The sequence below is a fragment of the Rhinolophus sinicus genome, chromosome 5, assembly GCF_057876585.1.
Source record: "Rhinolophus sinicus isolate RSI-liver-muscle chromosome 5, RSI-T2T, whole genome shotgun sequence".
NCBI classification, from domain to species: domain Eukaryota; kingdom Metazoa; phylum Chordata; class Mammalia; order Chiroptera; family Rhinolophidae; genus Rhinolophus; species Rhinolophus sinicus.
The window spans coordinates 36651001-36772896 of record NC_142505.1 but is presented as its reverse complement, the minus strand read 5'-3'; the positions used below and the strand labels follow the sequence as shown (position 1 = coordinate 36772896).

The window sequence follows — 121896 nt, the reverse complement described above, 5'->3', positions numbered from 1 at the left end:
GACATTTGGAATAATTTGAACAGACTTGTTCAAATGTTATGAGGGCCAAAGAGAAGGGACATTCCTCAGGGCCGGTGAGATGTAGGAGAAGCTGTGAATAAGTGACCCCCACGATAAAGGGACTGATGCAAGCTGTGGTCCCAGGATACAGGGTTTCCTGACACCCATCCTTGGAGCCTCTAGGGATCTATGGAGTCCAGGTGAGGAGCTGCTGCTGTGGCACCTGCTCACACAGACAGAAAGTTAGGGTGGTGCAGGCCAGATAAGGCAAACTGGGGAGTAGGAGGGAGGGATGGCAGTTCTGCTGTCCACATCGGAGGGAAGGCTGAAGGGATGGATCTGGGGGCCCTGGGACATTCCTGGAAGTGACTCAGATGGCAGAGGCCTCCTCAGGAAGACTCAGAAATGATATTAGGCTGTGATTCTGAAAAGGTCCCAGGTACCAGTGACTGACTGCTGGTTGCTGCACACATCTTATCAACTCTCATACAGGGCTGAGGATTTCCTTCGGGAAGGTTCACTGAGAAATAGATTTCACTCATTTGAAAATAATAATAACAATAACAACAACAACATGTTTGTCATCAAGGAGTCCAAACACCATCTAGAGTAATAGTATTCTATGTTTCTCCTCTTTTCCTTAGTAAAAAGTGAGGGCTGCTTCTTTGGTTTACAGAGCCCTTCCATCCTCACAATGAGCCTGAGGTAAGTTATTTTCCATACGAGTAGTTTAGGGACTTGTTCTGGTAGCCTCAGCCTATGGAGGGTGGAGGCACGACTCCAAGCTCAGTGCTCTTTCCGTCATATCCTCTACTTGGTTCTTGGTCAGGTCCTATTTTTTGCATCACTAATGCTCACTTTCATCCCTGTGACAAAGACCACCAATTACTTCACTGCTCTCTGCCTTGAACACTTGACCATGGTTTTGGCCATTTTGCAAACAGTTGGAAGGCACTAGAATATACGACCCACCTGAAACACAGGCACTAGGAATGTATCACTCCCACGAATGCAGCCGTCTAGTTCCCCCAGAGAGGGGAGCAGGAGCTCTGCTCTCTTTTCTTCCGTCACTGAATGGAAAAAACAACCATTCTCTCCAATGCCAGGGAACTTTGTAAAGATACCAAGGCAGGCTGAACCTAGAATTGATGAGGTCCAGAGAAGAAATTCAACTCCAAAAGGAAAAGGTGTGTGTGCAGACCCAAGGTGCCATTCCTGGGGAGCCATGGGCACAGGAAAAAAAGAAAGAAGAAGGCATCGACTAGTGGGACAGCTTTACCTCCCTTAATGTAGAACCTGCTAGGTCAGGATCCAGCTTGTTAAGGAAGGAACCTCCCTGCTCACACCAGAGCATCCAGGGGAACTGTAGATATCTGTTCATGGCTGAGAGAAGGCTCTGGACTGAAGATAGGTGACTCCCTGAGTGAGAATGGCTCCAAAGAGTATTACTAAGTACTCATGTCAGGGGCACTGGAGAACAGACCACAGCAGAATGGCACTATCTTGGGACATGTGGGGATTGCCACATCAGTGGAGGGAAATAAACTTGACCTTGTGAGACTGGGGGAAAGTATGACCCACAAGGGGGAACTCAGAGCAAAAGACTCTTCCTGAAGCTGCTGTAACTGAAATTGGAAAATCAATTCTTGTTCCAAATCCCAGGGCCTTGGACTACTGGGGTTGTCCTTTATTTATGGTGATAGATTTTCTTTTCTTTTAATCAAACCTTTGCAAAGTTTGGACCAAAGAACAGGGTTGTCTGGTGAAGAAATTTTCCCAAGTCCCTGTCCATGATTTTGATTGAAACTCAACTGCTCAGGCACACTATCTTTTGGCTCCAGATTTAAATACAGTTTTCTCCAGTTGAAATTATCCCCCTATAAGCCCTCCACAAGTAGGCAGGATCAACGTGTGGGTTACCTGAAAAATCATGTGAGCCCTTTGTTGTCCCCAGGTCTCTGTGTTTGGGGGAACTTAGTAAAGGGAGGAACTTCCTGGGAACTTGTGTTTAGTGTTAATCTTCTGCCAATGATTTACTTTCCCCCAGTGTTGCTGAATTGGAAGATTAGATGGTGATTTATCAGAAAGTATAGCAGGAAAGACTTGTCATTGCTAAGACCTCAGATATTGGCTAACTGCAAGTTCCTGGCTAGAAGGTAAGCTGTGATTCACTGGTTTTGCATTTTCTAAAAAAGTTATATGGAATATGAAAAATAGACCACCAAGAGAAATGAGATCTCTGCTCTCCTGAAGTGAGCTGGGGTTAGAGCTAACACTTAATGGAGAAGGAGGTATTGCAGGTAACAGTTCTCAGCCTGGGCTTTGGTGGCAGGTAGTCCCATGTTAGAGTCATGGCTCTGCTAACTGTGTGATCTTGGCAAATTATTTAACTCTAGCCTGCAGTTTGCTACCTTGGTGAATTTCCTTCTTAGTTCTATTAGATTTCGCAATTTCTACAACTAGTGATATTTTCTAAGCAATCATATTTTCTACAACTAGTGATAATTTTGCCTCTTTCTTTCTAATATTCATAGTAGAAATTCTTCTCTCTTGTTTCATTGCCTTGGTGAGACTTAGCAGAATGATGTTGAAGAGTAACTGATAATAAACATCTATATCATATTCCTGGTCTTAATGGGGATGTTGCAAATGCTTCATGTTAAGTGTGATGATTGCTCTATGTTCTGGTAGACATTGTTGGTCAGCTTAAGAAAGTTTCCTTGTGTTTTTTAAAAATTACGAGTGGATGTCAAATTTCATCCTGTTCTTGGCATCTATGGAAACAAAATGATCATACAGTATTTCTTCTTCAATCTGCTAAGATAATGCATTTTACCAATAGTTTTCCTATTAACAAATTTATTATTTTCCTCTTTCATACCACCTTTAAATTCCTCAGTTAAACCCTAGTTAATGCATTTTTCTTTTTAATATTGCGGGACTTGGTCGTATTTTATTTAGGATTTTAAAAATCTAAGCTTAGAAGTGATATTTTTTGTATTATTTTCTTGTGTGCTATCTTCATCTGGTTTTGTGAATCTAATTTTTAATTAATTGTGTTGATTTGAAGGAGCAGCTAGGAGAGAGAAGTAGACATGCTGAAGGAGCTCCAGCTCTCCTTGTCGGTCATCCTGCTGCTTTCCTGTGGCTTCCTCTACCGGCTCTCCATGAAGTCTAGCTGCCACTTCTCCTGCCTGCCTCCCTACAAGTCCCAGCAGGGGCCAGAGGGCCTCCTGGGCAAGAGACGTAGCATTGTGTTCATAGAGACCTCTGAGAGAATGGAGCCACCCCCACTGGTCTCCTGTGCTGTGGAGTCTGCTGCCAAGATTTATCCTGAGCAGCCTGTGGCGTTCTTTATGAAGGGTCTCAGCAATTCCATGCAGCCACCCCCAAACTCCACTTACCCAGCGTTTTCCCTCCTTTCAGCAATAGACAATGTTTTCCTCTTCCCTTTGAATATGAAAAAGCTGTTTGAAGACACACCATTGTTGTCATGGTACACTCAAGTAAGTGTTCAGAGAATCTTAGAATGCTAGTGTGGGGAGGGACCACAGAAAACGATTTCAACCTACTCATTTTATAGCTGGGGGTAAGGACTCAATGTTGGAGATGGGACTAGAACCCAGATCCTTTGATTCTTGCCTGGCCTTCTTTCTATTGGGTTGAGTCTTGATTCAAGTAAACAGGGAGAGACTTAAGCTTATCTATAAGCTTTTGTTTCCAGCCTTCTACCTTAGGATCCGACATACTTTTGAATCTTTTTTTAACCGAATAAGTTGCTGTACCTTTTCTAGGTGTACAAACCCCTTATTTTTCACTGAGAGTTAAACCCATCCATGTTAAAGTTTTCTTTTTTTTTCTTTTTTTTTTTTTTTGCACCTGAGGGGGAACATTTAACTTGAAAATTATGTAAACAGAAAACTCATAACGGATCAGGTGGAATATGGCTATATGAGATTGGGTTATATTAAGATATGATCAAGACACTCCTGGAGCTCTTAGGAGGTGTGTAATCTTTATCATAGTAACATAGCATAATAAGGAAATAATGTTTCAATTAAATATTTCTCTCACAGAGGACTCATAATCAGGTAATGCATTAGGAAATTATAATATAGCCACTCAGTAATTCCATTATGCAGGCTTTATCTGTGGCATCTTATGAAGACTACAAGATGAAATTAAATATTCTTATATTATAATGTAATTGTAATCACTTTAGCGATGCAACCCCCCAGCCCCACATCTATATGGAAGCAAAAGACCTGAAGAAAATACACAACACACAGTAATAGTAGTGTTTTAGTATGATTGGATGAGGAGTGAATTTAGTGATGAGAAGATGTTAATTGTATAAGTAAAATTATTTTAAAAAGTAATTTAAAAACTGACATCAAAATAATACCATTTGCCTGCCATATAAAATCGGATCTAAGTTCTAATCAGAGGCTAGGCCAAATGTCAGCAAACTTTTCTCTGTAAAGGACCAGAAAGTAAATACTTTAGGTTTTGCAGGCCAAGAGGCAAAATTGAAGCCATTATGAGGCACTTGTGTTAGTTTCCTATAGCTGCTGTAACAAAGTACCACAAACTTGGTGACTTAAAACAACGGAAATATATTCCCTCACAGTTTTGGAGGCAGAAGTCCCAAATCGTTTTCGCTGGGTGGATATCAAGGTGAGGGCAGGGCCCCATTTCCCTGGGAAGCTCTAGGGAAGAATCCTTCCTGTAGAGCCTGTCACTCCAGCCTCTGTCTCCATCTTCACATCCATTTGTGTGTGTGTGTGTGTGTGTGTATGAACTCTCCCTCTCCATCTCCCTCTCTTTAAAGGACATGTGATTGCATTTAGAGCCCATCAGGATAATCCAGGATAATCTTCATCTCAAAATCCTTAATTGAATTCCATCTGCAAAGACCCTTTCCCCACAAGGTAACATTTACAAGTTCCAGGACTTAGGATCTGATTATCTTTGAGTGGCCATTTTTCAGCCAACTACAGTATTCATATATAAAAAAGGAAAACTCCTGACCTCGTACCCCCACCTCATTTGCCTGGGGACTGGGTGGCTCCCCTGGGTGGAGGACACACTTGGCTCCTGGTTGCTGTCAGCTGGAGACATTTTCTGGATTAAGCGACAGGCCTAAGTGTGTGTGTGTGTGTGTGTGTGTGTGTGTGTGTGTGTGTGTGTGTGTGTAATTGGTCAGTTTCACTCTTGGCCCCATGTAACTTCTATATCCCACTGCACCTACTGGTATCTCTTCTCCTGAAGAGCATGGAAGTCTCAAATTTGAGACCTGTCAGGAGGAGGTAGATTGACTCACCGGATGGATTTTTCACCTGCAGTTGCCAGCACAGAGTTCCTAACAAGTAGGTGGCAACTAGTGTGGCCCCAGGCAGCGGCAGGGCAGGCTGTGGGTCAGGGAGGCAGGCGTTAGCAGTGGAGAAGGACTGGTGGAAGGGACATGCTGGCTAGGTCCCTGCGACTCTCCGTGCTAGCCTGCTAGAGGGTGCTCCAGGACTGTACAGGAATAGGCAGCACGCTGGCTCTGGGGCTGGTGTCCCCACTCTGGTATTTAACTAACATTACCTACGTTGTATTTTGCTCATGGGAAAAAGAAATCTGTACTCTAATTGTTTTGGGAGATACTGAATACTAACTATATCCTTTTCTCACAGACTAACCATGCACATGAGGAGATTAAAGGCTCTCGTGTAGTCCTGAACTAAAGACACTTGAATTTGACTCAATCCAGCATTTTCCAAACTTATTTGAGCATGGAACCCTTTCAGTATGACGTAAATATTTTCTTGGAGCTAATGTTCCCCAGAACTCAGTTTGGGTTGTTCTAAGCTATACCTCCATTTTGCTATGTTGGATTTTAGGAACAAGGTGGGCCCTGGGACACAGAGCTCTTAAGCATCTGCCCCTTCTGAACCTACACTACTCTCTTTTGGCCCCACTGCCTCCCTCCTGTTCCTGCCTCAGGGCCCTTGCACTAGCTGTTCCCTCTACCTAGAACATTCTTCTCAAGATATCCGCATGGTTCACTTACCCACTTCATTCAAATTTCTGCTGGAACCCAAGACAAGATTGTGTTTCACCCTACCCCCTTCATAGCTCCCTCATCCAGCTTTTTTTCCTTTACAGGCCTTATGAACACCCAACATATTATATGTTTATTTGTTTATTGTCTATCTCTTCTCAGTAGAGATTTTTGTCATTCTTCACTGGCATATCTTTAGCAGCTATAACAGAGCTTGGCGTATCATAAGTAGGACCTCAAAGAATATTATTAAAGGAATTAGTGAACAAAGGCATGTATGCATTTTAAGATTCTTTTACCAGTTTCTCAAATAGCATACATATTGACTTTTTTCCTATAGTTGCCTACTTTATCTTTTTCTTGTTCAGTTTTTAGCATTTTTAGGACTTTACAAAAATTATTCCTTCACAGTTTTATATTTGTGGTTAATGGACACCCCCCTGAAAATGACTCATATAGTTCATCGTGAAATCCCTTCTGGGTTTTAATTTTATCTTTTCACTGCTTTAATTCTTTTTTTATTTTTAAAAATAATTTAATGAAATCTTTATAAGCTGTTAAAATCTTTTCAGATTGCTGTAAACTTTTTACTAAAAGGTAACTTTTTTGGGGATGGAGGTAAGTTTGGTAAATTTGCAAAATTGGGCTTCTGGCAAATAGGTTTTTGGGAAGCTGGCTCGATTCCTCTTTCCCAGCTACCCTCGGGCCAGGTGTCCTGCTGCCCCAGCCATCCCTCTTCCCCTGCTGCTGGGGCTGATTTGCACCTGCTCCCGCAGATCAACACCAGTGCAGAGAGAAACTGGCTCCATGTCAGCTCCGATGCATCCCGCCTGGCCATCATCTGGAAGTATGGTGGCATCTACATGGACACCGATGTCATCTCTATCAGGCCCATCCCCGAGGAAAACTTTTTGGCTGCCCAGTCTTCTCAGTACTCTAGTAATGGGGTGTTTGGATTCCTCCCCCGCCACTCCTTCCTATGGGAGTGCATGGAAAACTTTGTTGAACACTATGATTCAGACATTTGGGGCAACCAGGGTCCCAATTTGATGACGAGGATGTTGAGAGTATGGTGCAAACTCAAAGACTTCCAGGAGGTGAGCGACCTCAAGTGTTTGAATTTGTCCTTCCTACACCCCCAAAGATTTTACCCCATCTCCTATCCAGAGTGGAGGCGCTACTACGAAGTCTGGGACACAGACCCGAGCTTCAACAACTCCTATGCCCTGCATCTGTGGAACTACATGAACCAGGAAGGGAGGGCCGTGGTTAGAGGCAGCAACACGCTGGTGGAAAATCTCTACCGTCAGCACTGTCCCAGGACTTACAGGCATCTGATTCAAGGCTCAGAGGGGTTGGTGACTGGGAAGCTGGGCCCTGGTAACAGATAGAGCCAATGCTGGGTTGTTGCTGCTACATCGTGCAACTAAATATTGCCTGGGGTGCCACTCTTTCATTTGATCTCCACTTTCCCCAGGGGTGTGGGGACTGATCCACATGTCAGTTAGTATTAGCTTTCTCTGTCTATGACACAAAAATCCTAAGGACCATTGGTGTATAAAATATAGAAGTTTATTGCTCTCTTATGTAAAAGAATCTGAAGGCAAGTCATTCAGGGTGGGTGTAGTCACTGCAGCCATCAGGGACCTCGGCTTCTTGCTTCTCTCTGTTTGTCATCCTTGGTGTCCACAGCTCATGTTCCATATGGCTAGCTTATCTCCTGTCTCATCGTGTCTGTATTTAAACAATGTCCCCTGGACTAGCCATCTAGGGCCAGTCTCCTTTGGCCTGTTTCTGTGTCAGGGACTGACATTGGCACCAACAAATCTTGTGTGTGCTGTGGCAGAAGTGACAGCTTCTTAGTGCTAAGTGATCTAGTCTTCTATCAACTCTTGGTATCCTCAGGACCTGGAACGGAGCCCGGCTCACAGTAGGCACTCAATCATTCTTGGCTATATTGAATGTTGAACTGTGGCCCAGTAAGGGAAAGGTACAAGGGTCCCATGCATGGCAGGTCTTGGTCACCTGAGGATGGAGTCTTTAGCTTTTGCATTACAGACCAGGTGGACTGAGGTGCTTGTCAATTCCACTTTCTCACAAGCGCCCTGCAAAAGAGGGCACCCATTTACACATAGGGAAATTGAGTCTGGTGGAAATGACAAACACAAACAGATACCCTCAATGCTACTTTCTGTACATTTAGGGGATACAATGGGAAGAGAGCTGAGAAGCAAATGCTCTAAGCCCCCACAGATTTCACACTGTACTGAACTCAGAGGACACATGCTGACTGCTAGGCTCCTGGCTCAGTCTAAAGACGCTTTAGCTAATTTGATTCACATAATGACCCTGCTAGGTAGAGTTTTTTTTCCTTTCTATTTTATGGAGAGGTTAAGTGACTTTCCCAAGGTTAGACAGCTTGGGAATGTGGGATGTAAATGAATCTTTGACTCCAAAGCCTGGCCTCTTCTTTCCCCTCCAGTGGGCAGTAGGAACCCCTGGACAGAAAAGTGCACCCTGACCAGGAGAGGAGAGGAGAAACAAGATTCCCCATCAGAGCAGATGACTCACAGACATCCCTACTTGGTCCTGGTCCCTAGCTCATCCACTATTTTTTTTTTTTTTTAACATTTAAAAAACTGCGGTGAAGTACACATACCATAAAATTTGTCATTTAAACTATTTTAATATGTACAATTTCAGTGGCATTAAGTACATTTTGTATTGTCGTACAACAAACATCACCATCTATCTCTAGAACTTTTCAAAGTGAAACTCTGTACACATTAAACACTAATTTCCACTCCTCCCCCAGCCCTGGTAACCACTATTGTACTTTCTGGGATATATGAACTTGACTATTCTAGGTAACTTGTATAAGTGGAATCATATAATATCTGTCCTTCTGTGTCTGGCTCATTTCTCTTAGCATAGTATTTTCAAGGTTCATTCAAGTTGTGGCATGTATCAGAATTTCATTCCTTTGTAAGGCTGAATAATATTCCACTGTATGTATGTATTACATTTTGTTTATTCATTCATATGTCAGTGGGCACTTGGGTTGTTTCCAACTTTTGGCTATTGTGAATATGCTGTTATGAACATACATGTGCAAATATCTGAGTCCCTGTTTTCAATTCTTTTTAGTATATACCTGGAAATGGAATTGCTAGATCGTATGATAATTCTATATTTAATTTTTTGAGGAATTGCCATTCTCTTTTCCACAGCAGCTGTACCATTTTATATTCCCTCCAGCAATGCATGGGGGTTCCAATTTTTGCACATCATGGCCAACATTATTCCCATACATTTTTGTTTTGGTTGCCCCAAGATACAGAGCTTGGCAGATTGAGGCTGGTGGGGGGAGCCTTAAAACATTTTTTTCCAGAATTCTGAGTCTCAGTAAAGCAAGCACTGACTATGGGAAAGGATCAGAGGCTGATATCAGGAAAGAAAGAATTTTTTGGTCCTGGGTTTCACAGCTGGATCCACAGGACAAGCCAGTAAGTTGGGTGGTGGTGGTGGTGGTGCTGGTTAACATTTGACCAGGCCTGGGACTCACTGTAAGGACTAACATGAGGTGGGATCAGAAACCAGGAAGATTCCTTTAATTTAGGGCGGGTGGGCTGGGCTGTCTGCCCAGGAGGTTGCAGCTGTCCCTACTTTCAGCAGGAAAGCAACTGTACCGGAGGGTGTGGGGTGTGGTGGTGGTGGTGGTGGTGGTGTGTATGTGTGTGTGTACAGGAGTACATCAGCCTCCCTGAGTTCCACGGGGCATGGCCTCTCAGCAAGGCCTGGGAGCCATTCACATGAATCCTGGATTTTCCTAACGGGTTAAATTTGGCATTCCCTCCTTCCCTGCTCTGTAACAGGCCTAAAAATAGCGGGTCTTGGGGCCTGGGAGAAGCTCCACCCCTCCTTGGGGTGGGGTGGGGAGGCTGTTTTAGGAGTAGGAGGCGTCAGACCCCAGGCTTCGAGCTGCTCGCGTGGCGAAGTTCTGTTGTCCCAGGCCCGGCAGGTTGGCAGCTCTGTCCCCGCCCCCGAGAGCGCCCAGGCTTCCCGAGACTGGGGAAGCATCCCAGCCCGCGCGACCGTGAGGATTCCGGGAACCTCCTGGGGCAGTCGGGGACTGTGGAGAGAGCCGGGGGCGGGGACTGGACGAGGCTGAGAAAGGGAGCCAACGACTCTGGGACTTCTGCCCACTCTCCCAGCTTCGGGGACCCCCAGGTGAGCCGGACCGCGTGGGAAAACTATGCTAGGAATTCGGCCCGGGAGGGGCGCGGGGGAGGTCCTGGTAGTCCCGGTGATAGGTGCCACGGGCTGCAGGAGGTTAAACATTAGCTGCTCGGGACGCCCAGCGGGGGTCCCGCCCTGGAGCAGAGGAGCTGCGCCCGGGCTCGGCCTCTAGACGCGCCACTTCCTGAGTCGGCTCTGCCCTCCACACCAAGCTCCTTTGGCCTGCTGTGGACCGAGGTACCCCAGATGGGAGCAGGAATGACTGTACCCCCAGGACTGGGCATCCCTGGGAGGACAGCTTTGGATTTTTACTCTTTGAAAAAAGTGAAATGATGTGGGGGCTTAATGCTTTGAGTTCTGTAGGTGTGTGTGTTTGGGGGGAATCATTTAGTAATAAGATGATTAAAAACAAACACTTTGGCATCTCTAGTTCCTCTGCCTTGCACTCCTGGGCTGCAGTTTAGCAGGAGACAGCGATGGTGTTTTCGTTTTGTGGTGGCTACAGATAAAAGTCCACTGGAGACTTGCTTAGTACAGGACAAGGGTCCAGAGGCCTAGCAGAGCACAGCCTCTGGAGGGCCTGAGCAGGGGCTCCCGTTAACCCAACACTCCTCAGGGCTCAGGGCCTGCCTGCCCCTTCATTGTCTCCTGGAATCGGATTTCTAACAGGACTTGGAAGAGAGGCCTGGTGAGTGTGGGGTGCTGGGACTGTGGGCTCTCACACCCCCATCTGCAGGCAAGGTGAGGGGTCTCTCTCCTTTTTCACGCGGTCCCTAACCCCTCCCCCTGGAGCTGAGGACTGGCTGGTGAGAACAACCCCACCTAGAGAAGGCTAGTTCTTCAGTCAAGTGGCTGATGAGCGGCCTTTTGTCTGTGTCTGTCAGCACTAAGGGTCTGGAGACATTTACCTCATGTGGAAATACTTTTGGACACCGTCCAATTTGATAAAGTGGTCCCATGAAGTTCTATGCTTCAGGTTGGAAACAGAAAACTGAATTCATTTTTGCAGCATAACTGGGTTCTGGTACGGAGCTGGAATTTGGTCAACAGGCTTGTTGCTCAATTGAAACTGTCAGGTGCAGGAAGGCAACAAGTTGCTGGGCTTTCTGAACTGCCTTGTGGGCCCCTTGCAGGGAGGGCCAGTCTTGGTCTGCAGGGTTAACCACCTGCATGAAAATGCCACCTGTCACTAGACCTTGTACCTCTAGGGAGGATTCTGTGGGGTCTGATGACCCAGGCACTGAGGGCAGAGAAGCTCTACCAAGAAGCAATAACTCCTCCATGGGAAAGAAAACACCAATATTATATTCTAGACTGGTTTTCTTTTAGATGTGAAAGCAGTGTTGGTTTTTGACAATTCTGTACTTGGGAAGCTAGGTCATGGTCACTACGTAGTCTTTCCCTTTAAAATACTCCTGAGAGATGTCAGTCAAATCCCTACCTCCAATTTTTATTTTAGAGAAAATCCTTTTGTGGCAAAAACTTAAAATAGGTTTTGACCAAACTGTGGACACTGTCTTTTAAAAATATCTCCTTAAGGTTTCTGGGAATGGAGGCCAGCTATAAGGGAGAGCTGTGTGCCTAGAGGGGTAGATCTGTCTCTCTCTCTCTGTTCTGGAAGTGGGGGCAGCTCCCACAAAGGGAAAGAAAGAGTGGAAAGGTGGACTCCTTCCTTTAGAAAACAACAGAATCAGAGAAGTCTGAGGTCTGTAACGGCAGTGCTCCGGGAGAGCTCCTGGGTCGCACTCATCTCTGTTGGGGTCTCCCCCGCTCCCTTGCCTGTGGTGTGTGCACAGCCTGTTTGCAAACTCTGTGAAGGTTACCTTGGCAGCCACAACAATTAGCACTAATGACATGCCCGAGCTCCCTGGGGCAGGCACCACTGAAATTAGTTGGGAGCCAGGGCAGGCTTGTAAATGATTGCCTGGCAGAAACCATGGAAGCTTGTTTCTCTCTGTGTGCTTCTCTTGGCTTCATTCTTGAAGAAGCAGAAGAGACAGGAAGATGGCAGCGGTAGTAGTGTACTCTAGCTGTCAATTTATATTAAAAAGTCAGCCAGGATTTTGTTTAAAAATCAGCTGTTTGGTATATTTTGTGGAAGTTATCTTTGACAGATTATAGGTGGGCAGGTTTCAGAACCATAAAGTCTCCAGGAATTGCTTCACAGTGGGATGACTGCCTTGAGAGGTGTGGACACCCTGTCACTGGGAATATGCAAAGCTAGGATGGTAGATGGGCTTCCTCTCTTGGCTATAGGATTGCCCCAGGTAGAAATGATCTCTTCACCCATGAAGTTGGAATGCTAGCATAAATATCGTTTTTTTGGCTCCCATTAACTTATGACATTGGTCTAGGATTGGGAAGTTTCCTGGACCCCATTGAAACATCTAGGGATGGTTAACACAGCTTCAGATTTCCTAATGACAGTGAGTCATTTCTGCCTGTGTTCCTATTCCCAGATGGGAAAAACAGTCTGCTGCTAGTTCATTCGGGAGAAGGCAGGGTGTTCCTGCCCTCCTGGGTGTGTGGTTTCTAGGTAACTTGCAGCATTCTCATCTGGCTTTGTCTTCTGCCCATCCTAACCTGGATACAAGCTGCTGAGTTGAGTCTGCTGAGATACAAGGAGAATTGAAGGCCTCTAGCCCTGATCCTGTTGTGATTTGCTGTAAACTCTTTCAGTCTGTGCAGTTTGGTCAAGAAATCTCAGGTACTGTAATTTTTATAATGGGAAATAATTTATGTATTTTCATCATGATCATTGGAAGGTAGTTTGGCATAATTCAAAAGCTTTGGAGTCAGAATTTGATTTGAATCCTGGCTTCATACATAGTAGCTGAGTGACTTAGGGAAGGTCCCTTAGCTTTTCTGAGCCTCAATTTTTACATTTTTTTTCAGATGAGGCAAATCAAAGCTACATACCCAGCTGTATGACAACTAGAAATAATACTTTTTAAGGCTGGCACAGTGCCTGGCACATAGATACTTAATAAATGATGGCTGCTGTCATCGTCATACTCATCAAATTCCCACAGTTCTGCTCACCTTTTGATGTCAGAATGGTAGGACTGCTGAGAATTGGAGAATTGGGGTTCTAGTGGGAGACAGGAATGATACTTTTGGGGCTCGGTAAAACCTCATGAAATCAGACCCCTAATTCAGAATTCTGTATAGCTGGGACTGGGGCTGTGGCCCTCAGTATTAACAGAGTGTGCTCAGTGTCAACGTGAGGGTTTTAGGGCTGCTCAGGCGGCAAGCTAGGACGCTGTGACCACAACCTGACAGCGAGTGTGGGCACCGGGACTTCTCACTGAAAACCACCCACAAGGGCTCCTGCGCTCTAAGCTTTCATTAGTGGCACATGGGATTAAGCTATGGCCATAGATTGTCAACAAATCAACCATTTTACTAAGTCTGAATGGCATTGCTCTCCAAGGAGTCCAAATTAAGGACTCCTACCTCCATTCTTATTCTATAACTTAATTCTTGCTATTCATAGCCTCATTTCTCCAAGACCCCAAGAATGTAGAAATGTGAGGCAGATATTCTAAGATTTTGGCAATTCTGCTCAGTTCAGTAGAAATCTGGGCTGCAGGTAATATGCTAGGGGCTGGAGTATAACAGATGTGAATAAGCGAAGGTCTCAGCCCTCGTGGAGCTCACAGAGAGAGAGGGGGTGGGGAGAAAGGAGACAGAATGTCCTGATATGGCCTCTTCTTGGTGCTCCCATAGCACCTCGTCCTACTTCCTACCCTGGCACTTGCCACTCTGTAGGCTAATTTCTGTGTATTTTTCTGTCTTTCTGGAGAACCAGCTGTGGACCAGACACCATCACTTACTAATTGTGTAATTGTGGGAAAGTCTTTCACCCTCTTTGTTCACCTCTCAGTTTCTTCATCTGTATACAGGGTTGTTGTGAGAATTAACTGAGATAATACATGTAAAGCCTTATAACTGTGTGTGGAGCACACAGTTCCAGAACTGTTAACTCTTTCTGTTAACAATGGCAGGAACTGTTGCCTGAATCACCATTAATCCCGAGTGTCAATCACAGTGCCTGGCACTTAGTACGGGTTTAGGAATCATTTGTTGATGGGATGGATGAATGATTGCTGCACAGCTACTGCACGTCAGACCAGAATGTGGTGAGAGTGACTAAAGGAGTTTATGTTCCGTGCTCTGGGGAGGGGCAGGAATTATGACTGTGGGCCTGGGAGGGATTTGGGTAGCGATCATGTATGAGCAAATCCTTGAAAGCATGCATTCACCTTCAGTAGGAGCAGAAGGATATGGCCGAGGGCCCTCTATACCAAGAGGCAGCATGGCATAGGGGCTAAGAGTTCAGACTCAGTAACCAGGCGGCATGGGTTTGGATCCTGCCTCCTGTACCTGTGGACAAGCTTCTTCACTTCTTTGTGGCTTAGATAATAATAGTATCTCCTCAAGGCGGTGTTCTGAGGATTACACGAATTATTCTTTACGAAGCACTTAAAAACAGTGCCTATAAATAAGTAGCCCAGACATAAGAATGGGTGGACAGCAAATAATATGGTAAGTGGAGATGCAGCTAGAAAGGTAGTTTGGAAACAGTTCATAAAGGTCTTTGAATATCTTCTTAATTAATTTGGAATTAGCGCCCGAGGAACACATTCATTCCTATATGGCTGAAGCTCATTGGTGGCTGTCCTTTTTAAAGAGGTCATGCACTGCCATTTTGCCACAACCCCAACACTGCCTGTCCCAACACTCCCTAAAGCAGTGGTTCTGAATTAATAAATCTGGAGAGCTGCATTTCTCACAAGGTCCTAGGTGATGCTGGTCTGCTGGTCCAGAGACCACACTTGAGAATCGCTGCCTGATTGTATTTTGGACACTAAGATGGAGAATCAGTTGCCATTTATCATCAAACTTATGCTGTGGTTCCTTTTATACCTGGCACGTTTCCTGCATTGGAATTTGGATATATAATTTCTGGTATTATCAGTAATGGCAATTTTGGTCTAATGGTCCCAAGAGACAGATGGGCCAGTAAGATAGATTTGGTAGATGAAGCTGTGGTTATGTGTGAGCTCATCTCCAAGGAGAGTGTGCAGGGAGAGATGCATCATGGGTGAACGGGACAGTATCATGGGGGCACTGGCACACCCTGCCTTAAAGGAGGAGTGAAACTGTTCGAGGGAGAGGCTGGCAGGAGCATTCAAAGTGATGGGAGGAGAGCCGAGAGAGCTGCTGATGGAGTGTTTTTGGTCATATTATTAGAGAGAGGACTGTGGGCAAACATCTGAGGCCAAAGCTTAAATAGTTAAACAGTGCATTCTCAGGTGAGCTCCTGGTCTTCAGGAGGACAGGAAGCAGGTGTCCTGTTACCCTTGCCCACAGCATGCCTGGTAACCTGCTGTTGTTCCAAGACACGGCTTGTTGTGGCAATTGTTTCTGAGGCTCTTGTGACACAGTTGCAGCTTGAAGTTGAGCATGGTGAGTATCATCTCACCTGCCTCCCTGCCTTTTTTTTTTTTTAATAACACACTGTGTTAAGTAGAAATGTGCTGGTCTTCTCCTCATGGCCTTGGGTGTTTGTGGCTGGAGAGTTTTGTTTTTGGCGTATGTGTTGGGGAAGAGTATCTAAGAAAGAATAGGAGATGAAATGGAAAAGGTGGGTCAGTGGCATCCTGTGGGCAGTCTTCCAGACCAAGCCAGGGTTTAGACTCAGTACTGTGGCAACAAGGAGCCACACTGAACCAGGAATACACCTTGGTTGCTCCAGTGCCTGGTACTAGGCCTGGCCCAGGTAGTCATGCTGTAAATGAGAGGGGAGTGAGTGAATGAATGAGTTTGAGGGATAAGTGGTGATGATCTGATCAAAGCAAGTTTTTAGGACTAATAGCCTCAAGGATCATATTGGGGAGTTCACAGTCCACAAGCTTTGGAGCCAGACGTACTTCTAACTATATTTCAACCCTGGCCTCCCTACCTGGGGCAAGACACTGAACCTCTGCAGACATCAGTTTAGTTGTTTGTAAAATGGGAATGATAATAGCTGTTTGTAGGTTTGTATTTAGAGTTTGTAGCTGGCACAGAGGCTGGTGCTTCCTGCACCACAGCTGGTGTTAGTACTGCATGCCTTTCCCTTGTATCTCCTCCAGTTCTCACAGCACCCGGGGGATAGGTAGGGCAGGCCTATCACCGCCTTTCCCAAATGAAGACAGGGCTCAGGGAGGTCAGGCCCTTTCCTGGAGGCCCTTCCCTTCTTTGCAGACCCAGCTCCATCATTTCTTCAAGGCTTTTCTCCTTTATGAGGTCAATGACCTTTCTCTTCTCTGACTTTCTATTGCATTTAAATATCTGAATGACATGATCTAGAAAGAATTTGATTAAATAGCGTCACATGTACTGTCTGTTGCTCCAGATTCTAAGTTTTTCAAGGGCAGAAATTATATCTTTTTCTTTAAAAAAAAATTTAAAAGTAATTAATGAGGATACAAAGATCTTTGAATGGTATAGAGAAGTGGAAAGTGGAAGATAAAGGTCCTCAACCTCCATTCCCATTCCCAGAGGTAACTGGTAACTATTGCTAACAGCTTGTTTATTTTTCTAGACATAGTCTATGCTTATGAAGCTATATATATATATATATATATATATATATATATATAATATAATATATAATATATGTATAAAATCAACTTAGTGTATGTATTTTATTTAATTATGATTATACATGAATAACAAATAGAATCATATATATATATATATATATGATTCTATTTGTTATATATATATATATATATATATATATATATATATATATATATAATCATTATTGGTCTGTGTAAGGCCTGTCTATCTTTATCTATCTATCTATCTATCTATCTATCTATCTATCTATCTATCTATCTATTACCTATCTCTTTCTAGCTATCCATTTTCTACTCATGCATTCATTTATTCATTTATTTACTCCCATTTTCCTCCTCCCTCATAGGCAACCATTTTAATGTGATATATCTATTTAGATATAGATATCAGATATATACTGTGTTTCCCTGAAAATAAGACCTAGCCGGACAATCAGCTCTAAAGTAAGACCGGGTCTTATATTAAGTTTTGCTCTAAAAGACGCATTAGAGCTGATTGTCCGGCTAGGTCTTATTTTTGGGGAAACATGATATATATATATATATATATATATATATATATATATGAATGAGATATACATAGCTCCTTTATTTTCACAAGTTATCATTAATGTGATTATATCATTTAAACAGAAATGAAAGTATGTTTATGAGTATATGAGTATATATGATCAGTATTCCATGTAAAGCTGCCTTATTTTCATCAATAGCCACAAAGTATTTCATTGTATAGAGATAACATTTATATCCCCTGTTGCACTTTGTTCTCTGCTTTCTGGTACTTTTTCTTATACTTTGCTATTACAAACAATGCTACAATGATAATTCTTGCACAAGCACCTTTGCACACCTGTATGAGTTTATTGGTAGGATAAGTTGTAATTGGGTTTGAGAAAAAAGACCATCATGGATGGAGCACAATCTGCGTGCAGAGACGTGGCCACTCTCTTTAGCACCACTGCCCCCCTCCCCACCCCCTCCTCAATAGCAGTATTGGACATCATTTCACTCACATTCCACTAGAGAGAACATAGTCATATGATGACACCTTACTGCCAGGAAAACTGGGAAATGTAGCCTACCCCTGTCCCCTATGATCTTGTAGTTGCAGGAGGAGAGGAGGGAATGTTGTGGACATTAGGTGGCTGTGCCACCCATGGCAAGTTGTTGGACGTTATCTGAGATCAATGTAGGGTTGCAGAAGGACCTACTTATACATTTGACAGTTTTCCCCTGACAAAGACCTTTGGCCGTGGACTTGGGCAAGGGGACGTTCACTGAGGACCTACTATGTGACAGGCACTAGACTGGGTGCTTCACCTGTCTCCTTGCTAACCACAAACCTGCAAAGTGAGTCCCGTGATCCCCAGTGTACCTAGGAGGCTTAAAGATGTGAAGGGACTTGTCCAAGGCTGAAGATCTGAATCCACATCTGTGTTATTATTGTAAAGCCCACGCCCTTGCTTTCCATGGCTCTGGCCACGTCAGTGCATACCACACATACTCCAGCTGTTGTTCAGGTCCCTCACCTCACCCCACTTAGGCTGTTGCTGGCCAGGTGTAGGGTACATGCAGCCCACATGCCTTGCCTAATTTGGAATCTCTTCTCATTTTCCAGGCCCTCTCTCAGTTCCTTTGCTTGCTGCCGTGGCCTTGGCGGCACCCTCCTGCAGTGGTCAGCCCAGGGCTTCCCTCACCCATGCAGTCCCCTGCTACCACTGCTGAGAGCCTCAGTGGTCCCCTTTTTGGGGCCTACACACTCCCTACCTTCAAGTTCCAGCCTCGCAATGAGAGCATGGACTGGAGGCGCATTAGCGCCCTGGATGTGGACCGTGTGGCCCGGGAGCTGGATGTGGCCACCCTGCAGGAGAACATTGCTGGAGTCACCTTCTGCAACATGGACCGGGAGGCATGCAGCCGCTGTGGGCAGCCTGTGGACCCAGCACTGCTCAAGGTGCTGCGCCTGGCACAGCTCATCATAGAGTACCTGCTGCACTGCCAGGACTGCCTGAGTGCCAGTGTTGCCCAGCTGGAGGCGCAGCTGCAGGCCAGTCTGGGCCAGCAGGAGCGCGGTCAGCAGGAGCTGGGCCGCCAGGCTGATGAGCTCAAGGGTGTGCGAGAGGAGAGCCGCCGGCGTCGCAAGATGATCAGCACCTTGCAGCAGCTGCTCCTGCAGACAGGTGCCCACAGCTACCACACGGTGAGGAATCTTGGCAGGGCAGGGTGAATGGGAGGGCTGTGCATCCAGCCACCAGGCCATCTGGGCAGCACCACCCTCTGGGACCTGAAGCCACTCTGGGCCATTCTCACTGGTTAGGAGCAAGATTTTAGAGACACTGTTCATGGCCAGAGAGCCCGAGGGTATCTGATCAGGTTCTACAGTCTGTGTGTGTGTGTGTGTGTGTGTGTGTGTGTGTGTGTGTATGGAGAGTGTATATGTGTGGCGGGTGTGTGTATGAAGGATGTGTGTGCATAGAGTATGTCTAGTATGTGCATGTGTGAATGTATGGGGTGTGTGTGTGCTTAAGGAAGGTGTGAATATGTGTGCATCTAATGTGTGCATGTGAATATTTGCAGAGTACATCTGTGTATGGTATGTATTTATATACAGAGTGTGTGATGTGTAATGTGTGCCTGTGTGTGTAGGTGTGCATATAAAGATATATCGTGTTTCCCGGAAAATAGGACTGGGTCTTATATTAATTTTTGCTCCATTAGGGCTTATTTTCAGGGGATGTTTTATTTTTTTCATGCACAACAATCTACATTTATTCAAATACAGTCATGTCATCTTCTTCTGGAACATCATCATAATGTACAAAATGCGTCCATCTGGCTGACGATCTTAACGGGGGCTTATTTTCGGGGTAGGTCTTATTTTCGGGTAAACACGGTATTTATGGTGTGTGAAGGAATAAAGGCTCTATATATGTGTGTCTAAGGATGTGTACATTTATGGAGAGTGTGAATGTGTATGTATGAGAGGTTTGTGTGTGCATGTAGAGAGTGTGGCGTGTAAGGGTATATGTAAAAGGGGTGGTGCGTATGTGTGTGTTTGTGTAAGTAATCAGTGTGTGACAAGGGGCTGGTAGAGTGAGGACCATTCTGGAAAAGGGACTCCATTATTCAACCAAGTGACTGTTACCCAGAGCGGCATTTGAGCATTTGCATGTATTTCCACGGAGAATGTGGATTGGGGACAGTTGCCCTTTAATGCATTGTCATGGTGGGCAGGCTCTGTGCCACACTCTGGGGATGTAGGAACAGGTCATGTTGGTTCAGGTTTTCAAGAAATTCATGGTTTGGGGTGGGTGGGACAGAAAGAATCATTAGGATACCATGTTAATTCGTAGAACGGTAGTTGATATAATTTATATAATGTTAATTATGATAAAAAAGGTCAGAACCCTTCAGTAGTAACAAAACAGCCAATTGGTTTAAGCCAATAAGGAATTTATTGGTTGATTTAAATGAAAAATCCACGGTTCAGGTGGCACTCAAGTGTGGTTTTGCCCCAAGAATCATATGGCACCAGAATCTAGTTTCTTTCTCTGCAGCTCCACACTGCAGAGAAAGAAAATCTAGTTTCTTTCTCAGTCCACACTGAGGAAGATGTGACCTAGAGCTGCAGAGAAAGAAAGACTCTGTCTGTGTGGTAGGAAGTTGGGTATTTTCCATTCTCAGAAAGATTCTGTCTGTGTGGTAGGAAGTTGGGTCACTATAATGCCAACTTCTCATTTTCCCAGATTTAAGGCTGACATGATAGAGGACCTACTTTTGTCCCAGCAGCCCAGACAGTGTTTCAGTGTGTCTCTTATGTTTGGGTCTCCTAGCCATTTCTGAACCAGTCACATGACTCTGGGAATGAAGGCCTTTGATTAGCTTTGGTCTAGGTCACATGTTCCACCCCAGAGCTGGGGGTGAACCGAAGCCCATGGCTTGAGAGTAAGGAAGAAAGTAACTCCCAGAAGAAAGCTGGGGCTTTCTGTACTGCCAAAGGCAGTGGCTACTGTACCACCAAAAATGAACAGGTGGAGAAAGTGTTAAGTCAGAGAAATGCCTGAGGAGCGGTGGGAGCACAGAGGAGGGAGATGCGGAGTCTTCCTGAGGTGGTGTTTAAACTGAGCCTTGAATGTTGAGCACAGTTTTGTAAAGGAGTGTTAGGGGTAGAAGCAACCGAGGTGCCTCTGTGAGAAGGGTGATCAGTGTGATGGCTTTGGGGTTTGGGCGGGGGCCTGTGGTGAGAGATGTGGCAGGAGAGGATAGGAGAGCAAGGTCATGGTAGCCTTGAATCCCATGGTAGAGTGTGGATTTTAGCTTGAAGGCAGTGGTGGCTGTCCGACTTAAGGTGCCTGGTTTGTGAGTGCGCTGCTTGAGGGGGGAATGGGGAAGCAGGGAAGGGTGGGATGAGGGCCAGGGCTTATAATTTGGAATAGGATGCCTTATAAAATATTCCCCACCCCACCCAACTCATATTCCTTCTGACAACTAGAAACTCATTTGTGTGACTCTGCTAGCCTTGTTCCTTGGCTTCTGCCTCATGGGCTAAGACAGCTGCCTGAATTCCAATCTTGAGTCCACATTCTCTTCAGCAGGAGGAGGGAGGATGAAGAATGTGTTGAGTCTTTCTTTCTTTCTTTAAAAAATTTTTTTTTTTTTTAAATTGGGGAATATTGGGGAACAGTGTGTTTCTCCAGGTCCCGTCAAATCCAAGTCATTGTCCTTCAATCTAGTTGTGGAGGGCACATCTCAGCTCCAAATCCAGTCGCCGTTTTCAATCTTAGTTGCAGGGGGTGCAGCCCACCATCCCATGTGGGAATTGAACTGGCAACAAGAGCTCATGTTCTAACCAACTGAGCCATCTAACCGCCCCCTGAGTCTTTCTTTAATGATACCTCCCAGAAGTTGCACATAGCACTTCTGCTTCCATGTCATTGGCCAGAATTTAGTTACATGGCCACGCCTGGTTGCAAGGCAGGCTGGGATTTGGTGTTTATTCTCATTAGATTCATGACCAGCTAAAGGTTTCTATTGCTAAGGAAAAAGGGAAAATGGGTATTGGGGGACAACTGGCAATTTCTGTCACATTTGCCCTACTGTAAAGATTGCAAATAATCTGCCCTCTTACTCTGTTTGACCAGTAATGGCAGCCTTCAAAGCTGTGTTAGAAGAATTTTGAAGTTATACACTGAAAAGATACGATAGATTGGCAGTGTCTGAAATGCTTGAGTAGACTGCCGTGGGATTAGAGATGCTGTTATTTACTATCCTCTGCTCTGGTGGTTCTCAACCCTGTGGTGGGACCTAGACATTGGTATTTTTTTAAAAAACCTTTTCATTTTGGCAAATTTTATACATATACAAAAATAGAGTGAGTGAAGTACTGAACCTTTATCTGCACACTACCCACCCCAATTGTTATCAACTCATGGACATTGTTACTGTATCTGCTCTCCTACCCACTTTCCCCACCCTTGGATTATTTTGGAGTGTATTAGACATATGATTTCATCTGTAAATATCTCAGTATGTTTCTCTAAAAGACAAGGACTCCCGCTTTTAAACATAAGCACAATACCATCATCACACCCTGGAAAACCAACAAAAATTCCTTAGTGTCATCAAATACCTAGTCAGTATTCGCAGTTCCCTAGGGCACTGGTAGTGTTTTAAAGCTCAGAATATACGTATGTTTTTTGGGGGGATGGGGTGGGGAGGACTTGAACGCCATTGCCTTACTCAGTAAATGAAATTCTTCATTTATGAAGCAGCCCAGGGGTTCCAAGGAAATAGGAGTTTTGATATAGGGAGAATCCCAGGCAGACTCAGGTGATCTAATCCTGCACTTTCTACCACTTTCCCTCTGTGTAGTGCCATCTGTGTGACAAGACGTTCATGAATGCTACCTTTCTCCAGGGCCACATCCAGCGCAGGCATGGTGGTGAGTTCAGGTGTCCCCCTTGGGACTGTGGAAGGAAGGGCCTGGGGTGGTGGTCAGTGGGTGCACATATACCCCTAAAGATGCCCTCAGAACCTCACCATACAGGTGAGGATGGGGTGATCCCACCGTCTGCCATGGGGGATCCCCACATGGGGATAGGAGGATTTCTGAACATGTGTGTAAAGAAAAGGGGCTGGGAGTCAGACAAGTAGGTTCCAGTCTTAGCTTTGTCCCTTTCTACTTTGAGACCATGGTCAGTGCTTGCCCTCTGAGTTTCAGTGGCCTTTATTGGGATTGGGCATTACCTCCCAGGCTTCTGTGAATCCGCTTTTCTCTGATGCTAACTATGAATGAGCTTAAAGATGCTTAATGAGTAGTCAGACCAGTTCTTTGACTTTTTTATGTACATGAGCTTATTATGATGTGATCACTTTAATTTTATTGTTTCAAATTTCAAAACGAGTAACAAGGCTTTGTTTTCCACGTATAGAGATTTGCTTACTTTATATCCATTTTTTGAGGTTCATTAAGAAATAGCTATTCAAACAAAATACATATAGATATCAAAATATAAATATAAAAATCCCATTAAGTAAAACTTTTTCCTTAATTTCCTTTTCAAAGAACAGACTTAGAGTTTTAAAACAGCACCATTTACCTAGTTACTAAGCATTTTTATATATTTAATTCTTGGTTCTGCATTGGAGGCTGCTAAAGAAAAACATATTTTCCATTTCTTAAATAGTTTTTTTCTGATAAAAGTATATATCTTTAAAGACATATTTGTATACCGTGTTTATAGCAGCATTATTCACAGTAGCTAAGATGTGGAAGCAACCCAAATGTCCATTGAAAAATAAATGGATAAACAAAATCTGGTATGTATATGTATATATGTATATACACATATGTAGTATATACATATATAGAGAGTGGAATATTATTCAGCCTTAAAAAGAAAGGAAATTTTGACATGTGCTTCAACATGAATGAACCTTGAGGACATTATGCTAATTGAACCAAGTAAGTCACAAAAGACAAATACTGTATGATTTTACCTGAAATTGTCAAATTCATGGAAACAGAAAGTAGAATGGTGAGGGGCAGGAGCTGGGGGGAAGGGAGAATGGGAGCTTTGTTTAATGGGTACAGAGTTTCTGTTTTACAATATGAAAGAGTTATGAGAATGGATGGTGGTGCTGGTTGCACATCATTAGGAATGTGTTTAATACCACTGAACTATTCACTTAAAAATGGTTAAAATTGTAAATTTTATGTTATATGTAGGTATAAAAAATGCCTGTCATATAGAAAATTTAAATACAGAAAGATAGAAAGGAGAAACTAAATACACAGACAGTATCACCTGCAGTTAATATTCTGGTGTATTCTCTATTATTATTTTTCTGTATACATATATAATCATATAGTGGACAATTTTGGCTGTTGCTTATATTCAATTAAGAATATATGACACATACACAGAAAAGAAAAAATATATCATATTTTCCAATGTTATGAAATCATCTTTGAAAACATGATTGTTAATGGCTGAATAGTCTCCCATCATATTGCTATCATAATTTATTTCACAATTGAATTACTTTATGATGGGTTACTCAAAAATTTTCCTATGATAAATCATATGATGACCTAAATTTTTGTATGTAAATCTTTGTGCACATTCCTTAATGTAAAGTGCTGTAAGGAGGGGGAAGATATGTTCTTAAGACAACTTAGCTACACTAATGTTCATGACCTTTTTATTCTCAGGCAGCCGGCCTCTCGGATACCCCAGCTCTTCTACTCTACACTCACCTCAAATCACTTTAACCCAAATTAATTTCTACTGCATCTAAAAGTTGCTTTTAAAAAAGCTGCTTTCCAAAAAGTCCAATCTGAGAAAAACCCTATCTCTTTTCAAAGAAAGGCTTAGAGTTTTAAGAACAGTAGTACCACTTATCTAGTAATCACTAAATGTGCTTTCAAAAGCAACAAATGTGCAAGTACAAATGTGCAAGTATCTTTTTCATTAACCCTTAACTCTTGCTTTATCAGTATGTGGTTTAGTTAGAATGCTCTCCTATAATTCATTCTGAATCTTTTTTTTAAAGTTAAATTTATTGGGGTGACAATAGTTAGTAAAATTACATAGGTTTCAAACGTGCATTTCTATAATACCTCATCTATATATCACATTGTGTGCTCACCACCCAGAGTCAGTTCTCCTTCCATCACCATATATTTGACCCTTTACCCTCTTCTACCATCCCCTCTCTCCCCTTACCCTCTGGTAACCACTAAACTGTTGTCTGTGTCAATGAGTTTTTGTTTCTTTGTTTGTCTTGTTATTTTTTTTTAACTTAAAAAATTTAAATTATACACTTAAAGCAACCTTGGCTAAATGCACATTGCCTTTTTTCATAATGCCCATTGCCTTTCTTCCATTTGAAATTTAAAATCATATGTTTAAATTATATTATTGAAAAAAGTGAACTTAAAACAATTATTTTCATCGTTTTAAAGTCTTCCCTGATTGCTGTCAGGATACATGTAGGTAGGATCTTTGTATTAACAATCAACGTGTACATGCTATTTGGTATCCTGCTTCTGTTGCTCTAGTAATTTTGCATTCACATTTTCATGTGTCAGTCCTGTCATACTAGTTATTTGAAATGACAACAATTGTTCACATTTATTGAGCTGTCATGCCAGGCACTATGCTGAGCAGTGTGCATCCTCGCAGCAAACCTTTGAGTTAGGCACTATTATTCTCTCCATTTTCCAGTTTGGGGAAACTGAGGGTTGGAGGTTATATCATTTACCCAAGGTCAATCAATGTACAAGGTAAATGGCAAAGCTGGTCTCAGACTAAGGTGTGTGTGATTGATTACATAGGTGAGGATTAATACTCCACTGACTTTTCTACTTAAACTGGGCACTCTCTTTGCATGGACCCCACAGGAAAACAGAAGCAGGAACAGCCAGTGGAGGAGGTGTTAGAAGAGCTGCGAGCCAAGCTAAAGTGGACCCAAGGGGAGCTGGAAGCCCAGCGGGAGGCTGAGAGGCAGCGGCAGCTCCAGGTGGGCATCAAGAGGAAATGTCCGGACGGAGACTCGGTCAGGGACAACCCAGGTGTCCTACAGGGCCAAAAGTCTGGCTGGTTTCCTGGACTTGGGAGTCACAGCTAGGATGGCATCTTCCTGAATGTGGCAAATGATTTTAGGTAGTCTGGAAAGGAAAATTCAGTTATTTGCCAGACTGGTCTGGCCAAAAACAGAGCGGGGAGTTGCACTTTCCTGCATTATTCAGCACCTTCGGAGGGCATTTGAGCCTGAATTTTAACTGCTTACACTACACTTTTAGTTAAGTTTTTGAGGACAAAGACTGGGTCCTATTCCGAAAGCTCTAGAATCCAGCCCAGAGGAGGTACTCAGTAAGTATTTGTAAAATGAAAATACATAAACTTGCCTCCTTCCTTCCCTCCCTCCCTTCCTTCCCTCCCTCCCTTCCTCCCTCCCTCCCTTCCTCCTTCTCTCCCCTTCCCTTTCCTTCCTATCTTCCTTCCTTCCTTCCTTCCTTCCTTCCTTCCTTCCTTCCTTCCTTCCTTCCTTCCTTCCTTCCTTCCTTCCTTCCTTCCTTCCTTCATCATTCATTCCCTTAGCATGCATTTATTGAGCACCAGTTATGCCAGGCATTGTGAAGAATAGAGAGAAAAGACCTGATACTTATCCTCAAGTGACTTTACACTTCAAATAAGACTTGGCCCACTCCAAGTCCAAACAGTGGGGACTGTGGGATAAATGTTCTTTGGGTCTCCATAGCGACTTGCACGGGACGAGGGGCCCTAGCAGTTTCTCAGTAAATGTTTGCCATAATGTGGATTTAATGATTCAATTGTTCTTTTCTTTGTAGGAAGCAGAGATCACTCGTCAGAGGGACATGGAAGCTAAGAAAGAATTTGATGAATGGAAAGAAAAAGAGCGGGCCAAGCTATATGGGGAAATAGACAAGCTAAAAAAATTATTTTGGGATGAATTTAAAAGTGTTGCCAACCATAACTCTACGCTGGAAGAGGTACTCCCCCATAAAAGGATTTTAAAAGTTCTGTTGTTGAAAATCTGCTTCTTCTTAAAATTCATTTCATGGTTTGTACTAGTTTTATTTCCTCTGCCATTGGGGGCTAATACACTGTGAGGCCAGATACCAGAGGCCAGTACCTGGGATTGAATTCTTGCTTTATCACATATTGGCTGTGTGACCTTGGGTGAATTACTTAACCTTCCCGTGCCTCAGTTTCTTTTGTGTAAGATAGGTTGCTGAAAGAGTTAAATTAGCACATTGATAACACTTAACATTGTCTGGTATATAGTGAGAACTCCCTAGATAGTATCCTTATTTTTGCAAAGGGCTTTCACCACTGGACAGAAATGAGGAAAAATTTAAATAAATAAATATTTAATAAATAAATATTTGCTGAGTGCTAGCTGTGTGGCAGGGGTTTGTGGTGGTCACACATAATCACTAACATTTACTGACTATCTTTACTGTTTTCTAGCCCCTGTGCAGAGCACTTTATATATACTAACTTTTAATCATCGTAACAACCAAATAATCATAACATTCTCAAAGTAGGTATGTCATTAGTTTATTAATTTATTTTTTAAAGTTCTTTTTTTTTTTTTAAAAAAAAGAAAGCTATTAACATTCCTCTTTTACAGGTGAAGACATTGAGGCCACCTAATTTGCCCAAGGTCACACAGCTATTGAGAGATGGAGCTGGGCTTTGAACCTAGCTCTTTAAACGTCTAAGCCCCTGGTTTTCTACTGGATATACTACTAAGTTTATTCAAAAACACCTTATTATAGTTATCCCTAGACTGTATTTTCCCATATAAACTTGTATAACTAAAGTTGTATCAGAGGAAAAATATTTTCAGAATGTATTTATCTCCTATGGGTCCTCCTAACACCAAGGAAAATCTTTTCTTGTTTTTGAAAATGAACTATCAAATAATATTTCTCACAGTCATTCCACATTCTGCCTAAAGAAACCTAGACAACTTTTCCAGAAGGGGATTGTCATAGGATATGCTTGGAGTCTTGGGTGATGCATCATCTCAATCTGAGATGGAAAGCTGAGGATGGAAGGCAGAGGGGTTGAAATGAGGGGGGTGTGTGTGTGTGTGTGTGTGTGTGTGTGTGTGTGTGTTTCTTTAGACATTTGATAGATAGGTATTGATTTGAATATAGAGTTGTTCAAAAACCACCTCATCAAGAGTCGAAGGGTTACTTTTGGTTAGGAAATTCTGAGTTTTGGTAAATGAGGACATAATTCTTACCATCCATGGTTTCCTTTTAACTTGGATCACATTCTCCTAAATTGGAACATCCATTTTTTTTCTTTTCCCCTATAAGATTGCTTATGTACTTACGTTGTGTGTCTAATTCCTGTCTTCTCTCACCTGACATTTTATTATTTTACTTTTATTAAAGGATAGGAACCAAATTGTTACTATATTTTTAAAAATTCTGGGGGAAAAACAGATAAGGTTCCATTTAGAGTGACTGTAAACCACTCTGTGAGACAGTCCATTTTCTGTTCTTTCTTGGGATCTTGCTTCTCCTGTGCAAGGCCTGAGCTCTCAGGAGAACCCCGGAGAAGGGGAACGCAGACTTGTGTGAATATTTGCAGGCATGCAGATATCTAGTGAGGACAAGTTGGGGGTTTGTGGTTGGGGTAGGTGTGCCTTTCTGACACTGCTCAAGGTATAAATGACAACATCGTGATTCAATCTTCACCTTAATAAAACTATGCCCTGGCCTTTTCAGAAACTAAAGGCACTGCAGTCCCACAGTATGATGGGCTCCAACCTTGGGTCTCTGCGGGATGAGGAGTCTGAGGAGCGCCTCAGGCAGGCACAGGAGCTCCGGCACCTGAGGGAGAAGATGGAAATCCAGGTGAGCCGATCGCCACTGCCACTCTTCCCAGAGCCAGCCAATAATCATGTTGTCTTCTAACAGAGTTTCTCATTTTTGCTGTTGGTTTTAGGGAAGTTGAAAGACATCAGAGTTCTGTATTTTTAGACCTTCTGCCAATGTATGAAAGCATAGAATAGGGTTCTTGTGGTCCTCAGGTGAGGCTGGTGGTATGCATATGTGCAATACCAGATACGCCCGGGATCTTTTTCAAAATACACCCAGCTGTGTCTCTCATTGGACACCTTTGCCCTCATTTTGACTCCAACCTAGTTGAAAACAGCTCTTAGAAAGCATGATAACCTTCTGGATTTGAAGATACATATTTGGGATGGATTTAGTGGTGTGATGGTACATATTTAACAACTGGCTCTCTGGAACCAAAAAAATCTTCGATTTGTTGTATTTGCTATTTTCTGTGATGTGACTATTCCCACCATGGCTGATTTCATGCTACTAATGTGGGGTTACTGAGCATGGAATTGGGAAGATTTGTGCACAATCCACTCTCACAAGCTGGTAGGAGGTAGCTCTGGCCACCACTAGGTGAATCTTAGAATAGTCCAGTTATGATAACTCCATGGCAAGGAAAGACAATTGACATGATCATTAAATCATATGCTTCTGTTTCTGCTATCCAAGACTGTTAAGAAAGAGATTAATGTCTAACTAACACTCAGCAGTAAAGTGTTTCCACTGCTTGATGTTTCACAAGTGTCAGATTTAAAAGGCCATTCTTTTTCTATGAACTCTATTTATATCCTTTGCCTATTTTTCTATTGATTTCCTTACCAATTTGTGAGTTTGTGCAATACATGGAAAGTAACGCTACCAACCATTTGTGTTCTCATTGTGGCTATTTTCCCCACTTTTCTATTGGTCCTTCAACTCAGTTTATCATGGATTTGGTCATATAAAATTGATAACATTTATGTGGTCAAAATTATCAAATTATCAATCTTTTTGATCAATTTATGGTCACTGAGATTTAAAATATTCCTATATTTTCTTTTAGTAATTTTATGGCTTCATTCATTCATTCATACCACTTTATTGAGAGGTATGATTGACATGTAAAAAAGCTGTACATATTAAATATATACAACCCAATGAGTCTGGGGATAAATATACACCCATGAAACTATCACTACTATCAGGCTATAGACATATCCATCACCTCCAAAGTTTCCTCCCACCCTCTTTATTATGATGATGATGATGATTGTTATTTTTTTTGTATGTGGTAATAACACTTAACATAAGATCTACCTTCTTAGCAAATTTTAAGTATACAATACAGTGTATGTATCTTGCATAACCAACTTTTGACCATAACTTTTGACCATAACTTCCTGATATCCTCATCCTCTTAGCCCCTGGCAATCACCATCCTACTCTCTGTTTCTATGAGTTTGACTATTTTAGATTTCACATATAAATAAATCATACACTATTTGTTTTTCTGTGTCTGGCTTATTTCACTTAGTATAATGTCCTCTAGAGCCATCCATGTTGGTGCAAATGGCAGGACTTTCTTCTTTTTTAAGGCTGAATAATATTCCAGTGTATGTATATACCACATTTTCTTTATCCATTCATCTGTAGATCAATTATTAGGTTTCCATATTTTGGCTATTGTGAATAATGCTGCAGTGAACATGGGAGTATGGGTATCTCTATGAGATCCTGATTTCAATTCCTTTGGATCAGTACTAAGAAGTGGGATTGCTGGATTATTTGGTAATTCTAGTTTTAATTTTTTTAACAAGAGAAAAACAACCCAAAGTTTATTCACATGTATACCTCATGTATACATGGGAGCTACCCAGAGAAACTTATTAACTCTGTTTTTAATTTTTTGAGGAGCCTCCATACTGTTTTCCATAGTGGCTGTACCAATTTACATTCCCACCAGCAGTGTACAAGTGTTCCCTTTTCGTCACATCCTTGCCAACACTTGTTATCTTTTTTTTTTTTTTAATAATAACCATGTCAACAGATGCGAGGTGATATCTCACTATGGTTTAATATGCATTGCTCTGCTGATTAATAATGTTGAGCACGTTTTCATATACCTGTTGATACATGGTTTGCAAATATTTTCTCCCATTCCATTGATTGCCTTTTTATTTATTTTTTGATTGTTTCCTTTGCTATGCAGAAACTTTCTAGTTTGATGCAGTCTCACTCGTTTTTTTTTTTTGCTTTTGTTGCCTGTGCTTTTGGTGTCATCCAAAATAATCATTGTCAATACCAATGTCAAGGAGCTTTCCCCCTATATTTTCTTCAAGGCATTTTATAGTTTCAGGTCTTACATTCAAGTTTTTAATCCACTTTGAATTGATTTTTGTGTATGGTGGAAGATATTGGTCCAATTTCATTCTGTTGCATGTGGACATTCATTTTTCCCAACACCATTTATTAAAGAGACTATCCTTTTCCTATTTTGTATTCTTGGTTCCTTTGTTGAAGATTAGTTGACTGTCCATGTGTGGGGTTATTTCTTGGTTCTGTATTATGTTCCCTTCTGTTTTATGCCAATAACATATTGTTTTGATTACTATAGCTTTGCAATATATTTTGAAAGCAGGAAATGATGCCTCCAGTTTTATTTTTTTGCTCAACATTGCTTTGGTTATTTGGGGTCTTTTTTTGGCCCATATGAATTTTAGGATTGTTTTTTCTATTTCTGTGAAAAATGCCATTTGAATTTTGATAGGGTTACATTGATTGTTTTGGGCAGTATGGACATTTTAACAATATTCTTCCAATCCATGGGCACAGAATATCTTCCCATTTATTTGTGACTTTAACAGCTTCTGTAATTGATGTTTTATGTTTTAGTGTACAGATATTTCACCTCTTTGTTTAAATGTATTTCTAGGTTTTTAATGTTATTGATGCTATTTTAAATGGGATTGTTTTCTTAATTTATTTATTAGATAGTTTGCTGTGAGTGTATAGAAACACAACTGACTTTTGCATGCTGATTTTGTATCCTACAATGTTGTTGAATTTGTTTATTAGTTCTAACAGTTTTTTGTTTTGTTTTGTTTTTTTGGTGGAGTCTTTAGGGTTTTCTAGATATAAGATTATGTTATCTGTAAACAAAGATACTTTTACTTCTTTTTTTCCAATTTGGATGCTTTTTATTTCTTTTCTTGCCTGATTGCTCTGGGAAGGACTTGCAACACTATGTTAAATAGAAATGGTGACAATGAGCATCCTTGTCTTGTTCCTCGTCTTAGAAAAAAGTGGTCAGCTTTTCACTGTTGAATATGATGTTAGCTGTAGGCTTGTCATGTATAGTCTTTATTATCTTGAGCTATGTTTGTTCCTTCTATACCCTATTTGTTGACGGTGTTTTTCTTGAAAGAATGTTGAATTTTATCAAATGCTTTTTCTGTATCTATTGAGGTAGTCGTATGATTTATCCTTCATTCTGTTAATGTGGTGTATCACATTTATTGACTTGTGTATGTTTTTTGACTTGTGTATGTTGAACCATTCTTACATCCTGGGGATGAATCCTACATGATTGTAGTGTATGATCCTTTTAATGTGCCGTTGAATTTGGTTTGCTTGTATTTTATTGAGGATTTTTACATTTATATTCATCAGTGATATTGGCCTGTGATTGTTTTCTCTGGTAGTATACTTGTCTGGGTTTTGATAAGAGTAATGTTGGCCTCATAAAATGAGTTTGGAACTGTTCTTTTCACTTCAATTTTTGGTAAGAATTTGAAAAAAAAAATCATTCATTCATTAAATGTTTGGTAGAATTTACCAATGAAGCTATATCGTTCTGGACTTTTCTTTGTTGGGAGATTTTTGATTACCTATTCAATCTCCTTACTCATTATTGGTCTGTTTAGATTTTTTAATTTCTTTATGATTCATTCTTGCTAGATTGCATATTTCTAGGAATTTATCCACTTCTAGATTATCCAGTTTGTTGGCGTATAATTGTTTATGGTAGTCTCTTGTGATCCTTTGTGTTTTTGTAGTATCAGTTGTAATGTCTCCACTTTAATTTCTGATTTTACTTGTTTGAGATTTCTCTCTCTCTCAGTCTAGCTAAGGATATGTCAATTTTGTTTACTTTTCAAAAAACCAACCTTAGTTTTGTTGATCTTCTCTATTTTTTTTCATTCTCTATTTCATTTATTTCTGCTCTAATCTTTATTATTTCCTTCCTTTTGCTAACTTTGGGCTTAATTTGTTTTTTGAGGTGTAGGGTTTGGTTGTTTATTTGAGACCTTTACCAAATATAGAAGTTTATTACTAAACTTTCCTCTTAGAATTTCTTTTACTGCTTCTCATAAGTTTTGGTATATTGTGTTGCCATTTTCATTTGACACAAGATATTTATTTTGTCTCCCTCTTGTTTTCTTCTTTGACCCATTATTTATTTAGGAGCATGTTGTGTTGTTTAATTTCCACATATTTGTGAATTTTCCTGTTCCCCTCCTGTTATTGATTTCTAGTTTCAATGAATCATGATTGGAAAAGATTAACTTGATATGATTTTAGTCTTAAATTGGTTAGACTTGTTTTATGGGCTAATGTATGATCTATTCTGGAGAATGTTCCTTGTGTGCTTGAGAAGAGAGTGTTTTCTGCTATTTTAAGGTGAAATTGTTCTGTATATGTCTCTTAGGAATATTTGGAATATAGTGCTTCTGTTCTAGGCTGCTATTTCCTTTCTGATTTTCTGCTTGGATGATATATCCATTGTTGAAAGTGGGCTAATAAAGTCCTTTACTATTATTGTATTGCTGTCTATTTCTCCCTCAGTTCAGTTAGTATTTACTTTATATATTTAGGTGCTCTGATATTAGGTACCTGTATCTTTATAATTGTTACATCCTCTTGATGAATTGATCCCTTATCATTACATTATGATCTTCTTGGTCTCTTGTGACAGTTTTTGACTTAAAGTCTATTTTGTCTGGATATAAGTATAGCCACTGCTGTTCTCTTTTGGTTACCATTTGCATGAAATATCTTTTCCCGTCCCTCCAGTTTTAGCCTGTGTATATCCTTAAAGGTAAAGCGAGTCTCTTGTAGGTGGCATATAGTTGGATCTTTTTTCAAAAAACAACAAAAACCATTTAGCCACTCTACATTTGTTGATTAAAGAATTTCCTCCATTTAAATTTAAAATAATTATTGATAGGTAAGGACATACTATTGCCATTTTGTTAATTGTTTTCAGACTTTTTTGTAGTTACTTAGTTCCTTTCTCTCTTGCTGTTTTCTTTTGGGATTTGATGATTTTTTTTTTTTTTTTTGGTAGTGGTTTGCTTTGATTCCTTTCTCTTTATGTTTTGCTTATCTGCTACAGGCTTTTTCTTTGTGATTAGTATGAGACTTACATAAAACATTTTATAGTTACAGCAGTTTATTTTAAGCTGCTAACAACTTAACTTCAATTGAATACAAGTACTTGACACTTCTACCTTTTCTCTTGTCCACACCTTTTGGTATCCATAAGCAGACAATGGGATCCATGGCCAGTTGTTGAGATTTGTGTACCAGTGCCCCAAGCTGACTCAGCCATGCTGATTTCCTCAGTTCTGGGTTGGGTGAGACAGAAGTGGGCTTCCTGGGCAGCATCCTCAAGGCTGGGGCCGTTGGGTGCTCACGTTCACTTTCCCTTGTTGGAAAAATTGTGGGTTGAGGGGATCTCTTGTCACTGAGCTGTGCTGCCTTGGGGGAGGGGCAATGCAGGTAATGTGAAACTGTTCTTCTTCTCTTCAATGTGTCTATTCTCAGAATTTTTGCTCCACTGAGGTACTGGAACCTCTCAGCTGGATTTCAGGGTCCCCATAAAGATGTTCTCACCTGTGGGTGGTTTGAGAGCTGGAACCTCCCATTCTATCATCTTGCTGACAGTCATTCCTAGTTTTTATGTTAAAAATCTTTGACTCACCTAGAACTTATTTTGGTTTAAGATATGAAATAAGGATTCAAGTTCACAGTTTTCTTTTCTTTTGTTTTTCAGGCAGCTAGCTACTTGTTTGAACAACATTAATCAATAATCTATCACACTGCCTGCCCCCCTAAGATTCCATGTTTTTCCTCCATCTTTGTCTGGGCTTTCCATTCTTTTTACTTCTCTGTCTGCCTAATCATGAGGTAATACTTTTAAATTCCTATAATTTTAGAATATATTTTACTACCTAGATGGGCCCATTAAATCTTTTAATCTTTTTCAGAAGACAGAATGGAAGAGAAAAATGAAGGACATGCAGGAAGAGCATGCAGCTCAGAAAAGAGAGGTAGCTGTCATTGGGTCTGGGGAGCTTGCTTCCTGTGACCTCCTCTCACCCTTCAGTACACTGTATTTCCCTGCACCTTGAATTGGTTGGCAGATATTTTGTTGCTGATACTGTTCCTAGATGCTGACCTTCATCAATACACAGAAGAGTCAGCTCCCCAGACAGCAGCTTCCCTGGCCAGGAACAGTGGTGTCAGGTCTTCTCTTCTGAATCCAACACATCCTTTACTCTGTGATCCTCTCAGCAGTGACCTCTTCAGGTCCCCCAAGGAGGGTTGTACTATAAACCTCAGATGAATTGTCTGGTCATTTTGTGCTTGGGTCCTTCTTTAAAATCCTACCCAGGAGAGAAATAGATGGCTGTGAACTTCAGTGATGGTTCAGGGGGAGCCCTAATGGAAGGGTTCAGATACTGAGCCCAGAGAACAGAGACCAGTAGACCTCAGGGCAGAGAGAACAGCTTCAATAAAAATGCCCCTGAGGAGGAGGCAAGTTGAAGAGGAAGCCAGTTGTCCAGAGCCCCAGGTTGTGCCTGCAGAGAGCTCAGAAGATGAAAGTGCTTAGATCAGAGTTGAACACATAGTGGCCACTCCCACTCCAGTAACCCCCTCTGATGGTTTTATTTTAAACATTTTAAAATGGGAAATACATTCAAATTCATTCCAAAAGCAGAAGAAATGTCTTAAGGTCCACTGAGTGAAGTCTCACTTCCGCTTCATCTCCAGCTACCTGTCCCCCCCCCCCGCCCCCCGCACACACAGGTGACCACTTTTATTGTTTTCTTGCATACTCTTCTAGAGTTTCTTTATGCAAATATAAATAAATAGTCTCATTTTCTCTCTGCTCTTACACCAGAGGAAGCATGTTTCCACATTTTCTTCACCTTTTGTTTTCACCTAAAAACATCCATTTGATGATTTTTGATTGACCTCACCTTACCCAACTGGGTGGCCACAACTGACAGAGAGCCCTTTTGTCCTGATCTTAGGGGCCTGCATTCAATTCTTACTTCTCCTCAGGCACAGCTGGAGAGTAGTCAGTCTTGTTAGAAAGCCACCTGCCCAGGTCTGGAAACCCTCTACCCTACTTCAGGTGAAAGCCCGACTAGCATTTGCCTACAGGTGCAGGCCTCAGAGACACGGGGCTCTCAGAGGTCCCTGCAACATTTGGCTGAACCACTATCCTGTGTGCCCACCAGCTGCAGGAGGAGAATGAAAGGCTCCAGGCTTCCCTGTCTCAGGATCAGAGGACAGCAGCTGCCCAGTCGCAGCACCAGATCCATGCCCTCCGCACCCAGCTCCAGGAACAAGCCAGGCTCATCGCGTCCCAGGAGGAGATGGTAGGTGTGTTCCCTCTTCCAGCCAGCCTCTGGTGCCTCTTCCCTGTGAGGATCTCCTTAGGTTCTTCGGGACTCAGCAGCATTAGTTTCATTAGTTAGGTTCTTTAAGGAGAGCAAAGAGTCCTCAGGCTTGAGGGCCACAAAGTGGTGAGGATACAGCCTGCCTCCCTCCAGGCTGGAGATGTGCCCGTTATCCTTACGGCTGCCGGCAGATGGGTTCCCTAATACCGGAGACGATATTAAGTGCCGGTTCCTGGTAGATACTTTGCTTATTGCTTCATTTAAGCCTCATGACTGCCCTTCAAGAGCCCCTGTGACTCTTCACCTATTGCGGATAATTCTCTACCCAGCTCAGGCTCAGCTCCCCACTTCTGAGCCCTTCTGTGGAGAAGTGTATCTTTCCTCAACTGGGCCCCTCCTGTGGCGTCAGGTCCTTGGTCCCAACACCACCCTCCACACAGCTTCCCTGGGCTGAGCACCACTGTCACTATCTTGTCCACTCTTTCTGCACCTGCACCCTTGCTAGTTGTGCTTTTCTGTTCTCTGAGCCATAGGTACTTCACCCAGTCAGCTTATCTCGCCCACTCCTCTGCTGCTTTTCTTTTCACTGTTTGCCCCCCAGAACACTTAGTTCTTTACTGCTGTGGCCACTCAGGTCCAGTCGGGAGTTTTCTTCCTTATGTTACCCAGAACTCTTGTTTGTAAATGTTTTAGTTAGGAACCCATTGGCTAATGTTTGACTCTCATAGTTGTAAGATGGCTGCCATAGCATTAACCATCACAACCATATTTAATGGAAGAAGTTTATGAAAAGACCCCCTTCCAAGATTTCTACTTATATTTTGTCAAAACTATATCACATGGGTAGCCATAGCTGCAAGAAAGCCTAGGAAGCAAATAATTTGTTTTATGGTCTCTAGGTTAGAGGTAGGCAGAGGAACAAATAGTTGGATGAGCCATTAGCCAGTAGGTAATAAAAAACAACTCAAGCTTAAGCAGAAGAGGGAATTTGTCGTAAGGGTAGATAGGGTGTCTCACAGAGCTCAAGGCAGGAGAGCCACTGAGTCTGAGAATAAACTGGAATTGGAGACATGAATATGGTCAGGAGATTTCCTCTGCTATGCATCTCTGTCTCTTTCTTTATATCTGCTTCCATTTTTTTTTTTTAAACTCTGAAGATCAGCTTCCATTTCTCTGTTCCATGTGGCAAAATAAATAAGCAAACACACAAACACACCAAGGAAACCAAAACCCAAACCAACTGGCTGCTGATAGCTCTTGACTTCACACATTACCAATCCAGAATTCTCTGCCCAGACCTAGAGAGTCAGCTATGGCTGTGGTATGGGGTCACATTGTCAGATGTGGCTGCCCTGTTTACAGCCATGTGGAAGGAGGAAGAAGCACTTCATGGAAAAGCGGGGTTGAGCAGACGGTTCAATGACTGTCCCCATCATGCCTCCTTCTTCCTTACAGGGCACTCAGCTCAGATAAGCATATTGCAGGAGGGGCACCTACCTTGCCCTGGCTGTTTTCCACCAATTGTACCAATAGTACTGACTATGTGCCTGTCTGCTTCCATGGGGCTCCTGCCTTTCAAACCATATTCCCTCTCTGAAGAGGGAGCATTCTTATCTCCCCACCATGGGAAAATGGAGCATGGTGCCATCCTAGTTGCTGCCATTCAACCTGGCACCATCCCTCTCAAATATGGATGGCAGGAGATGTGTTGGGGGATTAGAGTGGTGTACTCTGAGCTCCTTCCAATTCCCAGTGGGTGACATGGAAATCGTGGCTGTCCCTTCTTCACGGTGCTAGGCAGACCCACTGCTCAGAGCAGAGTATCCTGCTGGCTATAATCTGCTCTTTTCCACCTCTTTGTAGATCCAGACCATGTCTCTCAGGAAGGTGGAGGGTAAGTTTGCATGGGGTAGTTTGTAACAGTCTTGGCTCTTGTCTTGGGATCTTCTCTTTCCTGTCCCCCGCCAGTCAATTTACAGGATGAGGATGAGGACTTGTGGCATCAGACTCTCCGACTGGGTGAGGGAGGGGGAGAAGACATTTGCTTCTGGGTCAGACAGGGTTGCAGCTTGGCATTTGTGCTGAAAGCGTTCCTTGCAGCTGGCAGGTTTTCTTGCCTTGCCAGCTCTTCTCTGTAGGGTGGTGGAGACTTGGGGAGGGGTGAGGAACTTGGGGGCAGGGTTCATGAAGAGGCTCTTTCTAATTCACCTTGCCTGTTCAGGTCATTGACCTTTACCTTGTTCCTAGTGTGTAGCAAGTTGACCCCAAGTATATGTGAATGTGGCCTGTCTGCAGTGTTCACTTTCCTCTCCTTCAGTACTCGTGTGCTGGTGTGTGTCCGTGTGAATGTGTGAGTGTGTAATGGAGTGCAGGTGCTGGTGTCTAAAGGCAGACAGTAACCTACAGGGCCTGTGCCTGTGTGGAGGATCTTGGCCAGCCCCTTAGGAAACTGGTCCCTCATACTCCATGCCACCTCCCCTGTCCTACTCTGTGTTTGTCCTTCTTGCAAACATGCACATCTCCCATTCTCTGCCTTGAGGCTAGAGATTTCTTTCTTGGCCTTGCAACCAGCTCAGAGGAGCACTATTCCTTTGGCCTTGAACTTCGCAGTGCTGGGGCTGGGATGTGTGCCATGTGCTTCCCCAAGCACTTCAGATTCATTATTTCATTATATTGTCCTCATGATTTAATGTGGGGTGGGTATTATTATCCTCATTTTGTAGACTGAGGCTTAGAGAAGCTCAAGGACTTGCCATGTTGTGCACGGCTAGTGAAGATCAGAGCTGGAATGTGAACTCTGATTCGTGTTTCCCCGAAAATAAGACCTAGCCGGACAATCAGCTCTAATGCGTCTTTTGGAGCAAATATTAACATAAAACCCAGTATCATAACATACCTGGTCTTATAGGAAAATAAGACTGGCTCTTATATTACTTTGTGCTCCAAAAAGATGCATTAGAGCTGATTATCTGGCTAGGTCTTACTTTCAGGGAAACACAGTCTCTCTGTCTTCAGTGTCTTTGACCACTGCTCCATCCTGCCTCTCTCTGGTAAAGAAAGGACTAGAGAGCTTACGCTTTCTGGCCGGCACTCACAGGGTGTCCCACGCTTTTCTGTAAGTCAGGGATGGGGTCCAGGGCACGGGAGTCGCTAACTGTTCCTGTTCTCAGGGATCCATGAGGGCCTAAAGGCTGTGGACACAGAAGAGGACTCTTCCGAGGAAGGTAAGGCCTCATTGTCTTCTCCAGTGTCCAATGCAAAACACCAGATTTGCTGCCCTCTTCGTTATTTAGTTTGTCTCGACTTAACTGTATCTGGCCACTTGAAATGGGTGAAGGGAACTAGGGGCATGAATGCAGAAGGGTGTACAGCAAGAAGTAGGTCTCCTCACTCCCAGTTTGCTGGGCTCCACTTCCAGAAATTTTGATTCGGTAGGGTTGGAGTGCGATCTGAGAATCTGCAGTTCTAATAAGTTACCAACCAGATGGCGCTGGTGTGATGGCTCATGTTTTGAGAACCATTGTTCTAGAATAATGGTTCCAAGGTGTGGCTGCTTGTTAGAAGATCTGGGGAGTTTTAAAAATGGATATTAAGGTGTGGGGCCTACTCTCAGAGTCCTGATGAAATTAGCTTGGGTGGGGACCCAGGTGATTCAGATATGAAGCCAGGATTGAATTTACCACCCTCAACTGTGAGCTCCTTGAGGGTTTTTTTCTGTTTTCCAGCACCCACCACTGAACTGTTCATACTCATATTGTCAGTAAATGTCTATTGGGTGAATCAAAGGACTGGTGCAGGTCTCACCACAGTGGCCCCCACACTGGACCTGAAGAGCACTTTTAGGGGGCTTCCCTGGGTAACCCTGGATGGCTCCTTGGTAGCAGTTACCACGTTTTATTGTAATTCCTAGTTTTGTTACCTTTTGGGTCACTTTCCTAAGGCATGGTCTGTGCCTCACCTCCATCAGAATCATCTGGGCAAGTAAAAATCCCACAAGCCCTGAGTCATCCTGGGGCAGGGCCGAGCCCTGATCTTGGAGGTCCAGACTGGCAGGGAATGAGAATCCTGAATATGCGAGGTGGGGGTGGTCTAAGGCGGTGGTGCCCAGAAGCAGAAACAACCCAAATTTTGACCCAAGGATGGGTACGCAGACGGGGTCAGTGGCTCCAAGCTCACAGGCTGTAGACCAAGTGAAGGCCAGGTGGGAGCAGTGGGGCTTTGGGAGTGGAAGTTTTGGGTGCTCAAGCTGACCTTGGTGATTGTCTTCTGCTGCAGAGCTGGAGGAATTACGAGATGGACAGCGTAAGGTGCTGGAAGCTCTGAGGCGAAACCCCACCTTGCTGAAGCAGTTCAGGCCAGTCCTGGAAGACGCCCTGGAAGAGAAACTGGAAAGCATGGGGATAAAGAGAGTAAGTTCCAGGACCACTGTTGTAAGGGCCATCCCTACCATTTAGACACAGGGTGTTCTTAAACTGACAAATGATTGATTGTTTTTCAAATAGTAAGCTTCTTTATCTTATGTGTTCCCACTGGGGCACCTTTGGTGTTTAGGAACATAAACCCACACAGCTTCTCCTCCCACATCACGATAGTGTGGTTCTTTCTGTTTTCTCCAATGGCTTCTTGAGATGCCACCCTATGTCCTGACCTCTCTGTGCTGTCCACTCATTGGTTATTTTCTTTGGGTCTCTATTTCTGACAAAGGGAACTTAATTGGCTCAATCTGGCCTCTGGATGAGTTCCTTGGGTGAGATGTCCATGCAGCCACTCCTACTCAGCAGGTGGCCGTGGGTGAGGCAGGGACTGAGAGCTCTGTCTGGTACAAATTCGCAGTTGATCGCTGTTGCTCCCTCATGCTCATGTCCAACCCGAGCATACAGATGATTAAAGGCATCAGTGAAATCTATTATTACATAAAAACATGCCATGTTCTTAAAGGAGCCGGGCATCGTGTCATTGAAAGTACTATTTGTGTAGCGTAAGATTTGAACAAAAATAGGGACCTAGGGTTAATTTAGTAAGGATGCGCTAATCTTTGACTGTGTTCAACTCCCGCTTAATCTAACTTTGGCCCGCTATTCAGGCTTGACTGAAACATTCCTTTCTAACCTTGAATGAATCCCTGTCTTGCATTCAGATGCCTCCCAAGACCCTCCCATGGACTCTGGGTAGATGTCAAAAGCCCAAGCAACCTCCAGTAGGTCATGGAAGGGTAGCTGGCGTTTGTTTTTTTGTAGTAGTTTTTTAGAAACATTGTTAGCCATGAAGGGCAACGTGTCTGACATAACAATAGTGCCTGGGGTACAAAAAGGAGCAAGTCATGGTCTCCCATCCTAAGATTCAGTTAGGTGGTGGAGAGGCATGTCCCGTCTAAGCCCCGGATACTGTGATGTCGATGGAATTGTGCGCAGTCCCTTTGTAGTATCTTGCTGTGCACGTTTTAATAGGGCCCCCAGACCCTAACCACCGCACTTTCAGCAGCGTGTGAAGCCACTGCTCACTCTGCCCTGATGCTCACCTCATCCGCTCCCAGAAAGCACCCGCCTGATGGCAGTGGCTCCCAGCCTAGCAGCAGGCTTAGAGGCTTAGGGGAAGGAGAAGGAGGGGAGGCCCGTTTCCAGAGGAAAACGTCTGTCTCTTCTAGGATGCAAAGGGAATCCCTGTTCAGACGCTCAGACACCTGGAGACCCTCCTGAGAGCCCAGAGGGAGCAGAAGGCAGGGAGGTTTTCTGGCTTTCTGAGCCTGAGGAAAAAGCTCATCAAGGAAGCCACCAGCAGAGTGAAGGAGAGACAGAGGAGTGGAGCCCCGAAGTCCCAGGCAGACAGCAAGGCTCCAGGTAAGGTGGTAAGAGGGCTTGCTCAGAGGGGCTGTGACCCAGGAGGGTCTGGGTTTGTTTGCACAGGAGGAGGATGTAATCCCTGCTCCCATGGGTCGTGACTGTGCTGGTAGCGTTCCTATAGGTTACTGAGTCCGAAATCTTCTGTTGGGGAAACAGAGTCTGGGTGAGGTGGGGGTGGAGGGGTGGGGAGATGGTGGGGTGGGGGGACCCCAGGATCTCTCAGGGGAGCAGAGGAGATCCAGAGCTGGAGCTTGCAGCCAGCCTGAACTCTTCCTGCTCAGACTTGCTCCTCACTTAGCAGCTTAACTCTGCACTGCCTTGCTTTTACCGGAAGTTGAACTTTGCTCCCACAGACAGCAGCGCATTCAGTTTCTGGCTCTATAAGCCAGGCATGTCAGTGCTGCGAGAAGGCCCCAGGCCTGGGAGCACTGAAGCTACAGGCAGAGGCAAATATAAAAAGTCTGCTCTGAAGCAGTGGGATCGTGTGAGAGGCTGTGCCAGTTCTGCCTGCGGCCAATTCCTCAGAACTCAGACTTGTTCCTTGCATGGGGTCATGGCTGCTGCTTTGCTCCTGGTGGTCATGACAAAAAAAGGCCCTGTGATTCTTATTAAAATGTATAGGCAAGGACCCTCCAGCCTCTGTCCCCAAGGAGCTTAGGGAGCAGGGGAACTTGTGTTTCTAGGTTTGCACCGCTACCCCTTTCTAGAGGAGTCCCAGATCCACTGGGCTGCTGTAATGGGGAGCTCTGGGTAGGGAGGCTTTAGTGGGTGTGGGTCTCTCATGCAGGGTGATACCCCAGCTCCTTTCACTTTGTCTTCTCAGTCATGGACATATGCAGCTAGAGGGATGTCACTTCTGTAACCTCATGTCCTGGCAGACCCATCCTGAGCTCTTCATGCACAGGAATTTCTCAGAATATGGGCCACATATCTCTGGGGATAAGAGAGATGATTTTAATTGGTACATGGATGAATAACTTAAAAATTTAATCTTTATTTTTCTTCATGTGCGTTAGAAAAATACTATTAATGTAACGCCAAGAGCTCATGGAAATTATTACTTGGACAAGTATAAAGTGGGTATTTTATGTTTAAAAGTGGTATCATTTTATATAAAAATGTTAAATAGATAACAGAACAGTTGGTTTGAGAATATTGTGTCAATGATATGGGAAACTGTTCTCCTTAGTTTAAACTCCTGGATTTAAAAATCTCTAAGGGAAGGGCAATTCTTAGTCTTGCACTGAAATCTCAGAGAGAGGATATTTGTCCTGGTTGCTAACCTGCCTTTCATACTTCAATTTAAGCCCCTAGCCCCCTGCCGCAAGTATTGATTCATTCACTGATTCATTTAGTACAGTATTCACTGAGGTTGGTCTGTGCCACGACCTGGGAAGCCAGTCAGGACTAGGTGATGAGATGGAGCCAAGCACAGGGTGGTGGGAGCTTGGAGAAGAGAGGGGGCAGGCAGGCGGGGGGGGGGGGGGGGGGAAGGCGGGGGGGGGCAGGCAGTCACGGAAGACAAATGGAGGGCCCTTCTAGTCCCCCTTCCAAGAGAAGAGAAAGGTGTCTTGCTCCTCCAGGTGCCACTCTGCTTTCCAGCCCTTGCTCCTGTACTCCTAAAGCCAGGAGTGAGGACCTTTCTGATTTGGGGTCCTGCCTTCTCCAGGGCACGTCACTGTGAGATGACGCTGTGTTTTCACAGCACTTTGTAGACTCTTTTTCCACTTCTGTGTGAATACTCACCTCCCATTTCCCCCTCAGACTGTGCCTCTTTTGTTTTGGGGCAAAGCTATAGGATGTAGAAGGCAAGAGCCCTAGTTTTGAGGTGACTGACAGCCTGTGTTTGCATCTACCACTTACTTCCACAGAATTGTGGTCTGTGATATAGTCCCTGAACTCCGGAAGCTTCTGTAAAGTAGGGAAAACAACACTCTCTGAAAGTGTCTGTGGCTAAATGGAAGTATGTTAAGTGCTCGACTTGGTGTCTGCCCAGTAACTATAGCTGTTATTGGTATTTTCTCTTAGCAAGTTTGCCTTCCCCTTCTCTTCAGTTTATGCTTTCCTAGAAGGTCCACTTCTAAGTAAAAGCATTCTCTGAGATCAGTGTATTTCAAACATTTGACCTTGAACTACAGTAAGAAACTCATTTTATACTGTTACTTGGTCCACATATGTTAAGAGTTTCATGGAACAGTACTTACTCCAACTCCCTGAGATGCACTTTCTCTCCTCTTTCCATAAAAAAGTTGCCGATCCTGGATTTCTCTCCCCACAATGGGTCTTGATGATATTTGGAAAATGGAAGGCTGTGTTTAATGTCTCGGCTTTAGCACTCGCCACAGGCCGAGTTCTGGTAGGCGGTTGTGTGTGGATCTTAGAGGCCCATGTGGTCCTCTGGCGACCTCTGGTGGCAGCAGGGCCTTCCTGCAAGGCTGTCCGCACTCGAGTGGCTGCAGCTTGGTTGGGCAGAGAGGGTAGGTGGCTTTGGAGAGGTCTGCTGCTAAGACTGAGCTGGGGTGGGAGTGGGGTGTGTGTGTACGGGGATGAGTTGCAGCCATGCCGGGCTCCTTTTCAGACCTGCTGCCTCCTGTGGGTCTCTTGGAATGACAACATGACCCTGGAATACCAGCTGCTCTCCTGGTCTCTGATAAAACTGTGGGTCCCAGCCCTGAGTCTGGCCAGCAGTGGGATACCAGGGATGGGGGAAATTATTCAACATGTTGTGGTTATTATAGAATATTGCAACAGAGTGACTTGTCCATTTCCAGTGTGTTGGAGCCTTATTCGGTATTCTCTTAGGCTTAAGGGCTCCAATGGGTATACTCTGAAACTCATTCCTCTCTCTGTTTCTAGCCAAAAGCCAGCAGAGTCCTTTGGTCACCAAAGAGGTCCAGGCAAAGGCCAGGACCCTGCATGTGGCATTGCCATCCAAGCTGGCAGAGCCACCTATGACAGCTCTTCAGCACTGCGGCAGCCATGGTCCTGGGCTGGCGCAAGTGCCCACCCCTACTCCACGCCTCACAGCACATGGACCCTCTGGCACCCCAGCTTCCCCAGGACCGGGGTTAAGGTGAGCCCTAGACTCTGCATTTTCACTGGGTTTGTGGTGTGGCTCCCGGCCTCAGGCAACCCTACTCTGGGGTCTCCACAGGCTTCTGCAGACATATGAGGGGCAGAGAATAGAGGGGTTTTAGGTAGGGTCCAATCCAAGCTCCCAGGAGGAGACTGGGGTCCTTTCTCCCAGTTGAGACAGGCCTGTGCTCCCCTTACTCATCTCTTCCTCATGCCCCAGATGCCACACTGGAGGACTTGGTCCTCTTCTCCTAAGGGAGGAGCTGGTGTGGCTGCTATACTCCGGGATTATTCCTGGCTGTCTCCTGGGCCCAGGGAATGAGCACGCCAGCTCTGGGCAAACCAAACATGCTTGCAAGTGGTGAAGTGTGCTTTTTAAAGTTTTCCGTCTGCCCCACACATCCCTCATTTTTTCTCCTCCTCAGCAGTACGCCCCCATTCAGTTCTGAAGAGGACTCGGAGGGAGATTCTGTGCAGCGTGCATCTCTCCAGCCCCCACAGGTTCCTTCCAGGATGGGGCCTCAGACTGAGGACTGGTCTGATACCGAGACCTCGGAGGGGAGCACCCAGCCCTCTGGCAAGGGCTCAGGGACGCTGGCTTCCTCAGGTGAGTGGTCTGGGACCACTGGGATAGCCCTTCTCCAGCCCAGATTTCTCTTGGTCCTGGAAGCATCCTTTGATTTCCTTTGGGTTTTCTGATTTGGGACTGACTTGGAGAGAAAGATTCTCCTTCCCATCAGATATTTTCCTGGGATGGAAGATATATCAGGAGCAAGATAGAATTTGAGTGAGGTTTATTTTACCCCTTGTTTTGTCACTGAATTGTTTAACTGTTGGAGGTTGAGGGGAGCCCACTCACCCCTTTCCTCCTCTAGGTTGTTACCAGTAGAAAATAAACATGGTGGCCAGATACATTGAGATCAAAGCATTGCTCTACTAATGGCAACAGAGCCCAGTAAGGCCTAAGGTGTCGGCTTCCTGTTAGAGCTGGATTGGCTCCTGAGGCCAAAGTGGGGAATCCCTGCAGCTGTTGCCTCCCCAAGTCCAGATCCTGACCATATGTGTACATGGGGCTGGGTCAGCAAAGAGGACCCTCAGTGGGTTTAAACAGGCGGCTGTGGGGACAGTCCAGCTACTTTTCAAACCCAGTCATTGGTGTGGGTAGAGGGTCAGAGAGAAAAATAAAGTCAGCATTCCTGATCCTCTCCCAGCTGAAACATGTCCCAAAGATGCTGCATTCCCTTTCTTTGGTTAATTCTGTGGGTAGGAGAGGATAAGGAGGTATGGGGAGACACTGAGAGGGTGTCCCTTCTATGCTTGGGCCACCTGGGGGTACAGCAGGAATTCCCTCACACCACCCATGAGGTAAGGCATCTGTACAACTACATACTTTGTCACAGATGTCAAAACTAAGCCTCTGACTGTGGAGAAAAAGGAACCCTCATACACTGTTGGTGGGAATGCAGACTGGTACAGCCTCTATGGAAGGTAGCATGGAGGATCCTCAAAATATTACAAATAGAATTACCATATGACTCCCTCTCCTGGGTATCTACCCAAAAAATCTGAAAACATTTATCCATAAAGACATGTGTGCTCCAATGTTCATTGCAGCTTTATTTACGGTGGCCAAGACATGGAAACAACTAAAATCTCCTTCAATAGAAGAATGGATAAAGAAGTTGTGGTATATATACACAATGGCATACTATTCGGTGGCAAGAAAAGATGAAATAGGACCATTTTTGACAACATGGATGGATCTTGAGATTATAATGCTAAGCGAAATAAGTCAGAGAGAAAAAGTAGAGAACCATGTGATTTCACTTGTATGTGTGGTATATAAACCAAAAACAACAAAAGAACAAGACAAACAAATGGGAAACAAAAACTCATAGACACAGACAATAGTTTAGTGGTTACCAGAGGGTAAGGGGGTGGGGGGTGGAAGGTGAGGGTAAGGGGGATCAAATAGATGGTGACGGAAGGAGAACTAACTCTGGGTGGTAAACACTCAGTGGGATTTATAGATGATGTAATACAGAATTGTACACCTGAAATCTATGTAATTTTACTAACAATTGTCACCCCAATAAGCTTTAATTAAAAAACAAAACAAAACAAAAACGAAAACAAAAACTAAGCCTCTGAGACCTTAAATTACTTGTTCAAGATCGCAGAACTAGCATCATGGAAAATTGACTCTGTGTTATGTTTTTGAAGTTAATGTGTTGGAGTTATTGTTCGTTTGTTTTTTTATTTGTGAAATAATTTTTTCCCAGAAAGAACTGCCTTTAGCCATTTTCCTAATATGAAGAATATTTGCAGTCTTTTACGTATGCTGCTCGAGTTCATTAGAGCCAGATCAAGGGGCTGTGGTCTCCCAGTTAACTATCACCATGGTTACTATGAGGTCAGCTACAATGAACATTTCGACAAATACAGTTTCCGTAACATGCAGTCTAACAAACATAAGTTTTTGTAACAAAAGGGTAGTGAAAAGTGTGGCTTCCCAGCTAATCTTGAGATGGAGGGTGGTGACAGCCTTGGAAGGTGACAGTGAACCTTCACAGCAGGCTGCCTCAAGTCTCCCCCAGCAGTCTTTGGGTCACAGGAAAATTCTTTGCCCTTTTCAGCAAAGACACTTAGGCAGAAATGCAACTCGTCGATGGAAAGGGCATTACAGACATTTACGTTAACTGGAAATTATGGTTAACTGGAATGAATACATCCATTAAATTTGTCACTTTCTATCTAACAGGTTACAATATTGAGCATTTTTCTTCTCAAAACAATTGAGTCAGCTGCCATTCTTTTGAGATTTTCTTACAAAACTATTAGCAGAAAGGTTTGTGGCTTCCGGCTTCAGTTGCATTTTTCTAGCCCAGGCTTAGTGAAAGAATATGCAACTTCCAGTTCTGTATTTCCATAGTTAGTACGTGGATGCGTTGTGATGTTGGCCCAGGTCTGTGTAATCTGCAAGTATATGCTCTTAATGGATTCTGCGAACTTCGTCTTGTCCACAGCATATTCCAAGCCTGCCAGCCCATGAAAATCCACCAGAACCAGGTCTTTGGAGAAGTGTTGATGGCCTGTAGGTGAGCTAGAGGGTAGAAACATCCAGGAACTGGGAGTCAGGAGTCCTCAGATCCAGTTTCGGCTCTGTCACTTTTTACCTACCTGTTTGTGTGAGGGGTTTCAGTTCCTTTGTTGTACAGTGAGATAGCTGGACAAGATGATTAATGGAAGGTGAGGAACAGCGCCTGGTACGTAGCAGGCCCTTACACATTTCTTGAAGGAATCAGTGAGCCAAAGACGTTGTAGCTCCAGCCATGTACCCAGTCCCTCAGACATTTGAATCCTAGAAGGCCGAGCTTAGCTCCCTACTTCTCGGTCATTCTTGAGGACCTTATTTACTATATCTCCAAGAGTCCTAAGTTAATGTATGTCACTGCGTGGCTCCCTCCCTGCATGGAGTTTGCAGAAAGTATGTCTGGCCTGCAGTCCCCCTGTTCTAATTTATATTTATGATATTTCTTCTTGTCCCAGTGAAGACGTTAAAGGAGGATGTGTCTGCATGTTAGTCTTGTGGTTCATGTACCAACTGAGCGGAGGTTAAGAGGGAAGCACAGCTCCCTAAGCCTCTGTCCCCGCCATGTTGTTAAGTGCACAGTTACATGTTCAGGATATTCAAAGCCTCCTTTCTGCAGCACAGGTTGGCCTGGGCCTTCCCTCGCTCCTTGCCCTCTTTGCGGTTGCCCTTCCTTCTTCCTCCTGACCCTTCTCCATACTCCCTCTACCCACACTGGAGCCTGGACCTGATCCACAAGGCTATGGAATTCATTCTCTGGGCTTTGCCCTCTGGTTGCCTTCCAGGAACATTGGTGCAATCGATGGTCAAAAATCTCGAGAAGCAGCTGGAGGCTCCTGCCAAGAAGCCTGCTGGAGGGGTCAGTCTGTTTTCAATGCCCAACGCCGGGCCACAGAGGGCGGCCGCGCCAGGAAGGAAGCCTCAGGTAGGGTGTAGGAATCTTGGAGGTTACTCTGCAATTCCCTACAGAGCCAGCTCCAAGTTTCAGGTGCCCGGGGTGGGGCCTGTGGGAGGGTCGTGAGGGTGTCCGCCTTGGCACGAGTGGGACATTGCAAGTGACCTCACTGTGGAGAGAAGGCCACTTTCAAATGCTTGTTGCTTGTGTCCACGTTAACAATAAAAAGCCTTTTGGCTCATTATACAAGCAACTACTTGGTAGGTTGTTTCTCTCATTTCTTGCCTCCGATGGAGCCTGGATCTGGCTCCGTGTCTGCCTCCCGGTAGTTGGTAGGTGCTGCTCTCTGGCTCTTCCTGCAGTGGACCCTTCCCCTTCCTTCTCTCTTTGAGGACCCCCACACACGGCCCTGTGCAGAGCAGATTTCTCCCCAGGGCTGGGGTGTTGGAGGGGCAACATCAGATTAGGGGACAACATACAGTGGGAGTCTTTAGATACCTTCGTTCTAAATATTCACGCCATTCCTCATCACTAAAAAGTTGCCTCTCTCAGGCTCTAGCCCCCATCAGATTTAGAAGCTGGGATGCTCAGCCTCTCCCACCATTACCAGAGCCCCCTCACTGTCCTCCTCTCCCCCATCAGGGAACAACTCACACACTCCTGTTACTTTCTTAGGTAGAAACCTTGATTGCTCTTGTTACTTCATACTCCTTTTCTCTCCTTTTGCAATCCAAAAGCTACATCCTGGGAGGAGCAATGCTGTCGCTAAAATTCAGAAGTCATGGGAAATCACTTTTTTATTCCTACTAGCATAACCCCTCCCCCCCATTTTTACTACGTAATATATTTGGTTTATTATACAGCTCGTGTGTGTTTATGAGTAATGACTCCAAATGATTAAAACAATGTTTGTTCCCTTTCCCATGTTGTGAAAGAGCGTCAATAGCTCAAAGCAGGTTCGGTATTGCTCAGAGCATGCTTACTGCCCTGGGCCCTTGTGGTTTCCGATTGGTTGGACTCACATTCCAGGAGAAAACACATAGGATGCTTCTATCAAAGCCAGGTGGCCAGGGCCTCATGTCACCAGGGGCGGTGAGAGTTTCAGACGGGTGACTGTGGTCCCAGGGTAGCCTGGGCCCTTGGCCCACTCTGGGCAACCCAGCTGGCCACAGCCCAGACCCTTTCCAGCTGAAGGTTTCCTAGCACTCTGTAACTCTCCTCGTGCTCCTTCAGTCTGAGTGTTTACTGGGACCTAAAGGAGCTGTTTGAGAGGAGGTGGGGTGGGCACTTTAGCGCCTGGTACATTCAGCTCAGGAATTCAAAAAAGTCATGGCTCCAGGCTTCTAGCTCCATTGATATGGGGCATTAAAAAATCTGGACGGGGTGGCCGGTTGGCTCAGTTGGTTAGAGTGCAGTGCTCATAACACCAGGGTCATAACACCAGTTCGATTTCCATATGGGCCAGTGAGCTGCACCCTCCACAACTAGATTGAAAAACAACTACTTGACTTGGAGCTGATGGGTCCTGGAAAAACACACTGTCCCCCAATATTCCCCAATTAAAAAAAAATCTGGACAAAGGTTAAATGACAAAAAAAGCAACCTAATCTGCCATAGTTCTTTCCGAGGAGCTTGCCCTGATTTGGCTAGTGGAATTTTGGGGGTGTTTGAAATCATTCTGATGCCATGTCTCTGCAGCAGGTCCTCAAAGACAGGGGACCTTGAGAAAGCAGGAGGAGCAGCATCTTCCTACTTTCTTCCAAATCGGCATTTTGTTCCCATGTCCATCTACATTTCCAGTCTCCCTTGTCAGAATACATTGTCTTCTCCCCCTTACCTCCAGCAGCTTTCTGATGATGAGAGTGACTTGGAGATCTCTTCCTTGGAAGATCTCCCCCAGGACCTGGACCAGAAAGAGAAACCGAAGCCCTTGTCTCGCTCGAAGCTCCCAGAGAAGTTTGGCACCAGTGCTTGGAGCCCTGGCCAACCCAGGGTCCCTGGCTGGTGATCCCACTGGCTGGCTGGAGGACCAGTCTTACCACTGGCTTGGGCCAGCTGAGGTCCCACCTCAACAGAAGAGGCTGCTGGACCTCTCGTCTTCACCAGTAACCAAGAGGTCTTCTCCCTTGGAGAGAAGTGGAACAGAAGATGAATTTGACTTCTCCCCTCCAGCCTGTGAGGGACCCTCCCCCACAGTGCTACGGAGGCCTGGCTGGGTGCCCCTGGAGCTTAAGAAAGGGTTATAACAGGACCTCTAAGCAGTTTTCTTCCTCCACCTCCATGTTCACACCAGACGGGAAGGAGCCACTTGGTCTCTATTGTCAAGCATTTATTTGTAAACCTGCAGGAACACTGTGGGGGTGGGTCTTCGATGGGGTCTTTTTGGGGACATATGTCTCAGTCAGTCATTCAGTAATTGATCCAAAGTCATTTGCGGGGTACCTGCTCTGTGCCAGGTCCTCCATTGCTAAATTGGGGTGCAGGCAGAAGTAGGTGAGGCAGAAAGTATGTGGCAGCAATCTAGTGACAGAGATTAAGGTGTTATAGGAGCAGAGCAGAGCCACCCAGTACAGCCTGGGGTGATCTTGGAGACCTTCCCATAGTTAACATCAGGCAGAGCTTGCTCATGGGTGGGAACAAGGAGGGCCCCTTGACTGGGGCCTCATATCCCCAAAGGACCACAAATTTTATTTTTGATATTATTTCCAAAATTAGGTTATATGTAACCACTGTATTTTTTTTAATGTGAAAAGCATTAATTTATTATATGTAAACATTTAAATATAACAAAATGTTTATAACTCTCTCGTATTTCTTCATTATTTTTGGAGCTTTAGCAGGGGTGGGGAGGTGAAGCACCCGACACCTCAATTGTGTCAGTTTAGGTCCTTTGGGATGCACTAGCCAAGATGGAGCTTGGCGTGCAAGAGCTTGGATGGGGAGTCACACCTGTGAAAAGTGAAGGTGGAGGAAGCAGGATTAGGCAGGGAAAGACTTCAGAGTGCAATGTAGGTCTGACCACTATGCAGGGCTGACATCTTGCCAGCCCAGTAGGTGCTCCAGGGCAGGAGCTGCCCACCAGAGTGTCCCCATTGGGCAGAAATGGCCCAACCCTAGTGTCCCTATCCTGCTCGGCCATTGGCTGGGGCGGCTCAGACTGAGTGAGACTTTGATTTGAAAGCTGAGATCAGCCAACTTCATAGTTGAACAGCAAATTTTTCCTGAAGGAACCTCCAGCCATGCACCTCCATACCTCACAAGCAGAGGGAATAGCGTGATGAGGCCACGTCCCCAGCACCCAGCTTCGACTGTTATTAAGCCAACTCGTGGCCAACCTGGCTTCATCTATCTCTCCTCACTACCTCAGGTCTTTCCCCTTCCCCAGCTCTCTTTACAGCTTCTTTTGACCTTTCAGTGGTCCTGACATCCGGGATAGAGCCTGATGATCTAGTAGGGGAAGTGAGGGAGGAAAGGTATTGCAGAGGGCAGAGGGGATCTGGGCTGAGAAGGTTTGGGGGTGTCATGGTATGAGGCTGTTCAGTGAGGCCAGAGCACAACTTATGAAGAGCCTTAGGTGGGACTTGGGGCTAATACAGCCCTGGCTGGCTGGAGGGCAATTCGCTTTGTGTGTCTCATACCTTTGAGCAGCTAAGACTGTATATGATGGATAATCTCAGTGGCTTTGTGAGGAGGGTCGGTGAGTGCTGAGTGGCGGTAGTGCTGCTGGGGTTCATCCTCCTCTCAGGATTCTGCCAATAAAGTCAATAAAGTCATGTTTCCCTAATCACTGGTTTTGGGCAAGGGAAGTGAAAAAGATGGCTGTGGTGGCCCTGGTCACATCCCGGTTTCCTGCAGCTCTGAGCACACTTCCGGTGCCAGCTTCTCACATCATACAAATGCCCTGGAGCCTCTGCCTTTTGTCCTCAGTGGTGTCTCTGATTCTTTGGGAGGCTGCACAGCCTTCTTGCAGGTCCAGCCTGGAAGAGCAGGAGAGCTGACACTACCAGGGCAGCCCACAACCAAGGTGGGGTGGGAGTAATTGGTGAGTAATTGTTCCAGCTTTCCCGTGCTTTGATGCTTCAATTCTGATTTATTCCGCAGTTTCACAGAGAGTCCCAGTGGGAGTGAGTCCCAGTTGCGTGCAGCAGTTACTACTCATTAAGGCACCCTTTATTGGCCTCTCCCTCCTATTTCATTTTTCTCACTTTCTCACTTCTATTTCTTGGGCGCACCTCTGAAATAAATTAACCTGTATCCAGCTCCGTGCCTCAGGCTCTGCTCTCAGGGGAAGCCAAGTGCAATAGATGTGTGTGCACGTGTGTTTGCATGTGCACACACTGGTGATAATTACCAGTGAGAATGACTCTGTTCCTGAATGTTCGTTATTAAGTTATATGATTCCAAATGTGTTTTTCTGTCTACTTTGGAGACATATTAGTTTTGGATTTGTATGCTGTTTACCCCTCCCATTTTCAGATACAATTAAACAGTTTTTTTGGCAAGATTTTTAGGAACTTTGGAACATGTTCCTATGAGTCTAGGTTCTCCAGAGAAACAGAGCAATAAAATGTACATATGGATTTATTATAGGAATTGGCTCATGCAGTTATGGAGGCTGAGAAGTTCCAAGATCTACCCTCTGTAGAACAAGGAAAACCTCTGGTGTGAGTCCTGGAGTCCATGGGCCTGAGAACTAGGAATTCTGATGTCCAATGGCAGGAGAAGATGGGTGTCCCAGCTCAAGCAGAGAGAACTAATTGGTTCTTTCTCTGCCTTTTGTTCTGTTCGGGCCCTCAGTGGACTGGATGATGCCCGCCCACACTGGTGATGGGAGATCTCGTTATTTACTCTGTTTACTGAATCAGTTGCTAATCTCTTCTAGAAACACCCTGAGAGACTCACCCGGGAATAATGTTTTACCAGCTATCTGGGCATTGCTTAGCCCAGTCAAGTTGATCCATAAAATTAACCATCACAATATGAAACATATTAAATTATTTTAAAAATTACAATAAGATTGATACAGAAAAATTATAAAACACAGATAACCAAAAAGAAAAATAAATCTGAATAACTCCCACATCCAGAGTCAACCACCATTAACATCTAGGTATACATTCATTGATTAAAAAAATGCACATGTCTCCTTCCTAGGGTTCAACTATATTTATTCTTGAGCTTGATTTTGCTTCTCGAAAATAGATTATAAATGTCAATATATATACAAAAATAGATTATAAATGTCTATATATATATGAAAATAGATTATAAATGTCAATATATATGTATTAATATCAATATATATGTATTAACATAATTACATTTACTGGCCATATAGCATTACAAGGAGAAGATTACAAAAATGTGTTTAACCAGGAATTTCCACTTTGGGCCTTTGATAAATCATGAAATGATAAACAAATGTGTGTATGTATATATATATATATATATATATATATATATATATATATATATATATATATATATATATATATATATGTATCTTTGTACACTTAATTAAGATCTCCTTAGAAGTGAGGTTGCTGGACCAACATAAAGCCAGCACTCTATGCCAGGCTTTGGTCTAAGTTTCTTATGACGATTCACTGATTGAACCTAACAGCAACCTTTTGAAGTGGTGCCACTATATCAGTCATTGTATGTCTAAGAACTGAGACACAGAGCAGTTGAGACAGTTGCTTTGAGTTCTGTTACCAGTGAGTAAGTGGAACCTCTGGGATCTAACCTGGGCTGGCTGGCCCTGGAGCCCTGGCTCCTAACCTGTACTTTGGGGAATTTTGCTATGTGTTGCCAAATGCTCTTAGGACGCCTGAGCCAATTTATGTGGTGTCGGCAGTGCTCATTTTCACAGTCCCTTGTCATCAGGGGTACTGATCATCTCTAAATACATGGACAATGTGGCAAATGAAAAAATGAAACCTCACCTTTTAAAAAATTTACGTTTTAAAAAAAGTTTTCGTCTAATGTAGGTTTCTTTTTCATTTTCTTCTCTTAAAAATTGCCTGATCGTAGTCTTAGTCCTTATTTTTTTTTCAGTTGATGTAATTTACATTTCCTTGTTGCTGTTTTCTTTGTCTTTTTATTATGGAAAATTTTAAGCGTATATACCGATAGAGGGAATGTATAACGGCCTTGATGAAGGCCATCACTTAGCTTTATTAATTGTCAACACATGGCTTGTTTCCTGTAAACTTCTTGCCAACCTCCTTCTGAATAATCATACTATTATATCTCCAAATATTTCCATATGTATCTCTAAGATATACTTCCTTTTAAAAATAACCATTATACCACCACTGCCACACTAAAACAAAAATCAATATCTTTTAAACATCACCCAATATCTATTCAGTGTTCACATCTCCTGTTTTCTTATACGTTTCCTTATAACCTACAGATTCCTATTCCCTTCCCTTCCCTTCTTTACCTCCATTCCCCCCTCCCTCCCTCCTTTTCTCCTTCATAATCTTTATTATTTTTGTTGTTGCTGAGGAAATTGGGTTATTTGCCTTTTAGAATTCTCCCTAATCTGGACTTTGCTGATTGCAGTACCGTGGTGTTACTTAATGCATATATTTCTCTTCCCCTGGACTATCTGCAAAATTTGTAGTTAGACCTAAATACTTAATCAGGTTCAGCTCTTTTGGTTTTTGATTCTTTTTGAGAAGATACTTCCATCAGGAGGCAGAATAGTGTCTGGTTCCCTCTTCTCATGGTGTTGATGACATTGATGGTACATTAAAGACCTTTGCTTAAATCCATCTATTGATTTTAACTTTTCTGTAATTGTGATATTCTAAGTCTATAGCTTTCCTTTGGCGTTTACTAGCTGGAAAACTGTGAGGAGAACTTCCCCATATCAAACTGCCTGGTTGCCTGGAGGTATAGTTTATATAGGTAAGGAAGCTCAGGATTTGAGTCTTTCCGCTTTTAAAAGAATGAGTCGGTTTCTTAGTGTACTCCAACGGTACCATATGAACTCATATATTTAAATATATTTGATTTGTTGAAACTGATTGTAGTTGTTATCCTTATTGATGTGGAGATTGTCCCTTCTTTGGCCAATGGGTGCCTCTTCAAGTTGATTCCTGGATCCTTTTGAATGACCTTAGCATAGCAGTCTGATAGCTTCCTTGCTATGAAAGATGAAAGATGAGATGAAAGATGATCCCAGCTCATATCGTACATTTCCTGCCTCAGACCTGAAATTCGTACTATCTCTGGGGAATCCTTGCTTCTTTTAGAGGAAAATGGTACTTATAGACACAATCTGGGTGCCGAGGGTGCTTTTTGCTGCTGGTCTTGTCATTATTTCTAAGCCCTTTCAGTGGGCAGAGATAGGAAATACAGTTAGGGAAATATATTATGTATTCATACTAGTATTTCCCTTTCAAATTCAGGACTATAGGATTTTTACTTTACTTCATTGATCTACCATCTGTCTGTATCTCTTTTCTTCCATAGCTAAAGTCCTGGCTCTTAGCATCACAGTCACAGTTTCAGAATCCTAATACCAACTCGATTGCCCACAATATGAATGTTGAAAACAAATTGAAATTTGTTATTGTTATTTTTTGGAGTTTGTTTTGTCCTTAAGGTATATTCCACTAGGGGTGCCCCGTTAAGTTATTGTGTTTTAAAATCACCTCAGATAGTTTCTCTCTATGGTTATGCTGCCAAATGAATACATGATTAGGTTTGTGTCTTTATTTTACTTTGATTTTTAGAGGTTTTATTTTTATTATTTAATTTGCTTCATATTGCTTCTAAGAATTATTTATATATATTGGACATATTAATCTATTGTCATATATGCTACCTTTTTCCTTCTTAGTGATCATTTGTCTTTTAGTTTTGTTTATGGATTCCTTTCTATAGAGAGGTTTTAAATTTGTATATATGTAACTAATCATGTTTGACTTTATAATTTCTGCCTTTGGTGTCAGAATTAGGAAGGTTTCCTTTATTCCAATATTAATACATGTTCATCTACATTTTCTTTAACTTCTATTAAATGTTTTAAAATTTGAAAACGTAATATAGCTGGACTTCTCTGGGGCATGTAAGCTGTGACTTAGGGATCTGTTTTATTTTTTCCAAACAGCCAGTTGTCTCAACATCACTACTTGAAAATTCATCCTTCCTTCACTTTAAAAAATATCCCCTTTATCAAATATAAATGATTATATGTGTTTGTGTCTGTTTTTGGACTTTCTGTTTATTCCCTCAATCTGGCACTAGTATTGCAGTGTTTTTAATCATTGAAATTTTATCATCTTGCAAGACACAAACACCCTGATTATTTTTATCTTTCAGAATATTTATTTGATTGACTATTTTTCAAAGTTGAAATTATATCATCTTTTATGAAGCTACCCTAATCCCCATGTAAGGATGAACAAATAAACATGGATGGCTCTGGCATGTATCTTCATAGAATCCTAATTAGAATCTTATTTGAAGTTAGGTCTTGGCAAAGCTCTGTGTTGGACCTTAATTGGAGTGTCTTTTGAATACTTCTAGGTAGAATGTCCCACTCGTTACAATTCTTCCTGGTCTGGATTCTAATCAGGCTGTTTCTTTGTAAAGTAGCAGTGTAAATTCCTGATGTGTGTGATGGCAGTGCACTGTAGGCTCTGCAAAAAAAAGTTTCACAGGTGATCCAAGGTTACTAATTTTTATTTTGCCAAATGAGAAGGTAAAAGAAAATATGCAACAGTCACCCCCTACTAGCACTGTTATTTTGTAATCATCTAATACCAGAAGAATAAGGTTGAGTTAATCTTAGAATAAAAGACAGAACCTCCTAAGAGTAGACACTTGGCCCCTCACAATGACGTACCCCCTCATTGTCCTCATTTCACTTTGGACAAATGAACACTTGGTATGGACCAGTTCTGGTCTACCACCTGCCACTTGGGAACCACTGCCCTGGTTTGTATCTGTGGCCCACACCAGCTCTTACATTCCATGATTGCATGATTCAATATGAAGAGAAAATTTACTTAGTTTTATCTTTTGAGGTAACTTCAATAATGAACTTAACTCTTATACACATAGGGATGACATTGATTGATTGGAAGTTTGTAATAGGTTTATGGTTAGAACCAGAAAAAGGTTTTTTACCACCTAAAAATCTGATCCCACGATTTAGGGAGTAGGAGTTGGTCTCGTGGCTGGAGCCTGGTAGTGGTTTGTGGCTGAGATAAAGATTAAGACCATTTTCGGCTTTAGAAAATCTAAAGTGAAATACATATTGTAATAAGTTGATTTGCATACGATAACTCTAAGTTGATAAGGAATCTAAGTAAAGCAAACTCTAAAGTCAAAAGGACCTTTAGTGTGATTCTACACTTTTTTCTCTTGCCTGTGTCCCCCCTGCCAGTGTCGGAAGTGAGCTACAAAGATCCATCAAGTTCTCTCTAGTCTTAAGAGAAAAGAATGTGGAAGGAATCATCCAGTCCTGCGTGGCCTGTTCTATATCTGTTTTCATGTCTGTGGCTGTTACAAATTATTATAAGCCTGTCTGCATGCTGGAAGTATGGTGCAGTTTCAATGTTTAGAATAATAGGCAGAAAATGGAGCTGTCAGGCACTAACATTTGCTAAGCTCTGTAGGAAGGAGGATGTGTTGCTGACCCTTGTATCACTTGTGTCTGCACAGAGCAGACACTGCCATCTGATAAGCTGAACAGGACCAATTCCAAGTCAGTTATTGTGCCAGGAGTGTCTTTATACATTATTCTCTGTAATGGCAAGACAATAGAGAAGAACTAACCTCAGCAAGGAGCCAGAAGAAAAACCATTTCCAAGGTGTAGAGAGGACTCAAAATAAAGCTCAGAGGGTAGTGAATGGAAGGACCTGATCCAGGACGAGATAATGATCTGAATTGTTTGGCCACTGCCATAGCTGGTCATTATTAGGCTCTTGTGGAGGATGAAGCTGCATTTCATACTCAATAGAGCCCATCAATGGAATGGATCAAATGGATGGTCTGAAGGAGTAGGGAACTGCCCATTGCTCATTGATTTAATGATTCTGACGGTAGTCAGAGATCTTACAGAGGAGATGGGTGAGAACTTGGGCCTGAGAGCTGATCACTAAGGGTCCCTTGCACCCTAAGATTCAACAGCCTTTTCTTTGCACTGGTTCAGCACAATAGCCATATAGAGAAATTGCTTTGAGTTCCGCGACCAGAAGTGTTATGTTGACTTAAAGGCTGCTTATTGCCTTTAGTTTTATTTTGTGCAGGATCAGTCAACTGGTTTCTACCACACGGTGGCGCTGTGGGCCACAAGTGGATGGCTACAAAGGACTTAATAACGTGGACTTCTCAGCAAGAGATAACCAGGGTTCTTCCAGGCTGTACCACCACTCCAAGGCAGGTGGGCAGGAATTGATAAATTGTCTTATTCAGCCAGGCAACTCCCCTGCGATTAAAAAAACAAGAACCTTTAAAGATAGGCTATAGAACAGGGACTTGTCTTGCTTTCCTGCTTACCTTTGCATTGCCAAGACCTCTCTGAGAGCCTTGCATGGAAAAGGCAATCAACAAATATCGATGGGTTTCCACCATCTGTGCTCTCAGTGAGCCAAACTGTTAGGTTTTCCCCATCCTGGAAATATCCAACAAGCATGGCTATTCTACACTGAAAAATCCTTATGACCTTGTTGCTTCCTCAGTTGTACTATTTCTCTCATTTTGTTTATAGATACATATAATTGGTTTGTCTATACCTGCTGCATCCTGTTCTTCATCCCATCAATTTCTTAGATATGCCCACTCATAACTGAATCTCAGCTTTGTCTGACATACCATTGAGTTGCTCTTGAACCATCCCCTGGTCCTCAACTTTCCAGTGCATACACACCACCATCACCACCACCTCCTACACCACCATCACCTCTACCTTTACCATCACCACCACCAACATCACCACTTCCTCAATCAGCACCATCATATATTTATCCATGCAATTCTTGGGATTGTTGCCCAACTGTGAAAGCACCTTCTATTGTAGAGTGAGTGGGAAGGACCTAAAGAAGGGAGTTAGGAGCTCCGATTCAAATCCTGAAAGCCATAAAAACCTGTTTTGTGACCTTGGGAAAGTCACGTAAACTTTTGTTTTCTCACCTGTGAAATGAGGAGGTTGGCAGAGACCGTCTCCGAGACTTACAGTATTGTAGAATCCCGTGAATGCTGTAGGCTTTAGAAATACACTTTGACCTTTAAAAACGTTAGTCAATTTACTAATTATAACCTGAAAGTCCTTTTGATATTGAAAGGTCCTTTTGATATTGAGATATTTGAAAAATTCTCTTGCTTTCTCTTTGTTTTTTGAACATTTAGAGCTGCCTTATTTCATAATGCCTAAAGCCTGTGTTTATAATCAGCATCTATTTCATGGTTCTGAGCTGTTTTTCACATTATTGTCTTTTTTTTTTTTTTTTTTTTTTTGCTTTAGAATTAGTTCTTTTGTGGTTAATATATAGCAGAAACAAAACAGCTTTTGAAAAAGGCCTTTAGGAATTATGAGGTTCACAGTTGTATCAACAGGGGCCCACACAGCTCTGGGAGAGAACTGGGTCTCAGAAGGGAAGCAGCCCCATTCTAGGGAGAGAAAGGAGTGACTGAGGTCAGAAGCAGATCTGCAGTGTTGTAGACAGTAATTTGAGGGGGCCTTGAAGAAGCCAGGAAATGGTCATCTAAACTCCAGAGGTGTATAAGTGAGAGGCAGGTTACAGGGTGGGTGGGCATTCTGGGCTCTCCGGAGAGGAATATGACCATACCCAGGACCCACAGATAGGTAGATCTAGGCACATTTGGGTTTCACATGTAAATTCAGAGAGATCTGAAAAGTTTGGGGGAGGGTACTGCAGCAAAAAGTTCAGGGTATAGGGGATTGGAATGTAAATATTTGGAGTGGGGCTATATGTAACTGATCACAGAATTTTTATTCATTAGCTGCTGCAGGCTAGGTGGCAAAAATACTTAGGTTTCATACCCCAATAAACTTGTATATTTTTTGTCATTCTAGAGTGTGGATTCTCAATACAGGTTTTAGTCACATAGGTGGTTGCCAGTTTCCCTATAGAAGAGTTTGGGGAGTGACAATCTGATTGGGGGCTAAGGCACTAGAGGACCTGTCTTGAAGTTGTATGAGTTTGGGAATGCTCTATGCTTTTACATGGATTGTATGCCATCAGAGTAGATGGAAATATAAAATAAAAAGATTTCACGCTCATTCTTAAATGATAGAATATTTAGGTATAGAATACTAGGATGGTAATTGCTTTCCATCATTACATGAAAGACATGATTCCACTGTGTTCTGGAAAAGTCTATTATCACCCCAAATGTTGTTGCTTTGTAGTCAATCTCTTTTCTTGATTTAAATTTAAGATGTCCTCTTTATCTCTGCAATTCTACAATTTCACCACGGTGTTTCTAAGTATGAATTGATTTGTTTTTGTCTATACTTACTGGGATATAGTGTGATTTTCAAATCGAAGGAATCATATCTTTTTAAAAACTTTTTAAAAAATTGAAGTATACTAAATAAATGAAATAATTAACTGGATTTCAGAGCAGGTTTAAGATTGTTTTCCTGCATATTTTTGGCCAGTTCCCTCCACAAGCAAATAATAGCAGCCTACACTGATGGAGTACTTTTTGGTATACTATTATTCCCCCATTTTACAGGGTGGAATACTGAGGCTCAGAGAGGTTCAAGGCCATATGACTATAAGAGATAGTGGCAGGAGTTGAACCCCGGGCAATCGGCTTTAGCAGCTACTGTTTTAACTACCTTGCTAGATTTTCTTTTGATATTAGCCTGAAGTTCTCAAACCTTTAGTCTGCTCATTTTTTATGATTTACAATTTATTTTTATTATATTTGAGGAGGCTCTTGGGGGGCTAGTGAAAATTATTTGAAGGGAACAAAAGCCTCCACATAACCAGGTTCTCCTGTCCTCAGGTTTGAATGCACTTTGTCAAGCATGCTTCTGCCCAGCTCTTCCCCACAAAACCCACTCCTCTGCCTCAGAAAGATGTACTCCTGTCCCGGGAACCTCTAGAGTATGCAGGGTCATGGGTAAATATTTTTCATGGGGCTGTCTATATAAACAATTTAATTAAAACAAAGAATTGTAGAATTCATGGGCTCATGTGTGATATAATGATTTATCAATGGCAACATAGAAAAATGGGTGGAGAAGAGGTACTTGTGGATTTGTTTATTGTCCAATCAGTGCATGTGAAGGCTCTTTGTAGTATCCTGGCACCATCTCATTTTGTTAAGGTCCAGGAACCATCTCTTTGTGTTCTGTATTGTCAAACACACCATTCCAAGTTAATTGTATATTCCTCACCAGGAGGAAAAGGTAATAGCACTATTATTACTCCCAATGTTGTGGCTGTTTGTATTGGAACATTATAGATTTCCCTGTCTTTGTAATTCCCTGATATCTGTTATTTAATGCTGGTTACACAATTACTTACGATGCTGCATGTACATCATGCCACCTGTGAATACTGGCTTCCAGTGATTCTCTCAAATGTTGCTGTGCTTCCCTGTTGATGAGTACTAACACAAATCTTATCCAGAGTATAAAGGGAAATGAGTATGATAATTTTCTGGTCTTGTTACCATTTGCAGTTTTATAACATAAATGTAGAATGACACATTTTCTAACCATGTCTTCTCTTGAATTTTTAAACCTTTCATTGCTGCATTCCTAGGATGTGATTTCTTTCAATGTTGACCACCCCCTTGACTTCAGGGAGGATAGGCAAGGGGCTTGTGGGTAGGGTGAGAAGAGCAAGGCATGTCCATTGTGCTAGGCATGTCCATACGTTCTCCATCATGGCTTAAGACTGACCTGGGAGAGCACGATGTCACCACAATGATTGGAGACAAGAGAGGACATCAATTGAAACGGCCCTTTTGTGCGGCAGAGCAAGAGTCTTGGAAGCCTTGTGAGAATATAGGTGACTGCTGGACATGTGGTATAGAACCTGTGAGGGCTTGGGAGATTGCCCTGCGTGCCAGCAGTGGGGGACAAACAGGATAAATGTACCTGCTGCTATACCATGATGTAGATCTGAGGGGGCCTTGAAGATAGAACACGGAAGGGTGAGAGTTGACTCATGGGCCCAGACGTGTGGCAGTGGGCTTTTGGTAGTTCAGAAGCTTGAACTTATTCCACGAGGCCTGAGGCCCCTAGACTGACTGGGGCTAAGCCATGTACTGCTCCTGCCTGTCTCCTCATTAAGATGACCACATGTACATTTGTACTTGTAGAGTTGAGCCCTAGGTCTCTGCACACTGGGTACAGGAAGAGAAGTGAGACTGTGGTGACCTCTGGTTTGATGGGTGAGGATGGACGTGGATCCTCCAATTGAAGTCTCCTATTTGGTATAATCACCTCTTTATCAGTTGATCTATTAAAATAAGTACTGTCCTGAAGACAAACATTCATTTTGTTCTTGTCCATACAGTCTGAACCTACAATGAGGAAAAGGCATTTCCTCCATCCGCAGAAGTCTCCCCTAACCTTGGCCTTCATGGGTCCCCATTACTGGGCACAGGTTTTCTTTCTTGTTCCACTTGGAAATCTTCCACTAAATGTTTATTCTTTGCTTACCTCAGGGAGGTCTCCTGCCTTGGATAAGCTCTTTCAACTCTGGAGCTACCCTCTAGTGAGTGTGAATGTCTGTACGTGGGGTATTTTGAGGCTGTTGTGATTGTTTTGTTTTGTTGCCAATTGTTCCTGTGACATAAAGCATATTTTTTGTTTGGGTGTGTTTCGTGTTACAGTAGATGCTCGATTCCTGATTTAAAGAGGAGCAAATGGGTGTTCTTAGTGACCTGACCAGATCAGGGTCCTGTAGCCAGGATCCACTCCCTGGGACTCACACCCTGGGATCACACCCCAGGAGTCACACTGAGATTACACCGTGGGATCCACACCTTGGTAAGCCGTGCTCTCTTCTCATGCTTCTCAGGCCCACAAGGGAGTGGTGCTGCCACAGGTTCTCTAAACCCCCAGGAAACTAAGGCACAACGTGTTCTTGCGTTTTAATTTTATTTGAATACAATGGGATTCAAATAAAAGTTAAGCATTTTAATTGGTAAACAACTTTAACTCTTGAAAAGGTACAACAGATACAGATATATTTTGCAGCAGAACGCAGTAAGCACAAGAGCTGTCCACTTGAGTCTGGCCCTCCAGGCCTCCCAAGGACAAGTTTCCCAAGGCTGAGTTCCCTTAGTTTTTTTTTTTTTTTTTTTTTTTTAATTTTTTAATTTTTATTACCAAGATTTAATTTATATAACATAAAGTTAATCACTTTAAAATGTATATATAATTCAGTCATTTTTAGTATAGTCACAGTGTTTTGCAACCATCCCGACTCTTTCCCTCTTTTCAAGGGTTTTTTCCATGAAAAAGTTTGGGAAGGCTGAGAATTCGTAGTATCAGGAGCTAGGGACAGTTTTGTATTTGAGGGGGAGAGCTTTGGATGTCATGGGGATGTGTTTTCAGTTCCTGTTCAAGTCCTTCTACTTAGGCAACAATCCTTCTCTCTACTGGGGAGGCAGCCTGTTCCTTGAGCGTTCATGCGCTGTGGATGGGTTATCACTAGGAGAAACAAGGATGGAGTCTTCCTGCCATAGAAATGACAGAATCACAAAGGATTAAACAGCTTAGATACTGTGAAGACTCCTGAGAGAATAGAAGGGGCTGGACTTGCTTTTAATCAGGTTTCAATGCAGAGACAGTTGTCCTGTCAATTCCTTCATTCAGGGACACATTTGTCTTGGCATTAACAAACAAAGTCAGCATTCCCTCCGGGCCAACTGAAGCCTGATTCAATACGAGTTTGTGCTTTTCTGTAAAGATTTGCAATGGGATTCCAGGCAGCGTAGATAATGGCCTTCTTCTCACTATAGATGCTGTGGCTATTCCAGGGGGCCAGACTGGTGGTTATGTTGTTTATCACTTTTCATGCAAATTAATGGGCAGATTCAACAATGGGGAGTCCTCTTGTCATTCCTGGCTAGTAGCTCTGCTGAATGAGGGCTTGGGAGGGGGAGTGCAAGTCTCTGAACTTGCCTGTGATTTGGGATTTTCTCTTGCAGACTCTCCTGGGATTCTTCAGACAACCATATACCTTTCTCAGTCAGAGAGCAAAATCTTGTTAACTTAGATCCTAGATTTCATAGTTTGTACCCATGGCAAGTTCTGAGAATTCAGTGTGTAGGAAAATGGTCTGGCCCCTTTGAAAAATGGTAGTTTACTTAGCTGTGAATAACAATAGCTATTCTTTATAGACTACTTAACAGGTGCTAGGTGCTTTACACATCTTATCTTTAATCCTCACAACAACCTTGCAAGGTAGGTATTATCCAATGTTGGCTGGGCTGCTGAGGCTAACAGAGGTTAGTAACTGGCCCAATTTTTCCTATGAGCCATACTTCTCCTTTGGTCCCATTGAAACACCATGGGCTTTGAGTCAGACAGACATGATTCAAATCCCAGGTCCACTAATCACTAGATGAGTGACTGGGCATGTCATGTAACCTCCCTAAGCCTCAGTTTCCTCGGCTGTAATTGTGATAGTGATACTTTGGGAAGTTGTAATGGGAATGAAATGAGCTGAAACACTTTAAAGTCCCCAGCGTGGTATTGGCACATTGCATAGCACAGCAGAATCTCAACAAATGATGCTTTTTCTTTCTTCTCTATTTATCTCTGTACCTGTCATGGCACCTGGTACTACTCAAGAAATATTTGTGGAAGTAAATTCAAAGGATTCTTCATGGCCTTGTTTCATAGGGACATTGTGAAGTTGGACCCTCTCCAAAAGCTCCCTGAAAGAACAAAAGAAGTTTTGAAGCATGTCAAAGCTACTCATGGTTAAAATCTTTAGGACGAAGACAAGAATAATGCTAAAAACAACAAAAGTACTAAAATTCTGAAGTGAAATTCACTAGGTAGAGGGCTGTTGTTCTTCAAGAAATAGCAATAGTTGAGGATTGTCAAGTACTCTGAAGCATAAGGGACAATAAATGTGACAAGAATGGCTCTTGGGTTTGGTGGATTGTTTAACAATGACGGGACTGGCTGGAGACAGTGCACTTTTGTAAGTGCATCCTTGCTTAAGAGTAAATAAAAAATAAAATACAAGATTTTTGAATGTATAATATGGAGCGTTGCAGGGAACGCATCCTCCCTGTGATGCAGGGAGTGTTTGGCTGAGGCCCAGCTCAGAACGGATACAGGAGGGCAAATTTGAGGCATGTGTACGGCCATTCTGCAGCCAGTTCCATGACAGACATTGCTCATTGATCATGGCTTTTCCTCATGCCTGAGTCCTTCTAACAGTCAGCTGGAATGAGTCTGAACTGGCATTTAAGATCAAACCACTCACTGTCCCTCTCTCCGAACAGAGACCGTTGTGCCATTTAGTACCCAAGATTCAAAGACCCCTCCTCCCTCACAGGAAGCTTCAGTTTTGTCTTCTAACACAAGCCATGGCACCAAAGCTACTAGCACCTCTCAGTATACCATGGAGATTTTAGTGAAGTAGTTTTTAATATTTTTCACTTTTTTTTTTTTTTTTTGCAATACACTTGCCCTAGACCTGAGATACAAATCTATGCACACTAGATTAGAGGACAATCAAAACAACAACCATGACACTGCATCCAGAATAATCTCTACTCATCCTTGAAGTAAGCTTGTTCTTTATCCCTTTTCATCTTTTGAGATGGGATTCCTTAGGACATTCTTCAGTCCTCATGCTCCCCAAGTTCACCAAACCTTTGTGGCACAGTGGCTATTTCTGTGGCTGAGTTGTACTCATCCATGGTCTCTGATGAAAACCTGGTCTGGGTGTCTATTTTGTTTTGATTAGAATAGATTGGCTTTAAGTAACAGTGCATCCCAACTGAAATTGGGTTAAGCAATAAAGAAGTTAATTATCATACATTTCAAAAAGTTCCGAGATGGGATATCTGCAGGTGAGGAGCGTAAATTAGAACTCTGCCTCCACTTCCCTGGGCTTCCCTAGGCCTCCTCCATGTGTTGGCTTCATCTTCAGGCTGGTAACAATTCAGCTTCAGTACTTCCAATCATCACATCAAGTGATGATTATGCTTAAGTGGAGGAAGAAAGGGTGTGTATGTGTGTGTGTGTGTGTGTGTGTGTGTGTGTGTGTGCATGTGTGTGTTTGTATTTTGTGGGGTGGGTCTGTCTGTTCTGCTGTATTCTCAATAAGAGTGAAGCCATCTTGCCTAGAATCCTCCAACAGACTTTTGTTTATGAACCACTAGTCAAAACGGTGTCATATGCTCCAGCCCCTAAACCCATCACTGGGAAGGAGATTGAGTCAGTGTGACTGATTTACTCCAATAGAATATATCCGTTGAGCTGGGGTAGGATCATAGGAGGGAGGGGGGATATACTTATTGAGCAAGAAAAAGTGATCGTAGTAGAACGGATGTTGAATAGGCAAGCCAACAGTTCCTGCTACTCAGGGACAAAGCTGATAACAGTGGTCAATCAGATTTTCTCTCTTAAGAAGAATTTAGACTAAGGGAAACATAGATTCTGCTTAGGTGGTAGTAGATACTTAACTAAAATTCATACAATGTTGCCTCAGGGTGGAAAAACCATTTTTAGTTGATGAGTGAACAGATGATAGAGAGAGCCAGAATCATGGAGTGGGTTTTCTGGTTTTTGCATACAAAAAGACCGGATCAGATGTTCATATATATTTTCACTCCGGGGTAAGCACAGTGTTGGCTTAAGCTGGGCCTTCTGCATACCTAGGGTGTGTATCTTTATAGTTCTCAAACTAATGAAGAAATTCCAGATGGGTGAAGAGCACTAAAGCTAAGATGATGCTTGCTCTTCACGGCCCACTCGCTCTTGACTGTCCAGATGAAATCCTCAGTGGTATTTGCCTGGGATTTCCTACTTATCCTCATCATTCTTGCTACTTTCTGAAGCAAGTTGTCTTTCATGAATGTCTTTAGTTGCACTGTTGTGGCTGTCTCGATATTCTGAATTGATTCAAAACGTCTACCTTTCATGGTCATTTTGACTTTGGGGAAGAGCTGGAAGTTGCACAGTGCCAGATCCAGTGAATAAGGAGGATGAGGACACACCGTAATGTTTTTATTTGACAGACATTGTTGTATACCGGAAGTGATGTGTGACATGGAGCATTGTCATATGGAGGATGATTTATAGCACACATTAAAACACACCTTCTCTCAACCGTAGCGTGCAACTGACTGACTACATTGAACAAGTTGAAACTTGTCACACTGTTACTGAGGTTTGATGTGCTGCTTCCTGTATTGAAGATCCCTGCCTTTCTGTCGGATGGCTCTCAGGAGCAGCATACACCGTATTTTCTGATCACACCTCATCGTATAGCATGGAGTGTGGGTTCATTTATCTCACAGATAATTCCTTTTCCATCTCTGATCCATGATTGATGGCACATTTCTGTTCAGTGTTTGTGGGTCAGTGAGGGCAGTATTTCTATTCCCTTGTATGCAGTGAACTTAGTTCAAATATCTACATGTGTGGGGTCTGCAAACAGATCTCCCTCAGGGTGACATGCTCTGTTGTGTGGCAGTTTCCAAGGTTGGTATATCGGTTTCACCCAGCTCCACTTCTCTTAGCCCTTCCTCCCCCATCCTTATTCCTTCATTTCCCGAAGTTCCTATTTTTATTTTTTATTTTTGTATACACACAAAAAGGAGTGATCAATATTTTTTGCTTTTAAAGTTGTCTGAAATTTTCCTTCCCTGAAGAACTTGCTGTGGGATTGGCACATTAGCTGCAGCAAAAAGGTTAAAAGAAGGAATTTAATATGCTCCTTTTTCCATTCCTTCTGGCTGGTAAGTGGGGTATTCACCTGGGATGGGCCTGCCAGTGGGGAGAAAGCTGAGAGTGAGGGAGCTCCAAGTCCTAGAACTAGTCTGGGTAGAGGAGGGACAGAAAGCCTGCTGGTTACATAGCCAGGCATGTTCTGTTCACTGTTCACAACAGCCCTACTGACAACCTTGCCTCTCTCTTGTCCTGTCTTTCTTCCCGTCCCCACTTTTTTTTTTAAACAGCAAAAGAGGAACCAAAAGGAGAGTTTGTTGAGGGAGAAATACCGCTTTAAATGGAGTTAACTCTTGCTATTTCTTACAGCAGGGCTTCTGAAATTATAATGAGCATACAAATTACTTGAAGATTTTGTTAACATGTTGATTCTGATTTAATAGGTCTGGGAGGGGCATTGAGATTGTGCACGTCTAACAAGCTCCCACCTCATACTAAAGTTGCTGTTCTATGGACCATACTTTGAGGACCAAGGTCCTACAGTTTAGTGGGACCAGTGCTGACATCAAGGGGAGGCGTAGAAGGAATGAGAGGGCAGGGAATCATTACATTTCGGGGCATTGTCTTAGCAATAAAATTGTACTTTTACATACTTCATTAATCTGGTCTTTGCCTGGGTATGATTTCAAAGGGGGGAAAAGTTCACACTGAGAAATAGAAATATCCATGTGAGTACTATGTGCTATGGAATTTTACCCATTTAAGTATGCACACACTTGGGCCAGCCTTAAGAAACAGTACAGTTGCACCAGTTAGGAGTACATCCAACTCCTAGTTACATAAAATCCAGTGACAGTGGGGTTTATTGGTTTTACAGAATGAGAAATCTGAACCATTGGATACTGGGGTATTACCTCCGACGTTTTTTGTATGCCTCCAAGACTTGTTTCTCAACCTTGCCTGAATCACAAGCTTTAAAAAAATCCCAATGTCCAGGCCACTGCCCAGACCAATTAAATCGGAATCTCTGGGGTTAGGATCCAAGCATCAGTATTTACAGAATCTCTCCACGTGATAATGGCTGAGAACCTCTGCTCTTGGCCTTGCTGTCACATAGCTTTCTCCAACACTTTCGTGGTCTCAACAACTGCCAGCTGCTGGCATTGGTTCAACACCTGACAGTGTTACAGTCAGCATCTCTGATTCTCTTGACCTTTACAGCTTGGTTTTCACATGCTTGCTGCAGCCCATATCACTCACTGAGTCTGCACTCTAGACAAGAAGGGAGGAAGGGGAAAGGGTGGGGCTCCGACTTCCGCTCACATTCCATTGGCTGGAATTGTGGCATGTGGCTTCTGCCAGGACGAAAGTGGCTGGAAAAGTGGCCGTTTGTGCTTTTCCAGCTTCTACAGTAGAAGCAGATGAGAGCAAAGAGGGTTGGAGTAGCCATGAGCTAAGAAAGTATCTACTGGGTCTTTCAAAAAGTTTATTGTTGTTGCAAACATAAAAATGACATGCCCATTATAGAAAATTTAGAAAAACAGAAGAAAGTAAACTTACCCCAGTCTTAGCACTTAAAGCCAAGAACTATTAACAATTTGATTAATTTCCTTCCAGATTCTTGCCTGTTTTCCCCATGATTCAGATCATATTGTATTTACAATTATGCATTTGACCTTTTAACATGAAAGGATGAGAAATTCTCCATCTGTTAGGATGATTTCTTAAACATTTTTTGTCTGCCTTATATTTCCTTGTGCTGCTGCAGCATAATGTAGCTTCTCCACTGCTGTTAGGATTAAGCTTTTTTTCTTTTCTTTCCTTTTTCCAGTTTTACAGAATTGAAAACAACCTTGCGCTGAACTTCTTTGTACCCACAGCCTATCCCCCCTTTGTTCTATTTATTTATTTATTTATTGGTGGGGAAAGGTAGAGGTAAAAAAAAAAAAAAAGAAGAAGGTTTGGTTTTTGCTTCAAAGAGCTTTCCCAAAGAGTGGTCATTCGTTTACATTAAACGTCGTGGATGAACACTGTTCTCCCGTCTTTCATGCTGTAAATCAAGGCAGCGATTTCACCTGTAGACAGTGCACTGTTTTTCATGACAGTTTAAATTCAAGGTCATGCGTGGAATATGTGTTTTTCTGAAATTCAGTGTATTCATTTAGACCTACGCGGGGCGGTCCTTGTGTTCTTGTTTTCATATGAAAGGTATTGGCATTGTGGCTTCAAGAACAAATGGAAAATCATAAATACAACTTGTGTCTGATTTGGGTCTGGACTAACTACTTAGGAACCATTCAGCAATAATGGTCTCAGATATTTAGATACTCTGTGAAACTGCAATTAATTAAGGGACTGCTGAGTCTAAGAACTAAGCAGCCAACAAGGGACTAAGGGAATCATTTTTTAAAGTCTGGGTACCAAGTTCAAAGAGAAATATCAATAATCTTCTCATATTGGCAATATCTATAATAAAGTAGAGGGAGAGGATAATAAGAATTATGTGAGTAATATTAAATAAAAAATGTACATAGAACTGGGAAATTTTTAAATTAATTTTTTTAAAAAAATTATTTTAAAATTACAATTGACACACAATATTATATTAGTTTCAGGTGTACAACATAGTGATTAGACATTTATATAACTTACCAGGTGATCCTCCTGATAAGTCTAGTACCCACCTGGCACCATACAGAGTTATTACAATATTATTGCTATATTCCCATGCTGTACTTTACATCCCTGTGACTATTTTTATAACTAGCAATTTGTACTTCTTAATCTTGTTTAATATCACCATACACCTATCATAATGGCTATCATTAATAAATCAACAAACAGGTGTTGGTGAGACTGTGGAGAAAAGGGAACCCAAGGACACTGTTGGTGGCATTGCAACTTGGTGCAGCCACTATGGAAAACAGCATGGAGGTTCCTCAAAAAGTGAAAAATAGAACTCCCTATGACCCAGCAATTCCACTTCTGGGTATTTATCTTAAGAAACCCAAAATATTAATTCAAAAACATACTTGTATATGCACCCCTATGTTCATTGCAGCATTACTTATAATAGTCAAGATATGGAAGCAACCTATGTGTCTATCAACAGATGAATGGATAAAGAAGAAGTGGTACATCTATACAACAGAATATTACTCAGCCATAAAAAAAAAAGAAAAGAAAATCTCACAATTTGCAACAACATGGATGGACCTAAAGGGTATTATGCTCAGTGAAATAAGTCAGAGAAGGAAAATTTTTTCCCCTCAAATTTGCCACTATTCCAATTCTATAAAATGTTTTTAAAGAAAATAAATTCAGGAAGGAAACTAGTTACATTGTGCTGTTCAGAACTTCATGAGAGCAAAAGAATGAATACTGATCAACTTCCCTGGTTTAAACTTAATTATTTGTCTTAAAACATGTTCTTGTGTAATTTGAACATTTATGTTATCTCTTGAAAAGTCAAAGCAGAAAGTAAAATCGTATAGGAAACCAGAAACTTCATCAATACATCTAGACAGATGTTTGCTGGTAATTTTTGGTATCTAAAACCTTTTTCCACACATTGCACAACGCTGCAGTAATGAGAAACTGGCTGGTGCAAGAACTTCTACAAATTCTGCAAGTGGAGAACTTATTCTTTCCATGTGGATCAAATTTTGCCCTTTTAGAAGTCAAAGCTTTATTTTTGTTCAGCGTTTTCCACCACTTTCTGTGGAATTCCTTGCACATGGGGAGATGTATCTGAAATGATTACAGTACCAAGGTACTTTTCACATTTCCTGTATACCATCCTTCTTCTAATGGTTCCCATGGAACCACAGTTGTTGTTTTTTTAGAGTCAGGATGATTTTATTTGGGCAGATTTCCAGGAATGGGACTACTGGGTCACAGAGAATGAACCCGGTAGAGTATGTTGGAGTATAGCAGAGTATCTTGGAGTATGTTGCCAAAAAGGTGGCAGGGTCACTCTTCGGTGAACCCTTCATTGAGTTCTCTCTGTTCTATCGGTTATGCCTCTTTGCAGATGGTTAGGACTGGTCTGTTTACACAACAGCATTGGTGGGAGGATTCTGCCAGCCCTCAGGAGAAGAAACAGTCCCATACACTCACTCTTGACTTTCAAAACATCTCCACCCACATTCTAACCCCCACTCCCACCCCTCAACATGTTTATTTGCAGTGGGACATTTTTGTTTCTCTCACTCTCTCTTAATCATGACTTCACTTCCAAGACTTGGGCAAACACTCCCAGTATCATAAGGGGCTGGCTGGTTGGGTGGCCTGGGCTCCATTATGGTATTTTATTCACCCTTCAGCCTGACTCCATCTTACAGAGCCATTGCCATGGCAACCATCCTCCTTAGAGCAACAAGTATGGGTGGCAAAGTTCCACATGCTTAATATGTTTGATGTTTTACCTATCAAAAAATTCTTTGGGGAAATTCAAGTTGGCTTGTTGAACAAAATAAATAAGCTTTCTATAGTCAACAAGGACTAAGAGCGGCAGCTTTGATAACAGGGAAACCGGGACTGGTCAACAACCAGAGACCAGAGTTGAGCAGGTCATGTCCAGCTCCACTTGAGACAAGAAAGGAATGGGAAAACTCTCAATGGCAGTGGAAACTGATTCAGATCCCAGACAGTGTTGGGGAGCTCCAACCAAAAATTAGTAAAATGAACCTCAGCTCAAACTTTGGGTGGCTTTTGACTGCCACCACTGGAGGGGTCAGCGATTTCACTTGCAGACAGTGCACTTTGGGGGTCCTGGACCTTTCCGTGCATCACACACAGTCCTCTTTAGCCTGGAAGCCTTCAAAACTGCACACATAGCACAGCACACTGAGAGCTTTCCTGAGGCTGCATATATCAGCTCAAATGGACAAGCTAGCCCAATGTCCTCCTCCATCCCTGCCATCTGTCTGTCTACCATTTATAATAGATTTGCTTTTTTTTTTGGACATTTTTTAAACTTGAGAATTAAGATAGAAATTTTACAGTACTATGTTGTTTTAAGTTTATGCTTCTTGGCTTCATAGGCAAATACTTTCCTTGTTTAAAGTAGATTTATACCTTCCTTTCTCCCTTCCTTCCTCCCTCCCTCCCTCCCTCCCTCCCTCCCTCCCTTCCTTCCTTCCTTCCTTCCTTCCTCCCTTTCTTCCTTCCTTCCTATGTATGTATGGTGGAAAGAGAGTGAGGTGTGGAGCCAGACAGACCCTGGTTGGAATCCACGCTTTTCTACTAGTAGCTATGCAGTCTTGTCATTAGGGTGAACAGATGTCCTAGGTTGCTGGGGGCTGAGAGGTTTCCTGGAATGCAGGACTTTCAGTGCTAAACCCAGGGCAGTTCTAGATAAAGCAAGACAGCTTACTTGGGTAAGATCACCTTACTTGGGCAAGACCTCTCTGAACTTTCGTTTCTTCATCTGTGAAATGGGGATAATATTAATAATACCTGTCTCATGGGTTATTTTGAGAATTAGAGCTAGTGTACAATTGAAGATGTCTGAGATCTAGCTCTCAATAGATGATAATGATAGTACTATTAATATTAATAATTATCTGATTTCTTTAAAGTTCAAAGTGATCTTTCCCCATCATTCACTTCTTCCATCAATGCTTTTCTCTTAATTTCTAAGGTTTGTTCAGGAATGGGGAGGTTATTTATTTATTTTTTTTTCATTTTTATGTTAAGCCTAAATTTCTAAAACTTTGCTTTGTCCAATAAAAAAAAGCTACTGAACCTGACTCCTAACATCTCTGAGTGGAGTCTAAGGTTGACACACTAACTCAAATTGAGATTATCTTTTAGAAACCCTGAGAAACTGACTTAAACTCCTACAGTCTTCCTCTTTGGATACAAGACACGCAGCTCCTACTAAATCTCTTATTTACCAGATGCAGGTCTGTCGTGTTCCAGGTATTGAATGTTTGGGAACTGAGGGTCTGTTCTGGATCTTTCCCTATACGAGGACTGGAGTAGAGGCCCAGGCCGCCTGCTGACAGGCCACTCACCTGCAGAAAGCCTGTCCTTGCTCTTTTGGGTTGGCCCTTCTGTCCAGAGAAAGGAGATGGGAACTGGGGAGGCCAATGGACTAAGAGTGAAGAGATGAGATCTGTGTGGCCTTGGGGAGGAAGTAAGAGGTGAAACCTGCGTGTGGGTTCCAATCCTTGTCCTCGCTCCCCCTGTCACGTCTGAGCAGGGCCCTGAGCATGTCCTGACCCTTCTCTGGTCCACAATGGGGGTGTGGGCCTCTGCTCTCCTATCTTCATAGGTGAGTAGAGGTGATCTAATGGAGAGATGAATGCCAAAAGCTCTCCAAAGGGAAGCAAAACGAAAACAACACAGTATGAGGTCACTTTCTAGGCTCGTGACTTTTATTTTAGTGGTTCAGAATAAACAGAGAGCTCAGCTCAGCCAGGACTTATCAGATTCCTCCTTCCAAGCTGCCTGAGATGGTCAGGTCTCCAGGTAACAGGCTGCACCTGCCCTTGTGGATGATCTGTCTGGCTGTTATTATTTTTTAATTGTGGTAAAAGACACATAACATAAAAGTTACTATATTAACCATTTTTAAGTGTGCAGTTAAGTAGTGTTAAGCCTATTCACATTGTGCCATGTCGGATGTTATTTTCTATTTTTTGATTCTCCATTAGTTTTTAGTTTCATTTTTTTTTTTTTTTTTTTACTTTCCTATTTTTATTTTTTTAAATAAATTTTTTGGGGAATATTGGGGAACAGTGTGTTTCTCCAGGGCCCATCATCTCCAAGTTGTTGTCCTTCAGTCCAGTAGTAGAGGGCACAGCTCAGCTCCAAGTCCAGTTGCTGTTTTCAATCTTAAGTTACAGGGGGCATAGCCCACCATCCCATGTGGGAATTGAACCGGCAACCCTGTTGTTCAGAGCTCACACTCTGACCAACTGAGCCATCTTACTTCCCCTCCATTAGTTTTCAGTTTAAAAATTTTTTTCTCAATGTAAAGTGAAGATATTGGAGAGAATTTGGAAAGTACTGATAAGTATAAAAAACAAAAAGTATCATTATATCCCCAATCAGAAGCAACCACTTTAAAAATATTTTGGAATACATTTCTTTCCAGGGCATTTTTCAATGCACTATGTAAAATAATTAATATTTTTTAAAAATCTTAATAATTTCATGGCTACAAGTCTTCCTCTCGTTGGATTTTAGGTTGACCCAGTTTCACTATTCTAAACAATTGGTGTATATCTTTGGGCATAAATATTTATGATTATTTCCTTAGGGAAAATAATTGGAATAAAGGACAAATATTTTTAGCCTTTTAAACTATTAGATAGAACATTATCTTTAAATTCTTCCCAAAATCTAGTTAAAAGATAGGACAAAATATTATGTTTTCTATGGAAGGGACTTGTATGTTCCTTGTCAACAAGCAGGATCCACCTCAACCTGGAAAATGCTCCGAGGAACAAATCTCTAATTTCTTTTATCAGCCCGCTATAGCAGGGGTAGCTAAGAGATTTTATCTTAGTTGGTCATTAGGTAGTAGCTGCCTTTAGTACTGAGTATTGTGATGGAATGCACACTAAAACCCATCACTGTTAGATGCCTTTTTGGTTTCTAAATTAAATTATTTTACTCCAGAATGGCATTTGAATACATTTGAAGCATTTTAGTGACATTTTGTCTCCACGGTATTCTGTCTTGCAGTTAATATTAAACCAAAAGGAACTCTGTTTATCCTCAATTCTTAATACTTCTTATGCTCATTCCACCTTAATTTGGGCTATTGTGAAGAGAATAATCCCTTTCCTTTCTAGTTGTGGATTGGGAGGTATGAAAAATCAGCTGGAGGAGTGGAACAGTTCAAAAGTATTTCTGAGTTATCTACAAATACTTGAGAATTGAAAAATCAAAAAAATCATGGTCCCTGCTGAGGACCCAGGGTTATAACTGGGTGTTTGAGTGTGTGTGAGTATCTGTGAGTGTGTGTTTGTAGGTGTGTGGTTTCGGGCAAAAGTCTTAGAGCTTCAGGCCACTCAGACTGGTCACAGGTGTGAGGTGAGTGGAGTGAGATCAGGATTGTTGGAGGATCAGAGATAAAGTATAAAGCACTAAATGCTGTACTGATAATCACAAGGACTCAATAAAGAAACAAAATAATGAAAACATGTTGGTGAATTATTGCAATTGATCCTTCAAGGTAATGTAACTGTTTGGCAGTGGAGTTGGGACCAAAGTCCAGGTTTCTGATTCCAAGTGCAGTGCTCTCTCCAGTGGAATGTATTAACTCTACACTTTGGCAAAAATGGGGCCATTGCAGTGGTTGACCCTGTGTAATGTCCTGTGAATGCAGGACAGGGCTGAATATTAACCTACCCAAGAAAATGGTAAAAATATTGGGCATCTTTCAGAGGCATGGATTAAACCTTTTTCCTTTGGACCTCCAGGGTGGATGACAGCAAAACACTCAGTAGCCAGCTCCTCACAATTTCCCAGAGATTTTTATAGATTATGATGGTGAGTCATATTTTGAGCATGTACATTATGACTTGATTCCTTCGTTTCTGTCTTTGCACAGGAGTCTTCAAAATGCCCCTAATCTTAGGAAATCTAAATTTGAATAGCTCATAATTATACAGCTGAGGACAGTTTTCTGCTCCCACTTGTTTAAAATTGAATGTCAAGTTTTCACTATTTTGAGGTTTTAATTATCAGTTTTCTGTGAGAACCAGGGTAATTTCTCAGTTTCTCCCTCTCTGAACTATATGCTGTTTGGTAACCAGTCAGAGTTTCAGAGGTAGTGCCTCTGAAGCTTTTCTTGGAGTTCAAGTTCAACCAAAACGGTGAAAAATTAGGCAAAGCAATGAGTTTGCCTGATTTCTAAGGATTCGGGTCCTTAGAATATAGTCTTTGTGGCATACAACAAATCTCCATGTTTTTACTGTGGGACCCAGGCTTTGCCAAGCTAAATACCACTGCTCTGGCTATAGGAAGAGGTTTAGGGATGGATACATGACTCAAATATTCCAGTGAGTTGTATCAGGATTTTTTTTTTTTTTTGTCCTAAAAATATCAGGAAAGACATACCTCTTTGGGGCAAGCTTCCCTAGCTGAAAGATGGCATATGCCTAGAAATATGAGCAGCCATCTCTGCTATACTGTGGGGACAACCTGCCTCAGAAGCAAATCAACAGAGAGGAAAGCAGAACTGTAGCAGAACTGAAAGCAGAAAAGGGTACAGTCTTGAGCATATCCCTCAATCCAGCTATGCCTGAAGCCAACCCTGGCTTCAGATACCCTAGTTACATAAGCCAATGGTCCTATTTTTCTAAAATGTTGTGTAAGTTGGGTGTTTGTCACTTAACTAGGCCCTTTACTTGCATTATTCCATTATCCTTATTATCCCATTTTCTAGATAAGGAAACTGAGACTCAGAAAGTTTAAGTGCTTTACTTAAGTTGACAGAGCTGGAAAGTGGTGTGGCCTAGATTTGAGGTTGGGCTGTTCTCTATATGTAGTACATGGTTTTTCCACAACCTGATGGAGGTTCAGTGAGTATAGCTAGCTGAGCTGGTGAACCCAGACCTTGACGTCCTCAGAAGGATAGGCACTGGCTCTCCAGTTTTACTAGCTCATGGGCAGGCCAATGACATTAGACACTTCAGGCTGGTGCACTCAGGATCAGATAGGCTAAACTTGGTCCTTGGGTCCCATACTGTATGCCTGGCTGCTCTGGGAATCCCTTCTTATTTAGGCTTCCTAACTTGCAAATACTACTAACCGGGCTAGATCAGACCTAGTTGGCCTCCAGGCAGCCATGCTGCCGCTGAGCAGGCACAGATTCTGCCAGCAGTAACACTCCAGGAAGATGCATTCAGCTTTGAGGTGCTGAGACTCCCACCTCCATTTCTTGAAGCTTAGGAAAAAAGAGTGGAAGCTATTCAAATATGAGATAATAGTGTTTTTAATATTTAAGTAACAAAATATGCAAGTCAATATTCAATGCATATACAATAAAAGAGAGCAACAAAAAAATTACAAAGCACAATCTAACTACATGGAGACCTTCAAACAATTAAGTGTTGGATAGAGAATGTTCTAACTAAAAACATAGCTGGGCCACACCTCGGTATCTCAGACCCGACCAGTGACATTTTGGTGATAGGAGGGAGAGATCATTGTGCCCCCTGGCCTTCAATTCAAATCCTGTGACTCCTTAACAATCCCCATACCCTAGATTGCTCAGCTTCTTCCCCTCTACCCCAGTTTTGTTTTCTTTAGTTATCAATCTTTTATCCCATTTCAGACAATGCGTTCCATGAGTAGTCTCTTTGACTTGGCCTAAAACCAATTGCTGTCTCAGTGAGAAGATTCTGTTTTGGCTCTTGGTGAACATACTTCACCAAATATGTTTAATGGGCCATGATCTTTCCCCAGACACAGCCTGTCCAGCCTAAAGACCCCAATGAATACTACCCATCTCCTTGGAGGATGGAATGCACTATTGGTGTGAGGACTTTTTTCCTTAGATAATAACCCAGTGGTCAAATTCCCCCTTACAATGCTGCTCCCTGAATCGGTAGTTTAGAGACACTGCCTTTACCTTAGTTTCCCAGGGGGCCTATTCTGGCTCTGGTACTGGGATGGAATTCAGGTGGCTTGGAAGGAGTTTAGGCTTTCTGTAGCAGTGACATAAACACAGGGAAGGTGTGTGGCTGCAAAGAGCTTTCAGTTCTTGAACATTCAATGGTCCAACCACTCTAGATGAATTTACTGAAGAGAACAGCTCTCAGAGTAACAAAGCTGACCACAGTGCCAAGTCTACTGTAAACTGACAGTGGCCTATAACCATTCAAGAGTGGTTATGTGGCACTTGGCAATGTAACATTAAATTCAGGCTCATCACTTTTTATTTTTTGGAAGAACTAGTTTCAACTCATTTCCTATATTCCATTATTTGGTTTTTACATGGGTTACACTGACTCTATCAGTATAATCAAAGTCATGGGGAACTCAAAGGAAATTAGGATCAGTGAGCATTTTATGAAATTTGGATGTAAGTGTGATTTTTATGAAGTACAATATAGACATCAAAGCAATTATTTTTTTCATTTTCTTCTATCCATGTGTAGGAGTGAGGCTAATTCATGGAGACAGTGCATCATTTTACTGATACATTATTTATTCTAACTATAGTATACCAAATATATTTAGATTTTGAAAAGAAAAAAAAATCCTCTTCTCATTCCTTTCGGGACACTTTCTGGCCTGTGACAGAAAGAGGACCTGTAGTGGAGAGCTCAGGAAACTCCTGGGAGAGGAATTAGCAGATGCCAAAAGAAATAGAAAGGCTTGGTTTCCTCAAACTGAAATCACTTTGGTCCAAGTAACGTTTAAAATCACAGTGTAAGAAAACTCAGATAATGAGCTGGAAACATGACAAATATCTTTCCCCTCTCACCTCTTCTTCAATCAGTGTTTATTAGTAGCCAAGTTGGGGGCAGGGGGATGGCAACAATCTAATAGCAGAAAATGATGTCATGTGATTGACCCTCTTTTTTTCCTTTCAGAATTGTTCTGGGGGATGAGTTGAGAAATAGATCATCATTGGGCTTTGGCTAGAAGGAGGAGGGAGAGTCTGATTAAATCATCCAAGTGTCTGATAGGAACTCAAACCACATTCTATCATCAGTTTAGGAAAGTTATATTACAAAAAAGAAATAGAGGATTGGAAATGTGAGCTATTGCCTCTAATTTACATCTGATAACTCAGCTGTTTTTGATGGAACATTTAGAAACAGAGACATGTGGCTAAGACCATCTGGCCTTGCTACAGGTGAAATCAAGGCTTTCCTAACTTCCAACCATGAGTCAAAAGCAGTCAGGAATCAAGGTAAAATTTCCTTTTTTGGGGGGCTGAGATCTCATGGGGGGTTTCTTCTGCCCATGCCAAGGTGTCTTGGAGTACTACACGTAGTCGTACTTGGAAGGATGAGATTGTGCTTCGTCCTCTGTGCGGGCACCCCCATCATATATCTTCTTGTTTTGGGTGTTGGGCCCAAAGCCAGTGCTAGCCTTGAAGCCTCCGTGCTTGTAGGCCACATTGGGACCTGAGGCATGATAAGACACGGCTTTGTAGCTGAAAGAAAAAGAAACATTCCATGACGATAGATGTGTTTGGCAGGAGGAAAAGTCACCTCATTTACCCTGGACTGTCTCAGTTTCAGCACTGAAAGTCCAATGTCCCAGGAAACCCTTAGTATTGGGCAAACTGAGACAGTTGGTAACTTTAGGCTATGGGACAGTGGTTTTCTGCCTCTGCAGTAGAGCAGAATTTCTGGCTTTGTATTAGAGCTGGTAGTTAGTGACTAGTGAGTTCCCTCTGTTAATCAGTTAAAGTGAACCAGAAACAATATCCAGGGGGAACATGTTTAGGCCAAAGAATGATAAAATTTGTGAGCTGGAAGGTGCCTACAGGCAGCCCATCTCCTCTAATCTGCTCAGTGTAGGGATGAGGTAAGAGAGGTGCCGAGAGGGTAAATGATTTATTAGAGGTCACACGGCTAGCTAGCAATAGAAGCAGACTGGGATCTAGGTCTCCTAACTCCAGTCCACTGCTGGAGTTACAGCAGGCTTTCCCAGCAGCGGTACTGCTGGCATTTGGAACGCTGCTTCTCGGTTGTGGAGGCCTGCCTGTGGATTGTAGGGTGTTTAGCAACACCCTTGGCCTCCACCCACTACATGCCAGTATTACCTGTCGCCCCACACTCAAGTTGTTAACAATCAAAGTGTCTTCAGATGTTACCAAATATCCCCTTGGGGACAAATTGCTCCCAGCTGAGAGCCATTGAATCACAGACTATTGGAGCCAGAGGGAATCCACATGGATGTTCTTTCCCTTCAAATAGGATCACACCTAGGCTCCTCATAAAAGAGAAGGTTCTTGATCCTTCAGTCAACAATGTTATTCCATATACCTACACTCATCAGTCTGGCTGCAAATTGTACATCAAACATCTGATTGCGTTGGGATGGGAGACTCACTTGGTTTCCTCAGGCACCAGGCCCCGGCAGGCTATGCACATCATCACACCTCCAATTAGCGTGAGGCCTCCAGCGACCCAGCCCACGAACAGAGCCGACCCGAAGGTGTACCTGAGTAGGGAGAGGATGGCTTTGAACGTGGTTGACTCAGCCCTCCAGGCTCCACCCACTGCACCTGGCCATGTGCATCCTCTCTGTCCCCCCTTTGGATTCTACATCCATCCCTGCCAATGCCCTCCGAACACACACTCCTTTGGGTCCCAGGCAACTGAATCAGGTGCCCTGGAGAATAGCACTGGGACTTACACTAGTCATCAGAACAGCAGGGGATTCTTGGGCTTGTAGGATCACTGAGGCATAACACTAACTATAAATCTCTAATCTCAGGGAAACATCTCAGGAAATCCCCCTCCCCTCCTTATTACCAAAGGGGAGTATCTTGAAGGTTTGGCCAGAGAAGATGTTTGAGAAATATGGAATCAGTCTCAAGTTATTATTCCTGAAGGAAGTTTGGTCCCTTGAGTTCTTACGGTGGGCCAAGAAGCATTCATCTCACCTACCTCAAGTAATCCTGGCAACCATCCATGTAGGTAGGAGTATTGTCTTTAGGAAGAACTAAGTTGAAGTGACCATTTTACAGATGAGGAAATTAAAGCTCACAGAGGTTAATTAACTTTTCCAAAGATGCGGGAAGGACATGGCATTGCCAGGATTTAAATTCAGGCCACTCTGCCTCCACAGCCCTCACTATTCATCATTAAACTATACTATCCTCTGTGCATGAGAAACGAGGTCCCCTTCCTGCACTTAGACACTCTTAGTCAAGGTTAGCAAACTTATATACTTACCTGGGACAGGTAAGAAACATAAATGAGCAAAGTGGTCTGCGTATAAGGAAGTATTTCACTGTCGTAACTCTATTATATTGGGTAAAAACCATAAACATGTGATAATAGGCCTGAGAGTGACTGTGGCAAAATGGAGAGTGTGAGCCCTAGCTAAAGGGCAGCTGCCTATCATCAGCAGAAGTCGTTGCCACATGAGAATGAGGACCCAGTGCTGCCAGATCATCTGATTTTTTTTTTTTTACAAGAAGGTGGCAATACAGGTGTGTGTGTGTGTGTTATGAAATATCTTTGTATTGGGTATGAATGGCTCTCTGCCCAGGTCCCCTTTGTCCTTTAAACAATTTCCGTGTCTCTCCACCAGCTCCTGTGTTCTTTTGCCTTTACCTGCTGGTCCCTGTGACTCTTCCTGGAGTTCTGGCTTGTTTCAGCCACTGGAGTCACTTTGCCCACGTGCACAGAGGCTGACTGGTGCCGAAGTATGGAAGTTTGGAGTTAAGACCCCACAGCTCCCTAGGATCAGGCTCAGTCCAAGACTTCATCTGAGATCACCCTCTTGCCTGTCCTGCTTCCCCCACGTCCTCACCAGTCTCCCATTCCTCAATGAATCAGTCACACATGGGTTCTCAGGATGTTTCTAAGTAACCCAACCTATGACACTTCTAATTTTTAAAAGTTGGTGATTAATTCAGGTTATAAAATGAAATGTTTAAACTAATTCAAACACTTTGCAAGCTGGGTACAGGATGAGGACAGTTTATAGCTCTGATCCAGGGCTTAAGCTCTGCCAATGTTACATTCAACATAGCTGTGCAGAATCAGAGGACAGGAGGAGGGGATACTGTGCCCAAATGGGGCACCAGGACGAAGCCCCATCAATTAACTGGCAATATCTTTTTTGGCACCTGTGCTATCTTGTGTGACTTCTGGGTGGAGAAGGTGAGAAGACAGAAAGAAAGAGAAACACTGCTGCCCATCTGTGGAGGACAAAGTTTAGGTGGCCTCTCAGAACCCTCTGGTCTCAGTCTCAGGGCTGAAGTTGCCTGCCCAAGGGACAGGGGCAGGATTTAGGGACATGCTTTGAGAGAGTGATGGCATGCATTAGTGCTGGGTGCCCAGTGGTAGGTGGCTCCTCTGGGCAGGGGCAGTGACACTAGGTACCTAGAAACTCTGGACAAGGTGGGCTCTTGTAAGTAGGGTGAACAACCATCCAGATTTGCCCGTGACAGAGGCGCTTTCCAGGATGTGGGACTTTCCATGCTAAAACTGGGCAAGTCCCAGGCAAACTGGGATGAGTTGGTGAGTTTACTTCTAAGTTGCTCTTATAAGCAAGAAACCATGGGAGGACCATGGAGGTGGATGAGGGCAGCTATGGGGATCACTTCCTTTCCATCTTTGAAACAAAGTAGGACGTGGATGGGGACTGAAGTTTCAAGGAGCCAGAGAGCAAATGGGTTTATCACATCCTTACACCCTGTCTGTATCCCATGATGGTGGCTGGAGAAATCTCTTCTTAGGTATAATATTTATATTACTCTCCCAGAACATGATCCTTCTCCTTCAGAAATTTGCTGCTGCTTCTTGCTATGAGAAACATCCCTTTGAAGTGGCTAAATGAACACACGTGTTGGAATTGCTTTTCCATCTTTTAAAAGTTCTACCTTCCTTCAGATACCAGATTATAGTGGGGTTTCATCTCCCTCTGCTAGACCATAACCTCCATGAGAACTACGGCCTTGTCTTTATCCCCAGCACTCAGAACAGTTCTTGGCCCATAACAGGTGCTCAATACATTTATAGAATGAATGAATTAATGAAAGAGAGAAAGAGGCAGCGGTACAGGATGAAACATTACTTTTCTCACCTATACTGCACCTTGCTCATTTCTATTCAAGCTTTTACCCGTCCCTAGCCAGGTTCCTGTCATGGACTGGAGATGTGGTTTGATGCTCATTTACATGCCTCGGTTAATAGTGCCTGTTTCATTGTCACCACAATGGGCCCTGTGTAAGAGTGTTAGATAAATACTGTGAACTGTCGCTGTATTTCAATGCAAATGTCAGATCAGCCTCAAGTCATATCACCAAGGATATTTCACTGAAATGAAGGTTAGAATTTACAGATCATTGTTGATTTAAGATATGGCATGGTTGCCTCCGATAAATTTTTGCTATTTCAGGCACTGACAGTCACATTAGGCATATGTGTTTAATCGGATTTTTGCAACAATATTCACCATGGAAGCCTGAGACCTAGATTAGGAGGTTACCTGGTTTGAACAGTTTGCACCATCCCACCCATGCCGGTGAACATGTTAGCTGTAGACATCCAGAAGTTAGTAACCAGCATGTTGGCAAACACAGACACTCCAGCGATGGCACAAAGACCTGTGGACCAAGAACAAGGGGGCTCCAGAGTCAGCTTTAAAGGGATCACAATGTTTCTGAGGCAACATATGCTTAAACGACTTTGGATGAGTGGGCTGCAGAATATTCCATTCCTATAACAGACGGTCAATCCAAGCATTGATTATTGAATTCCCACTATGTACTAGATAGACACTGTACTAGAAGCTTAGACTCTCTTACTTTACTAATTGTGGAAGATTTGTATATTCGCAGAAAGATTTTTCATGCATCTTGGGACCAATGATTAATAGTACAAATATCAGGGGACTGGTCCTTTGAAAATGTCAAGAGCTTTTCCCTTAAAATCATTTTCTAGAGTCTTAACAAAATCATGCCTTTAGGGGTCGAATCACATGGCTACCTAAGCGTTGGGAATCTCTTCTAATGAGATGGGGTGGCAGCTAAGAGGGACCTTCGCACTCATGATAATTCTGTAGAGTGTAACTGGGCCTTAATCTCAGATCTTGAATCTCAGTGGGAAACGCTCTGAACCATGTTCAAACTATGCTCAGTAGGGAGAAGTGTGTCCTCTGCCAGAATGATTTCGCTTTGGCATTCCCAGAAGCACATGTGAGAGGGGGAACCCAGGCTCCTTGTTTACCTGAAATAATGAACATGATCCCAGAGGTCAGTGTCATTTTGGCCTTGGCGGAGTCCTCCATGCTGCCAATGCGGATACACTTCAGGGCGAAGATGGACACCAGGACGCCAATGACACCCAGGACGATTCCCACAATCATCAGGGCTCGCACTGCCTGCAGCATGGCTGCGGGACAAGGGACAAGATGCAAGAAGACAGACAAGACCGCTTCACCATGACTGATCAGGGCTGGTTTAAAAAAAGCAAGCAACCACAACCAAACAGCACCAAACTTCTGAGAAATAGCGAGTCCAGAAACCGTGAACATTGTCATTGTCAAAGGATGTGGCATTGTGGGAAGTGCAAAACTACTGCTTATACAATCCTCTGATTGATGAAGGGCATGCATGCAGATGTGTGTAGAATGAGAAAATGCTGGACAGTTGGAACTGGGAGGGTCAATGGAATTGATCTATTTCAATTGCTCATTTTTTTCAATTTACTTATTTTATTTAAGATTTTTATTAAAATATAGCTAACATACAATGTTATTAGTTTCAGGGGTACACCAGAGTTATTCAACATTTATATACCTAAAGAAGAGATCACCATGATAAGTCCAGGAACCATCTGACATGGTACCACGCTATCACAGTATTATTGACTATATTCCCCATGCTGTACGTTACATCCCCATGATTTATTTGTTTTATACATGGAAATTTGGACCTCTTATTCCTCTTCAACTTTCCCTGTTTTAAATTTTTTAAATTACAGCTGACATTCAAAATTATTTTGTACTAATTTCATGTGTACAGCATAGTGGTTAGATATTTGTATAATTAAAGAAATAATCCCCCCGACCAGTCTAGTACTCGCTTGGCACTATACATAGTTATTACCATATTATTGACTATATTTCCTGTGCTTTACTTTACATTCCCATGACTATTTTGTAGACTATTTTGACTAGTTCGTACTTCTTAATCCCTTCACTTTTTTTCACCCTACCCTCCAACCATCTCCCATCTATCACTCCAACAAATCTAGTACCCATCTGACACCATACATAGTTATTACAATATTATTGACTATATTCCTCATGCTATACCCTACATCCCCATGATTACTATGTAACAACCAATTTGTACTTCTTAATCTCTTTCCCTTTTTCACTCACTCCCCAACCCCCTCCCACCTGGCAACCATCCAAATGTTCTCTGTATCTATGAGTTTGTTTCTGTTTTGTTTGTTTATTTTGTTCTTTAGGTTTTGTATATAAGTGAAATCACACTGCGTCTGTCTTTCTGTGTCTGACATACCACACTAAGCCCAATACCCTCCAGGTCCATCCATGCCACCACAGATGGCAAGAACCCGTTCCCTTCTCTGGTTGAGCAATATTCCATTGTATAGATGCACCATCTCTCTTTAACCATTCTTCCATTGACAGGCACCCAGGTTGCCTCCACATCTTACCATTGTAAACAATGCTGCATGAACATATGGATAAATGTGTCCCCTTGAAGTAGCAGTTTGGGTTTCTTCAGATAAATACCCTGAAGTGGGATTACTAGGTCCTTCTTTGTCTGGTGTTATAGCCTTTGTTTTAAAGCCTATTTTTGTCTGGTATAAGTATTGCTACCCCAGCTTTATTTGTTTTTTTTCATTTCCACTTTCATGAAATATATTTTCCATCCCTTTACTTTCCATCTGTGTGTGTCTTTCAATCTTAAGTGAGTCTCTTGTAGGCAGCATATGTAAGAGTTTTGTTTATGTAAGAGTGGAGCATTTAATCCATTTATATTGAGAGTAATTGTTGATAGACATACAGCTATTTCCATTTTATTATTCATAATTTTGATTTTTTTTTCATATTAAAGAAGTTCTTCTAACATTTCTTCTTATATTGGTTTGGTGATGATGAACTCCTTTTGCTTTTTCTTGTCTGGGAAACTCTTTATCTGTCCTTTGAGTCTAAATGATAGTTTTGCTGGGTAGAGTAATCTTGGTTTTAGGTTCTTGATTTTCCGCACATTGATTATTTTGTTCAAATCCCTTCTGGCCTGCAAAGTTCCTGTTGAGAAATTATCTGACAATCTGATGGGAGCTCCTTTATAAGGTATCAGTTGCCTTTATGTTGCTGCTTTTAGGATTCTCTCTTTGTCTTTAAACTTTGCCATTTTAATTATAATGTGTCTTGGTGTGGGCCTGTTTGGGTTCATCCTGTGTAGGACTCTCTGCACTTCCTGGACTTGTATGTCTATTTGCTTCACCAGGTTAGGAAAGTTTTCAGTCTATTATTTCTTCAAATATGTTCTCAATCCCTTGCTTTCTCTCTTCTCCTTCTCATGCCCCTATGATGCAAATGTTGTTATGCTTGATGTTATCCTAGAGGTCTCTTAAACTATCCTCATTTTTAAAAATTATTTTTTCCTTTTGCTGTTCCAATCAGGTGTTTTCTGCGATCTTGTCTTCCAAATTGCTGATTTGATCTTCTGCTTCATTTAGTCTGCTGGTAGCTCCTTCTAGTGCATTGTTCATTTCAGTTATTGTATTTTTCACTTCTGACTAGTTCTTTTTTTATGGTTTTTATGCCCTTTTTTATGCTTACTATATATCTATTGAAATTCTCACTAAGTTCCTTGAGCATACTTATAACAAATGTTTTGGTCTCTATCTCTGTTAGGTTGCTTATTAGGTTGCTCCATTTTGTTTAGTTCTGTTTTTCTGGGGTTTCCTTCTGTTCTTTCATTTAGGATGTATTTCTTTGTTTCCTCATTTTGGCTATCTCTCTGTGTTTGTTTCTAAGTATTAGGTAGATCTTCTATGTCTCCCAGTCTTGGCTGGATGGCCTTACGTAATAGGTGCCCTGTGGGGCCCTGGCACAGTCTCCCTAGTCACCTGCTCTGAGTACTCCAGGAGTGTCCCCTGTGTGGGTTGTTTGTACCCTTCTGTTATAGTTGAGTCTTGATTGCTATTGGCACATCAGTGGGTGGGATTGACCCTCAGGCTGATTGGCTATGGAGTTTGGCCCCGTCCACATTTTACAGGCTGCTGTGTGGGAGGTTTGCTCCACTGAGTGGGATTCACTCCAGTGGGCTCTGGTGCCTGTTGAGACAGCCCTTTGGGTGTGCCACTTGTGGGGCTAATTGGGTGGTGCTCTGCTGTGGTCTGAAGCCAACCTCTAAGTATGTTGGTCCTGGGGCCTCTTGTGAGGGGCTCCAGTGCAGGCCCATGCCACTCACTGTCTGTGACTGGCTGGGCTATCTGGTTGGAGCTACAAAGCAATCCTCGGTTGTTCTCTGCCTGTGCTAATTCTGGAGGTGTGTGGGAGAGGCCACACTGTGAACTGAGGACAGCTGGCACCAGTGCTGGGCCTGGGATAGCTCCATAAAAAGTCAGGACACCCCAAGTCCTGCTGCCTCCTGCTGGTTCCCTGAAGGTTCAGTCCCTGATAAAGCCTCATGTGGTACACAAGTTGGATGAGGCAGGGTTTTAGGGAGTCACTAGAGTGGGAAGAATTATGGTCAACAGATTAATGTAGGTTCTGGTTTGGTGCCAGTGCTGAGCCTGAAGCTACTCAGCAAAAGTCTCAGAGCACACCATGGCCAGCTGCTGTCCACCAGGGTCCTGCAGATTCCAATAGTTTTTTGAGAAAGAGTGCAATGTGGGTGGGGTTGGCTGCTTTCAGAGAAAGTGCCTCAGATGTTGGGCAAGTTGGATGCTGCGGGGTCTCAATGAGTCATCAAGGTGGAGCAGCAGAGCTTACCAGACCAATCAAATTCAGATTTGGCTGTGTGGAGGCGGGCTCAACATAGGAAAGATGGTGCCCACCTGTCGGCTGCATGGGAGAAGGCTCCCTCACGGGAAATGGCAACTATCCTCCAGCCCTTGCGCTGAAGGTACACACTTCAGTCTGCCCCCCGTATTCCTCCTATGCCCCCTGAGTTACTGTCCTTCTGCCGGAGCCCAAGGTGAGTGCCTGCGAGTGAGATTCTGTGCCTGGGCCCTTTAAGGAGATGTCTGGGTTTCCCGCAACCGTTCATCCCACCTGGATGGTTGGAATCCCCACTGTTTTTCACAGCTAGATGTTGTGCAGAGTGCCCTTCCTGGCACCAGTACTCTGGGCTGAGGAGCCTGGTATGGGGCTGGGGTCTTTCATTCCTCTGGCGGGAACCTCCATGGCCAAGATATCCCTCCCAGTTCTCAATCACCACATGGAGGTTTGTAGCCAGCTGTTTCTTGTCTCCACCCCTCCTACCAGTCTCAATGTGGCTTCTTTATATCCTTAGTTATAAAACTTCTGTTCAGCCAGACTTCAGATGGTTCTCCAGGTTGATTATTCTATAATTTAGTTGTAATTTTAATGTGTTCATGAAAGGAAGCAGGCATACGAGTTCTGACAATTAAGTTCTCAAACTTGTTGCAATGATGTTGCTAACCTTTTTTTTTTTTTGATATCAGAGGGATTATTCATTATGAATTTGTACCAAGTGAACAAACAGTTAACCAAGTTTACTATTTGGAAGTTCTGAAAAAGTTGCATGAAAAAGTTAGACGACCTGAACTTTTCACCAACAATTCATGGCTCTTGCATCACGACAATGCACCAGCTCACACGGCACTGTCTGTGAGGGAGTTTTTAGCCAGTAAAAAAATAACTGTATTAGAACACCCTCCCTACTCACCTGATCTGGCCCCCACAGACTTCTTTCTTTACCCAAAGATAAAGGAAATATTGAAAGGAGGACATTTTGATGACATTCAGGACATCAAGGTAATACATTGACACCTCTAATAGCCATTCCAGAAAAAGAGTTCCAAAATTGCTTTGAAGAGTGGACTAGGCATTGGCGTTGGTGCAGCTTCCCAAGGGGAGTACTTCAAAGGTGACCATAGTGATATTCAGAAGTGAGGTATGTTGTACTTTTTCTAGGATGAGTTTGTCAACTGAATTTTCTGACCTTGTAGTGTTTATATACTCTGCCATCTTGGATCTCTCCTTCCAATTCCTCATTTTAAAGCTTGATATTCTGGGGTCCAGGAAGGAAAAATGGCTTAAATAAGGTAATATTAAAAATGATCGATAGAGCTTGTAGTAAAATTGGGTTGCTTTTATTTCTAGCACAATCATTTTTTCTTTCCAGTCTTTCCATGTGGGCTCAATGCTTCATATAGTTGTGTTCACTTTAGGAAAATCCAGTATTCATTTATGGCATATAAGGAAGTAAGGTCACTACGTGATATACCAAAGGCACTGCATTTTTGTTTCTTTCCAAAGGGACTATTAAGGTCATGGTGAGCTATAGGCTTTGGGTGTATATAAAAAGATTACCATCAATCTCAGGCCTTTCAACACGATCACTGTTTATTAACAGTTCCCTTTTCAGGAATCATAGAAGCTGTAGGTCCTGCTGGGCTCTACTGCAGTGACCTCCCCTCCAGATATATTCAAATTGGTTTCTAGGGTGTCCTTAAATTGCAGTGGCTCATCTCTGCAGTTTTCTACTGAGCCCCATGACCAGGCACAGGGATGACAGTAATTAACAGGGCAGACATGGTCTGCCTTTATAGAGCTTCTACCAAAGTGGGTAAAGACAGTCAGCAAACATATCCACTGCAAGCGTAATGAATTTTACAAAAGAAAGACAAATGTGTCCTTGGCGTCTTCCAGAAGGAAAGGCTCCTAATATGGGTAGTTATGGTAGAGTGGGACTGAAAAACTGTGTGAAGCAAAGCAGAAAGCTCCATCCTACTCTAGTTGTTATAATCAATTGCTACTTTTGATTGAAAGTTATTAGAGGCTTTTCAGACATTAAAAAATTTAATCCACAAAAAACCCCTGCAATGTAGGTACTATAATTAACTCTATTTTATGATGAAAGAAATCGACTTAGAGGTTAAGTAACTTACCTAAGGACACATAGCAAAGGAAAAGTAGAGCTGGAGTCAAACACAGAACTGTCTTAAAATGGTTACTTTCTCATCATAGTGCATTCCTTTGAGGTATATTATACTGGAAAAATAGGCAGAGTTCTGGCTATCATCAAGGTACAGGGATCTATATGTAAGGTCTTAACAGAATGCGTCCTCCATATTTGGAGACTCAGCCATAAAATGTCATCCTCTGAAATGATGCTAAGAATGTATAAAGAAATATTCTCCAAATATCACCTCAGGGAATAACCTGTCCCGGGAGATTATTTATAAATGTGACTCTTGAGACAGGGGAGTCCTGGGAGGGAATTCTCTCCAATTTCTTCGGGAAGATTTCCATCTCAAATATGACCTATATCAGTGGAACTGTGAGCTATTCACTCTAAGGTATATATCACAGAGCACTTTGTCATGATAGAAGTATTGGTGATCGATGAAATATATTGAAAACTATATTGAAAAAGTAGAATTTGTTAAAGAGCCTTCTGTAGTGTCTGAGGGATGGAGGCCCTTTTTCACCAGCTAGCTCCTTGTCTAGAGATGATGGTATTTAGCTACTCTAGTTCTATGCCGCTGACCTCCATTCACTAGGTTCTGATTCTCTTCTCTCTAAAGGAACTTCTGATTTTAAACTTACTTCTCTGTTGGGAAGAGAATTCTACAAGCAGCCATTATCAGTCTTAGTCCTATTAGTAACTATATTCCCAGGGTAAATGTATTTGTTTATGGTGTGGATCAATCCTCTGGGATCTGATCATTCATTTCTGAGAGAACTGATGACATTGGCATCTTGGACTTGCAGCTGACTTCCGATGCTAGAACCATGGTGACCCCACTAAAGTAAAGAGAACTCATGAAGACCTTTGAGTGGCCCTTGAATCCACTCCTAATATAGGAGGGCTGTAATGTGTCAACTATGTCCTTCAAAGCCTTGCGTGATTGCTTTGCTGGTCCCACAGGGTAGTAGGAACAAACATCCTGTCCACTCCCTCATTAACAAATCCAAGCATGTGTCATCTACTTGTGTAGTCATTTACACCTTCATGTATTCATCCAGAACATGCTGGTGTACTCTCATCGTCAAAGGTTAACACATTCATACACTTATCCATGAATTAATTTATTCATTCACAGATTTTTAAGTTCAAATTATCTGCAAAACTCTTTGCCAAGTGCTGTAGGAGGTATAAAGTTTCATGACACATAATCTCTGCCTTTAAGCAGTTTACAACCTGGGAAGATTCTGTGTTTACCAGAAATCCTAAATCTCAAATTTGTTTTCACCTTGGGTGTACTTTGGTTAAATAAGCATAATAGAACAACTTTCTGACAGTAGCTTGTGGTGTGGTTCTCGTTCTCTTTAACACCCACATAATTAAGCTACAAGCCTGTGGATCAGGACAGCTATGGAGAGAACATTTGTGGGGCAGCTCCGGACTTAAGGAAATACTCTCAGGACTGTTCTGTGTGTGGATGTTGCTACCAGAAAACCGGACATATGGGAAGAGGAAGGGACTTTGACTTTAATTTCATCTTGTCCTCACGGGCCTCTCATGAACTTCAGATATACCCTGGAACCTGTTAGAGGTTTTAAAAAACTGTTCTAGTTCTGATATTTTAAGCCTTAAGCTATTCAGAGAAGCAAATCGTTTGTCCCTTTTGAGGAGCATCTGGCAAGCATCTGGTTAAAATTACCCGAAACCAATCAACCACCCAACTAAACAACCAACCAATTAAACAAACAAAAAACCAATATTAACCAAGTAGAATAAAGGATGTTTCCACCTCATTCTTTGAAAAATTATGCTTATCCCAGGCTCTTGGCAAGGATGGTATCATTAACTCTCTTTTGATTGAGTGGTTCTAATATTTATTCCTGAAAACATTTCACATGTGTGCTGCAACTGTGGTCGTAGCTGTGGTATGTGATCCTCCCTAACATTGTTGGATGACATGGGATGGTGATGCTGGCAGGTGGCAAGTAAAAGCACTGTGGGCTTGCCTAATGTGGAGAGTTGCTGCTGCTGTGTCACAGGAGACCTTAGGTACTGGAGCCCTGGCCAGCCTGTCTTGGTCAGCCATTGCTTCGGGTCTCAGATGTCCTCTTGCTTCTGCTGGGTCTGGTTTTATGACAAGGCCTCATTTCTTTCCTGTTTTCTCTTGATTTCTGGATTTCTGATAAGCACTGGCATCTGCTTTGAACCAGGGGTCCACCCTGACCTTAAGCTCCTTTCCATTTCTTAGAATCTCCTTCTTGCTTACTCCTACCCCTTCCTTTTAGCCTGCAGCTGGAAAAGATACAACATTGTTTTATATCTTGTGGGGCTACTGTCAGAGTCACAACTCTGGGCCTGGAAGGATGCACCAAGGTTTTTCCTGCTTTGGAGACCTCCTTGGTGTTCTTCTGAGAGTGGCAGCTGTGACGGGGTCAGGTGCCAGGAAGAGGGAGCAAATGTTTTCCACCACTCATTGCTATGTAATAATGACCATGGAGATGCATGTTGGTAACCTGAAGTTCCTTTCCATTTGGAAGATTCTACTATCTGGGATTCTAATCCTTTTCCATAAACAGGTAACAAGAGAAACTGCTCCTAAAGGAGGTAGGTTTCCCTTTTAGTCACTCTGTCTCTTATTTGATATTCTGAGCAAGAGGCTTAGGCTTATCAGCTGATAACAGGTGAGTCAACCGGTTCTATAGATGGATTCCCTGCACCAAAGGTGTGACTGTAGCATTCTTTCCAATGAACAATGAGGAATTATCAGACCTGAAGGGTGGGCAGGATTCAGGGCTGACAGAAGCAAACAGAAAAATGGGAAGTAAATGTTGCAAAATTTCTTAGTAGCTGAAGTAGCTGTGGATTGACAAGCACGGTGCCTTTGGGTGTGGTTCCCAACTCTGGCTGCACCTTAACTGTAGCATCTCCTGGGGGAAGTTTTAAAGAAATATTAACGGTTTGGCCCTATCCCTAGAGATTTTCATTCATTTGTTTAATAACATTAAAATTTCAAGGAATAATTGGGAAAACAGCCCTCAAGAGGGCTCAAGAGGAGGTGCTCAGAGTGGGGAATTGAGAGGAACGAGTTCCCACTGGTTAACATTACTGAGCTGGCTGGAGGGTAGGGGTTGGGCTAATGAGACAAGTCACCAGGAGCCAAAGGCCTGGACCTGGGACCTTTGTTGGGGATGGAGGGAGGGGAGAGGACACATACCATCAGGCAAATTTGGCCTTAGATTGACGGTAGGAAGGGCTGGGGAAGAGTCCCAGGAGGAGAACCCAGAGGAGGGAAGACTGAGGTTAGGCCTCAGAGAAAAGGCCCTTCAGAACAAGATGGAAGGCCTAGATCAGGGGTGTCCAAACTTTTTTCAATGTTTTTTACCAAGGGCCATATGCGGTAAAATACTCATACAGCCGGGCCACTCACTTGAGGTGAAGTACGTATTGCCTCACCTGGTTTATTTAAGTAAAGTAAATATGTTTTTGGAATTTGCTGTGGGCCAATTAACAATGGATCATGGGCCACAGTTGGCCCGCGGGCCACAGTTTGGACACCCCTGGCCTAGATTTTCCACAGATCTCAGAGAACCAACAGAGAGGTCCTTTGTATCTTGTAAAATCCTACAGAACGATCTGATGCCAGGTGAGTTGTTAGGCAAGTTATTTAACCTCACTGAAGCCTAGTTTTCCGTAACTCTGGAGTGGAATAGAGATGTCTCTTGCATAGAGATGTTGTGAGGATCAGATGCTACTTGACACCAGCACAGAACTAAGCCAGACTCAGTAAAGATCAGTTCCCTCCCCTTCCCTAAAAAGAAGTTATCTCCAACCCCGTATGGCTTTGGCTTGTACCCACTATGTACAAACCTGAATCCTCTGTGTGGTGATGAAATATACTGTGTTTTGCCGTGTATAATGTGTACTTTTTTGCCCAAATTTGTGAGGGAAAAATAAGGGTGTGTATTATACATGGGTAGTACTAATTCCGTATCTATATAAATGTTTTTAATTATTTTATTTATGCTTATGAGTTAAAAGTGTAACTCTAGAAATCAGTAATGATATCTGTATGTATCTGTAAATAATACCCTGGAATACGATAATCGGTTTTATTGAAATTAAGACAGACTTGCAATGACGAAGAGTTCTTGGCCTTCTGTGATGTGTAAATATCATAAATTTGTTACCGGTACATAAAATTTCTTGTACCATAATATATTAAAAAATAAACACTAAAATTCCTTTATAATACAAAAAACAAGTACCTAAATGTAAACCAATAAAAATTTGAATTAAAAAATTAAAAAAAAAAATTAAAGCGGAAGATTTTTTCCCCCTGAAAGTCTGGGCCAAAAATGTGGATGTGCATTATATATGGCAAAATACAGTAGCTGAGAATTTGAAAGAACCAAGGCTGAGGGAGGTTGAAAGGCCACAGGGGAAGAAGATTTGAGAATAAAAGGAAGAGAAAGGCCTGGAGCTAGGTAGGGGGTGATGATCAGGGGAAAAGGACTCAGGATCAGCTGGCCAAGAGCAGGGGATGTGGCTGACAGGTGAGGCAGGGGAGGTGGCTGACAGGTGAGGCAGGGGAGGTGGCTGACAGGCGAGGCAGGGGATGTGGCTGACAGGTGAGGCAGGGGATGTGGCTGACAGGTGAGGCAGGGGAGGTGGCTTCCATCCTCATTGCCCTTCCTTTTCATCAACTGCATAATTCTGACAATATGTGGTCCCACCGTGAAATGATGCCCCTCCAGTGACTAGTCCACGCTAGGGCATGATGCTGTGTGGGTGGCTGCCCTGCTATCAAAGCAACAACCTCCACAACCACAAGCTGAGTTTCTCATTCTCATTCTTATTCTCTGGTCAACATAACTTTGATCATGGGGAAATCAGGGCAAGCAGCCTCGTTTTAGGTACAGGTTCTCTTGGGCTTTGTGGATGTGTCTGTCCTCAGTTCTCTGTGGGATCTCTTTCAATGTACAATAATGTATACACTTTTATTATAGATGTTTGTTCACATATTTAAAAAAGCTAAACATGTCTCTTTTTGAAGAAAGGGAACGCAGCTTGACTAAAAATCAAGAGGCTCCCCTAGATCTCATTTCAACTTTATAACTAACTTATACCTTTATAACTGACTCTACCTCTTAGGACCAATTTCTTCCACCAGACGTTGGGGAAAGACAAGCTGGTTTCACAGCATCATGAGCATTAGACTTTATGTGAAACATTCAGCCAGTAGCAAAAAAGAAATAAACAAGGCAGCTCCTTTAGAAAGGAGACTTAAGGGCAGTTTCACTCTTAATGATTTTTGCTTTAGATTTTGTAGAATTGTTCTCTGGGTTAAATGTGGTTTCATTAAAACCTCTCATACCTGTGTGTGTAAATATGACTGACAGCTTGATGGGAAACTCCCTAGCTCTCCAGGGGCTGTTGTTTTTGCACATTGAGATAGGAAGGGGCACAGGTAGCCAATTGTATGAAAAAACACACACAAGACCAGCAGCTGCAAAGGGGCCGAGAACCAGTGAAGTGCTCAGAACGCAGTTGGAATGGGGACTGGGAAGGAGAAAAAAGACCCTAAATAATTTTTACTTTGGGTAGTTAGATTCATAAAAGGTGTTTGATTTTGGAGAAGTAAAGACATCTGGAAGATGAAATATCCTGTTTGAGATCTTTGGGTGGTATAGACATGAGAGTAATGATTTAATGACACCAAGAGGCAGAACTTGAAAATGGGTCACAGAGCACGTTCACACAAGTGCCTTATTGTGAGGCATTTCGCAGGCGGGGAAAGCGAGGTCAGGAGATGTAGGTGGTCAAGTTGTGCCCTTGATTCCAACTCACCGGCCTCTAACCACAGGACCCTGTCATTGCACCAAATTCAGTCCAAATATTTGCAAACACTTTAGAAAAAAAATTACTTGACTGTGATGTTATCATGGAACCAGGGACTTGAGTTTGCCGGGTCTCTTTGCCTCCTCTCCACCTGCTCATTGACTGCTGCCCTTTGCTTTTGCTTCCCACTGTCTCGGGGTGGGGGTGGAGGGAAATGGGAATTACACAAAAGTCCTCCACTCCTTAAACTTATTACTCCTAACTGTGCATTGTTAATAATATTGCTGTAAGTGGGTCAAGGTGCTGATGTACTCGGCTCTTATTGTGCTCAAGCCCAGACCAATTTCTTCAATTCTAAAGGCAGCCCTTTCTAGCTGGAACAGGGCCTGAGCATGGGGCAGGGGAGAAGACAGGCTTGGAAGTCTTTCAGCCTGTGCTCATACCTTGCTTCTGCCATCTTCTGTCCATGGAGCTTTGGCATATTACCTTGGCCCCCTCTCTGAGCCTTAGTTTCCACTTTTGTAAAAATAAAGACAACACATATTTCCCTATATTGTTGCAAAGATTAAAATGGAGAGTCGATATGTAGTCTACTAACTGGCAGGTGTTTTTATTTCTGGGCCCTATCCTTGGAGAACTACATGCTACACTGACTGTTTGAAATGCAGTGAGAGGGAATCTTGGGCTATAGATTATAGCTGGTAATATATAGGCGAACAGTCCTGCTACCAATGCCATTTAGTCTATCTGTAGTTTACATGATACAGCTAGTTGACTGGAAGTAAATTATTCAATGGCTGTAAGTTCCAACTGACCAAGATACATTTTTCTTAGATGAATGAAAAGTTAAGTGAGATTTTGCAAGAAAAGAGTTTTTACTTAGGAAGAATTCAATACTTGGTAGGGATTAGTATGATTATTAATGGAAGTATTATAATGGTATCTGCCTCATGCCTTTATAGCACTTTAAGGCTTACTTCTCTGCTCTAAGGGGAGGGTGGTACTCCAAAATTAAACTCCCAAACTTTCCATTTCTATCTCCAAGCATTTTACCCAGCCTCTCTGCTTGAGGTCTCTTTTCCTTACGCCCCTTGTCATGCTCAAGAAAATGCTTTTAACAGCTGTTTCTGATGACTGAGTGCCTTCTAGATGCAAGGTCCTGGCTGGTTTCTGTTACTCCTTTCAGCTCCCTCGGGGGCCTCACAAGTATCCATATGCCACCCTGTGGCCTCCTCTGCTCTGCTGGCTTCATCTCCCTCTGTTGCTGCCTTCAGCTTTTGAGTTTCTTTTTAGCTTTTTCCCCTTGGTAATGCTCTCACCCATCTCTTACCTCAGCCAAATCTTAAGTCATCAAACCAATATTTGCATTTTGGGGTGCCAATTTACATTGCAGTTACTCCTGCTGCCTGAGAACTAGGTATTTTTAAATCCACACTGTTCTCCAGGGCCATAAATTAACAATAATTTAAAGTATCTCCTTTTCTGCAAACTCAATCCCAAGAAATGTCTTTACTGGCTTTTGGTGGAATCCTGTTCCTCTGACCCAGATGGGCAGGGCTGGGGTATACCTCTGTGACAGCTGCCTGGAGCTTCTCAGCTTTTCAGACTTGTGAACAGTGTCACAAAAGGGAATATGCTCAATGCTCTCAGAGTGCTCTGGGTTTGGTACAGAGATTTGTGGCATCAAATTCAATTTGGGGATGAGAGAAGGCTTCAGGGAAGAGGTGGTATTTGAGCTGGACCTCACTTACAGGAAGATTTGTGGAGATGGTAGTCGGGGTACTAGAAGGGCGGCATTCAGACTGTGCGAGCAATGGGTATCGAGGACCAAGCCCAAGTATAATAAATGAACAGGGAGAAGCATAGGCTGCCAGGGCAATAGTACGATATAGGTCAGGAAAGGTAGGTGAGGGATGTAGGAGGGCATGGGTGGCAGGCTGTCGTGTCTGCACTTGAATAAGCTGGGAGTGGGGAACAACAGAAGCTGTTTGCATTTAAAAATATCCAGGGAGATGAGAACTGAGAACCGGAAGTTGGTGATGGGAACATTCTGCCCTACCTTCTGCCATAGTCAAAGGAGCAAACACTCTAAAGAGATGAAGGATAGAAAGTAAATTTCAAAAGGCTAAGAGTGAGAGGTGGTAGAAAAATTTAGTCTTTTAATTTAGTTGTCAGTGACCCAGGGGGAGAGAGAGAACTTGACAATGACCAGAATCAAGAGAAAATTTTTCAGGAAAGGAGGATATAAGCATAAATGAGAAGGTGAGATGAAAGAAGCAAGAAGGAGAGGGGCTGATCAGCGGGACCACCAGATAGGATGGTGTGGGGCCTTCAGCACTCTGGGGGAGAGGGTGGTCTTGGACAGGAGAGAGGAAGGGATCATGTTTTGCAAGGAGTAGAACTGTCAAGGGAGAGAGGGCTCAAAGAGGGTAGGATCATCTGGTAAATTAGGGAAGACAAATGAGACTGGCAGCAACGGGGTTTGGCCATTTAGGAGCATGGAAATATTTGGGAACCCCGTGCATGGAAAGATAAAGAATGAGCAAGAGATTGATAAGGTGTGGTGGGGCCATGGGAAGAGGTTACTGAGCATGAGATCATGGGATGTCATGCCTTAATTTTGAATATGAGGTCAATCTTTTTTCTTCATTAAAATTAGGTGTAGCTAGCAACTCAACCATCCACATTCTTGAATCTCCTCCCTTCTGATCTCTCCACTCACACTACGGCATAATCCCTCCTTCCTGGGCTTTCTTTCTTCCATCTGTCCAGGTTCTACCTTCCCTGCTTCTGAAGTAGGTCTTTCACAGAGTCTGTGGTCCTATTAGTTCTGCAATATGAGTGGCTTCCAAAAATGGAATAAATAACCCATTCTTCTACTCTGTTACCCATCTTCGGCTTCTCTATGAAAATTAAGATGAATTAGTTGAATCACTTTTCACAATTTCAATTTCAAGGGCTTCACAGGCTCTTAATAGTTTCATGCAAATTTATTTCTATCTACCTGTTCACAAGGTATTTCTTTCAGAGAGGTAAAAGCCAACACTGTTTTTTTTCGACACCAAACTCATATCTTGGTCACTCCTTGGAGCCACTGATTAACTTGACCTTTTATTTATTTATTTAGTTAGTTCTATTATTTATTTTTTAATAATATGAGTAAAGCTCTGTAATATCCAGAATGCAAAATTTCTATGGTGCATATTTGAAATAATTATTTGTATTAAAAGCAGGTATTTAACTTAGTTCATCTTCAGGGGTGAAAGGATATGACTTTTATAATTATATTCTGATACTATTATAATATAATTATAATTTTAATTATATTCTGCCACACATTGTTTTTTAGGAGTGCATACCATAACTTCCCAACACAAATGCAGAAAAAGACTATAATTTAGTGGATATATATATATATCCACTAAATTATAGTCTTTTTCTGCATTTGTATATTATATATGGCACCTACAGAGACTCTAACTTTTCAAAGAAAAAGTTAATTGAATGGAAAATTCAATAAGAGCTCTCCATAAACTTATGACTATAAGAAAATGCCATCCTCCTTCCTTGCTCCCACATATATGCAGGCAGGAGCAAGTCACATGCATATACATGCACACGATTAATTTTCTCCTTCAGGAACATTAGTCTATACAATAGACCCATTCTTTTCATGAGCTGCTTCCTCACTACCTATTCCTTTGACGTGAGTGTGAATTCTCCAGTTTTCTCTCATATGACTATCGCCCTGTTTGACTTGGGGCCAACTTTTCTTATTCACACCTTGTATTCTGAGCCAACGCTGCAAGGGTCACACCCAGAGGTGGGAGCATGGCTCAGTTCCTTCAATGATTTCCAAAGCCCCTTTCTGCCTTGCCCTGGTCCAGCCCTTGACTTCTGCCGGGTGCCTACCTGGAAGGCCCAGGATGGTGAAATAGGGCCGGCACTCCGTGAACCCTGAGCTCTGTCTCACGCAGCTCTGCCAAAGCCCTTCGTACTGGAACACGGCGGTGACAGGATTGTCATACAGGTCCTGGGTGCTCCACATGTCCATCCCCGTGGCAGCGATGCAGCCCGCCAGGCCCAGGATGGACAGGAGGAAGCCCACCACTTGGCATGTGGTGGTGGACATGGCTTTAGCCCTCTGGCACTCTGACCGCGGCCTCAGGACCAGCTGTCACCTTCCTCCTCTGGAAGGTGCGGGCCTACCGTGCCCGAGGGGAGCTGTTCTAATCAGATGGTTTCCCTCAGCGCTTGGTGTTTGCTCACAGTGTTTTCCTTAGATAGTTCAGTTTCACTCTTGGTTCAAGGGCATTATTTTTTCATTTGTTATGGAAGTGGCCCCAAGAGGCACTTGTCCTGCAGAGCTGCGCAGGCCCAGCTGGTTTGAGAGCAGAGCGGGTTGAGTGGACACCATCCCCCAAGGCCATGCCAGCATCCCCATCCTCAGCTCTGGCTCTGCCAGAAGCATGCCACCAACTGGGGGAAAAGCTGACGTGTCCAGAACAGCTGGGAAACCCCATGAGCCCTTCCTTTAGGCTTTGCTCATCACGGAAAACCACGTGGCTGACTTCAGTTTAAAAAATGACCCTGGGAATCTCTGTCTTAAACCACATCTTCACATTTTCTCCTCACAACTCATAAACCATATTTCACTTACATCTTTCCATTTTAATCTTACAGAAATTGGTAGGGCAGGTATTATTATCCCCCACCCACATATTTTTTTAGGGGGTGAGTCAAGTGAAGTATAAATAGGTTAAGGAATGCCTCCAAGTGTCTTCAACCACAGATGCTTTAAAATGGCAAAGGTGGAGCTCCCACCTCAATTTCCTCTCTGGTGCTCTTTCTCTATTTCCATATGGAGTGCCAGGGGCAGGCAAAGTGGCCCTGCTTTTAAGAACAGGAAGCCAAATCTTAGAGATGATACTCTCGTTCCACATGGATTGGAGCAGGGATGGGAAGTGAGGCATCCTGTTGACCTCCATCTCACCCTTTCACTCATGCCACAAAACCCACGTGAAGACCACATGGCAGACAAAGAAGTTTCCAGAAAGTCCAGAAGAGGGACCAGGGCTGGCTGGGCCAAAGGCCCCGACCTGGTCACTGAGAGACCTAGGATGTGCCTTTGACACTGTCGCTAACATGCTATGTGCTGGGTGATTTGGGGAAACTGCTCAGTCCCTGCAGGTCACAGTGTCTTCATCTGTAACATGGGGACTACATTCATACACTTCAGAGCCGTTTCAAATCTCACACACTGTATTCTTCTACATTTTGCAGAAGTTTTCATGACAGTTGGTAAAAATAACAGGAATTATATAATCATGCAAAAGAGAGACTTGACCAGAGATCAGCCATTGCATTCTGTCCACACAATTTGATTTTGTTAGAGAATTGATCGACCCGCAGCTTCCTATGGGTCATGTGTGTCTTGCCTCTGAAGTCAGATACATTTTAATTAGAACTTCCCTAAATCTGTATTTTAGGACCTTGAAACACACACACACACACACACACACACACACACACACACACACCCCAATCTCTAACCTGTATGAGTTCTCCAGGAAGCAAGCGCATGCATCTGGACATTTCAACGTTATCTTGGGTGCACCCAGCCACCACGCCCATGGTTTTATTTCCAGCAAAACAGAAAGCAAATATGGAAGGTCTCCCTCTAATTTGAAGGGAGGCAACACTCTCCTCAACTTCACACCTTGCTTTAGGTTCTGTGATCAGTGTTAATAGAGAATGAAGTATGAGCCGGAAACCTCCCCCCCAAAATAGAGAAAGAGGATTATATGATTTCAGGTGAAATAGTGTTGGTGACTGTATTCTCTGAACTGAGCTAGAAGGCGAAGTCTAAAAGGTGAGGAGCGGGCAACTAGAAAAAGTGACTGTGGTCTCTGCTGGACAGGGATTGACCAATTAGTTTGGAAAATGTTGGACTAATTCAGGAATGATTCTGCCACTGTTTTTATGGACAAAGTCCATTTTACTCTTATTTCAACCAAGAGGCAGGCTTTTTATTCATAAAGAGATCTATGAGAGTTTGGTTTCCAGTTGTTGATTTTTAAGACATTTTGTCTAAAACTCCCCCCAGTGCATCGACCATAATACCACCAAAATAGTAGATTGAAAATGGAAAAATTAAAAAAATAGATTATTACAAGTTATTCTCACTCCTGTCAGTTTTCCCTATGGTTTCCCTATGCAAATGTTCTTAGGCAAAATTTGAGATGGGGGAAAAAGTTATTCAGATAATAATGAATTAAGCTTTGTTTCTTGTTTGAAATGGTAACAGTCTTTTTGGAAGAAGGAAAAGCTGATTTTAAAGGATAAACTAAAGCTACCTCTGCATAGGCAGAATACTGAATGAGTAGAGAGAAATTATAAGTCTACACACTTTTTAATGTGAAATAAATATTGACATGTTTTAAAACATTTGGGAGATGAGTTCTTTTTTACTTCCTGGTAAGATTTTTGTGCTGTAAAATGAGGGGACCATTGCTTTAGCTGTCACTGCCAAAGAGTGAATGGGGTCCACAGAGGAAAATCCGGCTTCCTCGTTCATGGCGATAGGTTTTGTTAAAATACATAAAATGTATCTCGAAGAATACTGATAATTCATGGTCTGATTATAATGATATGTAATAATAACATACAATAATAATACCGATACTTCATGATCTGATTCTGTTTAACAATACTGTGTGGGGTTGGTACAAATTTGTTAAGTCACCTCTAAAATGGAGCAAAATATTTTGCTGACTTCTTACGGGAAATCATTCCTATATGCAGGTTTAAATATGGTTTTGGCAGTGCCATTTCAGGTTCTAAATTTCCAGGCGCTTATATTATTTTACTGATATTGGAGAAAACATTTCCTCCACCTTTTCCTTACCTCTTTCTAGGAATATTAATATAACACCATCTATGGTAATTAAGCAAAAAATGGTAGTCAAATAGCAACATAAAATAAAATAGGGGAGGAGTAAAATTAGTATACAAGCAAGACAAATAATTGATACGTATATTAATTTAAAAAATATATTACCACATTCTATATCCCTAATTTCTGATTCTACCTTTTGGTGCTCATAATAGAAAATTTGAAAGTAGAGACAATTTTAACAAATCACTCATGATTTTAAATATAGACAAAATGTTTGGAATGTTTCCTTTTTATCCATTCTCTGTATATAATTTTTACCTGGTTAAGAGATTATACAATTTGATGTTTTGCTTTTTTCACTTAATTGCATACATGTGGAATAAAAGCTCCTTGTAAACCTCATTTAATATATTTAATGTTAAACATTTAATTTGATGAGTAAAATAGTATTTTAATATGAGCATATTAGTATTCCATTAAATAGATGTGCTATTATTCACCTAAACAGCATATATTCTTTTATAGTTAGATTATTCCTCTCCCTTAGTTTTTCTGTATCAAAAACAATGTTATGATGAACATTTTTCAGACAACTCTTTGCCAGAATTTCTGATTACTCCTTTAGGATAGTCCTAAGAGTGGAATTAAGATGTCAAAGAGTGTGAAATTTCAAGTAATCTTTTTCATGTAAAACCGTATTTTTTTTTCTGTGAATTTTATTCCCAGCAGCAGTAGTTGAAAGATCTTGTCTCACTATAAACTTACCTACATTGTCAATTTTTTAAGTTATACACAATCACTTGTTTTAATTTACACCACTTTGGTTACTAATGAGTTTGAAACTTTTTTTAAACAAATATTTATGAAGCACTTGTTTTTTTCCTTTTCTTAAATTGTCAGTTTGTACTTCTTCCTCATTTGTGTAATGAAATTGTAGCACTTTTCCTATCAACTTATATGAACAATTTATTTGTTAAGGATCCTAATATATTACTATGATTATTAACAAGATCTTTCCCATGGATTATTTGCCAGACTTGGGTAAGAGGTGAGGCTAGGAAGGTACCTCTGCTTTGGGGATTTCTGCTTTGGTTCAGGATTGATCTCTGTTTTGAGTCTGAGAGCCTTGGAACTCCTTGTTAGGGCTACGAACTGGGGATTGGGTGCAGGCAGGACAGGGTCTGAGCCCTGGCTCCATCTGTATGTGACCTTGGACACGTTACCCAAACTGAGTTCCCTTGTTTCTAAAAGGGAGATAATAATACCATTGCCCCGAAAATAAAACCTAACCGAACAATCAGTTCTAATGCGTCTTTTGGAGCAAAAATTAATATAAGACCCGGTATTATATTTTATGTTTTATATTATATTATGTTATAAAGACCCGGTCTTATAGTAAAATAAGACCTGGTATTGTATTATATTATATTATATTATATTATATTATATTATATTATATTATATTATACCCGGTCTTAAAATAAAATAAGACTGGATCTTATATTAATTTTTGCTCCAAAAGACACATTAGAGCTGATTGTCCAGCTAGGTGGTTTGTAGAGGTTACACGAAACACTGTAAGGCAGTTTACTCAGTGTTAGTGCCTGATTTATCATTATTTTTTGCCCTTTGTGAAGCAGTATGAAGCCCTCAGATGTTACCCAGGTGCTCCATGTGGCGTAAGGTCAGCCCCTGGCTGATTCTCTCCTTCATGATCTCTAACTCTGCATGGACCCAGGATAATCTCTGGAGAGATGTTGGGCATTTTGCATTTGAGGTGAGGGAGAATCCCATGAGCAGGTGGTTAGACCCTGAGCTGCAGAGGGATCTGCAGGATCTAGGGATGTGGGAGTTGCTCAGCCTTCCCTCTAGTCCCTAGTGGAGGGAGACTCCACTGAATTAGCAGCTGGTCACCCACTGGCTCATGTTCTCCTGTTTATACCCAGTCTTTTCCTTTTTTAGCTTGGCATTCAATGATCTCCATAATCGTCCCCACATAAACCCTTTCCTTCAGCCAAGGTCATTATTTCATTTTCCCCCAAGCATGGGACACCCTCATGCCTTTTCCCAGGTTGTTTTTCTTTCTGTGCTGCTACCCCTCCAAATTCTAACTACATTTCAAGGGTCACCTGTGGTTTTTCCTTCTCGGTGGAGCCTTTCCCAAGCAGTCCCATCCTCATCTCATCTCCTGCAGCACTGGCCCTCTGTCCTCACTCGGCACCTTGTCATACTCAGCCTGGAGTGCACTTTCATATTTTAGGGGTACTAAGCCCACAGATTTCTGAGGCTGTAGTGAGCTGTCCATCAACAAGAATGGAATGTCTACCTTTAGACATGAATCACTCACTGTATGGTTGATGTTTTCACTTGTTACCTTCTGTGCATGTCTAAATCTTGACCTTGTCAAATGGCAAGTGTCTGGATGGGGAAAGCCCTATTTTCTATTTCTGATCCTCCTTACAGTGCCACCTTAGATCAATGCCCCCCTCAAGACTTTGATATATATTTACGGAAGGAACAAAAAACTGAAAAATAAAAATGACAAGTTTATTCATTGCCTAACTCTGTTACCTGAGTGAAAGACACTTTCAACTTGCTCTACTCTTAAGACTTGAATTTTTCTTCAAGTTATAAAGACCATTCTACTAAGCAAACAAACACACAATTGTCATGTGGCTAATACACCGATCTGGGGAGGTGGGCGTCACAGCCCACACCTCTGTCCCCATGGCAGAGTTCACTTGCCACAAGAGGCCTCTGTCCAGAGTGCCCTGGATCTGCTTCCATGTGGCCAATATTTCTGGAGGTCAGGAGCCTGGAACCACAGAGGACGGGCCCACCTGGCACACCCCAGGGAAAATTAGCTCTCAGTTCTTTCTCTCTGGCCCCTTCTGATGCCCCGTTTCTGTTGCTACTACATGATTAGGCTTCCCTGGAAATTGGGACCAGGCATAAGGGGGCCTGGAGATGGATTCAGTTTCCAGTTCAGAGACAGTAGAGTCTTGGGGCTAAAAAAAAAGAAGTGGTTGAAGTCTGGTCGCCTGAGTCCTGTTCCTGTGGGTGATTGAGACTCAATGCCATTGTTCACAGCAGTTATCTTTAAAAATGTGCCCTTTGGGGAGTATTGTACCATCTAGTTAGGGGGGCAGGAACCCTGACAGCTCCAGACAGCTCCTGTCCCTAAGGTTCCCACACTCCTGTTCCTACCGTGGTGGTGGGGGCTGTTGCTCCTCCCTCCCCATCGTCCCTCTGTGCCTCCATGGTGCCTCAGACAGAGGCCCAGTGTTCCCTGACAGCCTGCCAGGCACTGGCCCTTACCTGGCAGTCCCAGCAAGGTGAAGTAGCCCCGGCACTCGGTGAAGCCAGAGCTCTCTCGGACGCAGGAGCGCCACAGCCCTTGGTAGTTGAATACAGCTGTCACCGGGTTGTTGTACAAGTCCTGGGTGCTCCACTGGTCCATGCAGGTGGCGGCAATGATGCCTGCAATCCCAGTCAGTGAAACCACGAATCCCAAACCCTGGCAGGCAGTCACAGCCATGGTGGGGTACAGCGTTGACACAGAGCACCACACGACAGAGGGACAACCCAGTTCTGAGGGTGTTGAGTGTAGGGATGGAGTTTTCTTGGAAAGGCTGGTGCACACGTCACAAATGGGCCACGAAATGGAGGAGGGGACTCAGTAGTGCCACCTGGGCTCGCCCTGCTCCTTTATCTACCTACGTGAGATAATTTCCACAACATGGTACCAAGAGTCATTTGTTTTCCACCATATGTACACTCTATTCACTGTTTACCTTTTGAGGGAGTTTCTTTCCTGATTAACCAGGTTCCACTCTGTAGAGGGTAAAGCAAGTGCAGAGGGCGCTGCCTGGAAGGCCTGGCAGTTTGGCCAGGCAGGCCCTCCAGCAGCTAAGCCACAAAACGCTTCGAAATGAAACAGCTTCATCCATGTGGCCTTCCCAAGGTCCCACTGCCACTTTAATTTAAAAACTTAGATGATGCTGGTTATGAGACAGGATGAAGTATAGTTGATTCTCGTTAATCATGGTAGTTACGTTCTCTAAAGTCGTGAGGAACACTGAATTAGCGAAGACTGAATCATTGCCCCTAAGGGAAATACAGGGTTAGGTTCTTGCGGCCTCTAGTCACATTTTCATCAACTGGTAACCTTGTTTTATGTGGGTTTCTATTTAAAGACATCCTATTTAATATATATTGTTGATTCATTAACATTGAACTAGTGGCCAATAGCACTATAACTCATGCCTGAACAAAGCTTATCTAACACATGCTTTTTTCTGTAAGGCACATAATAGCCTTTTTGAGCTTGGAAACACTAGACAGCACTTCGGCACAAGGATTGGGGACCGTTTTAAACAGAGAAATCTATTTCACAAAAATGTGAGAAACATGGCACTAAATATACTGCGAGAAGGACTCTTGATTACAGTAGGAGAGCTGAAACAAGAAGGCAGAACTTCACCTTGTTCTATTGTGGCTGAGAACATCCACCTCCAGCACTTCAAATTTTTTGCCCTCTGCATAAGCACATGTCCAATAATGACTGAGGAAGTGCTTCCAGTATTGATTTTGGGGTTAAAATAAATTTTAGGGAGTAGGCAAATTTGCAAATATGAATCTACAAATAATCGACTGTAGTAATTTGATGGAACTGAGTAGTTAATGTGGTCAAGCTGTTTGCAGCTTCAGGAGAAAGCTGGCTTGGATTCTGCCTTCAGGAGAAAGACCACAGAGGAGGGAAAACAGCAGAGGTAAGCAGCAGCCCTCTGGGCTCTGGAGCTAGATAGCCTGCGTTCAATCCTCGCTCCACTGCTGACTAGCTGTGTGAGACAACAGCTAAATCACTTAACCTCTCTCAGCCTCATTGTCTCCACCTGTAAAATGAGATAATAGTTTTATCTCCCTGGATTGCTTTATAGATTAAATATGATTATGCATGTAAAATGCTAAGCATTACATGTGGAGAACTGTACTCAGAAAATAATAGCAAATGTGGTGGGCCGTCCGTATCTGTGAATTCTGCATCTGTGGATTCAGCCAACTGTGGATCAAAAATATTCAGAAAAACAAAGCTATGTTGTTGCTGATATGTATGTACGATGCAGTTAGGTCTATGGTAGTTGTGCCTGTACTGAACGTGTACAGACTTTTTTTCTTGCCAGTGTTGCCTAAACAATACAGTATAACAACTATTTACATAGCATACATTGTATTAAGTATTATAATCTAGAGATGATTTAAAGTATGTGGGATGGTGTGCATAATTTATACACAAACATGCCATTTTATGTAAGGGACTTGAGCATCCATGGATTTCGATGTCCGCAGGGGCCCTAGAACCAATCCCCCGCAGATTCAGAGGGATGCTTACATTACTAAAGGTAGACTGATAGTAACATAATTAAAAGCTTTGGTGATTGACAAATGACTCTCACATTGTATTTCTTCATCTTGATAAGAAATTAAACCCCAACTTCTCACACAAAATGTCTCTCGTTACAGAAAGGCTTTTTAAATTTTTTGTTCAAATATTGTCATACCTACTTTGAACCTAGACTCAAGTCTCAAGTCTTTTTACCAACTCATGGAACTATATTATATACATTGTTGGCTAATATTTCTGTGCCTTAGTTTCCCCATTTTTATAGTGAAGGGTTTGGAATATCTCAGAAATTTCATAATTCTAAAAAAGAGGAACCCCTTTCTTTGTGATAGTGTCAGGAAGACTAATACATCATGTAGATAAAATGCATGTGTGTGTGTGTACTTGCATGGCAATTTGAGGAGAGGAGAAATTTGTGTTACTCGGGTTTGTAGGATGGAGGGAATTGTCTGACCACTTTTCTCTTGCTCCCTGAAGTAGCTTCTTGGGTCATTTATTAGAATGCCTCAAGGCATCAGGGAACGTAATATGAAAACCACTGGAAAAGATTCATTCAGTAATCAATTCAACAATTCATACAGTGAAGGGATGTACTAGAAAATTCAGCTCACTGGCCTAGGGAGAAAATAACAGAGCTTGTTAGGCTTAGTCTGACCTGGTCCCTATGTGGGGGGAAAAAAAAAAGTCTTCTGAGAATATACAGCCATGAGCCTCTGTTTCATATGTGACTAGGGTTTGAATTTACACATCCCACATCATGTCCTGAAACTCCCACACTAAGATAAGAGCATTAAAAGGTGATTCCAGGCTGATAACACATCTAGAAAGACTTACAGGAGGAACTGCAAAACCCTCGCTGCAAGTTGAATAGGATTTCTACATGTAAATCCCTGTCAATCTTGAGCTCAACACACAAAATTCAAAATCTGTTATAAACAGTGGTATACATACTGGCAAACCAACTCTGAAAAGAAAAAAAAAATCACTGACTTAACAACATTTGCCAGTTTCCGCGGCATAACCACTCCCACCATGACTGACTTCAAGCTACCAATGTGACTTCACTGGATGCAAAGTTGGGAAGTGATGTACAGAACCAGCTCCCAGAGGCTGACTCCAGCCCACCATTTGATTATGAATAACATCACAAGAATTGACAAATACATACAATGAACTCCCCAAGAAAATCAGATAATATTGGTTAAAGACATACAAGAAGAAGCTAAAATTCTTAAGTAAAAAAAAGTCACCATGAAAAAAGAACAGGAAAATTTGGCAACCCGCTCCTGGAATCTCTAGTCATTAAAAATATAGTCAATGCAACAAAAACACTCAGTGGACAGTGTAATAGGCCCCTATGATCTCTGCTTCTTGGTTGTATTATGTTATATAGCAAAAAGAATTTTAGAGATGTAATCCAAGTTACTAATCAGGGGACCTTAAAATAGAGAGATTATCCTAGATTATCCACGGAGGCCCAATGTAATCCTATGAGCCCTAATGAGGGAAAGAGGATGGCAGAACAGGAAGTGAGAAAAATGTAGCAGAAAAGTAAGCCAGAGATTAGAAGAATGAGGATTCAATGCACAATTGTTGATTTGAAGATGAAAGGAATCACAGGACAAAGAAACAGGAATCTCAGTTCTGTAGCTGAAAAGAACTGAATTCTTCCAACCAAGGTGATCTTGGAAGAGGACCTCAGGCCCCATGTAAGAACCATAGCCATAGCTGATACTTTGATTTAAGCACAGTGAGATGCTAAGCAGAATATCCTACCGTGCCATGCCAGACATCTGACCTACAGAAGCTATGAGATAATAAGTGTGTGTTGTTTAAAGCTGCTAAGTTTCTGGAAACTTGCTATGGCAGCACTAGAAAACTAACAGGTAATTAGCAAATTAAATACAGCTAAAGTTAGCATTCACGAACTGCAAGATAGAACTGAGAATGCTACGCAGAATGTAGACAGAAATAAAGAGATGGAAAACATGAAACAGCAGTAAGAGGCATGGAGGATAGAATGAGAAGTTCCCACATATATCCAATAGGAGTACTGGAAGATAATCAAGAGAATGAGAGAAAGGCAATTTGATAAGTTATTGGCTAAGAATTTTCTAGAATTGATGAAAAGCATCAATCTCATATTAAGGATGTACAGTAGTTCATAAAATGTAAGTAAAAATAAATCAAATGTGGATATGTTGTAGTATTATAAAATACCAAAGATAAAGAGAAAAACCTTTAACAAAACCTATAATAAATAAAGGAATTATAGCCATTATATCAATTGCAACAATAGAAACCAGAACATCACAGAATTGTATCTTTAAAAATTGAGAATAAAAATAATTATAAACCTCAAGATAATGAGAAGACAAGCCAAGGATAGAGACAAAATATCTGCAAAGGAAAATATTTGAAAAAAATTTTTATCCAAAAAAACAAAATAAAAATTGGATAAAGGACACATCCAAAATATACAAAGGACTGTTAAAACTCAACCATAAGAAAATTAACAACCTGACTAAAAAATGGGCAAAATATCTGAACAGTAACATCCAAGAAAATATAAACATCTGAAAATAAGCATCTGAAAAGATCAACATCATATGTCATTAGGAAATTACAAATTAAAACAACAAGATATTAATACTACTACGCACCTATTAGAATGGCTTAAAATCCAAAACATTAACACCAAATTCTAACAACGATGTGGAATTGCTGATGGGAACGCAAAATGGTGCAGCCACTTTAGAAGAGAGTTTGGCAGTTTCTTACGAAATGAAACATACTCTTACCATATGATCAAGCAATCATGCTCCTTGATATCTACCCAAATGAGCTGAAAACTTATGTCCACACAAAAACCTGTATATAGATGTTTTTAAAAGCCTTATTCATAATTGCCAAAACTTGGAAGCAACCTCTGGCTGCCAGATGTATACCTTAGCCCTGTGGCCAAGAGAACACCCCTTATATCTAACCTTCTGTCCAGATGGTCAGTGGTCAAGGATTCTTGAGAAATTTGTAGGAACTTTTTTTTTAACCAAATCTGGGAATCAGAGGCAAAGCAATCTCAGTATGTACAAGGTCGGACAATTTAGTTCACTAACTGTCCACTGTGTGCTTACATGTATGATAACACGTAAAGATGTTTGTGTCCTAACTTTGACATTGTTGTGAAATTTTACTTATACCATTTTATCAAAACTGGGCCTCTGTTTCCCAGAGAAGTAAACAATATTTCTTATCTACACTACGGGAATATTTTGAAAAATAACAGGCTGGATACCATTATGTCCAGTCTTCAGCACTGAGTGTGGGCTCTGAAAAAACAAGTTCAAGTTTCCAGACCCAAGAGAGCCAACCTGCTCCTTCCAGGTGAAATGTCCATCCCAGATGCTGTAGGAGAAACTCAGCATGTTCTTGACATGAGCTCATGTTGCCCAGTCTGATATGACTCAGAAAAATGACTTTCAGCCTAATGTGTGTGTTCCAAGTACAAGATTCAGCCACGTGTGACTCATTTCCATTTGGTTTGGCTTGTGGGAGGAACACGATAATACTCCCCTGACTGTGAATGGTTCAAGTATCCCACCCCATTTCAGTCTCAAGATTTCATGCTAAAGCCCATAAGCATGGCCAATCAAATACTGCCCAGCGTTCATTGGCTTTCTAGATCTGACTGTGTCTTTCAGTTCCAGTTTGAGTGACTAATAGCATATGGATTTTTAATACGAAGTATACCTAGAATAGTTAGAAAATAATTTGAATATTATGCATCCTCTCAGGCAAGACAAGAATTAGGTCCAGATTTGTTTGCCAGTCAGGGTTTCAGTCGGGAAATCCAAACCTTGCTCCCTTTCGTGATAAAGCAGAATGCAGCAGGAATATGGATACTATCTACAAAATCCATCTTTTTCCTGTTGCCAGCACATGCCAATATCAAGGTGTACACTTAATACAGGAGGCCCTTTTAGGGCAAAAGTTCTGAGACAGAATCAGCCTTGGCATGGGTGTGATGACATCACAGATGATCCTCAGATTCACTTATCTATCTTTCTCTGAGACATCCCTTCCTCACTGATGCTCAATGCCCCAGGCTCCTCATACTCTCTCCCAGCTCTAAAATCTGTTATTGCTATTAGGAAAAAGAGATGTGCTAAGCCATGATGATTGAATAGTGAGGATTAGTTTGTAACCCCTTGTGGACTATTTGTATTTTACCCCATACATTAACTTCTCCTCTTCCCACCTTAAAAACAAATCAAACAAAACATTTCTGTTTGCTGATGGTTTGGTGATTCCCAGGATTTTGGATTGTGTGAATGAGTAAATTTTCACATAACAGATTTCAGGACCCAAAGAGGACTGCTAAACTTTTGATTTTGTCCAGTAAGGACAAGAACTAATTGGTATAATTACCATCGTTTATAAGAGAAAGTGTATTTTAATATTAAAATATAGAAAACTATATTCTTATAATAAAGAACAGTCATGGACAGATAGGACATATATATTTGCATTTACGTTTCATATTAGCCTCCATCTTTTTCCTTGTTTCTTTTCAGATGAGAAAAGCACTATCACGGACCACATGGGTGCAGAAGGCTGGATCTGGATGACGAGGAGCAGTCGTACAGCCAGTGAGCTGCTCACTGCTAAGGTTCGTTGAGTGGGAGCAATGCCAGGATATAGGGGCCAGAAGCACTACTCTTGAGCTGAAGGTGAAGGTGAAAATTTTGTGATTCTGAGGGGAGGTGCTGACTTTGGGAGAAGATGCAGATGGACTAAGAGAGGAGATCTTGGGAACTCAGGATGATCTAGGTGAGGGGGCAGGGACGGAGGTGGATAGAAGTGGGTGTGGTGTGTCTCTAAGGACACTGCCTGTGGCCTTATGGGGATTCATTTAGAATGTTTTGTGAACAGGGACTGAGGAAGAGCATTGATTGATTTCATGTGATCGATTTTATTCATTCATGCATGCGTTTGTCTAAAAAGCGATTGTTGAGCTGAGCAGTACACTAAGCACTGTGGATACGAAAATGAATAAGGTACAGTCCTTATCCCCAGATATGTATGGTTATTTGTACATGATATATATGTGCTACCATATTTATGTATTACATTGTAAACACAGCCTAAAGTGGAAACTAAATGAAGATAATACAAAAGTGATTGTAAATAGAAGTTCTGAAATTACCTTCCTGTATCCCAGTGGATTGTTTTTTCTGTCCCCAGGCCATGTGCATTCCCTATTTGGTAACTATTGGCCAAGTCAGTTGTAGGCAAGTTGAGAGAGACTGGCAACTAGGATTGAGATGGCTTTGGAGAGAGAGTATTCCTATAAGACAGAGGAATAGACAGGGGGCCCAAAGAGAGAGTGGACGATGATTTGTGTGACGAAAGACACCATCAAGAAAGTGAAAAGACAACAGAATGTGGTGCTATGAGAAATCATCTTATCTGAGAATTTGTTTTTCAATTAGTAGAGGAATATGTTGGATTATTTAATTTTTTTTTGTTTTAAAGATTTTATTGGGGAAGGGGAATAGGACTTGAATGGGAAGCAGTGTGTACTTCTGGGACTTTTCCAAGTCAAGTTTTTGTCCTTTCAGTCTTAGTTGTGGAGGGCGCAGATTAGCTCCAGGTCCAGTTGCCGGTCAAACAGGTAACCTTGTGGTTGTGAGCCCGTACTCCAACCAACTGAGCCATCTGGCCACCCGGGAGCTGAGTGGCAGCTCATTGAATTTATTCTAGTTGCGGAGGGTGCAGCTCGTTGGCCCATGTGGAAATGGAACCGACAGCCCTGTTGCCCAGAGCTCGCGCTCTAACCAACTGAGCCACCCGTTCATCCCAGGATTATTTAATTTTTTAAAATTAAAGTTTATAGGGGTGACAATTGTTGGTAAAGTTACATAGGTTTCTAGGTGTACAATTCTGTAATACCTCTTCTATACATCACATTGTGTGCTCACCACCCAGAGTCAGTTCTCCTTTGATCACCATATATTTGATCCCTTTTACCCTCATCTACCTTATTGGAGAATTTTAAGTCAAAATTTCACTTGGAAGAATGGAGGTATGCTAAAGGAAAATATACTGCTGGTCCTCCTGGGAAGATTTTTGTGTGTCGGGCTGGTTAAAGGGAGAGCAGTGATGCTTCAGAACACTCCTGAAAGGTCCTGTGTAGTGACTGCTTTCAAAACAAAAGAGTCTGTGTGCATGAGCTGAGGAGGCTGCCCCCACCCCCTGATTTTGATTAGTTAAAATAAAAAAATCAAAGTGTAAAATCAAATCACCTTTAGTTAATGTATGCAATAAGACGAGAAGAAATCCCCTAGTATATGGGATGATGGTCATGGAGGTTTTCATTTACCCACCAGCACACGCCTTATCTGAGCCGACACTCAGAATCAGGAAGCAGCGGTACTTTGTGTTTCCCGCTCTCGGGAAGAGAATGAGACGAGAGAGCAAACAAGGTGGGAGGGCTGGTTTCTGTTTGACTAGCTGTAGGCGCATGAGGCTCTTTGCCTGCTCCTGACACTCAGCACACAAACTGCATGTTCACCTTTGGGTGCTTTTGTTCAGGAGAGCTGAAAAGGTACTCAAAGAGTTTCTGAGTCATGGGGAAAATGAAAGCTCTGATCTGCATTTTCCTTCACAAAAGGGTTTCTTTAAATGACAGTATTAATTTTTTTCTTTTCATAAAAGTAATGTAAATCGTAGAAAATGTTAAAGGATAAAAATAATTAAAAATCCAAAAAAGGGATGAATAGGTGGAGCATAGGATTTTTAGGGCAGTGAAACTACTCTGTATGATACTAGATTGGTGGATACATGTCATTATGTATTTGTCTAAACCTATAGCATGTACAACACTAAGAGTGACCCTTAATGTAAACTATGGATTTTGGGTGATAATGATGTGTCAGTGTAGGTTCATCAATTGTAACAAATGTTCCACTCTGGTGGGGGATGTCAATAATTAAGAGAGGCTATGTGTGTGTAGGGGTAGTGGATATACAGGAAATCTCTGTATATTCCACTTAGTTTTGCTGTGAATTTAAAAGTGCTCTAAAAAATAAAGTCTAATAAAAAATTTAAAAAACAAAATAAAAGGAAAAAAATTTTTAAAGTCCCAAACAAGAAAAGCATAGAGAATAAAACAATAAACTATGGTTCTACCTCTAAGAGGTACTACTGTTAATATTTTGGCTTTATTTCCTTCTAGTCTGATTTTCTTGAATATATATATTTTACATAGTTGGGATTATACTGCACATAGAGTTTTTATCATGCTTTTTCATTTATATTTATCAAAAATATTTTCTTCATAAAAAATTAATTGCAAGCATAAATTTTAATATTCTATTATGTGGATGTACCATGTTTGCTTAAGCTTTCCCCCACTACTGAGTGTTTAGGTTATTTCAGCATTTACTTTTTATGTGTAATATGATTTTTGATAACCCAGACCCTCTGATTTTTTAATCTTGATGGGTAGAAGTTGAAAAATCTAAGATTTAAGCTGTAAGCAATTTTCTATTTCACTAGGTACAGAGGCTCTAATATTCCTTCAAGGTAGGCTGTGTTTTGTTCTGGGCACGACTGGAGTTAACACTATTATTAAGCAAATGTAAAATACTTACTCTCTTACTATTCTTGGGGAAATGTGGTGTTGCCATGAACCAAAGTATAAATGTCTGTAGACTGAGAATCCAAGTATACTGATGGCTAAATTACTTTTTTTTTTTTTTTTTTTTTTTTTTTTTGGTGTATGTTTGAGTCAGAATTGTATCTCTGCAGAATTCTTCCCCCTCTTTGGTAAGGAGAAGTAAAGAAAGTTTTTCTCAGTTTGAAATGAAACTGCTGAAATTGAACTGAAATGTGAAAGATGAGTAGAAATTCACTAGGCAATGAAGGGTATGGGGTTGGAAGTAAACAGCATTGCCTATAAAAAGAGTGAGCTTTAGAAACCACCTGAATGTCCAACAATAGGGGATTTATTCAATAAATTATGGTGCATCCATCGGAAGGAATAATGTGCATCTGTTTATAATAATTAGATGTGTATACTTTGGTTGATATGAATGATGTGCTGTTCAGTGAAAAAGGGGGCCATAAAATAATATGCCTGGCATGATTTCATCTATGTAAAATATGTATATATAGATAATTATATAAAATGTCTAGAAGGATATATTTGAAATGTTAGCAGTACTTATCTATAGAGGAAGGGATTATAGTGGGGCTTTCAGTTTCTCCTTTCTATCTGGGCACGTATTACATTTATAATGCAAAAGAAAACTCAAGAAAGAAATTACCATTTTTGAAAAAGAAATAATTAGTTAAAGCCTGATCTACTTTATATAATTAAAGGAAATTAAAAACAATGCCTGTAGTTTTGACTGTGCTCTGCAGGAGAACCAGTTGGTGATAGGTCAGACCAGGGGCAGGGTGGGCCAGCGCTTGGTGAGCAAGGGGCTATGTGTTTAGGTCCCACAGAACATCCACATCAGTTGCTGGCTTGGATAGAGAACGAAGCTCTTCCTCCCCACCCTTCCTAGGCTGCAGATGGTGGGTCTTGGGCCAGGAGGAGAGCCTCTTCTTTCATGGGCTTGTACTGGGCAAGTGAAGGGACAACACTTTGGGTCACTTCTCTCTGAGCCATGTGCTTCCTTCTGCTGGGCCTTGTGTAGTCCTGAATTCACTATGAAATTCTCCATTCAGTCATCCTTCTAGTTGCTCTAGAATTTATTCACTATCTCAAACATGTACATACTTATTCACCCATTCAACTACCAACTACTTATTCATTCATTTATTTATTTACCCATTCTCTCACTTACATGTTCACACTTTACTCACTTGTTCAATCAACCTTTATGTGTTGGGCATTGTGGAGATAGAGGAGAAAGGTGAATGGGTTCAGAGTTTGAAATCCAGGACTGTTCGCCTTGGCCAAGGGCACTGGGCAGATCCATTTCCCTTTTCCCGAGCACCTCCATTTTGATGGTGGCTCTCAAGCTCAGTTCTTTTGAAACATAGGTGTCTGCATGAATCACTTGAGGATCTCATTAAACTGAAGATTCTGTTTCAGTAGCTATGGGTGAGGCCTAAGAAGCTGCATTTCTGATAAGCTCCCAGACAAAACCTATCCTGTTTGTCTTCAGACCACATTCTGAGTAGCAAGTGTCTAGATCAGTGCTGTCCAATAGACATATTAGGGAGCCAGATGATATACAGGACACCCAATGAATTTTATTTTTATTATAAGTCGGTCCCAAATATTGCATGGTACATATTTATACTAAAAATTTACTAAATATACTGAAAAATTTATGTGTTTATCTGAAATTCAAATTTAACTAGTATTTTTATGAGCATCTAGCATTTTTATTTGCTAAATCTGGCAATCTGACATATGATCTGAGCCACAAATGTGAGCCATATATGTAATTTTAAACATTCCAGTCGTTACATTTTAAAAAGTAAATTAATTTAAGTAACATACTTTAGCTCAATATGTCCAAAATACCACTTCCACATATAATTAATACAAAAATTATTAATGAGATATTTCACAACTTCTTTTTTAAACTAGATCTTTGAAATCCAGTGTGTATGTAATTGCACACTTACATGTCAATTTGGACTAGCCACATTTCAAGTGTTCTGTAGCCACATGTGGATAGTGGCTGCTGTATTGGATAGTGCAGGTCTAAATCTCCCCAAATATTCTTATTTCACTGGCCTGGGGCATGGTTACATTTTAATGGCTCCCAGGTGAGTCCAATGTGCAGCCAGGTTGCTACCTCTGCTCTCTACAAGGCTGCCTGCTCCCAGATGATTCGGGGATCAGCAGCAGCGGCCACAAGAGGGAGCCAGCCCCTTGGAATAAAGACTTCTCAGACTAGGCAGGTTCTCAGGAAATGGGCAAATCCACAAACACAGCCTCTGGACCTCTTCTTCAGTTTCCCTCCTACTCGATTTCCCAGCCAAGGTTTCCCACAGTGGGGGCCACTACTACAGATCTCTCTGAATTGCTCCATAATCACCCCTTTCATCTGCAGTATCTAAATCTCTCCTCCCTCCTCCCACCATCATAAGGTCTTTCCCTCTATACAGTGTGGTAAGGTACAAAGACGAGGAATCAGGGGTCCTACAAGTTGAGGTCTGAATCCCAGCTCTGCTACTTACTAAGCTCCCTTTTGGCACATCACAGAACCACTCTCAGCTCCCTCACTGTGTGGAGATGATACCAATCTTACAGGCATGTTGAGGAAGGACAACGTGTGATGATACACTTGGACCAGTGCCCAGAAGGTGCTCGTAATAAAGTAAAGCAAAGTAGGTGCTCAGGAAATAACAGTTCATTTGCCCCTTGCCCTACAGATATGTTGGAGATAATGTGACACACCTAATAACCTCATTCCCAAACTCGCTGCACCACAGGATCACCTAAAAAGCTTATGAATGTGTCTTATTTCCTGACCCTCTTGCCCAGTAGGTCTGGGATGAAGCCAAGGAGTATGGATTATGAATTTTAAAGACGTTCTCTAGGTGATTCTGAGCAGCCATGATACTGGTTTTGTGGGTTGTTTGGGAACCACTGACTTCTGGAAGGAACAAGGGATTTGAAATCAGAGTTTAGCTTTTTGCTTCACTGCTTATTCAACTTCTCTGAGCCTCTGCTATGCCTTTTGTTAAAGGAGACTAATAAGACACCCTGCTCAGGAGGTGGTAATACATATATGCCAGAGTAAGGGCTGGGTAGCCATGGTCCCTCCCTTCCCCTGCCATCTCCCTGTGCTCCTTTTTCCTAATTCCCTGGACTACCTCCTGTTTCTTGCACAGGTCATTCTTTCTCTTTTCCCAACCACTGCCTGTTCCTTTCCTGCCACTTGAAATGTACTCCCCTTCTTTTCCCCTCCTCTATTAGAGCTAAGCCAGCTAAACCAACAGCCCCACCTGCTTCCCTTGGACTTCAGATTAGATTCTGTCTTTGATGTCTGATTGCTCTACTCTGGTTTCTGACTCAGTTTCTTTGAGTAACAAGTTTACCATTGGACCAGTTCAAATAAGACCTTTCCTGTCCCCTCACCATTCCTTCCACCCTATCTCCCACCCCACTCGCACACACCCAACCTCAAGGAACCATACTTAGCTGACAGGTGTTCCTGGGATAGAAAGTGTGCCATAGGAGAGGGAAAGAGGAGAACTTCTATGTGGAAAAGAGCAAAGAAGACAACTCCTCACTCCTTTTTAATTGCAGAATTCTGGCCTTAAATAGATTTGCTCTATAGCGTAACATATCAAAAACAAAGCTAAAAGACAAATGACAAAGGGTTAATATTTTAACAAGTCTCATATATAAATGCTATTAAATGAAGTTTGGAATTTTGATTAGTATCATGGACCAACCATTCTGATTTTCGAATTCAGAAAGTAATTATAACTTAAAGTGACTGTAGGATTGTCTAACCAAGAGTGAGCAGAAAATCATGGGTCCGTGAAGTTTTCATTTCATTGCATAGGAAATTTACACCCACTCACCAAATTTTAAAGAGACAGTAAAAGACCCCAAATAAAATTGCATTATTATTATGTCAACAATGGTACCTATTCAACATACTGGTCATACTCAATATTCTATAACCTCTTTATTTTTAGTTTAATATATCATGGAATTTA

The 121896-nt window shown here is 42.3% G+C and overlaps 3 protein-coding genes and 1 pseudogene across 11 annotated transcripts; 2 read left to right on the top strand and 2 right to left on the bottom strand.

Moving 5' to 3' along the window:
* Nucleotides 1-3070: 3070 nt before the first annotated feature.
* Nucleotides 3071-7437, top strand: A4GNT (alpha-1,4-N-acetylglucosaminyltransferase). Its single transcript, XM_019746617.3, has 2 exons — nucleotides 3071-3506; nucleotides 6823-7437. Exons 1-2 carry the CDS (start codon nucleotides 3096-3098, stop codon nucleotides 7435-7437), a joined length of 1026 nt encoding a protein of 341 aa, XP_019602176.3. The 5' UTR covers nucleotides 3071-3095.
* A 2559-nt stretch (nucleotides 7438-9996) lies between these two features.
* On the top strand, nucleotides 9997-52182 carry DZIP1L (DAZ interacting zinc finger protein 1 like). Of its 9 annotated transcripts, XM_019747844.3 has the most exons (17): nucleotides 10154-10276; nucleotides 12880-12992; nucleotides 18536-19117; nucleotides 22789-22858; nucleotides 25823-25941; nucleotides 26774-26935; nucleotides 28691-28819; nucleotides 35059-35121; nucleotides 36319-36459; nucleotides 38344-38374; nucleotides 39651-39704; nucleotides 40756-40889; nucleotides 42125-42317; nucleotides 45177-45393; nucleotides 45821-46002; nucleotides 49272-49411; nucleotides 51225-52182. In XM_019747844.3, exons 3-17 carry the CDS (start codon nucleotides 18617-18619, stop codon nucleotides 51387-51389), a joined length of 2301 nt encoding a protein of 766 aa, XP_019603403.3. In that variant the 5' UTR covers nucleotides 10154-10276; nucleotides 12880-12992; nucleotides 18536-18616; the 3' UTR covers nucleotides 51390-52182. The 9 variants fall into 9 exon arrangements, with proteins under 9 accessions (XP_019603430.3, XP_088654477.1, XP_019603403.3 ...); XM_019747871.3 differs by lacking the exon at nucleotides 12880-12992 and having other exon boundaries at nucleotides 9997-10276; XM_088798351.1 differs by lacking the exons at nucleotides 10154-10276; nucleotides 12880-12992 and adding an exon at nucleotides 10004-10142.
* Nucleotides 52183-72771: 20589 nt separating this feature from the next.
* Nucleotides 72772-73051, bottom strand: LOC141567103 (cysteine-rich PDZ-binding protein pseudogene; annotated as a pseudogene).
* A 6140-nt stretch (nucleotides 73052-79191) lies between these two features.
* On the bottom strand, nucleotides 79192-102184 carry CLDN18 (claudin 18). Its single transcript, XM_019747895.3, has 5 exons — nucleotides 101807-102184; nucleotides 86142-86306; nucleotides 85402-85519; nucleotides 82288-82398; nucleotides 79192-81382 (listed from the first exon to the last, which is right to left on the bottom strand). The coding sequence occupies exons 1-5, from the start codon at nucleotides 102024-102026 to the stop codon at nucleotides 81211-81213; spliced, it is 786 nt and encodes a 261-aa protein (XP_019603454.1). The 5' UTR covers nucleotides 102027-102184; the 3' UTR covers nucleotides 79192-81210.
* Nucleotides 102185-121896: the final 19712 nt, after the last annotated feature.

Coding starts and splice junctions, on each gene's coding strand:
- A4GNT (XM_019746617.3), top strand. CDS start 3,096: ATGCTGAAGGAGCTCCAGCTCTCCTTGTCGGTCATCCTGCTGCTTTCC. Junction 3,507..6,822: donor TGTTGTCATGGTACACTCAA/GTAAGTGTTCAG, acceptor CTGCTCCCGCAG/ATCAACACCAGTGCAGAGAG.
- DZIP1L (XM_019747819.3), top strand. Junction 38,375..39,650: donor GTCTCTCAGGAAGGTGGAGG/GTAAGTTTGCAT, acceptor TCCTGTTCTCAG/GGATCCATGAGGGCCTAAAG. Junction 40,890..42,124: donor AAAGCATGGGGATAAAGAGA/GTAAGTTCCAGG, acceptor TGTCTCTTCTAG/GATGCAAAGGGAATCCCTGT.
- CLDN18 (XM_019747895.3), bottom strand. CDS start 102,026: ATGTCCACCACCACATGCCAAGTGGTGGGCTTCCTCCTGTCCATCCTG. Junction 86,307..101,806: donor CACCATCCTGGGCCTTCCAG/GTAGGCACCCGG, acceptor CTTGTCCCGCAG/CCATGCTGCAGGCAGTGCGA. Junction 85,520..86,141: donor GATCATGTTCATTATTTCAG/GTAAACAAGGAG, acceptor CTTGGTCCACAG/GTCTTTGTGCCATCGCTGGA.